This window comes from Melanostigma gelatinosum (assembly GCF_949748355.1).
Source record: "Melanostigma gelatinosum genome assembly, chromosome: 21".
NCBI lineage: Eukaryota > Metazoa > Chordata > Actinopteri > Perciformes > Zoarcidae > Melanostigma > Melanostigma gelatinosum.
Window position 1 is genome coordinate 7101512 of NC_136654.1, and position 129922 is coordinate 7231433.

Genomic DNA, 129922 nt, shown 5'->3' on the forward strand with positions numbered 1-129922 from the left:
CAATCCACACAACACTTGTGCCGTGTGTGTGGTACTGTGTCGTGTGTGTGTGTGTGTACCTGCGCCGGTGTGGGTGTACGTGTGAACATGTGTCAGGAAGAACTCCCTGCTTTGGTTATGGGATGTGTGGGATGTGTGACTATTTTGAGCCAAACCCTCACCTAGATTTCGTAAAAGAAAAAGAAAAGGGGGGGAATAAGGAATCAAACTTACAAACTTCCTCTTCAGCTTGCCCTTGCCGCTACGGGTCGGCTTGCTCTCGACGACGGCCGCCGGGCTGCAGTCCGAGCCCGTGTCCAGGTGGTCGTCCGCCGAGACGCTCTTGCGGAGGTAGGCGGCTCGCGCCCGGAAGTGGGAAAAGGGAGACTGAGAGCGAGGACGGGCCTCGGGGCAGCCGCCGTGCTCGGGCTCATCTCCGGCCTCCATGTCGTCCTCCAAACGCCACAGCTCGCCTGGAGGAGAGTAGATGGGAGGAAAGGAAACGAATGATGGGGTTAAGGGAACAGTCAGGAAGTAACGAGAGAAGAAAGAAAAAGGGAAGAGGGAGGGGTTGGAGGTCAAGAGCAACACAGATTGGACAGATGATGAATATGTATTTCCGCAATGTGATCATTGCGAACGTACTCTACAAATTGTGGAATGTCATCCACTTAACTTTGCTTCGATTGCCTTCATGAAACATGTCCTGGATGTAATCAAGCTTCCTTTAAAAGGTGGAATAGCTTACAAACATTATTCTCAGCCTGCCTCCTTAACAACTTGATTACGATTCCATACGCTCGAGAGAGAAATGGCGTCTCGTGTATAATGAAGAGGCAGAAACACATTCTGCAGCTCTGCCGTGACGGCTGAGCCGTTGGAGTCACACAGTCAGAACCCGCTAACCACAGCCGAGGAAAACACTTACTGGTCTTTCACTTTCTTATCTGATGCATGCTGGGTAGGCTACGGGAACTCTGTCAAATGTATTGCTCGCATCTGTAACCTCACATCTGCTGCTGACACAGTAAGAAAACACTGGTTTCATGAATGAAACATTGGGTTTGTTGCTGACATTATTACAATGGGTGTGTACTATCCTCAAGTGCTTTATTGTATTGTGAGGAGTTAATATAGCGTGCACGTCAAGTCTGTTTCTGGTCACTCTGAAAGTAGAACATCAGCTTCTTTTCTTGCTGAAACGATTATTTTTCCTCCTTACGGTCCTTATGGCTGGATGTGTCATTTATGATGTTTTACATTTACATGTCACTGATCTTAATTTGACGCCATATGTTTTATTTTTTCTTATTAAGATTATAAAAACATTACACACCTAAATTGAATTGTTTCATTCAAATATCTGTCAATCACTTTGTGACTGACATCAGACAACATATTTATTTTCTACAGTAGGATCCTAGATCAGTTTACATAGACCTACAAATACAATAAGATGTTGAAGTTGTCAAGCCAGCCAAGATTTTAGAGCCTCACCCACCAAGTTTCTGGAGTGACTGTCCAACGTTTTCAAGAACTTGCGAACTAAGACTTTGTGTCAGACAAATTTATATTAAGCCTTAGAATCGCATTGTACCGACATCTTTAATGAAAAGATCAAAGACCAAAACACATCCGGCTTCCAAAGCTGAGCCGAGTAACACTGCAGTAAAAAGACTCGGGAGCAACTCCCAACGCAGGCTGCTCGGCATACTAGTCACTAATATGGGATGTTGCCTAAATCCGTGAAGGAAGTGTAGCTGGGTTATTAAAAACAACTTGAATTTAAAAAATTTAAAAAAGTTTTCTCAGCCCCGCCGCAGAGATTAAGAGAGAGAGAGAGAGCGCAAGAGAGAGAGAGAGAGAGAGAGAGAGAGAGAGAGAGAGAGAGAGAGAGCAAGAGAGCAAGAGAGAGCAAGAGAGCAAGAGAGAGGGAGAGCGAGAGAGCAAGAGAGACAGAGAGAGAGAGAGAGAGAGAGAGAGAGAGAGAGAGCAAGAGAGACAGAGAGAGAGAGAGCAAGAGAGAGAGAGCAAGAGAGAGAGAGAGAGAGAGCAAGAGAGACAGAGAGAGCAAGAGAGACAGAGAGAGAGAGAGCAAGAGAGACAGAGAGAGAGAGAGCAAGAGAGCGAGAGAGAGAGAGAGAGAGAGCAAGAGAGACAGAGAGAGAGAGAGCAAGAGAGAGAGCAAGAGAGACAGAGAGCGAGAGAGAGAGAGAGAGCGCAAGAGAGAGCGCAAGAGAGAGCGCAAGAGAGAGCAAGAGAGAGAGAGAGAGGCAGCACATCATGTTCGATGACAGCGGTTGCTCGGCAACAAGGGGACATGTGAGACTCTCTCTTCAATTTCATATTTGCAACAGAGCAGCAGCGGGGCGAGGGAAAACAGACAGGGAGACAGACAAAGAAAGGTAGAGCGAGGACACGAAATGGAAGCACTTGAGCTGAATAAAGCGATCACCGGGGGGGGGGGGGGGGGTGGGGGGGGGGGGTGGGGGGGGGGGTGGGTCCAGGATCATTAGAAGAAGTAATAGCAAAGATTTAGGAGCAGCGAGCAGCTCAATGCTCCTCTAAGTGGTGTTATTGAGGACACGACATCCTCATATTTCACGCACGAGAGAGGTCGCAGACTGTGAAAAGGTAGAAAGCATTGGCAGGAGTCGGAGAGAGAAAAGGAAAGTGTGTTTATTCTTCTTTCAAGTTTCCTTCTTTAACTTTAACCTGAACCACCGCGCGCTCAATAAACTGCCTCATATCAAAGGTACTGAACGTGTGCGCTGTAATCTGAGCTTTTCTGTGCTTTGGGGATATGATTAAATAATAGTCCTTGCTCTTGGTGTGATCTGATAATTTACTGATGGTCAGAATTTATTTCGGGGTTCTGAGTGACTGTGATGTTTTATCGCACCGTGAAAACTTGGTGCTTGTCTGAGTCGGTAGCTTCTGTGTTGCTGCCGGTGTCTCTGTGAATCCAGTGGGACTTCGGTTTACTTGAAGTCGAAAGTTCCTTTTCTCGAATGTTTGCAGTTTCTTTTCTGTCTTTGTAAAGTTAAACGTTTATTTTTCTCTCTGAGAGAGCGGCTTCAGGAATTGGGAGGGCTGAGGTTGCTGTGTGCCTGCTGTGCAAGCTTCTCTTAAAACATCACAAACAACAACGCAGCCTTTTCCCCTCGTCCCGACGCCTGAAACGCCACAAGTCTCATCCAGCTGGTGGTAGTGGGGCGCTTTGATCAAGTTGAGTTGTGCGAAGTCAATCAGCGGCGACGGGCCGCTGTCAAACACGTGTGTGTGTGTGTGTGTGTGTCAGCGCGTATGACACACACGAGGCTGTGTAAGGATGTGTGATGTGAAGCCTTGCTGACAGCCGTGGAGTCTGTCCACGTCTGGGATGGTGTTAATAGGTCGGAGAGAAGATTACTTTACAAATGAAACACATTGGGAAAGTGTGAGAGCTGCTAGAAACTATCCACTGAGAAATGAAGAATGCATTAAAAGCTGCTGTATGTAGGTCACGTTTGAAACTGTTTATAAACAGCTCAAGCATAGATTACAAGAAATGTTCTGATAATTATTTGACAATCTTTATTTCTTTTCTTATTACTAGTGACTTATGATTAGTTTGTTTGAAGGTAAAAGGATCAGGATATGTTTGACATATTCAAGACTTTAGTTCATCTTGTATCTCCATCATGACCTATGACCTATCAGATCATTGTTCAAGAGGCACACACATTATGAATTCAGAGGTCAGAGGAACACAGCGTGTCAAACAGTGCTGGCAACAGCAAGGCATTTATCTTACTGGCCAATTACAGGACTATTGCTTTGAAGACACGAAGTGATCGTTAATCAATCAATAGGAATCTGCTGCTGCAGCCCAATGTTCCCATTTCCTAAAACATAAGTCAGGCTGAAAAGGAACGCTTTGATCGCCGCTACCATCACTGTGCAAACTGTGGGGGACATTTACTCTGGGCTTTGTGAAAAGTGGATGAGAGATGTGTTAGAGACACAATGTGAACAGAGGAATAAACAAACAAAACCCAAGGAGATGAAAGAATCACACAGATGAAGTCAATTCTGCAAAGTCGCCGCGTGCCTTTTTTTTTCGGGTAAACACACACTCCTAGAGCAATGGAAAAAAAAACACTGTCGTGGTTTAGTGGTTTGGCTTCCATGTTGTATTTACCTGCAGGTGGCAGAGTGCAGGCCTTTGGGTGGCTGGCGGCAGCGGGCGGGTTCTTCCTACGAGGAGGACTCCCACCAATCAGATGAGAGTGAAGGACCCTGGAGACGGTAGGAGACTGGGGGATGCTGGGGAGAGTGCGGGACTTCGCCAGTATGGGCGTCTGCAGCTTCCTCTCCAGTGACCTGGTCGGACAAATAGCAAGTAGTCAATCACACGGAGCAATTATCACAAGAACAGCTCATGAAAATAAAGTCGTACATAACCGTGCAATACCAGCACATACACTGTACACACACACACACACACACACACACACAGCTTAATGAGCAACAGGAGAGCAGCTGCACTGATCAATAGTGAAATTGCTTCCACCTCAGCACAATCAAGCCGGAGGCCGTTTGGAACGTGACCAATAGGAATTGCTTTCTTTTATAGCGGCTGCTAGCCAACGCTCTCCGGCGGGACTCCAGTCAATAGCCACAATCACAAGATCGGCTTAATAGCAAATTGTTGACAACTTAAAAGCCACAGCACACTCAAACAATCGGCATATATCACTGACGAGACGCGAGCTGGTTTCGTATGTTAATCTAAAAGGCGACACAGATGGATGTTTGTTTTTTAATCACCATTGTTTGTTTGCTTGTTCTACTGTAGCGTCCTTCTGTCACCTCTTTACCTCATGGAATCATCCCTAAAGTCTTTGTGTCCCGTGTACAATAGAACAGAGGCACGACCTGAGAACAAAACAATACCGCGGAAACATTCCTTTAAAGTCGCGTTATTACATCTAATCTCACACAAAACCATGACTGCATTGCATGTAGATATGTGGCCATAGTGACCATGGCGAGTTTGGCAACTGTGGCAACACAAATTCATGTGTCGTCATCACCCAATGAGCATCATCAAATATCATCAACATCAGCGGATGTAAGAGACAATTACATTATCCTTTGATCTATGCACGGGATCACATCTAATCCATTAAACGCTCGACTTTACAATCCCAGGTTATTAATCATTACTCAATAATTAATGGGAGAATCAAATGATGCGGCCTCGTTCAGTTGCTTATGCACTATTATACACTGAATGGCAGCCCTTCTTGGTGCCAGCGTGTTTTACAAGCTACTTTTTTAAAACATAATTTTACAGACAAATGCTCCTCAGTAATGCTCTAAATGCTGCCCGTGTTCGTGGGATGTACTTCAGTTCTCCTTTAGCTCCCTTGGATGTCTGGCTCAGGATGTATTCTCAGGCTTGGGGCTGTTTATCACTTGGGAGCTATCAGGTAAAACCGACAAGTAAGTCAGCACAACCGGAGGCTAGAGAAGCAAAGTACTGACATCTGCCCGCTGTCAGCGAGTAAACGGCTCCCCCTGACAGAGGAGGTGCGGGTGTTGCAGTTGTGAATATTTGACCTGCGATCAGAGAATCCCTGGATGGGATTCAAAGCGGAGACGTGGACGGTCTGATGATGAATCATGCTTTTCATATTGCTGGATATCAGAGGAAGAAGAGCCGCTAGTGACTGTTTACACACACACACACACACACACTTGGGTGGTAATAGAAACAGGCAGGTCCCTCACTCCTCAGAAATCCATGCTGAGGGTCCACCGGTAAACACATGCACAAAAACAGTTGTTGGCCTCCCACCGGCACATCATGATGACAACACACTGGGCTGAACAGTCGGCCCAGGCCACTCTGACAATTTGGGCCCACAAACCTGTTGCTAAGCGACTCTGTTTACGAAAAACAGGGGGAGAGGAGAAAAGAGGAGAAGAGAAGAGAGAGGAGAAGAGAGGAGAGGAGAGGCCTTTTTTCTTTCTTTCTTCTGAGCAGCAATCTGCATTTTTACAACAACAACAAAAAACAATGTCTTGCCCCGAGTTGTAAGCATCACGCGTGCCACATGTTTTCCATTGCCAACTGTATTATCTCTGGTGCTGCAGTCTGCAGAGTCTGTGTGTGCAACCGCGCTGAAATATGACAGAAAACAAATGTGATTTCTCTTTTTAAGTACCTCATTGTGTGATTCTTATTTAGGAGAGGACGAGACGATAAAGCAAAAATGATTACAGGATGACTGCGTGACGCTTGCCTGCATGCTAGCGAACCACGAACACACACTCCTCCTCTGGCTGTTTGGGTCTCTTTCTGGACTTGATTGACAATGAAGGGCGCTTCATTGTCTCGCTGCAGGGCTAAAATCTCATTTGCTCCCCGACTTCCAGAAGAAGAAGAAGAAGAAGAAGAAGAAGAAGAAGAAGAAGAAGAAGAAGAAGAAGAAGAAGAAGAAGAAGAAGAAGAAGAAGAAGAAGAAGAAGAAGAAGAAGAAGAAGAAGAAGAAGAAGAAGAAGAAGAAGAAGGTTTTACTGCAACAGATGTACAGCAATTTGTGTGAGTGACCTATTTCCAAGCTAAAAGTAGCGCATGCAACCCCTTGACTCTTCACAGCAAGGCGATGTACAAACTGCAACTGTTGAAGTATTTCCTTTACGAGAGTAAAGTATTGCACGGTGAGTTTACACCCTGAACTTTGACTCCCAGGCTGCTGTATATGTGTCTCCTAGGAGTGAATGCTGTTTGACGGTGGCTGTAGCGGCTGTAGTGAGAACTATCCGTGGTGCTGAATCACCTCGTGACACAAACACACACTCTAACACACTCACACACCCAAAAATGTGTGTTACCCGACGCACGGAGGGTTAATGAAACTATCCCCGGTACAAGAGGCAGAAGATTAAACCATTATAAGGTTAAACACAGTTCAGACTCATGAGCGCTGTTGATATTAATGATATTAATGCCATGCTCTTCTAAAGCGGTTATTCATTCATAAGCTAAACATACTCGTTTAGCCATTCATGCAGAGTCTTATTCAGTATTAATGTGTTCTCACTGTTTGAATGGGGGATGTGTGTCCTGGAGGTGAGGGGTTCTCATCTCTCTTTTGACTCTTCTTTTGCCTTTCTACTCTTTTTGGGACGTCGCCTTCTTCACAAAGAGATTCCTGGATGTTGAAAACGTTGTACTCTACAGTTAAAACCGACCCCGCGATCGCAGCATTTGTACATCTCAGCGCTGAGCAGGGAAGAGTTTTGACAACTGTCGGGAGGATCGGAGAAACAGCACGGACCCCATGAGGCAAAAAAAAAGGGTACGAACGGATTATTCAACGTCTTTATCGTTCGGTGATTCAGTAGACATCGGTCACGGAGTCGCTGGACCGAAGAGATCGAATGAAGCAGCTTGGAGACTTATCCCTCTACAATACAAAACGATGGACAATAACGTTTTTTATTGTTGCTGATCATTCATTATGGACTGACTGACTTGTCACCATTCATTACGGCTGTATCCCAGTGGAGGGCAGAGTAAAGGGCTGAAACTGCAGCATTTCTCTTCTGGAAGGACATTTGCATGTAATCTATAAAAGATGGAGGGGGCGGGATAAAGGGGGAAACACAGCAAAACTGAAAGAGCTAAAAGGATGTGAAAAACATACAAAAAAATAGTGTCAATTTCAAGTTGACGTGCCTTCTAACACTTTGATAGCATCAGCACGGTGGAATTGTGTGGTTTCATTGTACCAAAGATAAACGTGAAGGCTAAAGTTATCATTAAAAAGTGACAAAATACGTCAACGGAATCTGGCGTGAGTGTAAATGTGACGTCTTTAAGGCCAATGGGGGCAGAAGTTCAGTGTACAGTGTGAACAGCACTGAAACGTTGGAAGTTACATATAGTTGCCACTTTTCTTCCTGCTCCTCTATTCTGGTCAGAAAAAGCCAAAGAGGCAGAGCTCAGCCGTCCTGGTCCAACATCTACAAACAGACTTGTCTTAACTTTGATACCAACAAACCCCTCCAAGAGACAAATGGGAATGATGAAGAAAAGAAGCTCGACTGAAAGTCAGAGCAAAGAGACGGGATGAGATGGACGGGCGTGGGAAGGGGGTGGCTCGTGAGAGCGAGACAGAGAGTGGGAGAGACGGACACAAAGAGACTGTGGGGATGAGAGAGATGCTGGATTTGTGATGGCAGCGAATCGGAGTGCTTTTTTTTTTTTGGATCGCACGTCCGCCCACGCTAACACGTGTGCTGTGAGTGAATGATATGAGGTTTGATGGGCATTATTTCAAGGCGAGAGTAGTGGCAGTTTTTTCTTTTTCACATTAGCATCCTGATTTGTACTTTCATCCCGGTTATGTAATTTAACGTCAGATCAACAGCAATTTAACGGGATTCTTGTTTAAGCTGAAAGGACACTGCACAGATACAACACAGGACTCTATGGCGGTCCTGCTTTAATTAACAGCTTTTCCAAAATGTAGGATGCTAATTGCAGCGCTGTGATACAAAGCAAAAACTTCTAATTCAGCAAAGCCCTGCAACGTGAGTTTCCAGGGTGTGAACAGCTTCTGTGTGACACAAAATAAACTGGCTACAAACGGTGTTGCAGTGGAGGTCGAATTTCAAAAATTCCATGTGAGAACAGTGCATCATTGCACAGTCCTATTGAGAGGTTATGTGATTTGGAAAAGTAGGACAGGAGAGATTTTACACAACAGACACACACTTCAAAAGTACTTAACATTTACATTGCTGCTTCAAACCCCAGAGTGCCTTGGAAATACCTGCAAATTAAGAGTTGTGATTATCACTGGCAACAGTGTGTGTGTGTGCATGTGTGTGTGTGTGTCTCTCCTCCTCTAAGTGCACCGTGTCCTGTCTGCTTCTATCTTTAGAGAAGCCTCAGCATTTAATGGCGCGTCAGTGGGAAGGATCCATAGTATCCAGCAGCGCCGTGCCTGACAGCACACATCAGCCGCACCTCCACACTTACGTAACATAAGGGCTGCTCACATATGCATGCAGACCCGTGCTCTCACACACACACACACACGTATACAAACACCTGTATGCCTGCAGTCACACAAACACACGGGTAGATTGACCTTTTTTTCAACATTACTAACTTCCTCGATTGTATATATGTCATATTCACATTAAACATATGTTATAAGTAAGTCATTAAATGGTGTGGTAGAACAGAGGATGATACCAAAGACAAGACATGTAAACAAGCACATTTTGTTGCAGGAGGAGAAACACATAGGGACGTTACAGTCACGGAGACATGCCCCCATGTGGCCTGGCATACCTGTGCAAAGACACGCACACACACACACACACACACACACACACACACACACACACACACACACACACACACACACACACACACACACAGGTTACCTGGCCTCTGCCACGGTGCAGCAGTAGCTGCCACTGCGCTGCGAGCTCCTGCCCACCCGCAGGTCCTCTTGAGACTTGCGGCGATTAAAGTAGTCTGTGAGTTTCCCAAAACTCGCCATCTTTCCCCTCTCTCTCTGCTCACCTCCCCCTCTCTCTCCCCCTTTTTTGAAAAAAATGGTATGGTTCTGTTCTGCGAAGCTCCTCGGTCACAAGAGCCTCCCGACTCGTCTTCTGCTTCTACACCTGGATCCGGGTTTTACGCGGCTCAGGCTTCAGCCGCGGGTCCGAGTGTCCCTGCGCTCCCTCATCCTCTGGCGCGCGCGGCCACTTGATGTGCAGAATGAGCGAGCCAAGCCCTCCTCTGCTTCCTCTTCTCCCCTCTCTGCCTCGCTCCCCCTTTTGATCGTTCGCTACGGTGCGCAGAGCGCATACATCGACTCTCTCGAAATAGTAACGTTTGATCGACACAGCGGGGAGCCGAGCCCCCTCACTGGAGAGCAGGCAAGAAGGAGGGGAGAGACGGAGAGAGAGAGAGAGAGAGAGAGAGAGAGAGAGAGAGAGAGAGAGAGAGAGAGAGAGAGACAGGTGGTGGCTCAGCGTTCGTGGTCTTCTTGTGTGCTATAGTGGGAGAATATGAGCTGTTATGATGCCCATATCAAAGCCCACCCCCCTCTTTCGCTCTCCATCTCTTGATTTTTAACATTCTCTCTCTCTCTCTCGTGCAGGAATTCTTTCACACGACCATTCGACTCTTGGTGAGCGCACGCACGCACGCACGCACGCACACACACACACACACACACACACACACACACACACACACACACACACACACACACACAGCGAGATAGGTCTCGGATCAGACCTGGAGAGCAAGTGGTAATGGCTTGAGCTCTATGTTGGTGTCTCGCGCTCACGTGCAGCCTCTTCTCTGCAGTGTACAAGGATATCGCTCTTTAACTCGATTTCATCAATAATCATTTTTAAAAAGCAGAGAGCTTTTGTACAGGCATGCGTTTATCTGCCGTCCACTCAGAATATTAAAAAGAAGATGATGGGTGGAGGCAGCAAGGGAGCGAGGGAAGGTCAGAAGGGAAATATAAGAGGAAGGAGGGAAAGGAGATATTGGGGGGAGGGTGGGGGGGGGGGTCTTTGTGAAGAGCTCGTTAGTGAGAGAGTGAGTGTGTGTGTGGCTCCCGCACACACATCCACACATCGCACATAAAGGCATTCCTCTGTCTATTCTTATTTTTTCTTATTTTTTAGAAAAGGTGTTCTTCCTCTCCCTCTTTCCTGCTTTCACTGTCAGAATCTCTCAGTGGCGTCCTCCACCTCTCCATCGCCCCGCTGCCTGCTCCTCCTCCCTTTTACCCATCTCCCTCCGCATGCCTCCCTTTTCCAAACCTCTCCTCCCTCCCCCCCACCTATTCAAACAACCAGAGGGTATAGCTTCTAAAATGATGTAACGCGAACATGCTGACTTTAGAAGGTGCATGAAAGCCCAAAGTATCATATATGTATATCTACTGTATACGCACTCACACTTGCAACAGGCTCTCTAAACACCGAAACAACATAAGCTCCCGCTGCAGTTTATACTCCACGTTTAGCTTTTTCATATCCACTGACAATGAAACACAGCTGTGATGAGAGTATCCAGGTTCAGCGGCAGCATGCAGGGGATGATGGAATGATGATCATGTACAATTACTGGTCAGCTCACATCCACTCCATCAACCTCACAAGGAATAAGATTACTCGGATCGGCAGCAATCAGAGCGGCTATACACTCACACAGAACATATGCATTGCATTATTGATATGAGTCGGGTGGAACCCATACGTCTGTGATCATAAACAATTTCCCCTGCTCAAATGACGCATGTGTGCGTTATTCGGAGGCCCATTTGTGAGCATCATAGTGTAATATTTATGACTCCTAAAGCCTCTGCACTCCTCATCTTTGCTGACATTACAATATTACTCGTACATTCGTCTGCAGTATTACAGCAGGAACACATTTGCAAAACGGATAAATCAATATTATGTATGCACGCCCTGTGCTGCTGCACCTGAACACCAAAACTAATTCCTGCACATTAATTGTAGTAGAAATGTTGGTGTGAAACGCCCGCCCCCCCCCCCCCCCCGTTTTGGCCTTTTTTTCTACCACACTGCGAACACAATCTGACAGCTTGAGAGAGCTGCTTTCTCTGCAGCGCTGCTGTTACCCATGAACTGCAATAGAGGCGGTGAAAGGCAGATAGAAAACATAATTAAAAAGGATATTCTGAACTGTCCATACTCCGTACAAAAGCAGCCTATATGTTAGATATTAAATACTTTAGATGTGCAGTCCTATAAATCTGCTGCTATCCTTGTGTAAAGAGTTGTTCACACCTTTTATTTGAGGACAAGTAGAAGAGAAAGAGGAAGAGCTGGGGAGACAGAAATGCTGGAGTTCAGAGGATTGAGGGAGACGGTGAAAAAGAGTGAATCTGGACAACAACAAAAAAAAACGCATACGACAGCAAAGCCTCTGAGGGGAATTTACCAGCACAGCGAGGGAGAGCCGAGCTCAGACTATGCACAGCTCAGGTTTCTTTTTGCCTTTAGTCCGCATTAGGCTCTAAAATGGTTTTGACTGATGAATAAATCATGGACTGCTTTTGAAGGGTTATTTTCATTCAAATGTAAATTTAAAAAAATAAATCACTTTGGCAACATCCACTTGGGAGCCGAGGGGCTAGAGAAAGATGTTTCTGGGCTAAAAATGGATATGAGGTCTTCTTGTGGACGGTCAAGAAGACCTGATCAGGATTTACATCAATGATTTTTCATGGCATGTGTATTCAATCAGCAGTTGAAAGACAGTGTGAGGTTCATTCAGATTTCAGGCCACCTGAGTCTTGCCACAGCAATTACATTTTCATTGACAAACATTAAGTTACTTCTTCACTTTTTGTGTTTTCCTCATGTGTGTCTTTTCTGTTGCCTCCTTCTTTACACATGTCATGACAGACAGGAGTTTTGACAGAGCTGGAGCTGCTGGTGCAGTCACCAGAACGTGATGCTGAGGAACCGAGCTGCGACGCTCCGCCGGTGGGCGAGTTCGCACAACACGGACATTATCTGAATTTCGGCCCGATCCCAACGTCCCCCCCCCCCCCCCTGAGGCCTTAAACCCTGAACCCTTACTCATGTCACCTGGCAAGTGTGAGAGACCGTGAAGGCTGGAAATGGTACGAATGTATTCATTTTATACTTTTTACTCCCTGATTTAACGTCTTCCAGGTTCTTTCCCAACGAGATGAGAGGTAATTTCAAATAATATCCTTTTCTCATTTTTGTCAAAACAGCTTCAATGACAAAACTAAATATTTGATGAATAAATGAATAAAAATCCTCTGATTTCCTGTGTTTTTTATGTTCCATCGTTAACACTTAATGTTTCTGTGTAAATTTAATATGACAGTCCTCTTTTTTTACTGGTTACCCCTTGTTTAATGGCACATTGCAATGAATTGTGGGTAATTCCCGTGGGCAAAGTATGCATCTAATGCTGACTTACGTGAAACAAAACAATATCAATCCATGTGTATGCATTTTTGTAAACCTTTAAATATCTATATCGGTATTGTCTGTATCTGTCGGAGGGCTGGACAATATGACCAAAATCTTCTATCACCCTGTAGGTCATTCCATATCTCATAATGATTTATTTAACGACATAGAATAGTTTTCTGGTGGGTCAATGAATACATTTCTATATGAAATAACTACACAGTGAAGCCTATTTTTGTACTTGTGTGAATTAAATACTGAACAAAGAAAAGTACTCAGTATATTCTCATTTAATTAAGAACTTCAGTGCAAAAAAGTTTCTAGTGAAATAAAAAAGATTATATATATATATATATATATATATATAAATAACGTAACTGCTTCTCACAATATCTTGATATATGATTTCATTACGATACCACTGAAAGATTGAATTATTGCCCAGCCTGAATCTGGGCATGCGTGTAACCGCGATGGTGAAATCAATCTGGACTCTTTGACACACTGAAGGGAGACGACGAGTATTCACTGCAGACACCTTGATACGTCGTTGGACGAGCGAGAGAAACAGCCAGCCGTGGAGAAAAGTGAGAGACCCTTTAAGAAAGCGTCTTCCTGTAATTACCGTGGCAGCGGCACTCAGCAGACTTCCCCAATCCCTACCGGGGTTAGTCAGACAGGACCGTTCACAAGAGGACACACAGGATCTCAGCTTTACCCCTCAGCAAAATGAACACCATCATTTGGGAGCAGAGTGGAAGAATCTTAAATATCCCCATGGAATGACAATCACTTTCTCTCAGACACACACACACACACACACACACTGCACTGCCACCATCTTTATGAGTCATCAGTAAAGGGTCCTGCTAAGCAGCCCTAGGATTAGCGCCCCCTCCCTCTGTCCCGGCCTCTACTTCTGTGTGTGAGCAAGCCGACACCTCTTTGAACTTTCCTTTCGACTTTACTTCTCATCTGTAGTCACGTGTTCCTTTAGCTCTAACTTCCTTTTCTCTGCTGTTAAATCTCCGTCTTAGTCTGGCCTTGATCACAACGATCTGGTAGTACTCCCTTCAGGTGTTGCATTATCGTGCATCAAATATGTAAAGTCATTCAGAAAGGTTGGCGCCACACAGCCGCTATAGCTGCACCTGCTCTAGGAGTAAAATCACCCATCCGTTCATTTGTCATCTCTTCAAGACAAAGTTAAGTGACTTTTTTTTAAAGTTGAATTGAAAACAATGATCTGCTTCAGAAAGACAGGTGAGATGAATCAACCATCCCTCGTTAATGTCACCCGTTACACCTGTTGCACCTCCCGCATTAACGAGCCAAAACGAGCCAAACGTTAAAACCACTTTGAATTCTTTAAAAAAGAAAACATTGGGAACTTAAAGTGATTCCTCGTGCTATATGTCGACTCGTCAGCTTGTATGGAATAAATCAGTGAAAAACCAATGTTCAAATGAACATAACATTCCCATCTTCCTCTGGCTCACAGGAAAGCTTTTTGGTTTAAAGTGTGCGGGCACAGACAAAAGCACATAAATTCCCAGGAAGCAAAAGCTCTGAATAAAGTCAGCCATGATTGTCATCCTTGAGGAGATGACCTCAGGAGATAAAGACGGCTTTGTTTTAAACGTGAGAGGTTCAGAAGAAGAAGCTGAGGCTGAGGCCTGAGGCTGTTCGACTCTTGAGCAGTAAACCTTTGGCCCTTCAAGGTACATATTTTTAGGTCTCTTTCTTTTGATATGCTGTTTTTTGTATTTGTCACCAATAGCGAGTTTCTCAAAAGGTTTGCTTGTATTTTGAATTGAGCACTGCTCTTAAAAAAGACTAAAAAAGCAGCACTGTTCTATAAATACTTTCACACACAGACATAGGCAAGCATGCACACACACACACCCACTCACACCACAGTGGAATTGTTGATTTATTTCTCTAAATGAATCATCCTCAGAGAGAAGAAAAAATGGAAATGCTCTGCCTGGAGGACCAAATGCCTATTTTCTTCTCTTTCTGTCTCTCTTTCTCTCTCCGTCCAAATAACCCATTCTTTTCCTCCCCGTCTATCCATCTCTTCCTCCCTCACGCTATAATATCACACTGCTCCTCCCCGGCTGCATAATGCCAGTCAGATATACTGCAATTTAGAGAGCTTCTAGTCCTGAGGGCTGGACTGAATAAAAGATGAAGCAACGTAAGTATTGCCTGCTGGCTTTGAACTTCTCTTTAACTCCCTTAACCTCCAACAAAAAAAAAAAAAAAAAACTTGGACAAGCCCTATACTTAAAAAAAAAAAAGTGTTTTGTTAATTACAGCCCTGAACATAAGCAAATACGGTATTTATGCAGATTACACATGCAGATGATAAACCTGACAGGTTGGGGAGTGTAAATATTTCCACCAAGCATCCTATATTCACTCCAATCCTTCTGTAGCTCCTGTTCTCTCGGGATTTTACAGCTAAATCTCCAGTGATTAGAGAGCTGATCAATTATTATGAGTGTGTGTGTGTGTGTGTGTTTTTTATTGTGTTTCTCTACCTGCCAGGCAGCCACAGGATTGCATTCCTTTTACTACGCAATGAAATAACGTTGCAATGATGATGAAAATCCTGTCAATCACCGAGCATGTGTCGTGAAGTGCATGCAACACTAAACAGAGCTACCGCTGAGTCCATAACTGCACCAAAGGGAAGCAGAAGCAGGTTGAAATGTCACACCCGTAACATTGTAATATGCCCCCACATATATATATATCTGTTACAACTCCTTATGGAAAATTCCATTCATTTCTGAGAGAAACAGCAGCGCAAGAGGGAAAACGTCCACTCCCCAAAACACACTGCTTATTCTACACTCAGCCAGCCACGCTGCGTTTGTTGTTCTCTCACCCTCTTCTGATGGGAGGCGACCACTGTTTCTGTTTTTGCTCATGTCTGATGTCCAGCCGACCGCCCTCCATGATTCATTATGCGGCAGTTCAGTTCGATTTGAGCGGCGCTGTGTGTCGCCCGTCACTGACGTCTGTAGGGCCATTAAGCTGCCGCTGCTGTATTGGTGTGTGTGTGTGTGTGTGTGCATAAGTGTTTCCGACGTGAGGCGAGTGCTCCTCCAGGGGTTGACGCGACACCTCGACGCAATCAAAATCTCTTTTTTTACGGCCTCGTTAAGAACGCTATGATTCACCCGAAAGCCAGCTGCACACGCTACAAATAAACAACAATAAGAGATGACAGGAACACATAATGACAATCAAAAAGGATCACAAAGGCTGTGTTAGTCCGTAGGCACATGTGAGTGTTTGTTTTTGACGGTGTGCTGAGATCGCGTCTATCTGCAGACACAGCCATGAGACCTTCCAGCTATGCCTCGCATAATCAGACTCACAGCAAGGAAACAAAAAACACAGCCCGTTCCCTGTGATGCAGCAATAATCTGTCTTGTCAACTCGAACGCATGCATGAGTGAGACCGGACGAGTCCTCAACCTGTGGCCTGACAAGGAAGCTTCAAGTGTTCCCTTTGTGCAGGACGTGTTCAGTTTTCTGTTCGTAGTGAAAGTAAGTAACTAGTGAGAAGGCATTGTTATAAAGCTAAATGTGTGACTGTTACTAAAAAGGTGATTTGGGTAAAAGAAAATGCTGCAGTGTGTAAGTCACGAAGGAGGCGTTGATAGCTGCAGCGCCCCATGAATCATCTTTAAAGAAGAACTGCTGCTGTGAAAAGGCCAGATGTATTAACTTCAACTTGTGCGTCCCGAAGCATTCTGTCAGTGTGACAGCTCAGCCCCAAATGTCCAATTACCCCTCCCCCCCCCCTCCACCCCCCTCTGTTTACCTGCTGACTGCGACAGATAGTGTTTACTCAGCAAGTCAGAGTGAAGATTAGGAAACAAACATCTCAACCGTACACTTCCTGTCTGTTGCACAGCGCGAGTAAAAGCAACACGGACACACAAGCATGCGAGAGCCTAATTATGTTTGTGATGACTCACACACCAGCAGTCTAAGTGCGTTCTCTCTGTTACTTGACATCCTTTTTATCCTGATCAAAACACTTATCACACTTTTCCCAAAATAGCCTGTGGTTATTACCTCTACCGAATAGCTTAGACCTCAATTTCCCTCCTCCGATTCCTTCATAGGCTGTGTGAATGAATCTATAGAGCCGGAGCCCCTCATCACATCTCTGCCAGCTTAGCCTCAGTGCAAGTAATTCAATCCCTAGAAAAGGGGGACAGGGTCAATTTGTTCTGGCCAGCTGTTCCAGACAAGTGACTGTGATGTGAGCAGAGACATTAATGAGCCATTAAAGCGCCCAAAACACCGCAGCACGACAGCCATCTCCTTTATTTGTTGCCCCGAGGCGGACCACGTCTAAACGTTGGACTGAGCTCTGAGGACGGGACAGTTTATAAGACGCATCGGGTGGAAAGGTTGACTGCCGCTTACAGCACGCAGTGAAGGACCAGCCCGACCAACGATCACACAGCGGCTCCATCGGCCACAGGAAGTCCAGCACCGCTGCCCCGACAGCATGATGGTGATGACGCTTTCATTGTCTCCGGGGGAACATGAATCATCTGCTATGGGCTATCGGTTTGCACACATTTCAGGATTCAACTCCAAAAACTATTCAACTCAAGTTGAATTATCAACTCAAACGGGTGACAAACATCCCCCCCCCCCCCCCTAAAAAAGTGAAATATGACGCCGCTATGAAAGTCAACATCAGATTCACATGAAGACAATAATATAATATCATTGACCAATGCTAGAAACTAATGGTGGTGTCTCCCTCTCCTGGCCCAATGGCCGCCACTCTGAACCCAATTTACCCGTCCTCATCGTTATGATTGGGCTTTTCTTATCGACGCCGAGTCAGCAGAACAGTAATTGGAATGCACCAAAATGTCAAAACAATTACTGGTTCTGCTTTTTCCGTTGTCATCTGAAAAAAGACAAACTCTATTGCAATCATGTTGATTGGTATAAATACTGGTGTGTGTCTGTGCGAGCGTGTGTAGGTGTGTGTGTGTGTGTGTGTACTTGGACACAAAAAGAGAAAGGGAGGACAGACAAATTACATCACATATATACACACACACACACACACACACACACACACCAAGATGAGACTCCAAAAGAGTTTGTCTAATAACGGAGAAGGTGTGCGTGCCACGAGTATAACTATGTCGCTGTTGCGATGACTCACCAATGAGTCACAGGCCGGAGCCGAGAGCGGAGTTGCTCAAGTCAGGAACCCGGTTGCCGTTGTCAGCGACAGGTTGGCAACCTCATCGAGCCAGGAGCCAAAGGTGATTCAGCAATCACCGACGCGTCACTTGTCAATACGAGACACGAGGTGGGGGGGCCGCTGTACTGACATAATGTAAATGGATGGTTCCACTTAACAGGTCGGGGCGTAGTGAGTGGGAGTGAAAAAGCATGTAGGCACGCGTCCCCTTCCTGGGTATGAATTATACATGTTGCATGTACTCGCGCCGGTGATAGATGGGTGTAATGAAATGACAAGGAGTGTGTGACTCACACACACACACACACATACTTGAATGAACAGTCACAGACAGCCAGCACTTACTGTATTGTACGCGCTCACACACAAACGCACACACCCCGGAGACACAATGCCAATCCTGTTTGTGCTGTCTGCAGAATGTGCTGCTGAGAAGAATGGGGAAGAAGAGGACATGCAGTGGAGAAGAAGATACAGCTCCCCGTGGATCGTATCACGCTCGGCCCGGCCACAGCAGCACTGACGAGGACGAGGAGGAGGAGGAGGAGGGGGGGGGAAGGGATGTGTTTGCAATGGAGGCTACTATTTGGGGAAAGAAGAAAAGCAGGTTTTAAAGGAGAATAACACCACACGGTGAAAGCCGTGTAGGCGAGAGAGATAGGTAGTGAGCTAGCTGGATAAACAGCTAGATAGATAGCTAGCTAGCTAGCTATCTATCTATCTAGCTGTGTAGACAGAGATACAAACAGACAGATAGATAGATAGATAGATAGATAGATAGATAGATAGATAGATAGATAGATAGATAGATAGATAGATAGATAGATAGATAGATAGATAGATAGATAGATAGATAGATAGATAGATAGATAGATAGATAGATAGATAGATAGATAGATAGATAGATAGATAGATAGATAGATAGATAGATAGATAGATAGATAGATAGATAGATAGATAGATAGATAGATAGATAGATAGATAGATAGATAGATAGATAGATAGATAGATAGATAGATAGATAGATAGATAGATAGATAGATAGATAGATAGATAGATAGATAGATAGATAGATAGATAGATAGATAGATAGATAGATAGATAGATAGATAGATAGATAGATAGATAGATAGATAGATAGATAGATAGATAGATAGATAGATATAGATATATATATATAGATATATATATATATATAGATATATATATATATATATAGATGGATGGATAGATCAAGTCTAGCAGCGTTGTTTAGAGAAGTCCCCCCACAGAGGAGGACCAGAGGTATGTAGGGTTAGATAAATCAGCTCCCCATCCCCCAACAGTGTGAGGTTGCCTGCACACAAGACAGTTTGGTTATCTCTCCTCTGTGGCATCATTCCCCTTTCTTTCATTTTTTTCTGCTGACTCAGTGTTTGAAAAGGAGACGTGGAGTAAAAATGTTTGTGTGCCACGGAGTTCATGTCTAATTGCGTGCCTCCGGGGATTTCTGTGTGCAAATTCACGATTCAAATTCATCTTTGTGTTCCCTGTGACTGTGAAGTCGTGTGTGTGTGTGTCTAACCATGATTTTCCAACAACTCCATTCATGAAATCTGCAACCGCAACCTCTCGCATGCTGGATGATGATAAGTTCTGGTTTTGCTAAAATAAACAAGTAGGAAATAACAGGCTTTTAAAATGCCCAGACATGTTGAGCTGTAAACCTTCAAGCTACCGATCCACCCGTCCCACTAAAGCGGTGAGAAACACACAGCATCTGTTTCGATGTCACCAGCTGCCAGAGGAGGTGTCCATTAAGAACAGAGCGACTGGGCTTGCTTTCAATTTCTGTCAAGATGTTGTATTCATAACAGTCAGTCCGATCTTCATGCTTCCTTTTCAAACGTTCAAAAACACTGAATTACAAACCTTCAGGACAGTTCTGTCTTTCAAAAGGTTCTTTAAAATTGTTTTTTAGAAAACTAAAGGCTTTGGATTGATTATATATAAATGTATTCTGTTGTGAGCATTGCATTGGGACTTGATAAACACTGCATACATGCATATATATATATATATTATATGGAGTAATCTATAATCTGCTATATATGTGGCTGAAATGCTTCTCCAGTCCCAGTGCAATGCTCACAACACAAGTGTGGGCAAAAACAGTTGCAGGAAGACCCAAAATAGAGACAGGAAGTTCATTCAGTAAACACAATAAAACACGTGAACAAACTGCGTCAACGCTGCTCTTAAAATATTACACAAATAAGTATTTCTCTTACTCTATGAGTTGCTCCATTCCAGCACCCCGGGGCTCCAGCGGCTCCCCAGGTTTGGTTTTTGGTGGTCCTCCTCTTACAGTGTGAATCCTGGCGTTCACCTGGGAACACACACACACACATATGTGTGTTAGCCTGGCAGCAGATAGACCTAGAAGTATGTGAAAGAGAGAGAAATGATGAATGAGCAGACGGGGTACTCACTCATCAAAACCATCATTTTAAAAAAGCGGAGCTTTTCATTGACGTTTCTGGAAGCATCCAGGACGTACAATCACTCAAACCATAGCCTCGTCTTTGTGTCGCTCTTCTCCATCCGCCGCCCCTCTCTTGTCTCTTTGAGGGCCTCTGCAGGCCTCTCACATCTTGAAGTGTTGAGTTTCAAGGTTGTCTTCGTACCGTGTGATTTATGATGAAAACAGAGCTCGCCTTGGACTGACTTCCCTGTATGTATTCACAATGACTATCCAGGATCTCTGCACTGAGACGTCTTGACTTTGAAGAAGTTCTCTCCATCTTTGACGATTCATCCTGACAGAGGATCCTGTTTAACTCCCATCGGTTTATGCCTGATATTTTCACATTTGGAATATACTTGAACAGCAGTGACAGTGAATGACTTTTTGACACGTGCAATAAAATGTGCGTGAAAGCTGCTTTCCTACATAAAGAACGTCTTAATCACCGCCCACAAACCTTCCAGCTCGCCAGTAACACTGTGGCCTATTTCTCACTGAATCGAATGAATATTATCTTGTGTTAATATGAGCTAATTATGCAGAGCGTACGGGTGGCGACACCTCTCTCGCCCCGAGCCTGCGTGTTCATTCAGCAGAACATCTGGCGAGAAGGGAAACACATTGTCGAGTTCAACCGACGGCACTCTCCGAAAGTGCCGAGTGGTTTTTGGACTTCACTTGCATTTGGGATGAGAGTGTCTCTCGGTGCCAAGAAAGTGCCACAGTCGGAATTGATGCGCAGCCGACCGAGCTTTCACTCATTTTAGAATCCTGGCGAAGCAAAGACAGCCGATGTCGACAGAAATGCAAACTAACTCAGCTTTGTATCCATCTATCCGTACCTTTACACGCTCCTATTTAGTTCTGTTCTGCTACAAGAACACTTGACTGATAACTTGTGCTCTAACTATTAGTCATATGGATCAAAATAAACTTAATCTGACAGTCTTTCAAACAGATTACTTTGCCACTAACTTGCTGAAGTTTGACGATTGCTTATTTTTCTCTATTTCACAGCATTGTAATTAAATTTCTTTGTTTTTTTTATATTCTAAAGACTAAAATTAGCATTTTTCAAGATATTAATGATGAAATGTTTTGTATAAATGATCAATACAATACAGCAATAAGTTGTATTGGCTAATTTGACTGAATTACAAGAACTGTATTTATCACCTCAGGGTAATTCATATCTTCACTCCCTCTCTTGTTATTTTTTAGAAGCCAGAATGTCTGATCTGGCATTTTTTGAGCAATTTCCTCAATGTCCTTGGACTGGTCTTAATCCTCGTCTGGGAAACGGGCCGATAAACTTTTTGTAACTGTGTCACCAGAACGACGAAGTTCGGCCAACAGACTGACAAGCGGACAAAAGGGACTTAAAACCAGCTGCTCACGGCTAAAAAAAAAGGCCAACAATACATCAAACAGTGGGGACAAAAGACAAGTGCACAGAGAGAGTTCTGAACTCACTCGTGTCTCAGCTTTATGAAATGCTGCGGTTCTATCCTCAGCAGTAAGCCAAAAAAAAACGTCATCTAACGCTAAATTGTAAACAAGAAAGAGCATTCAACACATTCCTCGTGTTGCAGTGCTGCTGTCACACATCTGTGCTGTGTCTATCTTCTGTCCCTCCAACAAAGTAGTCCACGGCTTTGCTTCCACCTCGTCATGCATACTAATCTGTGCCGGAACTTGGAGCGGTGGCCAGTCGCTGCCTGGCTGTCCCATCAAACGTGCATAAGGAAGAGATGTATCTTTGATGTAGGCTTGTTCATGTTGCCCCATGTTCATGACTGTATGAATATGTGTGTGTGTGTGTGTGTGTGTATGTTTATGTGTGCTTCCAGGCCCCGCGGGTGAAAGCCAGACGAGAGAGATGTGGCTGCATGCCCCAACACACAAGGAGCGAGGGAAGGCTGACATACATGGATACTTGGCAGGACGAATATAAACCAATGTTGCACGTCGTTGCCATAAATTATCTTCAAATGCATAATTCATATAACTAGAAGCAATACTGTGGATATAATTTATTGCTATTTAAACATCACCGCATGTATTGTGGATTCTGTATTAATTCAGTATTCTCAGTTTTCTCTTGCTTTGATTGAAAAGATTACCATCGCAAATATATTCACACTTCCATTTGAAGTGGCACTGTTCTGATTTCTCGCATTTCAGCCTTAGATACAGTGTACTGTTGTGTCCATGTGTTGAAAAGCATCCGTCTTCACATCTAAAAGTGTCCCAACAAAGATGAAACATAGGACGATTAACTTAACAGTCGATCGGGAAAAATACTTGACTATTTTTATATGTACGATTTAATGTTTATGTGCATAATTCAATCAAAAATCCCCTCGTTTATTCATTATATGTGACAGGAAACTGAATATCTCTGGGTTTTGGACTGTTAGTCGGACGAAACAAGCTAAGAAGAGCTCTCGATTAATCCATTAATGAATCCCCTTTTTCACGGTCAAAGATGATCTGCTGTTTATCTCACAGCAAGGTCCTACTGAATGCCACGGCGATATAATAATGAAATAAAGGAAGCTTTGTGGCTCTGGTGTGGTTAAATCTCCCGTGTTTTTGGCCACCCAGTGTTTTATGTATGGACAGGGGGAGGATATTTATCCGGCACTGGTCCATAAAACTGTCATCTTTTAGCATCTAGACGTGTGAAAACTTCCCCTGCACGAGATTGTAAACAAGAATAATCGTGAGTCATGAGAGGTGAGAGCTTCTCCTGCTCGTCATTAGCAACATTCATGCCGGTAGCTGCCTGATTCTGTACTTTACTGCATGTGTGTGTGTGGTTACATCAGCGGTAGTGATATTAACTAAAGCCCCCCCCCCCCAACCCTCTCCACTACCCTGGTGTCCCCTCATGTCCTCTCACGAGTCCATGACTATGTAAAGTGACCCTGACCCCACCTTCCTACCATCCACACACACGCGCGTGTAATTGTGAAAACCCTATGAAACACACACGTTTGTCCCTCATGCTATCGTTGCCCCCCACCCGCCTACACAGACATCTTTTTCCTTTTCCCCCTAAGACAATTGTGTTGTCCACCCTCTATTGTGGAAGCCTTAGTCACTTCCACACACGTGTGTTGGCCAAACAGAACAGAGCCGACTAAAAAGCATCCCTTTCCTGGCTAGCAGGGTCACATTTAGTCTCCTATAAACACAGGACACACCTTAGCCCAACAGTTTGCACATATCCTTATGACCCCTTGCTCTTCTTTCCACTGACACAGGATCAGTTCCCTGTCTCTCTTTGATATAGAATAAAGGGAGAATAACACAACACTTTCTTGCGGTGTTGTGGCAGACTTTCTGTGAACTTTCATGGGAGTTTTTTGGTCGCGAGAGAAAGCCTTAACACACTGAGGCTGGTGTCTTTTGTGTCTCCCAACGTGCCTCCGCGCTGGGTTTCCCTAGCATTGTCATGACAACAGTGTGTACGCACCGACACTGGCCGCTGAAAAACAATAAACCCACGAAGAAGAGTTGAGTGAAGCGGGCTAGCTATAGCAACTTTCAGTCGTTTCTGGAAAAAAAGTTATCCCAAAAAGGTAGTCCACACACAAAAGACACAAGTCGCGACTGAAATGATCTCGCGAAGAACAAGTGCACACGCGCCTTAACGAAGACACACAAAAAAGAAGTGTACAAAGATGCATTCATTCGCATACCTTCTAACGAAGAGTCCTTCCTTTTCCTTCCAGGAGCGTTTGTTAGCTTTGCTCAAAAGATAGTTTTGTCACACCGGTAACGTTACTAACATTTTCTAAAGTATGTATCCTGTAGACACGAGTAGCCTACTACACTCGAGTACTACAGGATACACGTGAACAACGTCCAGCCGTAACTTTCTCCGCCCAGAGACTCGTTGTCGACTCCTCTGCTTCAAAGGATGCTTTGCTCCGCCTCGCTCAACCCTGAAGATAAATCACTGTAATCACAGACATTCATAGATTGTGTCTCTCAGCTGAAGGATTACTGAGATTTATCATTAAGGTTACTATAATCACTCACCCAGCACAAACCCTGGGCTCATTCTCTACAATTGTTCAAACACACATCCGAGTATATTCTGGCGACTGATTGCACACAGGGAAATTATATTAATAAGAGATTAATAGGTTTTTAGAATTGACTCATTATCTCATTATTGAAGTATACCGACCCTTATGATATTGGCCTAATCCTCTGAATTGCCCCGGTTCAAACAACCCGCGTGACACCGGCATTAACAGAGATAATCCAGACTCGCTTTGTTTCACATGCTACTCTTTATCCTCAGGAAATTTTAATTTCACTCGTGGTTTTAAAGGAATGGCAGGCATTTCAATTTGGTAAACAAAACGATTTAGGAAAACAATACATTTTTTAATAAAATCATATTGTGTGGACAGCTTTACTGTTGGGGGAGTCAGCAAAAATCAACTCAAAATATTGTAAAAAAATTAGGAAAGTTCTGAACAGGAATTAACCTTCGTATAGTTTGCTGAAAAGTTAGATCCCTTTAGGAAAAACTACATTTGCAAGGTACTAACTGAACCCAAATATAAAAATATAATCCATACAGCAATATCCAAGTAGGCATCTCTAGCTATAATACTCTGTTCAGCACAATATATCCCCATAAACTCACTATTTGATATAAAAAAAACAGTAGTTCCTTATTTTAGAGGCATATTTTAATACTTTTTATTTCTATTATCATGCTGACACGGCAATTAGCATTCATTTAAGAAGCATTTGGCTCACATCCATACCTGCTGATGTAAAAGCTAAGGTATGGCCTGCCACTGGTTGATAGAGTTAAGGCTGTTAGAGTCCCAGCCACGTGATGTTATTCTGCATTCAGTAGAAGTAATACTCTCCACAGTAGTAATATACTACACTATGTCAAACAAAGGAACATGTTTCCTTGGAGCCAATACATTTTATGCTGCAGTTCAAGGGCTTCAAAGCAATCACACTCAACAGATCAAAGTACAGCAGCTACAGCATCAATTACACTTGTGGTGGTATACGGTGGTTGCAGCAGCAGGCATAACTACCCGTAACATTGTACTAGCACCAACAAAAGCAGTAGTAATAATATTACAAGCATTTTATAGGTTGTCAGGGACTTATTTGTTGAGCACTTATATACAGTCTATGGTTGAGCCTAAATGTTACTCTTTTGTGGGTGTCAGTGCTCCTATTTACACATATTCTCTATGATCCCCGAAGTGATAGCCAGTGAGAGAGAGCCTTTATCCATGATATCATATCACCATTGTGGATGCTTCGTATAAAAATAATAAAATATCATTTTAGAAACATATATGAAGAAGCTTGTAGTAGACATGTACATTTAAAAATGTGAAATGATGTTTTGAAGCTCCTCAATTTGCTGATACCAATGGCTCAGTTGAGACGGTTCAGATTGAGAGCCACTAGATGACACTAGAGCGCCACTATCTAACACTGGCCTGAGGCAGAAGGGCTAATCTACTCTGAGATTTGAAACTCAAGATTTAAATCTAGCCACAACAAGGGTATATGTACAATATATGCTTACTAAAGGAAGGGGAAATCACACATTCAAAGATTTGTTTTCGGTACAGTTTACACATTTATAATTATATATATATTTGGTTGTTTATGTTGGTCAAACGTGACGACACTCGAACCCGGATATCGTTGTTGAAAATGCCCGTGTTGATTATGGGAAATTGAGTTGACTACTCTCGTATTCTCGATTGCATGTTACGTACGTTTACGTGCGCTTGTCGGCATCAGCGGCCGCCCCTTACGCATTTGACGTACGTGCGGTGCTCTCCTTGCTCCTTGGAGATTCCCCTTCCTTCCTGGGCTGTTTGAGGTAAAACCGACGCGGTCGCATCAGTCTCGCGAATACCTGACTGAGTGCAAAATAAAAAAAAACTGTCGCCTTACATGTACGCGTTTGTCACAAATGTCTGAAACATGCGGCGGCGAGCGCGGAGCTAAAGCCTGGAGAGGTTACGGCGGCTGAAGTACGACCCGGGGAAAGAACTTATCGTCTCCATGGCTGTGAAAAGTTAACGCACCAGACGAGCGAAAAACAGGAATAATTCCCCCTTCGACCGACTTGAGGTAAGACTAGCCGACGTGTGAGTGGACTTCACGGAGTGCACGACTGTCGGGCAGCGTCGATAACGTCGACCAAATGGCTGAATAAGAGTGTCTTTGTTTACAAGGTTCCCCCGGCGTCCTCGGCTCGCGCCGCCCGTCTCAATGGGATCGTGGAGAGAGTTTTCGTGTGGGTAACGTTAATGCCGGTGACAGGGCTCACGGGCTTACAGTTCGGCCACAAATAGAATCGATTATGTGACAGTGCCTCGCAATTAAAACGTGGTTTCACTCCCCAACAGTGGAGATCGCGTTATTCCCGCCGCTTGGCTGCACATAACAGGGTAACAACAACATGGGCATGTCTTCTTCTACATGTCTGTTTAGGGGGTTGTGGGCAGGTCAGAGGTCAGGTAGATGAACTGGTATCTGGAGATGCTAGAGACACATCAGCAGGGTGGATGATGTGTTACCTGTGAGGCCTGAACTCATAGTTTATCCAGTGGAAGAATCAACATCAGAATATGTAATGTGTGCACATGATTTGGTGGAGAGTCTCATCGTTTGTGTTATGGCACAGGTTCAGGGCATTTTTGGGGTGGTGTAGAAATGACAACTTACAATGTACCGTGAAATCAGCTCACATCCTCCCTTACCCTTGTTCTCCCTCTCCCTGGAGAATAGAAATGAAATCGAATCCCTCTCTCTCTCTCGCTCTCTCTCTCTCTCTCTCTCTCTCTCTCTGGCACTGACCCTGTCAGCTGCTGTGTCTCTGGGTGCTGACTTACAGTGGGACAGGTGCATCCCTGACAAAGGGGTTGCAGTCCTCTTGACTTCCGGGGTGGTTTATGTGCAATTTGTTTCAGTGTAGTTTCTGCTGTCCTGTGTCTGCAATATGTGCAAGCTGCTTTTAGTTATTGTGCCCTTTTTAAATACGCTTCGTAATTGTGAGTGTGCTGTTACATGGTTAGGCTGAATTGAAACAACCCAAATGTGATTGCACAACCTGGACTTCCTTGTAGTCATTGAGTGGAGTTTATGTTATACAAGTGAGCTGTTTGTTGCCCAGCTTTTCCGTGTGACGCAGGCATTCTTGACCGCAACAGCCCTCTGGACCCGGGTTTGGACTTGCAGTACGTCTGTCAACAGCTTGCGTTTCTTAGCCGATTTCAGTGGAAAGTCAAGTTTGCCAGACAAACCAGTTAGGAAACAGAAGCGGGAGTCGTGCTTGAAGAACACACCCTTTCTGTGAAACCAAGCAGGAGTTCCAGACAGATGACGCCACGCAGCCGGCCCTGCTTGACCTGCATTGGTACAGCCCACAGTTAATGGTTAACCCATGTGCAGCAAAAGATGCGTACAAAAAAACACATGTGGTATATGGGTATTTCCATATCATGGGTTAGGCCTGCTGTGCTCTGTGCATTGGTTCTGATGGTGACATTTCAGAGAGAGAACAAGGGATCAGAAAAGAGGTCAGCAGAGGGATATGAAGTGGAAGAGGAGAGGAGAGGGAAAGTTTGAGGGCTTATCTCAGTAATGTGAGGGGACAGTTGAGCAATGATGGGTGTTGCAGTCACTACTGTCTTCCAGTTAACTCTTCCACTTCCTCCTCCTAGCCTTGACTATGAAAGCTGAGGCTCTTCTCAAAGAGGGCCAATTGAAAAAAAAACTAAAAACAGATTGTTACACAGTTGTGTAAGGTTGACATGTGATGTGTTCTCCCGGAGTGAGCATACCGCAATCTGTCATTACACTAACTGGAGACCTCATTCACATTAATGAGTGAGATCGCTGACACTCTGGTTGTGGTTTTACCTACATCTCTTGAACGCAGCATCCCAGCCTTTTCCTCTTTGCTCTCCGGGGCCAGTGCGCATGCGCGCTGCATACACTCCAGTAATCCGCTGTTATAGAAGGAGATCGCATCCTCGTCCGCTGCGCTCACGCTATACCAGCGAGGGAGAATCAAAGCCCCCCCGTGGATGAAATACAGAACGGGGTAGGCGGGTGGGGGTGAGGATAAGAACATGTAACGGGACCACAACAATGCCCGAAATAACACCACCACATACTGGCGTTGTGAGGATGGAGCAGCTTTGCAACACTACGAGCAGGCGACAGCGGGACTGGAGCGAGGCTGTCTCCTAATATGAGGCAACGAGGCTCGGCATCTACAGCCCCCCAAAAATGCAGGAATACGTGAGATGAAAGCAGGCTGCGAAAGGACCCGGCGGAAGACAGTGAATTGGGCTGCTTCCTGGACGAGACACTCCTCGGCTATTTGGATGCTTCTTCGGGCTGCATATGTCTCCTCTGGACCGCTGTGTGGGAACGGACACAGGCACAGGCTAATGCTTTGCAGTGCTGTTAATGAACTTAATTGACAGTATATGCGTTGTCAGTGATTAATAATTCAACATGCGGTGTTTGAAGCCCACAAGCTCACTGCGTCACTGTGAAATAAAGCAACAACAAACAAAAACCACGGGTATATCTCCCTCCTTAGACTTTTGCCTCAGGGTTCCATAGCTATCGATACCCATAAAAACGTGAATGCTGCGATACTCGTTCCCCGCAGAGAGACTAAGAGCCGTGACAGGCTGACAGGTCCACCTAACTCTCAGCGCGAGTTGATGAACTATAGACTGCCCGACCTCGGCGGTGGGATCAGACAGAAATTAAGTCGCCTCTTTCTCTCTCTCGCGCTCTCTCTCTCTCTCTCTCTCTCAGACAGCGGAAACCGGGATCATCTCCCGGTCCTCTCACGCGCTGCCAGAGCACCGTAGCCTAAACACGGTACATCCCGTCTCTCTGGGATTTTGTCGGATTTTACACAGAACTTGAAGTTGAGCTGTAAACACTTCCACGCTGTGGCGACTGCTGAGGATTTAAAGAGCAGCTCTGTGCATCCTTGGTTCAGTTCTGACGTTCATGTGAGGTGGAGAAAAATTCTGCAAATACCAGAAGTGGTGTAACTCGTGAGAAAGCCCTCCCCAGCATGAGTTTTAATCCTGCTGGGTGTTTCACTGGTACACTTCCACAGCAGCTGTTAGTCCCACTGGAGGTCTGAAAGATGAGACCTGGATGCTAGCATGCTTCCCCAGCAAATGCAATGCATTGATTTCCACCGTTGCCCACATTGTAAATAACTGTGGATATATTTTGTGCGACTTTTATTCCTGCACGACCCATCGATCACTGTCTTTATGGACCGTGATGCTATTGTGCGGTCCTGGATTTTGTTTTCGAACGATGTTTGGCTGCTGGGATTCTGACAGACCATGAAAATGTTGACGTCCGTGCCGCACCTTTTCCTGCTTTGGCCGATCGATTGATTTTATTTTTTTCCAAGCACAGGAAAGATGGAGCCGGCATGAGACTGCACCGACTGGGGATGTGTGTCAGGAGGAGCCCCGGAGGAATTATGAGTGGCAGCGTCGAAGACGTGGTGCAGAGTTTTACGAGCTTAAAGTTTACGAGAGAGAGAATTACGAGCCTTTACTGCGAGAAAACAGTGTTTTTATTTAGTTCTAACTCTAGCACTCTCAGGGGTCTCTCTGAGGTCTCTCTCAGGAGGGAAACGCTTCCTATTTGAAGTAGACAGTTGTCAACAGGAAGTTTACAACAAACACAAAACGCATGATCTCAGTTGTGGTCCGGACGAACCCTTTCAGTCTCAGTTTGTCTCGCCGGACGCAAGTGTGGATCCTTCGACCGCCTGGGTGCTCGAAGGAAAAGCAAAACAAACATTTAGAGAGCGACTTCCTGTTGCAGCGGCGATGGGGAGCTCTGCCTCGTCTCTCACTGCGGAGACCGAGTCGGACCACGGCTTCCGCAGCACCCCGTACCCGTCTCCCCCCCCGGTGGGCTGGCTCAGGACCAGCCACAGCAGCCCGGTGTGGGGCACCACCTTCATCAGCCGTCAGCAGCAGCAGCAGCATCACCCGCTGCCTCACCGGGAGCGCAGGTAAGAGCCGGGTGCCAACACGTTTACTCAGCTGAGGAGATGAGACAAGGTGTTGTGTGACACGGGAATGCTGCCATTAGTGAGCGTACGCGTAGACATTACTGTCTAAGCTTCAGTATGAGCATTCATTTAAAAAAAAAAAAGGTTTTATTTCACGGGCTTTTAGAAAGCTTTACTGAGGATTCAATAACCTCACAGCGAAGGATCAAATCCCTGTTTCATCAAAGCTTATCCAATCAAAGCCTGCATTTTGATGTTTTTTTATTTCTTTATATGAAGCACCCAAAATATGGCTAAGCTGGATTTGTGACCCAAAATCTGACCCTGTTTGCTCCTCCCAGCACAGCTGTACAGTATGTGCTGCTGATTGACTGGACAGATAGCGACCTGGCCTCTGTGAGCCATATGAAAACCAGCCCACGGGTAATTAGAAGATGAGTTTTGCTGTCATTGTTACCCGTATTCAAATCCAGCTTTGATTCAGTCTTATTCATTTTGGAAATGATTAAAAAGCGTGGCGACACTATCTTGGTGAATGTGGCCACAGACTGGTATTGTTTCACTGTGGCAAGATCTCAAATCTGTTTGTTTTGCTGTGAATAGAAGCTCTTTTTCAGAATATAACTTATTAAGAGCGTCTCTTAAAAACCAACAGTTTATTGAGCGAGCAGCAGCTGTGTACTCGAGTGAGGCAAACTATTTGTGGAGGCAACGTGCTATTCATATGCGGCGTTTCAACAGTATCCACCGCTTTAAGAAATATGTATTCAGTCACTGTGACTACGAGAAGGACCTCGCTGCAGTGATGCATTGTTCCAGTCGCTGCCTTGTGAGGCCTATCGTCAGTAAGAAGCTCAGGTTGAACATGCGGCTCATCCGGCTGTTTTGACTGACTTCCTTCCAACCGTCCTCACACAAAACCCGTTTGGAGGCATTTCCAGTTTTCCTCCTCCTTCTTCTTCTTCTTCGCGTCACGTCTCCCGGAACGAGAACGGGCAGTTTTGGTATCGACCGCCTGTAGCTGTGTCGAAGTTGTTGCTGAGTCACTCAGGGCATCGCGGTCCGGTTGTTAGTTATTGATTTTCAGAGAGCCCCGATCACATTTCCCCACATTACTTATTCAGCATCGGTCTCCAGTCTTTCATCTTTCTTGATCCCTGCACCCTGCCGTCGGTGTGTTGTCCTTCCATCTGCTCTGCGTGTACCAGTTCAGGCGGCCATGGTTTACACCGCTCGCATGAATGAAACTCTAGTGTAGCGCGTACTGTCAATGGTTTTGCATCATACAGTCAGGTTGTCTCTTTTCATTAAGCAGACTCTTCCATTGCGTCCGTGCATCTCTGTAGCAACAAGCCTCTGCCTCCATCACCAATCAGACTCCACCCCCAGTCAGCTGAGCACACAAACATAGAGATGTACAGCACTCACCGAGGAGAGGAGCGCACACACACACACACACACTCATGACAATAGATGTTTTATAAACACCATGCACTTGAAACATGCCCTCTCTCTTTCACACACACACACACACACACACACTTATTTGCTGTCTTATGCACATGTACACACACGGCCGTGTGTGTTATGATGTGGGGTGTTTCACGAACCCAAATGCAGACTCAGACAGCAAAGTTCTATTTCAAAACCAAGGTTCGTTTATTTCTCTCAGTCAAGGGAAAAAACAGGAAATGGACAAAGTTAATAGGAGGCGTCTCCACGCCTCCGCCCGGTTCCAAGCCGGAGAGGGACTAATCCTGTGGAGCGGCAGACGAAGCCGACAGGCAAACTGTCAAACGTCACTACGGAGGCGCGTCCTCGCGCTCCGCTCGAATCCTTAGCCGGGAAGAGCCCGGTCCACGTCCGCGTCTGGCAGGCAGGCTGGATCGTCTGTGTGACACCCGAGGCTCGACAAAGGAACGCCAAGACTAAACAGTTGATCTCCGAGGAACGAACTGGAAGGCTTCTACGTACAGGTGAAAACCCGAGGCTCGACACTGTACGGCAGGCAGTTGAAGAAACAAGAGACAACGTTAGTAACGGGTCTTCAGAGAGTGAACAGCGGGACTACTCACGGGTCGGAATACCAGGTAGGTGGACGGACTGACAACTGGGATGAGAGTGACAGGAGTATTTATGTCAGCTGGAAGCGATCACCGGAGATGAGGCACAGCTGTGCCTACGGAGAGAGGCGTGGCAGTGGGCGGGACTCCTAGGAGGACACTACTGAGGGAAATACAGCAGAGTTAGACACAAATACTCACAGTGTGAGCCTAACGATGTTAGGCAAGCTTTGCTGAGCTGTGACGGAGCATGAAATATAGAAACAACAGAACACTGTGGGCCCAGCTTAACGTCAGCCGTCCTCTCCCAGTTTATTCTCCAATATATTGTCCGACCAAACATTTTCTGTTTTTCTTAGCTCGGAGGCCGCATGAGCGGTCTTGTCCTTGGGTAATTTAAAAATGTGTTTTCATCCAGCCGCGACCCGTTGACTCTGGGAAGTGTTTTGTGTGCAGTGAATCAGTACCTCGGCGGGGACGTTCCACTCAAGAACACAACAGCCGACAGAGACGTGAATCTCTTTTCACTGCCCCCCCTTGAATAGCAGCACGATGTTTTAAGTTAATAATGTGACGGCGCTCCGTGTGATCTCGGCCCCATCATGCTGCTGTGTGTCCCGCCTGCACGTGTGGCCTTCGCAGCCCTTTAAAAAAAAAGTTGCTCTCTGCAGAGTCCGTCCCGGTGCCTCCGCTGTCCCCCAGCATGATGGATGGGGGCGTTTATCGCAGCTCCGTTCCACTGGCTCTCCTCCTTTTTTAAAAATTGGATTAAAAAGGGGCCCCCTTGGATTCGACCAGTGTGGTCACCGGCCGTGCTTGTGTCCTCTCTGATGAAGACGGGACTGTCCCCGAGCCTCCGGAACAGATTCTCCCACGCCGGCGTTGTCTCACCGTGGGGCTCTCTTTGGAAAACGGAGCATCGATGCGGCAAGAAAAAACAAGCCCACTGGCACTGAAACTGAACCCCCCCCCACTCTTGTTGCCATGGAAATCTGTAGCATATGCTCAGTACCCCATTTGCATTGGGCCCCAGATAACAGCACACACATGGTAACCTGGCAACCTCTCACACAGGAAGCAACACGTGCTGGAGAATTGCCCCTCTGGAGGAAAACGTGTGACCAGCTGATTACCCGGTCGGCCTTCCGGGGTTGAATTAGTATCTTGGAAACAGGAAGTAAAGCTCCAACTCTGCGCTGCCTTGTCTGAGAAGTTCCCCCTCTGGCTGAAGGCAGCAAGCGCTGTGTCAGCAGTTCTCCTGCCCTCCAGGTACCGGGTGCCCTCAGGAGCCTCAGATATAATAAGCCTCTGGCCTTTCCTCCCCGGCTCTCGATGCTTCCTGCCACGCTTCCTGCTCGCTCTCTCGCTGTGCTCCGGGCCTACTGATGTCTGCTGAAACCCAGTCAGACAGTTTCCTCTGTTTAAAGATTCACATGTCTGAAGCCGCGTCGCCACCGCTGACACATTCACTCGTCAAAAATGAGCCCCGGTCGTGAAATATTCACAGAGGGCACAGCCAGAGGTCAGAAGCCTCTGTTATTCTCTCTCAGCTCTCCTTTCCCCCTCTTTTGACCGGTATTTGCATTATTCGGTCTCTTATTCAGCAGAAAAAGGTTGTTGGTTCATATCTTATTTGGGGTTATGAGGCCTTGATCGTCTGGGTCAGGCTTGCATAAAAACGTCAACTTTCCCGTCTTGAAAAGCGTAACCAGACCCAGATATTCTCATGCGTGTCAGTTCCATGACACATAAGATTGACACAACACCCTTGTTTCTACAGCATCACACCCTTCACGTGATACAGCCTCAGCGAGGTTTATACTGGAGGAAAGTCTCGGCCTGAGGGCGCTTTTTCAAAAGATCCTTTTGTCTAATTTGCTCTGGTCTTTGTGCTGACATGACATTATATAAATCTATTCTAGTCTCAGAAAGTGTCCTGCTCAATGGCAATACTCACGTCAAAACTTCCCCAACTATGCTGTCGCTCCGTCCCTTATGACGGAGACTTGAGTGTCACCAATGTGACCTCATGTGACGCCAGCGAGTCTTGACTCGATACTCCGCCTCGGATAAGTTGCAGTCGTTGACTCGGCTCCGTCATGTCAGCTGGAACTAATTCATTCTGGAGTAATGAGTTGTATTAATGCCGTAGCACATTACGTGGCAGGTAGAACCGAGACTGTTGCAGTTAATTCTCAAGTCTTCGCCATTTTGCGAAGTGAGCATGCTCGGGGGAAAATTGCTTTTAAGTGGAAAAAAAGGTCTTCTGATCTGACGAGCGAAGACAAATCCCACAACCAAAGTGACAAACAAAATCCTTTTTGCCAGCCAGACTGCCGCAAACGGACTACGTTCAATTACTTAAGTGGTGAAAAATGAGTTCTCAGTCGCGTTCGCACAAGTGTGGTGAAGAACGTGTGAAGGCGCTGATCTGACCCCTGTCAGAGTTCTGGGTGTGTTCAGCTGCAGCACAAGGTTTCAACATTCATTATCTGTTTTATCTGGAGCTCAACACAGCCGGGCTTCCTTGAGTTGTCCAGCCTCACACCGCCTATTAGTAATCGCTGATACGTGTTGTTACACATCGGATTAACCACAGATCATGTTTAATAATAGACATAGGATGAAAAGTAATAACAGTAATCGTGGACTAGAGCAACGGAAGTAGCAAAAATTATTCATAAGCAGTTATAATATTGTCCTGAATACCTTTATGTAGACATTCTGCAATACATTTAGGTGCATTGCAAAACACTGTGACGGTAACACTGAGGGCAGCAGGGGTTACTTAAGGACATCGTTTGTTACAGAGTAAGCGTAAAGGTTAGGTAGTTTATGATTATTTGCAGTATCGATTACTCTATTGATCATTCATTAGGCTCAGTTGACCCCACACGAGTGTCTTAAAATTGCTTAATCTTGCAGCCCAAATATCCAATAATCCAATCTGAACCTTGTGAAGCCGTTGGCATGTTTGATGTTTTAACTTTTACTCGTTGCTGTTAAAACTGACCAGTTTATAATCATAAAATGAGGAATTATTTAAGGTTTTGAATCGTTTCTGTTGTGCGAGTGGAAATCATTTTCTCACAGTATTTGTCTGCCGGGCAGAAGTCTATCCAACACTGTATGGATTGGTTACAATATTAAGTAGGAGCTCCTTCATAGAGGCAACCACATTCAAGTTGAGCTGCTTAGCAAGTTGCCTTTACTACGAGGATACTTTAAGTTGTACAAATACACACACACCCTTTTCCTTGTGGTTAGCGTGCAGCTTTGGCCAAGATCCACAGCACAGTTTGGGAGTAAATGTGTGTCGGGCGTGCTCTCATACCAGGAAGTTCACTCGGTATGTTGCTCTCAGATACTCGAGCATGTAAGATAAGACGTGTTCAGTCATCAGTTATCAGTCTGAAGCATCACTAGAGAGTACAGTAGACTGTATTGGACTCATTCGTTTTATGGCATTCATGAAACCAAACAGGTTACTCGTGTTTACCGTCAGGGTTTGGAAATACCCTTTTTGTTTTTCAATATTTACAGAAGGTAGTTAGTCACCAGATGTCCCGTCATCTGATGGGCTGTGTGTTTATGTAAAGTCTGTGAAGCGCTGACTGACTCTGTGTGTTTGTCTGATGTCAGGATTGATTTATTAGACCGCCAACGAAGTGTTTGAATTGTTGAGGAGGAATTAATAGTGTGTCATGTTTTTGTCCTTTTTGGTATTCTTTCATTATTAATCATGTTCTTTGTGTTTCGTTTAGAAGGGAAACCAAAGGCACGTCTGTACTGTAGATGCACCATCATCTGGTGATGACGTAACAAAAATAGAAGTGACGTGGAGGAGATAGTCGAATGTAAATGTCGAAGCGCTTCAGACGTATTGTCAAGTTTAATCATCCAGGAAGTGCCGACAGGATATGAAAATACACATTCAACAGCTTCTGCAGTTTTGTGTGGATGTTTGTTTTTGTGTTGAGTAGGGCTGGGCGATAAATCGATTTAATCGATTAATTCGAATGTGTGCTTTAAGGCGATGTGTTTTATTGAAAATCGAGAAAATCGCCCCCACCCCTCCCCCCGTTGGGTTCCCGTAGTTGAGTGCGCGCGCATTGTTTACAAACGAAAACAATGGCGGCCAGCAGTGAAGCTCTCGTTCTTAAGAGAGGGAAGAATGTGTCTTCCGTGGTCTGGAAATGGTTCGGGTTCGTGTCATCTGACACAGAACAAACAGCCTCAAACAGAGGCATGCCGCCGAGTGGGAGAAGTGTTGCGCCCTGAGGAGGGAGCAGGACCGCGGGAGCACAAGCGACGCTGTCTTCCTGGCAAAAAATATTTAGAAAAAACATGCACTACTGTTTAATACTGTTGGTTATGTTGTGAATGCACTTGATTTTGTTTACATGCACTTATTTACTGTGCAAAATATGTTATGTTGATGTTAGATCAGATGTTGGACTTTTGAAAATGTGAATGGTAAAGGGTCACATACATTTTATTTCATGCTGTGTTTGTATCAGTGTATTCAGTTAGAAAAGCTTACTGTCAAAAGTTACATTTGCACAGTTGTTTACAATGGAAGGCTACTATTTAATGCCATTTAATGTTATCTTTAATTTAATTTTATATTTAAATGATTCAGGCAAACAAAAGAGTGACCAAATACTTTTTGTATACTACAGGCACCTTTCTACAATGTTCAGGTTTTGTTTGCACTTTATTTTTATCAACCTACGAGGGAAAATCATCACAAAATAAAATAAAAAATTGTTTTCAACAGCTTCTGTCATCTGCAAAAATTTGTGGGGGAAAAAATCGATTTAAATCGTGAATCGGATTTTTTGTAAAAAAATCGGAGATTTTATTTTTAGGCCATATCGCCCAGCCCTAGTGTTGAGTGTGTAAAGAAGATGCACTCTGCCTCCAGTGGCCAATGGCTCCCCCCCCCCCCCCCCCTCGGGGCCCTGGGCTCGGGGCCAGCCCTCGGAACGGCTGCGCTAATGACTGTCGCACAGAGGCCAAATGTCTCACAGCGACGCAGGGAGAAGCTGGCGAGACTCGGTTCACTTGATCTCACAACCGCGTTTAGGAATGAATCCAAGCAGCCGGTCGTAGGTGGCCCGCACACACACGAGCATCCCTGCTTTTCTATGAAGATGTCCTTGCAGGTGCCTCAGTTGTGGCAGTTACTTAAACTTTTTATTTTTTTGTTACCCGTTTGCTTGTTTTCACTGAGCGTTGTCGGGCTCTCGTGCCTTGTGATGGTCTGCTGAAGTGCTCCATGATTGCCTTCCAGCCAGCGATGCATTGGAAAGCTGTCGATGCTCTTACTTTAATTCATTTAGACCAGGAGCAGGTACTTTATGGGCAGCGGGCTGCATTCAGAGGTGAGCTCTCTTGCTCGCTCTCTCTCTCTTTCCACGCTGTAAGCTATTGGCTACTCGCCCAGGTCTGCAACACTGAGGAGCTGAAGTGGGCACTTTTAGTGCAGCTCCACTCTCCACTGAGCACCGGGCCAAGGACAAAAGGTTTGTGAGTGTGTGTGTGTGTGTTTGTACTCACTCATGGAGCATGTACACGCAAAGCATCCTTTTAAGTCGGCTTCAGAAACCACAGGCTGCAGTGGGTCCCTCGTCCGCCGCAGGCATGTACTGTGCATACAAAGGTGTGTGTGCACTCATAATACATCCTTTTAATTGGTCGCCAGAATATCTGTTGTACAGTAGCTGTTCGTCATGTGTAACTTACGTGTGTCGTGCTTACGAGGGATAATAACGAGATCAGAGAAGATGATTGCGAGGCTGATCGCTCCAATGAAAAGCTCGTTCCTCGGCTGCTGCAGACATGAATGAAATTGCGATGCTTGCACTCCACCGAGAAGCAAATCGATTCCTCCAACAGTGCATCCGTGCGGTTGATAGGGCGGCTTTGCTCTCTCGCGTGAGACGAAAGAGGGCCTGACAGTTATGAAAATGGCCACAGGGAAGAACCTGTCATCACACACGAGGTGTTGACACTTGCTGCCGTCGTAGTCGTCGCGATGTTTGCGGCCCTCGGATAGGCCGGACTCTGAAGGGTTAAGCATGGTGTGAACGAGTGCCATCACTGCTGGCACGGGGGTCACCGCTTACTTCACCCACGGTCAGCTGAACCGGGGATGTGTCGTAGTATGAGGACACAGCACATGGTCGTGTGGGGATGGATGGAATATTCTCAGGGCATAGTAATTCATGTTTTCAGGAAATATCTTTACTCAGTGACTGATACTGGTAATGTTTAAGGTTATGAACACTAGTAATATTGCATAGCTACCAGAGGGGGAGGGGGGGGGGGGGTGAAAGACGAAGAAAAACAAAGAGCCGGGTGCTGATTTACCAGTGTTTGTGTGTCTTGATGAAAAAGGTGTTTTCCTGGTTTTGCTTATTGTTGTCGTTGGCAGACTGAGTTTCCTCCTCACACAGCGGGTCCTGGTTTGTGTTGGAGTGAATGCAGTGCTAATGGCTCCTCACATGAAGCATCGGGACTTCTGCTTTCTGCTACCCTGGGCACTCACACACACACACACACACTCTAAGGCTCAAATATAGTTTGACATTATAACAAGCAACTATGCTACGTCTACAAATGGATGCAGCTACATGTCTGCATACACACAGCCAGCGGCAAGGACACACAAAGACACCCAGAGAGCCCCTGCTGTCGTCTCCCTCCTTCCCTTAGGGAAGAGCGATGACGAGAGGTGAGGACAGTGTGCTGGGAGGTGTTCTAAGAGGTTCCCCCGGGTTCTGAGGATTCGCCTGGTTTGAAATGGTTTAATGGAGTTGAACTAAGGCCAATTAGCAGGACACAGCCCAGCCAACCGGCAGTCGTACTTCATCAGTGGAATTAAAACGTCATATTCACTGTGAGGTTGTTGTTTTTTCCCACCATGCCCTAATGTGAAAACATGAAGGATTATCAGAATATGTTTTTTCATGTGGGAAAAAAATAGGCTGGTTCCTCAGGGAGTCTAGACTTTTACAAAAAATGCCAAGAAACAAACTTAGCAGCTTTAGATTTGGGCATTGTTCTCTCTCTCCGACTAAAATATAACAACAAGGGACAGATCTACAAGCCCCCCCCCCCGCGCGGCCATTTTGCGGGCAACATCTTTGCCCCGGCCATCAATGCGAAGAGCATCGCAGGAGTCCAGCTCTCGGCACCACACCGCCCGACAATTCCCACATTACCATCTCCGTGTTGGCGTTCACGCATGAGCAGCTTGAATGACGGTGACATTTATGGGGCTTGTCCAGGCAGCGGCCCCGTCCGTCCCTCGAGGCCGTCCCTCTCCAATAACCCCCCCCATTGCTCTCTGGAGGTATCCAACTGTGTGTCCCTAATATACCCACTGTCAATAAGTCAGATTGACTGAACTGCAGGCCCACAGAATGAACTGTTACAAGTCAATCCATTATGTGTAGGAGCAGGATATGACGGATAAAATGCTTCGGAATCAAAACATTCTAAACTGGATTTATTCTCCTCTCCTCACATGTTCCTCCGGCACCACAGAAGTCCTGTAATAGATGTTGATGGTTTCTTTTATATTGTGAGTGTGGATGATTTGCCAGAATGATCTTCATTCATTCGGAAAGGATTGACACGACCCTTAAGTTGCCCCCATCTACCCTGCATTTAGGGGAGAGAAGCGCTCATGTGAAGTGGAGGAGATCCCTCGTGTTGTCAGTCAGGAGGACCGAAGGGAACGCTGTCCTTGGTATTCAGCCTCCTCTCCTGTAGCTCCTCCTCTCCTGTAGCTCCTCCTCTCTATGTGCTTGTCTCACTGACTCTAATCATATGGCCATTGTTTATGGATTTACTGCCCTCCGAGCCCCCCAGGAGGGAGATTTGATTTTTCCCCCTGCACTGGCTAATCTTTCCCTCTCACATTATATTATTCTTTTCTAATTCTGCCCGTCTCTCCTCCTCTTGCAGTCTCTGATATTTTGCTGTGCTCTCTTCCTTTTTGAGATAATCCCCCTTAGTTGACTGGGAGCATTTATTCGTTCTCTGGCTTCCTCAGGTTGGCGTCTCACTTCCTTTTAAACATGGCACAGCATATTAGTGAATGTGCGTTATTGCTAAGCGGTTACAGTTGCATGGCAGAATGTATTGCTGACTCACGTGGTTGCGGGATTTGTTTTTGAGCCACTGTTTTCTGTTTTCCAGCCACTCTCACTCTCCCGGCTCCATGGCAGCGGCGGTGCGAGGTGGCGACTGGTCGTGTGGACGCTGCACCTTCCTGAATGGCGGCGCAACGCCTCGCTGCTCCATCTGCGAGGCGCCGCGCCAGAAACCCGACCTCAACCAGATCCTCCGGCTGAGCAGCACCGAGGAGCACCGCTGGGCCTGTCCCCGCTGTACCCTCAACAATGCTCAGGGATCTGGAGCCTGCACCGTCTGCGGCTTCGGGCCGTCCGCGGCCACGCACATGCCCCCCATGACCACCATACCTGCTACTGCCAACGGGCTCCCGCCGGCCCCGGCCCCGGTCGAACCCTCGGCCCCGCCGGTTCTGCTCGAGCCCCAAGGACAGCACCCAGCCATGGAGGAGGTGCTGCGACGGTCCGAGAGCAACGGGGAGGTGTGCGGCCTGGAGGTGCATCACTCGGGCTGGGCGTGCCCGCGCTGCACGCTTCACAACACGCCTGTTGCGCTGTCGTGCTCGGCCTGCGGTGGGCCCAGGAAACTGTCTTTACCTAAAATCCCCCCCGAGGCACTGGTGGTCCCCGAGGTACGCACTCCCGTGCTGGGGTTTCCCGTTCACACTGCAGGGGCTGCCCCGCTCCTCATAGACCTGACGGACGACTCTCCTCCCGCCCCTCCCTGTGATCCACAAGAGCCTCCGCATGTCCCCTCGCAGACCCTCTCCTCCCCCTTTGCTTCCTTCTCCTCCCTCCAAAACAACCCCGTGCCTCGCAGCAGGAGAGAGGTGCCCCCTCCGGGGCGACCCCCGAACCCGGGCGCCAACACCCCCAGCCCCACCTCCCCGTCAGCAGCCAGTGTGCCACCCCAGCCGGGCCCACAGCGGCCGGCCAAGCCCAAACACGCCCAACCCCAGGAACCTTCTTACCCCAGCAAGCGCCTCAGTATCTTGGAGGAAGACGTTCCTCCGCACCACCCTCTGACCCCCCACCTCCCCGTTGCCTCCTCAGTCGCCCCCACCTGGAAGTGCCCCGGCTGCTCGTTGCCCAACACCGGGAGTTCATCCAAGTGCGACACCTGCTGCTCGTCGAGGGTCGGTGCCGACCTCATTGACCTGGTGGGCTGCGAGACGGTGCGATTCACCCCAGCCAGCCCCTCCAGCCCGGACTTTAGCACGTGGGCCTGCTCCAAGTGCACGCTGCGCAACCCCACGGGGGCACCCAAGTGCTCGGCCTGCGGCTCTTCCAAGCTGCATGGCTTTCAGGAGCAGCAGGTGGCGCTGCCCCGCTGCTGTGCACACTGCGGAGGCGCCGCTGCATCGTGCTCCTGCACGCCCTCCTCGTCCTCCTCGGGTCACAAACCAAGGAAGCAGGCCCGGGGCTACCCTCCCTCCTCCTCTGCTATTGCTTCATCTAGCTCCTCTTCCTCCTCCATCTCGTCGAGCCTTCAGGAGAAGGCGGGGCAGTGGAGCTGCCCGGCATGTACGCTGCTCAATGACATTAAGGCCAAGAACTGCGCGGCGTGCCACACACCGCAGCAGTACCTCACCCTGCGCAAGGTGGCGAAGCCTCTGAAGAGGCGGGAGAGCATGCATGTGGAGGCCCGTCGGCGAAACGATGAGGGCGAGGCCAAGGAGCTTTTGGAGAACATAGTCACCTTCTGCAGAGAGGTAAGAGAGAGATCTGTTGCAGCTGGCAAACACAACACCGAGATCTTATAAGCTACTTTATCCCTTTTTTTAAAGTTATTTCTTTACATTTCGTTGAGGCTTCCTTGACCCGCCCGAGCAATCTGCTCATGTCGATGTGCGATGCGTCGCAGGGTGCACATTGCCTTTCAGAGCACAGCTCCCTCATTGTAATTCCTCCTTTTTTTGTTCGGTCTCTGGCATTGTTCCCACTCCCTCAATCTCTCTAATTTCAGAGAAATGCTAATAGGCTGTGTCATCGCCTCTGTTTGCACTCGCTTCGTTAGCTGACTTTTAAACGGCCAGCGGGTTGACTCTTGAAAAGGAGCTGCAGACACAGAGTGTATCATACCGTCAAGCCAAGTCACTCCGCTGCATTCAGATTCAGGATATCAGAAGTGTGTTTCAGAAGTGCAACTCACGTTTCAGTGAGTCCATTGTCTGTTGTCCACTGATTAGACTTTGTGGGGTTTTACTTTGGAAAATATAAGACTGCTTAACGCAACACCATCTTACTGTATGAAAGCAGACCTTTCTGTAAAAGATTAAAAAACATTTTTATCATCCAGAATGTAATTTCCCTTTTAATGTGAACGTGACTGCATCAATTCTGCAAAGTCATTAACTGAGCTTCGTTTGAAACGAGACAGCATCCTCCTTTATTTCAATCAATATACATCGTGAAACAGAACATTTTCATGAAGCTGCACGAATGTCAGATGTCACAAAGTTAATTATTAAGTGTTTTTCTTCTCTTTCGGGAGCAAAACGTAATCATGCTCGTGTAATTACGGGCTCGTCTGTAGTCGTAACAACCTAAAATAATGATGCGCTTTTTTACACGCTCGAGCACATCTGCATTTAATCAGCATCAGGATCAGGAAGCGTTTCAGATCAATCGTGGCATTTCATGAGCCCTGATTGGTCACAGTGTCACAGCTGTTCGGAGGCACCGATATGTCTCTCCTAGCAACCGTGATGAAGGAAACTTGATTGGTTCGATGGCGGGCTTCTGTTCTCTGAATTGAATTGGTTGTGTTGTGCTGTGCTCCTTTTACTACAGCGGCACGCCACCTCTCACACCATGTTTACAATATCACCAAGTGTGCTTCAGAATGCATTATTAATGGCTCCTTTGGTCTCGTGGCTGCGAGCGTGGGAGGGAAGGAAGGACTCCACAGATCCCTCCTCCCCAACTTCTCCTTCCTCTTTTCCCAATTTAAGATCAACATTTAAGCAAGTCTTTCTTTTACCGTCTTTCATTTTCACCCACAAGTATTTTAGGCCTCGCTCTCTCGAGCTCTGCCCCTCTGCGCTCTTCAAAGTGCTTTCCCCGTCTTCATCTCCTTTTTATCCCGTCTCCCTCCAACACATCTATCCTCGCGCGCTCATCCCGTTTTATTTTTTTCCTCCTCCAGTCTGCTAATATCTGAAAATATGCTTTTCCCCTTGCCACCCACCGCACCCCTTCCACCCCCATCCCACCCTCTCCACACGACTGCACTCAATTCTCCTCTGTGTGTGTATGTGTGTGTGTGTGTGTGTGTGTACGTACGTGCTAAGGTGACACGGGATGGCCTATTTTTAGAAGCAGAGCTGGAGGAGAGGAGCGAGGAGAGTAACGAACACAATCACTAACAGCATCAAGTGCTGCTGCTCGGTTTTAGGGGTCAGAGAGATGAGCGGGGGGGGGGGGGCAAGCGGATCCATCACTGCCCAGGCGTTAACTGTTTTGCCTGCACCAAAACACCAGTATTGAAGATTTGGTAATGATTTAAAGCCTTCTGGTTCACCCTGCTACACGGCGTGTTGCAGTCTACGAATACAGTGACAGTTTCATGGTTGTGTTTTTTCTTCGTTTTCTTTAGTTTAGCTCAGATTTTCTTTCTAGATTATAGCAGATGGTGTTGCTGATAACGTACACTGTAAACATTACAAGAACGATGGTAGAGACCACAACAAGGGCTGGAGCCGTAGTGTAAGAAATATTATTCTCTCTTCACGGTTTGTTTCTTCTGGCTCCTTGCTCTCTACTCTCCTTGATTGGTTTTCTGAGCGAGGTGTGTGTGTGTGTGTGAGTGCCAGAGCCCCAGAGCGTGTCCGCTTACTCACTGTGCCAGACAAGTAAACGCTCCTAACAGCCATCAGCGCCGCTTGTGAACTGTAAAGCCCAGCGTGGCTGAAGCTGGTTCCTCTGTTGCCTCTCCATGCCACCCTCTTGGGGAGCAACAAAAAGACGCGACATGGCAACAGATTGACTTTGATTTGTTTCATTTCCCCTCTTAAGACTCTTTACTTGTTGCTTGAATTTTTGCCACACAAGATTTCCCCCCGTGGTTCAGGTCTTGCATGTTGGATTGTGAGTTCTGACGGCAGCCTGTGTTGTACGTACCAGGCTGTTCTGGGACGCTTTTGTTTTCTGGTTTAATATGTGTGGCACTTCTCCAGCTCTATAGTTCCTTGTCAACACATTCTCAGAGATCAATAGTTTGTCTGTAACTCATAGATATATGCCGGCTCTGTGTGGTCTGGGAGATGGCAGGAAGGCACCAGCAGGTTTTTTTTCTGAGCTCTGCATCGGAATTGGCTGATTGCTGACTGGTCTGGTTTGCATGCTGGCGTGAGCCCCAGTGATAGAATCAGAGACAGCAGCACCGGGCTCACCGGAGGAGGACAGACGGCTAGACTTACGCCCGACATACGTCACAACACGGCAACCTGAACGTACGCGAATGATACTCATCCTCCTGTCAGCTTCCCCGTTGGTACTGATGTTATTTCATAAAGGCATATCCCATTTTACATACTCTGCTTTATATTTTCATCACTGCTCGTATATTTTATCTATCTGCTTCGTTGTGATGGACTGCTTAGAAAATTAAAGAATTTTAGTTTGAATCAGCCAATAGAGTCTGATCTCATCTCCTTCTTCTTCTCTCCTTTTTCTTCTTCCTATTATTAATGCATAGAAGTATAAAGTCAAAAGCTCATAAAACCATGATGCACATATACCACCCAGAGGTGAAAAGGCTAACTGCAGCATGTGCAGGCTCTCCACACGATGCTCAGTACCTTCTTGGGATGCTGACATGCTATTGGAGCTAACCTGTATCTATCCACCACAACTAACAGACTTCTTAAATGCATCATCTTACCTTCCCAAATGATGACGCTACTTTAATACCTCAGACTAGAATGCAGTATACATCTCTCTGTGCTTGTTTGGAGCAGTTTAGTCTCTGTATGTGTCCAGGGCCAAAGCTCTCTGTGCTAAATCCACAGTGGCCCCTAAGCCCATACAATAAAAAAAAGCCAGCACGAGGGTCACACATAAGCCAGTGAGCCACAGAATCGGGAAGCTAACATGGAGACCTCGGATGGGTGGGGCGGTGAGGTGATTCTGTCTGGTAGCTAGTGCTGCCTCCAGAACCACAGAATTGGATTGTGGGGATGGCGGCCAATCAATTAGCTTCGCTGTGAGCCAGCAGCGGGCCGGCCGCATCACATCCCCCCCCTTCAGCCCTCGCAACACGACTGGCCCGAGCCCACTTCTCACACCGCAAACAGGAAACCGGATAGGTTTTGCATGTGTGTGTGTGTGGCTGTCGGCCCTCTCAGGTGTGTGCGTGTGTGTGTGTGTACAGGAGAGTTTAAGGCAGGCAGATCGTGTGTCAGATTGGGTGTCCTTTAATGTATCCATGTAGTCCGGGTCTTCTGTACAGTAGAGAGTCAGCCACACTATTTCTAAAAGTGTTAAAATTCAGTGTGTCATTTCAAGTGCTTTTTGCTCCGTGGGGGGGGGGGGGTGTGCCATGCAAAGCGTATGAAGCGTTTGAAAGTGATTTGCATTCGTGTTCTGTATCCTGGCTGCTACACGGCGACCCACTTGGACGTGTGACGCCACTCTGCGGAAGTAATTCCTCCCGCCACACGACTGAATGCGGGCGGCAGTAGTTTGTCCTTGCTCCACCCCGAATCTAGGGCTCGTGTGGCTGCCTGTAGTGTCCCATATTAATCATCCTCCACCTGCACAATATGTTGTTTTAGAAATGCAGGGAGGAGATTAACAGTTGCTGCTCAAAAGTGTCCTTCAGGCTTGTGTTATGTGTTTGAAAAGCTTTATTTTTGATGCGCTCTCGTCAACTCCTTTGGGAATGATTTTAAAGTAAGCTGTTGTCTCCTAACAAGTGACTGTTTTTTTCGAATCTATTTTAAATGCGAGTTCACATTTGAACGGGTTCAGTCGTCTCACCCCCTTTTGTCTCCCTCTCTCACTTTTTTCCTCTCCACCCCCCCCCTCCCGACGTCTCCCTCTCGTCCCAGAACACCGTGAACTTCGTGGACGACAGTTTCCCCCCGGGACCTCGCTCCGTGGGCTTCCCCGAGGGCGACAGCGTCCAGCAGCGCATCAAAAAGTGGCTCCGCCCACACGAGATCAACTGCAGCAACTTCAAAGACCGGGGCGTCAAGTGGTCCGTCTTCCGCACGCCGCGGCCCTCCGACATCCTGCAGGGCCTGCTCGGAAACTGCTGGTGAGCTGTCGGGAAACCGCACGGGACACTAGTCAGCGTAGATGACAATCAGACACATTTACGTAAAGATTTTGAAAAGAAGGAGACACACGAATAGCCAAAGAGCCCCAAAGTAAAGGAACAATTTTCATTCCGTTCAGTACCTGGGAAAGGTCAGAGGAATACAAAACGGATAGTATTTCATGTCGGGTTCAGATGATGCTTGCAGAGAGAGGGAGAGGCAGACGGTGACTGAGAGGCAGCGAAACAAAAAGTGAAGAAGCGGAGAGCGATAAACTGAAAAATTGGGAGGCAGGGAAAAATAGAAAAAGAAGACAAGCATTAAATGAAAGAGGGAGCAGGGCGTAGTTAGACAGATGTACAGATGCACCTGACAAGGAGATTATTCACGCAGATGTGAGTCTGGACACATGCTTTATCGCCCCGTCCTTGTTCTGTGTCCTTTAGGGGGGGGCGGTGTGTGTGTGTGTGTGTGTGTGTGTGTGTGTGACCATTCACCATCTTCCTCCACACACAACAATAAACAGTCACAAAGTTGTCCCAATACAGCTTTTCGCTTCATCTCCAGCACATGCAGCTTATGAAAATATAACTCTTCCCAGAGCCAAATCATCTCACTTGCGAAAGGATGTAACCCTAATTCATCTCTCTAACTCACACACTCTCTCTCTCTCTCTCTCTCGCTCTCGCTCTCTCTCGCTCTCTCTCTCGCTCATACACACACACACACACACACACACAATAGGACACTGTCCTAATAAACCAGCAAACAACCCGGCTCCCCTCAGCCAGCCGATGACAGCAGTAGTGCCAGTCACCCTTGTCCTTGAGTACAAGCTGACATTAGAGTCACATTATGACACGCCTAATTGGATTTTTATTTGATTCTATGCAGCCGATTGGTTTTTCACCAGCCGCTGGACGTGCTGATCGGCCTCACTCGGCTGCCACTTGAACGGATGGGATAATTGTACACATTTCCAAACCCCACACAAACGGTCTTTAAAGGCTGCTTCACTGACATCAACAGCCGGCAGCCGGGCTGAAAGGGATATTACTTTCATCTTTCATCTGCGGATGTAGTGGCAGCGCTACCACTTACACAAGTGATAAAGCGAGTCAGGATGCGTACCAGGAGAAGTATTTTTAGCTCATTGTCCCAAAACCTCCACTGTTTGTAGCCATTTCATCATATTGTGTGATCTCTTTCCACACTTTCAGAATGTTCACTTTAAAATATATTCCTTTTAAGTTGGATCCTTGCGTCCCCAGCCGCGCTTCTCTTTTGTGAGGAATTAGCATTTTCTGATGTATCCCGATTTTTTTTATTGATTCACTCATTTCTCTTGCAAGCTAATTAGCGGAGGCGAGCCAGTTTGTCTTTGCTGCGGGGGGAATTAACAGTAATGGATAGGTAACCAGAAGGCATAGAAGCTTCACTCATCACATGTGATTGATTTTCAAGGCATTCCTTATCCCCGCCCGTCTTCCCGACTAAAGCAGGGATGCGTTCAGCCGTCCAGCTTTCCGTCACGATCAGCCGATCGTTTATGTTTGGTCTCCCTTTTGTTTCCGCCGCTCAATTCCGCTTTGTTTCAGTCACATCCTCTCATTCACCCGTCCGTCTGTCCCGATCCGACGGTTTCTTTTTTTCCGACTCATCGAGTTTCTGTTCCCTCTCCAGGTTCCTGAGTGCGCTGGCGGTGCTGGCGGAGCGCCCGGAGCTGGTGGAGCGGGTGATGATCACCAGGACGATCTGCACAGAGGGCGCCTACCAGGTGCGGTTGTGTAAAGACGGGACGTGGACGACGGTGCTGGTGGACGACATGCTGCCCTGCGACGACTACGGCTACCTCCTCTTCTCCCAGGTCAGGAACCGAGAGAGGGATGTGGGAAGCCCTGGAGGGGAGGGATCTAGGAAAGGAAGTAAGGGATGGGGAAGACAGACACTCATAGATATTCAGTGAACAAGATGCACGATTAATGTCACGGACAGAGGAAGTGTCTCTTTGGTTGACATATATCCTCTTTGATTAGTAAGTCGTAAGCAGGGCATTCATAGGTTCCCCTGTGCTCGTTCTGGGCACTCATAATGAGCTGATTGATGGAGTCGCAGCCTTGCATCAGTGTATTAATTTCTTCATGGAAGTTCAAGCTAATTTAATAGCTATGTCTCAAAGGATCCAGGCAGAGGAGGATTACACCTGGAGGTCTTAATTCATCAACAGTCAATTACAGGACGAATGGTAGTATTGCGTAGTGCAACAAATAAAGCACACACACATCCAGGCACACAAACAAAATGTTAAGAGATGTGTGGTGATGATATGAAAGAATAAGATAAAGCATAAATAAGACCTTGTTCATAAACCTTGAAACATTTGAATCACAGCCAACAGGCTCAGAGCCAACACCTCAAAACGAGCCCCACAGCAAACGCAATACTGTGAGCAATTTAGTGAGCAATACTCGCCACTAAATATTTCCTCCTCCCCCCCCCCCCCCCTGTCGTTCCAGGCCCAGAGGAAGCAGCTGTGGGTGGCGCTGATTGAGAAGGCCCTGGCCAAACTCCACGGCTCCTACTTTGCCCTGCAGGCGGGGCGCGCCATCGAGGGCCTGGCCACGCTGACGGGGGCCCCCTGTGACTCCCTGATGCTGCAGGTCAGCTCCACCAACCCTCGGGAGGAGCCCATCGACACCGACCTCATCTGGGCCAAGATGCTCAGCTCCAAGGAGGCTGGGTAAGAGAGGGAGCGGGGGGGGGGGGGGGAGTTTTGGTGGAATTAGGGCGGGAAGGAACATTGTCCTTGTTGGCTTTGCTTTTCACTAATTCTCCACCGTGTCCCTGATGAATAGCTGAATACACACACCTACAATAGATTGTCCTGGTACAGCACAGACAAAATGATAAATACCAAAACATCTCCGTGGAAAATCAGCGGATCAACGTTCTCTAATCACAACCTCAAACACTGAGGTGTTTCAAAACGACAAAGGAGCTGAGTGCCAATTAGCGGCATGTGTTACAAATAGAAGAGCTTTGCTACTCAGCGCTTTGATATGTGAGCTTTCAAAGCAGCATGAGGCAGCTAGCACAACTCCAAATCATCTGTGGCCAAACTGCAGGTCCATCTGTCAGAACAACCTGCAGGATTATTCCATATGTCACAAAGGGGGAACAGCCCGGAAAAACACGACACCATTGGTGTATTTCACTAAACGGAGACGAGCTGCATCAGCGGAGAGGGAGCAGCAGTCACAGATTGAAAACAGATTGACGGGGATATTTGTTTTTCTGTTGTTTGTCTGTAACTCTGTACAAGTAAATGATTCATTAACGTAATTAGCTATGCAAAAGCAGAAGAAGCTCGAAAGGTGGAGTTGTTTCTGACCCTTTTAGTTATCTTTGTTACAGGAAATAAATGGAATAAGGGAATGCTTTGCAAACGTTGTGAATCTCATGTCAGGTTTCTGATGGGTGCGTCTTGTGGAGGAGGCAACATGAAGGTGGACGACGTTGTCTATGAGTCTCTGGGTCTGCGGCCTCGACACGCCTATTCCATCCTGGACGTACGAGATGTTCAGGGTTACAGGTATGAAGCCATGTGAACTAGAGGGATAGTCTCTCGCTTTCTCTCTCTCTCTCTCTCTCTCTCTCTCTCTTCTTCTTTCATCAAAAGATTAACAACTACGCTGGAAAACATCCGGTTCCTTGATTTACAAAGTTGAAAGTACAAAAAATAACACCGTGAGGTGAGAAATTAACCAACACTCCCACAGTGCAGTTTGCAATTAATTCAATTTATTTTAGATTTTGGGTGAATCCAGCAACAAAGGGATTCCTATTTTGTTCACAGCAGAGACAAACAAGAGATTTGAATTCCCTCTCGCTTCTCCCCAACGCCGGCTAAGGCTCATGGGTATTGTAGTATTTAAATACTTAATGGGAAGACAAAACATCATTTGAATATTAAAACTGGAGGCCATAACATCAACATATTAATTCATAACATGATCCGCAGAGTGCTATGTGTCTGTGGTAACTAATCTTGAGGATATCATGAAGAGAAATGTTTGAAATGGGAATAAGAACGCTCATCTAAGAAACTTTTCCTCTAACTCCTCCTTTTTCCTTCTCTATCTCTCCTTTATGACTGTTGTAGATTTCATAGTGGAAACCAATGAATCATAAAATCTGTTCTTGCGGGTCTGTTTCATGTCTTAAAGATTGTTCACTCATTAAATAAGAGTATATTCATAAATAAGCATCATAAATAAGCATAAATAAGAATGGATTGAACAGAGGTGCTTGAATGACTCGTAGGTAAATGGGGCGGAGGCCAACAGGTGCACACCAGCTCAGTGTGAGCAGCATCGTGAGTCAACACAACGGAGGGATCCTCTGTCCTACCAGCGAGAGGAGCTTGAGAGGAGCCGTAAATCCCAGTAATTTGCTCAAGAGTCCCACACAAACACTTTAATTTACTGCCATAGAGCAATCCGAGTGGAAGATTGGGCCACAAGCCCTCGATCGAAAAATGAGTTGGAGTCCTCTTGCTCGGAGCCGGAGGGGATGAAAAGCAGCTTGTAAACAGCCGCTCACCTGCACGGAAAGAGGGGACTCTCCAATACGGTTGTCCATTATCCCTCCTACGTTTCTCACTGTAGGGAGGATGCAGTAAAATGAAATGGGTTGTTAAAAAGTAGGCAATGGTCCATGAAGGGGAGCCGAGATGGGGGATACTGCGTTGACTGAAAGCTGATCCTACAATTGGCTCTTCCTCTCCATCCATCCATCTCCTCCTCCTCCTCCTCCTCCTCCTCCCCCTCCTCCCCCCTAACTTGGCTTCAGGTTGTTGCGGCTGCGTAACCCGTGGGGTCGCTTCTCGTGGAACGGCAGCTGGTCGGACGAGTGGACAGAATGGCCGCAGCACCTGCGCCACGAGCTGATGGCTCACGGCAGCAGCGAGGGTGTCTTCTGGATGGAGTACAGCGACTTTATAAAGTAAGGACCACGTTTACGGGGAGATTCTGTTTACTATTTTAGTGGTGTTTGTGTACATCTCATCCCTCTGAGAACCAGTGTTGGTCGGTTGTTTACCAGGACAGATGCAACCATAATGAAAAAAATCTTTAATCCACATGGGGATCGTCTCATAAAGTAGTTCAAAGTAGCCTCTAGAGCAGGGGTCTCAAACTCATTTTCACTCCGGGCCACATCAGCATCATGGTCGCCCACAAAGGGCCGGTTGTAAATGTAACTACTCGTAACATATTGTTAAATAACTCTCTGCATTCACAGTTTAAAGTAGTCTTCAATGTACTCACAATACATTTCCATGTCAAATGTACAGTAACCAGCCAAAGAGCTGCTTCTATGACTGTGTAAATCTCATCATTTTGACTTTCAATCTCATCATTTTGACTTTCAATCTCATCATTTTGACTTTCAATCTCAGAATTATGACTTTCTATCATAGTTATGACTTTATATCTCATAACTTCGACTATGGGGATATTTTTATTATCAAGTCTAATTAAAAAAAGAAAAAGTAAAAAAAAAAGATTTTTTTACTATTTATTTTGTTTTGCTGGCGGATTCGCGGGCCACATAAAATGACGTTGGGGGCTGGATTCGGCCCGCGGGCCGGGAGTTTGAGACCCCTGCTCTAGAGTCTACGCTTAACCGCTAAAGTGGCTACGCAGTCAACCGCCGCGCCCACACGCTGCCAGTAATTTGAGCCACGGTGGCTGTGGCTGCTAACGCTACACTTCCTGTGTTTATTCCAAACACACCACTGTTACAAATGTAAAATTCATGAACACCTGTGAGGATTTATCCCAGGGAAAGATCTACCCGGCACCAGCTGTTCAGCAAATGCCAAATCTTTTGTTAACTGAATACAGGTGAATAATAACTCTTGAAAATGCCCTTTAATGGTGCCGTGATGGACGCCCGTAATGTGATGAAAGTGATTAAGAGATTGACGCCGAACGGAATGACGGCGTTGTTTTGTCTTTTAGTACATTGTATTTGTTTTGTGCATCATACACTGGTTCCCACACACACACACACACAGCGGTGTTGTTATGGAACTGTATGTGTTTGTTACTTCGGTTGCCAGGGACTTGACAGGCAGAGGTTTGTGCTTGTAATGGCTGTGAGCGTTTTCTTTTCTGTCATATTAGATGAATCATGTCACTCAATCACACAGAGCATCGAGGATCGACTGCTCAGTAAACACTGTTGCCTGTAACAGCTTGATTGAAAAGTACTCTGAAACATAATAGGGAGTTGTTGCCTTGGACTGCACTCAAACATAACTGACTGAAACATAATGTTAAAAAATGATTCAAAAGTTAGAAGAGAATTCGAACACCAACAAAAAGTGCTCTCGTGTCCCGGACCGCACTTCCCTGAGAAAAGTTTTTCTCTCCCCGTCAGCGAACATCTGATCAATGGGCGTTCGTAGGCCCGCCTGAAGATAAACCATGTGTGTGTCGGGCTCTTATTCATGTCCCTCGTGTCTAACAAAATAAGAGTTGCAGGAAGTCCAGGGGGATCAACGTGGCTGACACAGTGCTGATGTCGACTGTTAAAAACACATCAGAATGAAAACGAGACATATTTATATCTCGTGATTCAGCGTGTCCCCATCTCTCCTTCCCGATTGTCATGAAGGCAAAAGTAAGCCGAGAGACAGTTGTCAGTGCGAGGTTAGGAAGTGATGAAACCATGAAAAAAACAGACTGAAAGCGAGGAAGAGTCTCTCGGGGCCTCAGTCTTTTGAAGAAGAAGGTCTGATGTGTTAGCGAGGTAAATGGTGTTTGCACCGCAGCACCCTCAGAGGCAAAGTGTTCCTTGTGATGCGCACAAATAGACCCGGAAGAGCAGCCGGTCAAACTGTCTCCATCTCACGAGAGCAGGTCCTTACGCAACACTTGTCTGTTGATGCTGTATATACTGTTGCAGTAAAGAAACGTCTCTATCCTCCCACAGGTACTTTGACTCGGTGGACATCTGTAAGATCCACTCAGACTGGCAGGAGGTGAGGCTGCAGGGCTGCTTCCCCAGCAAGGCCAGCGGGCCGGTCACCGTCACAGCCCTCACCGTGCTGGAGAGGACGGCGCTGGAGTTCGCTCTCTTCCAGGAGGGAAGCAGGTAAAATAGGACGGCCATCAGCGTGTGTTTTAGTCCTTTTCCTCCCCACCTTTTTTTTTTTTTTTTGAGCTAACCCGTTTGTCCGTCCCCCCCCGTGCAGGCGTTCAGACACAGCCGACAGCCACCTGCTGGACCTGTGCATCATGGTGTTCCGTGCCTCCTTCGGCAGCGGCAACAAGCTGACCCTGGGCCGCCTGCTGGCCCACAGCAAGCGGGCGGTGAAGAAGTTCGTCGGCTGCGACGTGATGCTGGAGCCGGGGGAGTACGCCGTCGTCTGCTGCGCCTTCAACCACTGGCAGATGAACGTCAGCGGGACGGGAGGTCCGCCCACGCCCGGTAGGTGTTACAGACGCAACGCGCACGAGCGCTGCTTTTGTCGCTCGGTTCATCCAGACCCGTGAACCCCGTTCACGATACAGTGGTATGCGCTCACCTTGAAGCCTGTCTCTGTGCTGCAGTCTCCAGTCCTACCAGCGGGGCAGCGCGGCGGCCCAGCCAAGACTTCCCCGGCTACATCCTCGCTATCTACAGCTCCAGACAGGTGATGGTGGAGCAGGTGGAGGCGATGGCCACCACGCTGGCCGACGCCATCATCCTCCTCACGGAAAACAAGGGCGAAAGACATGAGGTGAGACACGTGAACAAGAGAATAAGCTCACTTGTCTCTGTTCCCCCCCCATCTCTCTGTCTCACCTACACACACACACGCACACACACACACACACACACACAGACAGACGCTCACACCCAAGCAAGCAAATTGTTCTGGCTCTCCTGAACAGCTCTTTGCTGAAAGTGCTGTCACGTTGGCTGGTGTTTTCGAGGATGACAGAGCTTTTTAAACACTTGAGATCGTCTTTGTTAAATCATTCAGCACTCGAGCTCTCCAGCAATTCACCGCTCACAGTAGGTGGGCCAAGCACCTCGCGAGCGAGTGCATGACAGCCGCTACTCGAACAGTCGTGTTTGAACAATATGTTAAAAAAAAAAAAAAAAAGAAGTACAATATTTTTGTATGAATAAGTAATTTGAGCTCTTTGTGTTGTGAGCAAATACATGTGTTGCGGACAGATATTGGGTGCGGTGGGATTACTGGATGCTCTTCCTGGTCCGTAGGAAGCACTTTAGCTTCTCTTTTCTCTGCTGCCTCAATAGACCAGAATGCACTGCAGCCACAAAATATGATAATGTCTTTGTTGCTCACATTTCTGCGTGTTTTTTTGTGTGTGCGCTCTCAGGGCCGCGAGGGCATGACGTGCTACTACCTGACCCACGGCTGGGCGGGGCTCATCGTGGTGGTGGAGAACCGCCACCCCAAATACTACCTCCACGTCTCCTGCGACTGCACCGACAGCTTCAATGTGGTGTCCACGCGCGGCAGCCTCAAGACCATAGACAGCGTACCGCCTCTGCACAGGTACACACACACACACACACACACACACACACACACAGAAAATAAATAACGTGGAGAGATGAAATGATTTGGGAACATTTGGTGCAGGTGCAGCAAACATCTGGCCCTTACGACGATCGTATCTGTACACACATCCACACTTCTTTAAACACCAGCGATCCCAGAGGATTAGCGCTCCGGATTTCTTAATCTACCTTACGGCTGGTCTCAGCACAGTTAGAGCTGCCTTTGTTTTCTGTTGGTCCCCATTGTTCTCTTCACATTCAAGCCAATGATGTAAAGACCTGACAGTAGTCGCCGATGAAAGTTAGCAGAGTGGAGTTGTTCACACGTCATTAGGTTTATCTGAATTTAGGTTCTTTGGACATCTACTGCGTGGATGTTTCAGGCGTACACACTCATTTCGGCCATAAATTTAAATGAATCTACGGCCTTATCACCTGGAAGTTATGTCCCACACATAATGGGAAACAATGTAACAAGTCACCATGCATGAGCGCCGTGTCTTTTGATGTCATTTCCTCTCATCCAACGATTATGTCAGTTCACCCTGCTGCAATATCGCAGGCTTATTCTCCCGATGTTCTTACTCACTGGCTATTGTACAATCAGTTCGCAGGTAGAAACATTGAGCAGCTTGGTAATCATATTCCGGATTCTCAGTGGGGGGGGTACCCAGATATCGTTAAGACTGTGGAAGTGTGACTAACTGTCGCCATGTTGCCTCATCTTGTTCTCTAAATAGACCGAAACAGAAAAACTCTAGAGTGCTGACTGAGCACCTTGTCTTCCTCAAAATAGCTTTGCTGAGTGGCTAATACACAGTCCAAGATCAGTGGCATACTTAAAGACCAAACTACTTCTATTCATTTTGATTTGATTAGAGTACGGAGTGGGGGGGAAAGTATTGGTGCGCTCTAGTCCCTCAGCAGCTATAGAGCTGTTGTCTATTCCTGATTCACCCTTTAGTTAACTGTAACAACTGTTTATTCAGCAGCTCTTTATAAAAAAAAACAAAAGTGGCTGTATTTTCTCCCATAAATATATTATTTAAATATATTAAAGAGGGGGCGGGGGGGGGGGGGTCTGAAGAAACTATACATTACGCTCGGGAGGGTCTTGGTTTTTTATAAATGAAATAAAGGATTTAGCCCCTCCTCCTCAGACAAGTCATTTACATACAGTCCCTCACTTCACAATGCACAGCATGAAAATACCACATTTGTATTCAGAATGGTCACCGTGTGCTTTTTTTTTTTTTTTTTGCCTGAATTAACTGAAGCTACAGAGGCCTTGAACTGTAACTGCTCCATGTTTTCATTCCCCGCCGCTCTCTGTCTCCCCCTGCAGGCAGGTGCTGGTGGTGCTTTCACAGCTGGAAGGCAACGCCGGCTTCTCCATCACCCACCGCCTGGCTCACCGCAAGGCGGCCCAGGCCTCCCTGGGAGACTGGACCCCCACCAAGGCCACCCACTGCCCCCAGCTCACTCCGGACATTGACGGCCTGCACCGGCCCCGGCCGCTATGACCACCGCCCACCGTCTCGCACACACACGCTGACTATTATCCAATGAACTGTCAGACCACTGGAAAAACCAGGCACGGGAGGGCGAGCGGCGTGTGCGGCCCTGAAACGTGGAGAACACGCACGCCTGAATGTAAAGCATAACCGGGCCGCGTTCATCCGCTGTCCTCCTAATGCTCCATACATGCTTTCATCCGCTCGCTCTCTCCCTTGCCAAACGGATGTGCCATGTCAGGATGAAATGAGGGAACAGGCCACACGGGGTGACCTGCACTTACTCGCAAAACAATTTTTCCCCCGGGCCACCTAACAGGATCCAGCTCAGACTACTTAAAATTCTGGATGTTTTTTTAGTTTTTTTTTGGTACGAGCGCTGTACGAGGAAGGGATGTCATCCCTGAGTTACGAATGCTTGGAGACGACCCTGCTTCCCTCACAGAAGTCGGGGGCGGAGTGCCGTAACTACTGAGCCATTTTGCCGGCCCACAAACTTTGAGCCAATCACCCGCAGCGATCAGACACTTGTCCCTGTGTCGCCCGCAAGGACGGCGAACAAGGCAGCAGACTTCAGGGGGAGTTAATCTCGCCTAGCCCTCAGTACGGTACTCAATGAGCCAAAACCCCCGTACTCTAGTTTTACTCACAGTCCTACATGTTTTTTTATTCAATACACGTCGGTCTTACTTGTTTTGTACTCGGCCCTTGTTAGCGTCTTGCTCATATTTGTGTGTGTTTTTTTGTTGAGGCCGTAGAGAAGCCATCGTTCACACAGTACTGTCTGTCCCCGCTCTCCGTCATCTCCACCGTGCTGTCCAGCTCTCTCTCGCTCTCTCTGTAGCTCAGGACCAAACCCGTGATTTGTCGAGTGAGCTGGGAGTCTGACGTGGCAGGTGTACGGTGCCCAGGTAGCTGGAACATCGTCTTTCCGTAAACACTGAGCAGCCAAGCCGCGCCAAAGAGAAATACCGACGCATAATAGAATTCCCTTCCTCGTGTTTCAACAGACTAACATACAATTTGGCCTTGTTTCCCTTCAGAGAAACAACCACTGTAGCTCCCCCCCCCCCGTCTCTTGCATGCTTTAATTCACGTGAGTTTATATCTTCACACGTAAATTCACGCTTTGGGAGCAGCTCTCCTCTCCAGACGCTAGACAGACTGAATTAATGCGGCTTTCTCGCACTCTCTCTCGGATTGCGACACCCTGGAAAGTTGTGTCTGATCTTCCTTGGTACCGATGGTCAGTGAGTATTTGTCTATTTCATCGCACTCTGCCAGTGTTTTGAGTTACACTTTAGTGTACTTAGGGAGCACCAGAGGAGCCAGTGGCTGTTTGAGCAGTCGGTCTGCCGTCGGGGAGCTCTTACGCTGAGCTGCCGAGTTTACTTTTGGGAGGTCAGGGACCGTCTGTTGTTTGCTCGGGCGCGGCGCGAGCATCTGGGCCGTCCTCCCACAAGGCTACACCGACCGCACGTCGGCGACGACACAAGACGCTCGTGCAATAACAAATTGGCATTTTGTCAGTCGGCCTGCACGCGTAGCAGGAGAGTAAAGGGACCCCTGAGACGCAGAAAATAGTTCCGTCTGCGTCGTTTCACAGGATGGGTTGCCTACAGCCCGCCCCGCTTCTTTCCGTTCCAGTTCCTCCAGCGTCAAAGCCATTACTCCTACATCACGTAGGACCTTTCAGTCCTCACCATGGCAACATAGATGTTTTATCAGGGAGAGGCGGGAAGACTGACGCGGTACTATAGTAACGGGATGGAGTGGGAGACTTTTAAAGTATTGTGTCGTGAAATAAGGGGCGGGGAAACTTGAAAGCTGATAAGCAAAATCGCCGGAGCATTCACACACTAATTGATTGTCGGGTAGAGAAAATTGCTCCTTTTTTTTATGTCAAGTTAATTTCGAGTTTAAACATTTAAAAGTCCCCACATGAGATGATTCAAGTGACGACTTAATCTCAGCAGCCTTGAGTTGAGAAAGCGCTGACACGCGCGTCATCTCACGAGTGTTCCGTGGGTAAATGGCAGCACTGTGTTCCCCGCACGCTTGCAGTCTTTTACTTATTCTGCACAACCGCGCGGCTGATCATCTGCACTTCAGCACCAGGACAGCTCGTGAGAATAAGAACATACTGCCACACCGCTGTGAAACCTGAAGCTGAGGTCGCTGTAAATATGTTTTTCCAAAGAAACATGATGTGTGATGATGCCCCGTGTGATCACAGGCTGTGACCTTTTTAATTTATTTGTACAAGTGGCTTTGCAGGCCTGTCGTCAAATGACTATTGCTGAATACTGGACTGTATGTATGACAGATAAAGGAATGTGATACTGTTACGGCTTTAGTCTGAGCCCAGAGGGATTAGAAATGAACCTGCACTGAATCACCTGCAATGACGAGGCACCTCAAAATCCAGCGTCGCCGCTGGATCACTTTACATTTACATGAGATTGTTTTTGTTTTTTTTACTCTGTGTCATTTTTTTGGCTCTTGCTGGTGTCCTTGGAACCTCCTCCTCTTCTGTGAAGTTGTGGCGGTGACTCTTCAGTGCGTCGGGGGCGCCCCCTGCTGCTGGAGAGGCTGCAGCCATGAGAAAAAGCGGGTCGCCTTCTTCCTCTCCTCCCCCCTTCCTCTGGTTCCCTCCTTGTAAAGTGTACAGACTGCAAAACTAAAGCCACGGATCAGATAGAAATGAACTGACCCTTTTAAAGTTGTAAAAAAAAAAAAAGTACGATAGAAACGAAACAATGAAAACCTAATGCTGAAAAAAAATCAAACTCAGATGAATGTGATATATATTTTCTTGATTTTTTTCTGGGATGGGAATATGAGTATATGTGTACAAACATATGTATGTTTAATTTTCAATCTCAGGTTCCGGTGGACCAAATAAATCTTTTTTAAATTAAGGCAACTTGTCATTATTTCTCCACATGCAAATGTCCATTTACTTTACATCACAGAGGCTTTTATACTTTGTGACTCGTGGAAGCTGTCGGAGCAGGAAGCAGTTTTGATGTGTTTTCTGTTCGGCTTTTGTTTTCGATTGGGGGTCCTGATGGGGGTCCTGATGGGCAGGTGGCACCTTGCATGGTAGCCCCTGCCATCAGTGTATGAATGGGTGAATGACATGTACGGCTATACAAGTACAGTTACCAACGCAGGATTGTTTCTATCGAGGGCAGAGGCGTGATGGCACAGCTCAAGGAACATGCCCGATGCAGCCTCGGCCTGTCTGAGCATCTGGGTGACCCTCTTGTCGTGAGAGCCTCTGTCGTCAGGGCCATCGAGCACAGAGTGTATGAGTGAGAGGCTGCATTTTAAAGGCCATTGTATCTATGGTGAGACAAGATCAGCTGAGAGAATAGGCATCTGTACTGTGTCGGCTTATGTATAGCCCACTGTTGCTGGGTGAAAAGTTTGTATCCTTGGAAAAAGTCACACTTGACAATCTGCAGCAGCTTACTCTGTAATTTATTCTGTGTTTCTTTTTGTTGTTGTGTGTATGTTATCATCGGTTCTGAACTAGCTTTTGTGGGTCCTGGCAGCAGTGATGCAGTGATGCAGTCTTCTAATAGCAAATCTTTGTGTGTCAGTGCAGTGTGCTACTTGGTTGTCAGGGCGGATAGAACAAATAGCTCGGTGAGCTTGGGACTGTATGTTCTTCCGCCAGAGTCAACATTTCCAGCCCTGCTTTCTTCTCATTTGTCAGCGCCAGCTGTTGGGTTGGGGGGGTCCCTGTCCCTGTCCCTGTCCCTCACATCCCACTGACTCTGCTTTGTGTCCGTCAGTAAGCCCACAGCCCACAAACCGATGGATTTGATGTTTTAGAAGGTCAAAGGGGTGCTGTGTTGTTTCGGGTAGCTGTGAGAAACACAATGAGATGACCTGTATAAATGAAGGTGAAATAATAGAATAAATAGAATAAAATAAAAATGTAATACTTCATTCTTCTTCTGGTGGAAACTGAAGGCCACAACATGACGTCCCAGATCCCAGCGCCCCCCCAGCCTGACACTCCGAGGACTGACGGCGTCTCTTCCATCCTGTCTGGGTTCTACTCGCTGGACTCAGGTGTTCCTGGGCTCTCGAAGGTGATTCTCAACAAGCTCAACATGAAGGACTACGGAGAATACAGGTAGAAACTGCCGATACTAACTTACATCCAGCAGTGTCGTAAGCCCCGCTGTGTTGTTTAATGCTCCGTTTGATTTTTCACCATCTTTGATTCGTTTCTATGGCATTGACTGTACGTGATAAGTTACCCTTCCTCGATGTGTTACTTCTAAACCTCCATTGAACATGAGTCGGGCTTGACACGTGAAGTGTCTGATCTCTAACAAGGGCTGCTGTTGGGGGAAAGGCCAAAGGAATCTCGTTCCGCAACTACAAGGAGATGTTCAAGAAGATGGAGGAGACCTTCGAGTTTTGCACCAGCTGCAAAAAACTCCCAGCGCATCTCACCGAGGGTCAGACCCTGAAACGCTGCGTTAAGTAAGTGCTATGTACATCAACATCTCACACACACACACACACACACACACACACACACACACACACACACACACACACACACTCACTCACACTGTCTTGCATGTGTCTTCCTTGAAATTCTCAGCTGCCACTGTCTCTCTAAGAAACGTTACCAGTAGCAGCAGATAAAGAGAACTCCCTCAAGACCTTTGTTTAGCAGGAGTAATGTTGTGACATCAAACTTTGGATCCAGCCAAAATCCTGCACTATGAACCTTTAAAGTTGTTAATATTAAAAGTGCTCCTTTTTTTTCTTCAACTTGTTCAACGTTTATGTCTTGCATCGTTTCTTTCCATTTATTTTGCCTGCGTTTGCTTTTTACCCTCCTCTTTCTCTCACAGGTGCCTGCATGTTTACTACTGCACCAAAGACTGTCAGAGAAAGGACTGGCCTCAGCATAAAACGGTCTGCAAGATGCTACGCCTGGTGGCCATTGACAGATTAGTGGAGTGGCTGATGTTCACTGGTGAGAAATGAAAAGGCGGCGCTGTTGAAACTGAAACGCCGTGATAGCTGTTTGAGTTCACAAAAAAAAACATTCATCATCATTATTAATGAGATGACATATTTTAAAGAGGAGCTGCAGAAATGAAATGCCTGAGAGACAAACACTGACAGAAAGTCACAGTGCTATACTGGTTTGAAATTTGAATTAAAGTTCGCCAGCCTTTGAAACTCTTCGATTGCTTTTCAAACACCATGTAAACCAGCTGCTGAGGTGAAGAATTGGGACGACTGGCTTCACATGCAGGGGGACCTCACGCCACGACTGGACGCCATCTTGCCTGGTGCCAACATGGCAACCTTTTGGACGAACGCCAGCAGGCCCAGGCCGGATGACTCTGACCTGCAACCGTCTTTATGGCGGATTCAGAGCGAGTTCCTCTCCCGAGTTCTCACAGTTGGGATGGCCATGCAACACTTTGGCCTTGACCCGTATGCTAAACCGCTTACTATTCACATAGCGGGGGCGTCTCACAATGAGACCATGGCAGCCAGAACGACGGACTACGATGAGCTGAACAACATGTTCCCCCAACACCTGGGCATGGAGATAGTCATGGTGGGACCAGAGGTGGTGGACGGCCCCATCGCGAGGCCTCCTCTCAGCGAGTTTGGCCCCAGGCAGAGAGTCTACATCAGCGCCCACAAGGGCCTCTACCACCAGTTCTGGGAAGATGTGGTGGACAAAGAGGAAGCAGCCAAGCCAGACCTGGTGGTGGGATTTCATCCCGGTATGTACATGCAACATCCTGCCAAACATGAACAAACAGCAAGTTAGAGATGTGATTGTACAGCCACGAACATCTTGAGACGGCTCTGGTTGAAAGGAGACTTTCACCTCAAAGCGCGTTTAAATCGAGCAGTAAAAAGCAGAATGATCACTGCGGCTACACATAGAAACTGCTCAGCTAAAGTGGTCAGCTGTCTTGGAGAACCGGTGACTTGTCGCCTCTTTTTTTTTTTGCTCGTTTGACAATCACGTCTTTCAGAGAACAGAGCCAGCAGGAGAGGTGTAACTCACTAGCTCTGGCCGGTTCATTAGCGCCAGGCTTTTATTGGGGATTTGGATGATTAATTGGAGCAGCTGGGAAAGAGTTTGGCTTCTGATTGCTGGACTCAGCATAATGTCAGTGACCCCCCCCCCCCTCAGGCTGACGAACATTGCAAGCTCCAGACGTGGGCAAAATCACAGATTAGATTCCAAATTATGGATATTGTTAATACTTTTGGAATTCAACACAAAAGGCAACTTTGTCTCCATTTCATAACAAACAGCGTAAAGACTGAGAGACGTGTAACCGTCCTCTCTCGCAAGCAACCGCCTCGTTACCTCACCTCACTTTAACCCCACACCTCTGCAGCTCTTGCACAGAATCTGCTCGGTGACCCTTTAACCTGCAAAAGCAGCCGTAAAGCCCCGGCCCAGCCTCACCCAGAATCCACGGGCCCAGCTATCACCCCAGGCTCCACTGGAGCTAAATATACAGGAATTAGTCATCCTGCGAGTAAACTGCCTGAGTGCCTGGCTGCGTTTCATACCGCAAAGCTGGCAGAAGCACTGCGTTATGACACCGCTCAAGTGATATCGGGGAGCCGGCAGCGTGACGGAAGGAATAAAAAGGAAGGTGTGTGTGTGTGTGTGTGTGTGTGTGGAAGTCACGATGAGAATGAGGGAGGAAAAGGCTGCTGGAAAGCAGTAGAAAAACAAAAAGCAGACATTGGCAGTAAGAGAATAAGAGACGGAGAGGGATGTCGACTGTCAGCTCTCGCAAAGAAGATGGATGCTGGTTAAGTAATGCCATCCACACAAAGATGGACCATTGAAAACAGGCGCCTCCTGATGGCTGCTTGTTATCCGCGAAATCAACTGGATTTTCATACTTCTATCACTTTTTCCCCCCCATTACCATTAACATCCGTCCACCGTGATGCAAGGCCATTATTGCATTGCCATTACCAGTCACACCGTAGCTCCAGACGTCTCTTTGTCACCTTATCTCCTGAGCGGCTAAACGCTTACTCCCTGTTAAATGTTTCATAATGATGAGTACTGTAACCTCGGGCATGTTCGTATCGCGACATGCATTATTCAAGTCCAAATCCTCTCTTTCTGCAATTTGAGTTCCCCCGAAAGATGTTGCAGGCGGTGGATAACGTGATACCGTGTGTGTGTGTGTGTGTGTGTGTGTGTGTGTGTGTGTGTGTGTGTGTGTGTGTGTGTGTGTGTGTGTGTGTGTGTGTGTGTGTGTGTGTGTGTGTGTGTGTGTGTGTGTGTGTGTGTGTGTGTGTGTGTGCCAGTATCACGCGCCTTACAGTTCTCTGCATCTGTGGCATGCTCCGGGCCCCCCAACATACTTACAACCATACACACACACACACACACCGGTTAATGTGCCAAACAGCTGCCGCTTTTAATGAATTCATCACACGCTGAGCTTTTCCTTGATTCCTTTTTGTTTTTGTGTCAGATTCAGTCAGCTAAATTATTCAGAGAGGTATATGTACGTTGCAATTAGCTTCTCTGTGGTTTATGGATCATATGAACACACGTTCCTCTACCAAAGTACCATTTATATTAATTAAAAAACATATGAACTAAACTTGGTGATTTAATTATTATAGTGGTATACTGGTATACTGGTTATGAAGCAGTCTGAATTTAATAATGATGCCGCTATATGACCAACATAAGTAAATCAGGCCATCAAAGAGAAAGTGTTTTATTTCTTTATCGTTATTCTAAATGGTTACCGGGTCAGAAAGTTCCACACAGGTTCATCCAACCAACGATGGAGAACTGATGGTCTGGTCTGTGTTTTCGCAGCTCAATCACGTTGACTTTGACCGTGTCTAAGTGAGGGCCGTATCGAGTATCTCACACATGTGCTTTTAACACAGGGTTCCACGCTAACCAGGGTCTGGTAGAAGGTTGGCTGCCCACCCTTCTGCTTCTCAGAGACTATCACATCCCTTCACTCTTCACCATGTGCAGGTTCGTAACATTACTGCAACTCTGAAACATCCGCTTGTTTCAATAGTCCAGAACTGCTCTACTACTCTAATTCTGCCCTCCTCAATGGCACAGTTGTTGTTCACCCACATACCATGTGTGATCTCTCTAGTCCTCACCTGCCTGACCTCATCACCACAGTGCTCAGTCGCAATCCACAGCCCGATCACACCCCTCCTTCCACACTTCACACTCCCTCCCTATGGTGGCAAATATACTGTTTGTACAACGGCCAAGATGGAAGAAAATAATTATTTATTTTGCTGCAAGTGTTCTCAGCAAACACCCCCCTGTAGGCTCTAATTTGATGATATAGAGAAGTGTTGATGGAGTTTTAGCTCTCCTCGGCCTCTCATGGACAGTAAAACTCACGTGGTTAATTGATTCCTTAGCTGTGTTTGTCTCCGCAGCGAGGCGGAGCTCAAGTCCTCACTCCAGATCCTGCTGGAGTTGGAGATGCACATCAGGGACTGTGGGAGAAATCCATTCACCTCACAGAAACCAGAGCAGGTCCAGTCTTGCCCAAACACAACGCCAGTCTTCTGCAACTCTCACTATGTCCGTTTCCAGGGATTGCTGCCTAAAGAAGACGTAGAGGAGCCTGGGCTGGACTATTAAGAGGCCGTCATGTGGAAAACCCAAGCCTGTGCAGACGTTTGTACTCTATTGGTTCCCTGAGGTAGCGTGGCAGTTGGATTTAAAGGGTCATGGGTGTGTACATATGTAATGAGACCAAAATGAGTTCATATTTTTACGGTTCTCTGTAATTTGGTCTGCGGCTGGACGTATTCCCAAAACTCACAATAGCTGGATGAAATCAAATTATATGCATACTAATGTAACATATTGTGCAAAATTACACCTAAATAAATTAGCAGCGCCGGTGCGGCAGTGTAGTTTATTTTACCTTTTGTGATGCTGCTTTGTAGCTGCTGCTGGACTCTGAGTGGTGAGTGTGTGTTCTGGATGAACACCACAGACAGTAGAATAGTCCTTGTGTGCTGAGTGGAGACTCTCCATAAGTTGTTATACCTTTTCCCTGATGCTTTAAAATAAAAATAAAATCACCTTAAATGACAAGCCACATTAAGACAATCTTTACATGACAGACCTGCTTTAGAATCTGCTATCTGTGACAAGGTAAAATGAATTTCCCTGGAGTTTATTGGATTCATGTGGGAAAACAACTAAAAATGCTGAATCATGACACTGATACAAATGTGTTAAACACACCATCACACCTATGAGTGTTCATTGTTTTGCTCCATCAGCAGGACATGGTTTACAGTCTGTATTTACAGTGAGACTCTGCCCTCTAGTGGATGATAGTGGATATGCAAAATATAGGTCGCGTTGTGGTTGTAATAGGAGGCCTCGGGGCTTTTTTTTGAAATGGTCATATATGTCCAGGTGAGTTAGATTTAGAATGAATTAACTTCAATTAAAATAATTCTGGGTTGACATCCTGTCCCCACAGTAATGGATGTGTGTGTCTGGTGTTTTTCTTGCAATGAAAACTACGCACAGACATGAGCACGTTGGGTTTCTGTGAAGTCGGGAGAGCTGTCAGAGCTTTCTAGAAGGAAAAGCACAGGTGCTATATGTGGCACGAGCTCAGATGACAAACCAGAGGAGACGCCGAAGAAGAAACAGCGAACAGCGCGCGAGCAGCAGACTCATTCACAAATGTCGGAAACTGAGAGGTAAGTGGGTTTGTACTAAGTTATTGATACTTTTTTTTACTTACATCTTGGAGAACATGTCACGACTGAGCTTCAGGCAACTATTGTGCAAACATGTTTGCATATAAATTCGTTATGAATCTCTCCATGCGGTCACTCCACTGCTAGTCTACTGTATTTGTGTCGGCACGTGCTGCGCTCCTCCCCTCACACTGAAGCACATGTTTCAGTCCAAGAATAGAAACGTGGCCTATAGGTTGCACGGGGCTATGTGGTTGACTAAAATTGGTAACGTTATATTAACTTGTACTAATGTACTAATTAGTCACTGGTCATTAATTATATATGTTATTTATGCTGTTTGTTTGTTGTTGTTGTCTCTCTAGAGCTCTTGAGACCAGGGTTAAAGCCCTGACCTTGCAGTCTCAAAAAGACATGTTTGAGAAGATGGAGGTTTCTTTTAAAATCTGTGCCTGTTGCGAGAAGCGTCCAAATCAGCTTTCAAACGGCCAGAGCCTGAAGCGTTGTACCAGGTAAACAAAACCCCAGAAACATACAAGATCTGAGCCAGCTTGATATTCCTTCATCAGTGTGAGTCATGTTACAATCACAGATCGTCACTTTTCTCGTGTCTTTGCGCAGATGTCTGAATGTTTACTACTGCTGTAAAGGCTGTCAGAAGGAGGATTGGCCCAAACACAAGAAGTTCTGCTCACAGCTGCGTCTGGCTGCCATTGACAGAGTCGTGGAATGGCTTTTATTCAAAGGTAACACGCAGACGACAGGCAAACTCTCACAAAAGCCAGGAGATTTTTTTCTTCTTCTTCCAAGAATGAATGTGTAATAAAGGATAGTTAGCATAGCTCATGAACTGTCTCCTTCTGTTAAACTACTAAACTAATTGTATGCTTTTTTCATACCATCAGGGTACCTTCCATTCCCGACAGAAAAGTGGTCAAAGCCCCAGTCAGAGGTTAAAGGCTGGGATGACTGGCTTGCAATGCAGGGAGATCTAACAGCTCGCCTCGATCCCATTTTGAAAGGAGCGCACATGAAAGACTTGTGGACCAACGCTGGCCGGTCTCAGCCCGACGACGAGGACCTGAAGCAGTCGCTGTGGAGGGTTTGCAGCGAGTTCTTCTCCCGGCCGCTGACCATAGCCTGGGCGACGAGGCTGTTCGGCCTCAACCCTTGTTCCAAACCTCTCACCGTTCACCTGGTGGGGGCGGGCCACAGCGAGACCGCGGCAGCCAGACTGACGGACTACGATGAGCTGAACAACATGTTCCCCGAACACCAGGGCATAGAGATCGTCATGGTGGGACCAGAGGTGGTGGACGGCCCCATCGCGAGGCCTCCTCTCAGGGACTTTGGCCCCAGGAAGAGAGTCTACATCAGCGCCCACAAGGGCCTCTACCACCAGTTCTGGGAAGATGTGGTGGAGAAAGAGGAAGCAGCCAAGCCAGACCTGGTGGTGGGATTCCATCCAGGTGAGGACATCTTTTCCATCACAAACTAGCTGCTGAGAAGGAGTGTCTTCTTCATACTGACCTCATTTGTTTTCCTTCACATCTTTTTGTTCCAAGGGTTTGATGCCAGTCAGGGCCTGGACCAGGGCTGGCTTCCAACTCTTCTGCTCCTCAGGGATTACGAGATTCCTTCTCTGTTCACTGCTCTCAAGTGAGTGTCACAGAATAGCACAATAGTATAATATTATAACACTGACAGGAGCCAGTCAGCTCAATGAGCACTTCTACTTTAATACTTAAAGTACATTTTGGAGTATTTTGATATATTTGTATATGATATGTAAATGCTAAAAAAGTCAGTAATTCATTACTGACTTTTCATACAGCCGCTCTGTATCCTCTCCCTGCTCTCTTGTCATCCATGTGAATTCCCCCATGGTGTGTGTGTGTGTGTGTGTAATGTGTGATGGCTGCTGACGCTCCTTGTCCTCCACCCGCAGCGAGCCAGAGATGACCTACTCCCTGCAGATCCTGTTGGAGTTGGAGATGGACATGAGGGGAAGCGGCGCCAGCCCCTTCGCCTCGCTGAAACCAGAAGTGGTGGGCTCGAGTCCCAACAAGCCTCCGGTCTACTTCAACTCCCACTACTTCTGTTTCCAGGGCGTGCTGGAGACGGTGGAGTTTGAGGAGCCAGAGGAGGCCTGAGGGAGCCGAGTGCTGCAGTCTACCCTCTGTTGTCTCTCAGCTGGAACTCTTTTTTTGGGGGGGGGGACAATGAAGCATTGTTTGTATATGCCTATTTTTGCTGATAATGAAATCATGTAATGTGTCCAAATACATAAAACGTTAGTCGTATTTTACTTTGGTAACGGCTGTACGTGTTTGCTTTGACATTTGCATTCACTATCTCAGTTTCATGGCATGTAAATGGCAGAGGTGTAAGGTTTGAATACACTGTCTGTGAACTATGTTGTTGTGGAAGCAGAGAGGCAATAAAACATGGCAGAAACAGTCAAATGTCTGACAATAAACAAAATGTAAATGATTAAATACGGGTGAGACTGCATTGTCCGCTCTGGTTGAACACAGCTTGGACATAATTTCAAAATAAATGATGAGCCTCTAGTCATTTCAATTTGACAAGAAATTCTCGAAAAATAAATAATTCACAATTATCTGTGAACAGCATTTGAGAATGAAGTATGCAAAACAATATGACATAGCCAAAACAAACAACAGAAAAAACAATGTCACCTGCTGAAGACTTCTATTTGTGATATATATTTCACATGAGTTTGGTAACATACAGTACATATAGATAGCTACTGTCCATTGAATATTTTCCCTGACACTGAAGTGATTAAACAAACGAATCAGTATCTTCATCTTCACCTCTACATACATCTCGTGTACGTTTCTAGCGAGATCTGAGGGATAAAACCAGGTCCACGACATAAAAGACAATATTGACGATGGCTCCGATGGTAACAGTATTCATGTTCACCAAAGAACACTTATCACAGGTGTAAGGATTGTACATGTAGCGCTTGTAACCGAAGATGCACCAGAGAATGACGGCCAGCAGGTACAACAGCACAGCCACGATGTTAAACACAAGCTCCATCACGCTCAGCTTGAATGAGAGCAGATACTGCAGTAGCTTGAGCAGATGGAGGACTATGACGACCACGGTGACCAGGAGGCAAACGGCAAACACAGTGATGCTGCATATCATCCAGAGAGGGAGAAAGGACCAGTCACCATTCACAAAGTGGTCAGCGGCAGCAGTGAGAATGATGCACGCTACAAAGGCCTCTGTGGTCCGGAGTCGTCCTCACGGGCCGGATAGGTAGCCGCTCGGAGACATCTTTTTTTGCATTACACCGTCGATCAGGAAGACAGTGGTGGCGACCAGGGAGGTGATGAAACACAGGGTGTTGGCAAAAACAGCTGCAAAAATGACCGTGGCTGAGGTGATCATCACAGCACACAAGGTGGTGAGCCCGCACGTCAGGTCTGCCCAGTTGGGGAGGAAGACAGCCAGGAGGATAGGCCTCATTTTGGCCTCCACCACGCTCAGGACCAGGGGCACAGTGATGCAGAAAACCCAAACAAACTCACACCAGACACCCCAAGGACTCACCACCCTGCCTCGAGAGATGACGATGATGAAAGATAAAGCGCTGAAGATTATTTCCAGGAGGCGCAATAGGCCTCGACAGCCCTTGAATGGGCCACACATGGTGCTCAAATTTAGGAGCCCCGGATTTTGAAGGCAAAAAGTTGGGATCAAAAGTGTCCTCAGTTATACCAGTACTCTGCAAAATGAACCGTACTTCTGAGTTCATTCCTTGTTGTGCTGCTGTTCCATTATCGTATTGAGGTGGAGCCACGCGTTCACGACAGGCAGGCAACATTTGCATAATTACTTTTAATCAAATTTCCAGATTCATGAATTCCTCAGTGTGCCAGTGTGTTTTCCACGAAGGTGTGAATTGGAAGGAGACTGCTTTTGCACTCTTGACTCTTTCTAGTATGTTCCAGTTCTAGTATGTATGCAGTATGTTGTGTTAAAACCCCATAGCTGAGTTTTTCTGCAGTTCATGTCTATATTTTTAATTTATTCAGCAAAAAGTAAATTGACATTTACTCTCTTATGTGTTCAAATGAACATGCCCCACCCCTTTCTTCTCATCTTTCATCTATTACCTTTATCTTCTAAGGATCATCGGCCTGAAACGATATGAATTGTTTGATTTCACCATAACTAGATCAATAAGTGTTTCTTTGTTCAGATTTTACCTTGAAATTCAACTGCAAACTGACAAGTGTATCTGTTTGTCTTATTCCTATACAAATACATACATATTTCTTCTGTCATTTTTTGCCTTTTTTTAAATCTAGTATTGGAAAAGATGAGGTCACAAATATGTCATTATGAGAGCGTCACTTTATTTTCATTTTGGTACTCACGCCGTCACCGGTCTGTGGCTGACAACTCTCAGGACACACAGCTGTTCGTTCATGTGTGATCTCATTTCAAACAGATGAAATGCAACACATTTTACACCTTTACATATTCATTGGCAGTGGCATATGCAGTTTATATTTCACAGCAGCACATTAGGAAACATAAAAACAGAGAGTGGAATGAAAATATGCATAGAGCTGAATTGTAACTTAAGGTTTAATTGGACATCATACAATAATTCATGTATGAATTCCTGTCTGTCCCATCTGAAAAAACCCCAAAATAACCTTCACCACTATGTGCGTTTAAAGCCGCAGATACCAAGCAGGGTGAAAATGAGGTCCAGTGTGAAAAGAATGAGATTCACATATGTCATAAATGCAACCATAAACTGTATGGCCCAGATACAGAAGCTGGGTGGACAGTCACTGGGTCGAGGGTTGTTCCTGAACATGAAAATGGGCCAGACGATGGCAGCAAATATATACAGCACAACAGAGATCACCAGGAATATAAACACAAACCGGTCCAGGTTAAAGGGCAAACACTTCTTCAGTTTCTTGAGGATGTTGGTGGCTATGATTAAAGGGAGGATGGGGAATGGAATGGCATACGCGATGACGCACAAGATCAGAGCTGGCTTGTCTCTGTAGCCAGTCAGCGATATAAAAATCATGCAGCTCACAAAGGCCTCCATAACCTTCCAGAATCCAGGCAGAGCAGCCAGGTAGGTCCCTTTCTTCTTGTCCATGAATTTGTCCTTCAACACCTCAAGTGTGTAGACAAAGGCACACAAGAAAGCAAATATACTCACTATCCAGCCATACAGGCATTTCAGGCAGGTATAGAAGTTGGCGTAAGTGATGGCGACAGAGACGGTCATGAGCGTAGAGGACATGGCCATCCCGGTGGTGAAGTCGGACCAGTCCAGGCAAAACGTATTGAGTATGCCATCGAGCTTCATCATCTCAATAATGGTAATGATGAGGGTCATGATGGGGCAGAAGGCCCAGGTGAACATGGCGTAGATCCAGTAGGTATGACTGCTCCCTCCTCTGAAGGCAGCCAGGAGAAAGGTGACCACAGACAGAAGGATCTGGGCCATGTGCAGCCCGCCTCGGCCGGATAGCAGAGTAGAAGGACTAAACACCGCCTGGGACACCGTGTCCTTAATATTCCCAATTATTCCCATCTCATTAAATCAGCTGAAGAGCAGTTGAAATGGTATTCCCTCACAGACAGCTGCTAGCAACTGGTTGAGCTGTGTTTTCTGTCGCTTCACTGCCTTCCAGCTCCACGTTCCACGTAGTCCTTCACTGCCCTTCTGGTTTGCATAATATTCATTCAACCGATTGTGTGTCGGGATAAATGTCTGCTGCAGGAGATATGAAATAACCAAAAAAGGAAATTTGGTTGTGCCTGGGACGTGGAAGTACAGGTGTACGGGCCTCAGTGAGGACTAGTTAAAGCGACAGCACATCTCCAATGGCTCCCTGACCAATTGAGTGACCTCTGCTGTGTGCCCATCGCTTCCTGACAAATGCCATTTTACATATACATACATATAGACTATTGTGTGTTTGTTAACTATGCTGAGGGATGATTTTCTGTTGATGCGCAGCAGCATTCATAACAGTTTGAATGTATCAAAAGCTCCTTTCGGGAGTCTAAACACACTGCGCTAAAGCTCCATAATTCAGCCATTAAGTAGAGTATTTACTTGTTGCCCAAACGTTAGAGTGAGGAAAAAAACTATCTTGAGGCACATTGGGAATTGCTCGCCTATAATGTTTTCACTGTAACAACCTGGTTTGTATTATTGTTTGCTTCAGGAGGGAAGCAGCGCTCCTACATTCACGCTGCAGACCTAAAATTACCAACACGAAATCACGTTTCTACACGGATGCACTTATTTGTGGCACTGCTTGAAGCGAACCGCTTCAAGTGTGTTTCTCTGTTTCTCATTTCGTTTTAAACCAAATAAGAAATAACTTCATTAAAAAACACAACAAAATATCACATTTCGTGGACGAAATGTGATATTTAGGTACAACATTTTATTCAGTCGGTCAGTTTGTGTAGTTGGCTCTTGTTTCTGGGGAAGGTAAATAGAAAGGACAAAACGGAAGTTGTTGTCAAGTGTCAGTTCCGCTGCCAGCTCAAAACGTTTAGAAATATGTGTTTACTTTTCTCCTTTTAAAGCCGTAGACATTTCAAAATAACTCTGGAGGAGGCCGTCGCCTTGCTGGAACTATATTTAGTTGTCATGGTAATTTCATTTTCCTGGGCTATTTATTTTATATTCGTCTCGAAGCCATTGTTTGGGAAAAATTAGCCAACGTTAGCAATGGGTCGATGACACAGACTGCACTGCAGCACAAGAGTTTGACCGAACACCGCCCGGCTCCTCGCGCTGGGGAGAGACAGTGAAGAGGCAAACAAAAAAAATGGATTTCTCCAAATTCCTGGACGATGAATTTGACGTGAAAGACTGGGTGAACGGCGCCTTCACGGTGGTGCAGAAGGACGCGCCGGGGAAGGCGGACACACACGCAGCCACACTCGTCATGAAACTGCAGCTGTTCATCCAGGAAGTCAACAACTCCATCGAGGGTGAGTATTGGAAGTAAACTAAGAGCGCTTTGCGTTGCAGCAGTGTGTAGGGTGGAGTCTTTAGGTGTGTGTGTGTGTGTGTGTGTGTAGAGAGCAGTAATCAGGCCCTGCAGAATATGCCCCGAGTGCTACGAGACGTGGAGGCTTTGAAACAGGAAGCTTCTTTCCTCAAGGAGCAAATGGTTCTGGTCAAAGAGGACATCAGGAAGTTTGAGCAAGACACCGTACAGTCTATGCAGGTGTGCACAGGTTCAAGCACTACGTCATTACCACATACTATATGTAGCATATGCATGCTATTAATTGTTATGCTTACTTTCATAATTGTGCGGCTCCTATTCACCAGGTGCTGGTGGAGATAGATCAGGTGAAGAGCCGCATGCAGCTGGCGGCTGAAGCTCTGCAGGAGGCTGACAAGTGGAGCACACTGAGTGCAGACATCGAGGAGACCTTCAAAACACAGGTATACATGACTGACAGGGTCGCTGGACTTTACTTGTTATACTTTGGTCTGCCCACAGTCATATCAATAAGACTGTTGGGAGTGGAATTCAAGCTTTTAATTCAATATATTTTAATGTTCAAGGAATTGTTCCAATTCATTAAAGTGTGCAAGACAACCAAGGCCATGGCCATTAAAATATTCATATTCACAAGTCATGATCTTATCTTTCTTTTCCAGGACTTTGCAGTCATTTCCTCCAAGCTGACCAGCATGCAGAACAGCCTGGCCATGTTGGTGGACACACCGGACTACTCTGAGAAGTGTGTCTACCTGGAGGCTCTGAAAAACCGTCTGGAGGCTCTGGCCAGCCCGCAAATAGTAGCGACCTTTAATTCCATGTCTATGAGTGAGATGGGCTTTTTGTTTCTCCTATTTATTCCAAGTTCAAGTCCTTTTTTTTCCCCCCACTGTAGCTCACTTTCCACATGTTTTCTCTGCAGACCAAGCCAAGCTGTTTGTTAAAGTCTTCACAGAGATAGATAGAATGCCGCAGCTCCTTGCCTACTACTATAAGTGTCACAAGGTAGGTCCTACGGGCCTCTCCCTTACCTTAATACTGAATTGATACAATGCATGCTCTAATGTTCCTCTACGTCTGTTTCGGCATCTCCAGGGCCAGCTGGTGAGCATGTGGCAGGACGTCTCTCAGAGTGAGCTCAGTCTGAATCAGCAGCTGTCTGAATTCTACGACACCTTGCTCTCCTCGTGGCACTCCCAGCTACAGTGGAGTAGCCAGGTGAGACACACCTGTAGACAACGATGCTAACACACTGTTTGAAAGGGCTGGATAGGGATCAGCAAGAAAAGTACAACACCAAATCATGGTGTGGTTATGGTTAACGTTGTTCATGCAGCAATAAGGGAGGCGATGTTTGTGAATACTCTCAGTGAGAATGCTCTTAATTGTTTGCACATCACCTGCACTGATCCAGGTGTTCAAGAACCCGTATGAGGTGGTGACAGTGTTGCTGATCCAGACCCTGGGGGCCATGGTCCCGTCCATCCCCGTGTGCTTGAGCTCGGCCGTGGAGCGGGCGTCCCAGGAGCATCGGCTCGACACGCTGCTCGAGCTCCACCACACCACGTCCACCTTCGGACACGGCCTGGAGGCCGCCATGTTGCCGCACCTGGGTCTGTGCAGAGACGCGACTGCAGATTGCTCCAGATGTGGGCGGAGTTAGGTCCTTACGTTCTGTCTTGTGTCCGCCCCCCAGGCGAGAATAATCTGCTGAAGGTGAATGAGCTGGTCTCTGCGCTGTACGACCCCTACAAACCTTATCAGCTACTGTACAGAGATCTGGAGGAAGCTCACCTCCTCATCCAGATCAGTGCTGTACCTTTGGTAAGACACACACACACACACACACACACACACACACACACACACAAGATAATAGTTTCATTAAAACGACCACAGCCACAACAGTTGTCCTTTTCTCTCTCTGCGTTTGTGTCGCCTGCTGTCTCCACATTCTCTCGCCTCCTCAGGAACACGGGGAGGTTATTGATTGTGTGGAAGAGTTGAGCCACTCTGTTGGCAAGTTGTTTGGCCTGGCCAGCGCTGCTGTGGACCGCTGCGTCAAACTGACTGATGGACTGGCCGTGTGTGGCCTCCTCAAAGCCCTCAAAGCGCTTTTCACCAAGTAAGTATCCTTTATTGTCAACTGTCTGAACACACTGCAAACACGTACTATGTAACTCTTTTGCTTCATTAATAGAAATAATTTGCTTACGTTTTTGGTCTGTGTGGACCTTACTTTCTGTTGCCAGCGTTAACATTGTCCTTGGTCTAGGTATGTGTCGGACTTCTCCACAACACTGCAGTCGATCAGAAAGAAGTGTAAACTGGAGGATGCACCAAGTGCATCGGCTTTCCAGGAGGACTGGACAGCCTTTCAGAACTCTGTCAGGTTAATGCAACCTTTTTAAATCGTTTACACTTTGAGACAATTTCATTAGAATGCAGATTTTTGCCACCGTGACCTGGCAGAAAATAAGCAGGCATGCATGCATGCATGCATGGATGGATGGATGACTGGTTCTATGTTGTGTTCTGCAGGATTATTGCCACTTGTGGAGAACTACTCAGACAATGTGGAGCCTTTGAGCAGCAGCTGTCAAACAAGTAAGAGATGTGTTTATGCTTTTATATTCCACAATGTTCTAGTTTTACCCTAAACCATTCATCTAGTTGACATGTGACTCACGGGCCACCCTGCCAACAAGACACAATGTCAGATTCCAAGGAGTCACGTGCGCTCTCTTAACACAATCGATACTTCCCATAGGATCCTGGGCACGGCCGGTAAGTACTTGTCAGAGTCGTACAGCCCACGCAGCCTTGCAGGCATCCAGGAGGCGAGCTCTACAGAGAGGAGGAGCACCACCAGGAACCCCTGGCAGGAATACAACTACCTTCAGAGGGGCAATATGACGGAATACAACAGCCTGATGGAAGTCCTGTACTCCCTGAAGGTACGGAGCAGGGCAAGGTGTCGGAATGATTGTTACCGAGGTTCCTCTGCAGCTGTGTTTAATGCATGTTTCCGGTTGCAGGAGAAGGGCACAGGTAACTCCAGCCTGCTCACCGAGCCCAGAGCAGCTCTGGCCAGACTCAATCAGCAGGCCAACCAGCTGGCCTTCGACTCTGTCTTCCTGCAAATCAAACACCAGCTCTGTCTCGTCTCCAAGATGGAGGTGATTACGTGTCGGGTTACCTCGGGATTTGGTTTTGAAATACTGATTGGCACGATTTGAGTGCATCGCTGAGAGCTTTCTGGACCGCCTTCGTGCGCGTGCGTTCGAGCGCTGCACGTACTGCGTCTATTTTAATCTTGCCTCGTGGTTGTTTGACTCGTTCGTGTTTGTGTGCAGAGACAAGAGACACCTGGTTTTGGAGAGAGCTACACGGAGGATCTGCCTACTTTCAGCCTGTCACCGCAGGAATACATCTCAAACGTCAGTCCGCTTTGGCTGGAATTAATACGTCATGATATTCAATTAATACAGTTCCTAAATCATAATTAAGAAGATTTGAAATGTGCAGTGCAGACAAAAGAACAAGAGGACAACTTGCCTCATAAGATGCAGTCTTTTTTGTGCACATTCACAGCTTTATACTGTAGTTTCTCAAACGATGAGTCGGCCCTTCCCTTCCAGATCGGGCAGTACCTCATGTCTCTGCCTCTCCACTTGGAGCCATTTGTGACTCAGGAGGACCCGGCCCTTGAGATGGCCCTCCATGCTGGGAAGCTGCCTTTCCCTCCAGAGCAAGGTGTCTCGCCATCGACCGTCCTCCCAATCTAATGTTCCACGTGATGTATTTCTTCTCTGTGTCCTTCCTCCTACGTCTGCACCCTTTCCTTCCTTTCTGTGTATATCCTGAGCATGAAACTTAGTGACTGATTTTACTACGATCCTCAACATACAACATACAGTCAGATATCTGTGATTTTATATATTATAAAAACATGTCCATACACCAAATGCAACATAAATAGAAAGGAAAGATGGCGAAAGTTAGATGTAAAGTAGGTATTTAGGGTAACATAACATGAAAAAGGTGACGCAACATTACAGTATTCTTTACGACAACCGTAAATCCAAAGAGCTGAGAGGTCAAATTGTTATCCGTACAAATGGTTCAAAGATATGTTATTGTCATTAGCTGGGTTAGCTTAGCTTCCATCTCTGCTCTACCTCTCTGAATCACTCCCCTCACTCACTGTTCCCGTTCCACCTTGTGTAACATCACCTTCTTCTGTCTCAGGCGATGATCTTCCCGAGCTGGACAACACTGCAGACTACTGGCTGGGCTCCATTGCTCGGGCCACCATGCAGACCTACTGCGATGCCATCCTGCTCATCCCCCAACTGAGCACTCGTTCCACCAAACAGCTGGCCACAGATATCGGTACAGTCGACCAGAACGCCGGCCGGACACGCGTGTAGTCAGCAATTCTCTGTGATTGGTTTAGCAAAAAAAAACAACGACATTGTTATTCATTAATTCCATGATATGGTGGCTCCCAGTGGATGTAATGTGTTGTGGATGACTCCTGTTCCTGCTCCACCAGACTATCTGAGCAATGTGATGGACGCTCTGGGCCTGCAGCCGTCCCGCGCCCTGCAGCACATCGTCACCCTGCTGAGGGCCAAACCAGAAGACTACAGGCAGACCTCCAAACCGCTGCCTCGCCGGCTGGCCTCCACCATCGCTGCCGTCCGGTGCATCGACTACTGACGGCAAAGGGGGAGAGGAAGATGGAGTCTAGGGACAGTGGCTCTCGGAGCGGCACTGGGGACTCGCAGGCATGTTTTGCAAATGAAGAAGAATGTGTCGTCAACAGTAGCTGGTAAACATGTTACAGTCCCTAAAGTCTCATGCAGAATTTTAGTCCTGTCCAAATGAGTCTGGCATTCATGGTGTTGTTAATAGTTTGAAATCAGGGTGGTTCAGACTTTTTTTTTATACTGATTGTTGTTAAACTAGTGTGACTTTGAATGATCAATGGTGAGGATGCCTTTAACTAACTCACTGTAATACATCAGGGGATGTGTGAGAGCATTTATAATCGATATGACTGATGTACTGTATTCGTTGTTGATTATTTGTCATACTAATATGATGTTAAATTATATTACGGTAATATTTCTGATATAAGCTGTATTGTTTTTGGTTCAATGAGCTTCACATTCAGCAGTTCAAAATTAAAATTAAAGGTGAGCTCTCTCGTATTTTCAGAATCATGAAAATCTTCACATCAACTTAAATGGCGCCTATATTGTGTTATCATATGAAACCCTTTTGATCAAACTATTTTTTTAATCAACGAGATGAAATAGGGGGTTGAATGAGTTTGTAATGTAATCTTTCTAGTTCAATAAATGAATGGCCTTTTCTGTTAAATATGTCACACATGCCACATTTGAGTCTAATTTTGTTCTTTACTGACGTTGAATGTATTTGCCCCGTCGGGGGAATATATGCAGAAATAGAAGACTCCACTGTGACACACAGGTCGGACTGAGAACTGTTACACCGCGGGGGCTTCTAAGATTTAAAGTAGTGCTTAACATTATAAGACTGGTTGGGAGACTTTGATGGTCTTTTTCACTTTGTCTGACGACAAGATTATTTGTGCTGAAAATATACGTTTATTGAGGGAAACATGTTTCGATGATGGATTATTGATTTAACTTGTTTTTTCAAGCAAAAATACCAAACATTTCCTATTTCAGGTGTTTTCCAGTGTTGCTGCTTTACTGTCTCAGTGGAGATTAAATATCTTTCAATCGCACTAAAACAATTTGTAGACGTCACCTTGGGCTTTATGTAATAGCGATGGACATTTTTCACTATTTCTTGACATGTTAATTGTTATAATCAGCAGACTAATAATGATGATTAATAATGAAAAGTTATTTGTGTAAAAAAACAATGAATTGTATTAATGACTAATAGATTTTACGATATATTTTTTGCGGAGGAAACGAGCAATTTGTATTGACTGATAAGTACACAAATAAAATCAAACTCCTTGCAATACCCCTGAATGGGCACATGCCGTCCAGAGGCGGGGATGGAGCATCATCCAGCATCACGCTGTACCTGCTCTCCTCCAACATGGACCAGTGTTTGGCCCTGACGTCAGCCGTTACCGCCCTGCCTGCAGTATCGGTGTCCACAGATGAGGATGAGGATGATGGAGACGGGAGAAGCGGCCTCGCCATGAATCCCACCCGGAGAGGGAATTAAAGCAGCACGGAGAGTGAGACAAGTATTTGGACACAACAACAACAACAACAAAAAACACCGAAACGTCAACCTTTCACATCTGGCCCCCGCGAAGAGATATGCCCCTACGGCGGCCAAACGCGAGGGAGTGACGGGCTGCGCCGCTCCGGTCGGGGTGTTCCTCAGTTTGGGAGAGCTCCTGCGAGCGCGCACACTGTGGAGGCGATTTTAGGGAAGACATCCACCGGGTAAATATACCACCAACCGGGCGGTTTTCAACAACACGGGTGGATCTGATGAGCAGAGGTGAATAAATGCCCTTTTTAAAAGGGTGGAGCTTCTTGAATAAATGATGAGGAATTCCGCTCGCCACTCTCAGCCTTATTGCGAAAGGTTGATTTGATGTTTATGTCTGGCGGACACTGATACCCGACCACGGGGACTTGTTTTTTTTGTGTGTGTCCGAGCAATGACACAGGTGATGTTATGTCACCGGAGCGAGCGCTAGAGACGATGGCTGCTGCCTGGTGCGGGACCACCCCGAGCTTTCACGTGAAGCGCCCTGACAGCGGCTCTCCACGGAGGCTGTTTATGCAATCCGACGCAGTGTTGCAAGTGGGCTGATCTGATGCTACTCTGCTGTCTCCCCGTGTGATACCATCAGCCCCTGAAGAACTGCCGGGCCTTCTGTGTTTCTGTGAAATATGCTCGGGCCTAAACATCACAAAGTGAACGAGCTGTCACGGCGCGCGGGATGAGGCGATGCTCTTGAAGAAAAGGGGCCATTTCTGGATTTAAGGCGTAAAACGCGCGCGGTGGTTGTGGGAGCGAAACGAAAAAAGAGCCATCATGTCGAAAGTTGTCAGCAGCAAGGAGAAGAAATCCTTCAGCAAAAAACTCTTCCGGAGAAGCTCGGTCCGCTCCGTCGGGAGCTTTATGAACAGAGTTCTCCGGACTCTGTCGACTCTCTCTCATTTCGGTACCGACGAGCAGGCCGCCGAGGATGAGAAGGACGACGCCTCTCTGAACCCGACCACCACGGGAGGCTCGCTCCCGTCTGACGACAGCGACTGCGGGGGGTTCCCCTTCGGCGACAAGGTGCCGGGGGTCGCCGGACTCAAGAACCACGGCAACACCTGCTTCATGAACGCGATCCTGCAGTGCCTGAGCAACACGGAGCTCTTCGCCGAGTACCTGGCTCTGGAGCAGTTTAAAGGGGGGGAGACGAGCAGCAGCGGCGGCAACGACAAGGCCAAGTCCAACGGGGTGCTGGTGCAGAAGAAGGGGAGCCAGCAGCAGCAGCAGGACTCCGGGGAGGTGACCGAGCAGCTGTCCGGTCTGGTCCGGGCTCTGTGGACCTTCGAGTACACGCCTCAGCACAGCAGGGACTTCAAGGTAGGCTGTGGCTCGTGCAGGGCTCCTAACTGGGAGCCTGCTTAATCTCACAACAGCTGCCGAAAAGACAGCAGATGTGCAGATGTGGCTGTAGAGCAGTGCGCATTGACACGATTTAGAGTCTGACGAGAATAAAGTTTCCATTTCAACAGTGGAACTTGAAAGAAGCCGAGATGTCGGGAGAGGATCATAGGCATCTAACATGAACTATGCTGCGCAATCCTACTTTGTGAACAATCAGCAGTGATAAAAACACATCTTTTCTATGCTGTCAATGCGGACATCTGTAACAGCAGATGCAGTTGCTTTGATCCGACCGGTTGGTACAGATATGCCTGTGAGTGTATTTCAGATATGACAGGGTCTATAGATGCAGTGATTATGCACTGGCCTTGAGCGACTGCTTTGCTTGTCAACACGCCTCTATAGCAGCATCCCTCATATTGCAGTATGGTGTTGAGTCTGTCCTCTAAAGCAAACTTACTTTATGTATGAAAACACAAGTTTCTGTCTTTGGACAATAATCATATTCCAGCACAGCTCTGATTCCGGTTTATTTGCGACTACAATAGGAGAACACATCCTAATGAAACGGGTGAAGTCCAGCTGAGTCCTAGATCTGAGCCGGAATATCACTCATCTGTTCTCGGAGACGCTTTATTGTCTGTGCCACACTTCTCAGCTTTTGTTGCCGCCTCGTCTGCTTTTTCATCGTTTCGCCTCATGAACTCGTATTCCGGCGCTTAAAAGTTTGTCACGATCACAAAGGTTTGTTCTTTATTTACATATCTCTGAGAACCTATTTGCTTCTCTCAAACCTTCAAAGTACATAATGGGAGGAACTAAATTGATCAGGGCCATAAAACCTTGGTTGCCAGCCAAAGTACAAACTGTCTTATTGGAGAATAGATTATTCTCTCCTGAGTGTGAGGCCTTGAATCTGTATAACTCGGTTAGGAAATGAAGCACAAAAACCCCAGACCATCAGAGTGTTCCTCAACTGTGGTGTCTACTTTGTGAGGAACAAAGAATCCCATGAAAAGCTTCAAAAGCTTCTTTTTTTTCTCGCTGATGTAAATAAATGTAATTCTGGCTGGTAACATCCCGAGCTGTTGCCGGATCGTTCCTAACATGTTCATGCAGTAGAATCTTTCCTTTCTCTTTTTCTCCAACTGATACATCACAACCTTGAATGCAGCGAGTTGGGCTTCAGCTTAAACATGCTCTTTGTTGTGGTTAGTGGGGGATTACAGCTCAGCATGTGTGGGTTTTGCGCCCGGACCACAACATGAGGCTAAACCGAGTGCACTTAAAGATCATTAGGAAGGCCTCCGTAATAACAACACGGGGGAATTATCCTCTGTGACTCAGAGTCCAGGATTGGTTTGAGGATTATCTCGTTGTGCACACCATCCAAACCGCCCCAGAGCACGATCTACACGAACCCTCGTGATCACACATCGCCTTCAAAATGACGAACCGTCACCCGCACCTCTGCTGACCTTTCAGATTGTGCCGATCGACATCCTGGTCAAGCGTGCTGAATATTTTATGACGAGCCAGTGACGTCAACACAATCATTTCTGTTTTTTAGGAGCAGCTTTGTCCACTTGAGCCGTGTGCTTTTCTTTGCCCCGCTGCAGAATGTGGTGTCCAAGAGCGCCCTGCAGTTCAAGGGTAACTCCCAGCACGATGCCCAGGAGTTCCTCCTCTGGTTGCTGGATAGAGTTCACGAAGACCTCAACCATATCATCCACCCTGACATCAGACCCCCCGGGAAGGTAAACAGCAACTTAGAGCTCAGCTGTCCACTTTAGAGAACTCTACATCCAGCTAACAGACCAGGGCAAAGTCAATATCGGGAAAATGAATATGTTTTGACAGGACGTTGCCCCGTTTGTGTTTCCCATCTGAACAACGTTGCAATAAACTGCATGTTGCGATGCTATGAACTGAACTCCTTTGTAACTGCCTCTGTTGTATAACATGATATTGTATTGGTTTACCAAATAATTGTTGGGTGTCGATCGTGTTCCCCCAGCCGCCAGTAGAAGAGGAAAATGCCCCTGAAGGATCTCCGCTTCCAGCACCTGGCTCTTTCGTACAGGAGTTGTTTCAGGCACAATACAGGTGAAACTTTCAAATATATGATATTCGCTCTCATATATTTTATGATATATTGTTCAAAGAAAGTACCCAACATGCTGTATCTTCTACGTCAAGGGTAACTTTCTGGAAAATCTGCCGAACACACAACTTTGTGACAAAATATTCTGAACTCAAGGTTCACTCACCAGCTTTCTCCAGAGCTTGTGAGCATGTGCATGTTAGGAAGTTGATGCTAAGCTAAGCTAACCTGCTGCTCAAATGAGAGTGGTATCAATCATCTTATCCAACTCTCGACAGTGAAGTGAAATGAACATTGAACCATTGCTTTAAAATGATGCCAGCTGCTTTGAATTGTTCCCGTCGTGTCTCTGTAGGTCCTCCCTGACTTGCCCTCACTGCCAGAAACAAAGCAACACCTTTGATCCTTTCCTCTGCATCTCACTGCCAATCCCCGTACCTCACACACGGTAAGGTGACTCTGCATCTAGTGAGAAAATATCCATCAAAAAAAAAAAAAAGAAGCAGTCCCTGTATCCCAAAAAACAATGAGACAAGACCCAGTCTGAAGCCGGCACTAAAAAGAAGTGTCAGACGCAGCCGAGACAAACACCGACGGGAGAAAGTTCCAATTAGAAGACGCTGTCTGTCTTTGTAAAACATCAGTCCAGCCGTGGTTATGAAACAGCCAATTCATTTCAATCTGTCTTGTGTTGCAGGCCCCTGTATGTGACAGTGGTGTACCAAGGAAAATGCTCCCACTGCATGAGAGTCGGGGTGGCCGTGCCTCTTTCTGGCACCGTGTCCAGGCTGAGACAAGCTGTGGCCACAGAGACCAAAATCCCTGCCCAACAGGTGCTGTCTTATTGGACACTTCCTCTTTTTAAAGCCGTTAAGGCATCAAAATGAAGAGGATTAAAGATGGGGTGTGCTACTTCGAGGAAACTGGAGGGTAATGGCTGCAGTGAGCCATTAGAGAATTTGGTGTTCAAGTTTGTACTTGGAATGCAACTATTTTATCATCGGTGCTTTATGAATATCCAGTGTTTGTATTTCAGAATATAAAGCCTCTTTTCATGTTTGGACACACCCCCTCTTGTTAATCCCTGCTTTTCTTCCCTCGTCTCTGCTCAGATCGTCCTCACTGAAATGTACTTTGACGGCTTCCATCGCTCCTTCTGTGACGACGACGACGACCTCGAGATCATTCAGGAGAGCGACTCCATCTTTGCCTTCGAGACGCCGGAGCTGTTCAGACCGGAGCAGATCCGCTCCAAGCGCGGCGGTACGACATCCTGTTTCTTCCCCCAGAAATGAGTTTGGCTATTTGTACGCTGGTAGGCGTCCATATTAGACAAGAAATGGACGAATGTCGGTGAAATGCTTTCGTCAGGGAGCTGCTACGCACACTCGCCAAGCGAATTGGATCGGCGTTTGCGTTTTGTTTTGTTGAATTTTGTGTCTTTACATTTTGTGTTTACTACAGGGAGCCCGCATGCAAATCTCAACCATAACAACCTAAAGTACAGCACAGATCATAATCGGATATCCACACAACTACAAGAGCCGACAACACCGCCTCAGAGTCCCAACAAGAACAGCGGACAGGCGGAGAAGATCGTCTTGCTGGTGTCCAACAGAGCCTGCGCTGGACAGCAGGGACGCAGGTATAGAACAACATTTCTGGAGGTTTGGATTATTATCCAAAAGATATCTTTAAAACGGATGCTTTTTGTTTTTTTTGTAATTCCTGCAGGTTCGGTAATCCATTCATTCTGTATCTGGAGCGCACGGTGACATGGGACGTACTTCAGAAAGAGATCTTGGAGAAGATGCGGCATCTATTGCGCCCTGGAGTCTTGGTGCAGGTATAGCCACTCATTACAGACTCTTTGATGTGAATTACCTTTCCGTTTGTGTGTCACGTCTTTCCAATGTCTCATCTTTGATGGTCTGCAGGTAGGGCCCTTCACGTTGCGTGTGGTAGGAGTGGTCGGAATCACGTATCTCTTGCCTCAGGAGGAGCAGCCGCTCTGCCATCCCTCCGTGGAGAGGTAATGCCACTTGTCGACCACCAGGGGCGGACGTGTGTCGCCGCACTTGAATAGTCGTTATGTAAAGCCTGCAGTGAGTCCAATCCCCTCGAAGTGGATTGAAGAGCTCCAGTATGTAGGCCAACTCTTCGGCGGAATATTGATGTTAAAATATCTCCTGAGATGTGTCATAGCTTGTCTGGGCTTTTATCGATTTTCTTCTAAAAATGTCTTGACAGTCTTAAATTAAAAACGTACTCTCGTGTCGCCTCCAATAATCCTGTCCTGATAAACGATGAATATCAGCTAAAAAACAAAAACGATAACTATAATGTTGTAATAATGTTGTTATAATGTCTTCATCTTATTTTCAACAGGGCATTCAAGTCTTGCGGTCCTGGAGGGCCACCTCATGTCAAAATTGTCGTTGAGTGGGACAAGGAGACGAAAGACTAGTAAGTGTGACCTGAAGCAACAGTCCCACGCACTTTACCAAGCTCAGGGCTGACGTGTGAGGTCTCCTCTCAGAGCTCTGCATTTTAACAACACAAATGCATGTAGTAAATGTCTTTTGAAGTTGCGTGTGATCCCTCTGTGACTTGCGCCGTGTTCTGCCTTGCAGTCTGTTCAAAAGAACTGAGGATGAATACATCCCAGATGCTGAAAGTGTGCGTCAAGCAAAGGAGCAGCACCTGCAGCCCCAGACCTGCTCACTGGCCCAGTGCTTTCAACTCTACACCAAAGAGGAACAGGTAGGCGGGGACACGGCTAGGCTGCAGTAGTCCTCAGACTATCACGGATGCTGAAGAAGTATTATGTTTTTGCGATACGATATTGTTTACCGAATGTTTAAGAAATGGCATCAAGTCAGACATTTATTATACAGAAAACACATGTTAACAGGTAAAAAACTAACACAAACTGGAGTTTAGTTGCTCTTTAATCACAGATTTCTCTTCACGTTCACTTCAGCTCGCTCCTGATGATGCATGGCGATGTCCTCACTGTAAGCAGCTTCAGCAGGGCAGCATCAAGCTCAGCCTGTGGACCCTGCCAGACATCCTCATACTGCACCTGAAACGCTTTAGACAGGTACTCTTCTGCACAGTCTTAATAAAACACAAGGTGCCGAAATGCAACGATTTCTAAAAGTGAAAGAAATGACCAGTGGCCCCCCTTCCCCCACTTCCTACCCCCTGCTTCAAGCACCCTTTGCCCGGACCACACTCATCTTCGAAGTCTGCCTTCATTTTGATCTCATCGACACACATGTAAAGTTTCACCCGACACTATCGCTATAAGCTTATAGAACAACTTGATTTCCATAAATGTGTCCTTAGGACGGGGATCGACGAATGAAGATGCAGAACATGGTGAAGTTCCAGCTCACAGGCATGGACATGGCGCCCCATATGGTGAAGAGGAGCCAGAGCAGCTGGAGTCTTCCCTCTCACTGGTCGCCATGGAGACGGCCCTATGGGATGGGCCGTGACCCAGAGGACTACCTGTATGACCTGTACGCAGTGTGTAACCATCATGGGACCATGCAGGGAGGACATTACACAGGTAATGGAGCAGCAACACCAACCCATCATCTGAATCACAAGCGCTTTACTCGCCAAATGTACAATGGAAATAATAATGAAATGCTGATTTATTCTACAAACACAGGTTAAGAATAATAACCAATGGCTTGTGGTTGTTGTATTAACTGATTTTCTATAACATTGACTTGCCTTGTGTCTTGTAGCTCACTGTAAGAACTCTATAGATGGACAGTGGTATTGCTTCGATGATAGTGATGTTCAGCCCATATCTGAAGACGAAGTCTGCAAGCAGACCGGTTACATCTTGTTTTATCAGAGACGTGCCACAATTCCATCTTGGTCTGCCAACAGTTCTGTGGGAGGTAATCGTTATTGATATCAGCTTGTACAATCTCTGCTTTTCATGTTTCAACATCATACGTGTCCAACCGCTGTCTGTCCGGGACTTTAGGATCCACCAGTTCCTCTTTGTGTGAGCACTGGATCAGTCGGCTGATGGGGAGCCGTCCACCGAGCCAAGCCTCATCTGGTTCCTCCAGGCGCACCTCGCTGGCCTCCCTCTCCGAGTCAGCTGAGTTTGCTGGTGAACGGAGCGAGGATGATGGTGATATAGACTCCTCCAAATCTGAATTCTTTTCAATGCTTCACAGGTGACACGTATTTTCCTCAAGAATCGTACACATTGATGCTTGTCTTTCTACCACGCAGGCTTGTCGATCCGGCCAGCGGTAAGGGGCATGCAAAGACAAACGTTCTCCTCAAGATCGTCCATTGCCAGCCCGCTGGTGCTCAGTGAAAATGTCACGAAACCATCCTGGTCCCACTCTGCTAAGCTCCAACTCCGTTCCAACTCGCCCTCGCGCTTCTCCCTGGAATCCCACTCCTCCCCGACGCTGGAGAGGATCGGAGAGGTGGTTGATACCAAGCTGTCCCCAAAGCTGGACACAGCGTCAGGGGGCAAGTCGGCCCTTGCGGCTTTGGATAGCAACCCAGGCAGTAAGAGGCTGATGGAGCAGGTTCACTCCAAGACTGTGGCTCAGGCAGAGCAGAGGAGCTCCACCCAGACTGGGGACAACAACAATGCGGCCACGGCTGCTGAGCAGCTCAGTCCTCGACACGGGGCAGCTGCAAAGGACCCGAAACAAAGAACCGGCGCTGCAGATAGCGCCTGCGTTAAAAGGACCTCAGCAAGTCCCAAGAAGCGCCCTGCCACGTCCTCAACATCGTCCAGCTCTCTGTCTCCTGCATCCCCAGCCATTGACAAGTTACCGTCTCGAACTCAGACCAAGAGTGCAGCATCAGCGTCATCGCCCAAGGACAAGAGCGATGGACCACCTAAAACTAGCAAGGCTGGTTCCTCGAGAACAGCAACCCCTTCCAAGAAAGGGTCATCCCAAACCCCGGAGGTACTACACCCTGACTCTGCCCAACAGAGGAAGAGTGGTACTCCAGGATTACAAAGCTCACACCCTCCGAGGAGGACATCGCCCAGAGGGGGAGGCGAGAAAAGCTCAGCCTCAGCAAGGACTAAAGCAGCAGACAGGAGCGCTAGCCGTGAATCCTCACGGAATAACGTGCTCTCAGAGAAGAAGGTCAGCCATGGAGGGCCTCCCCGGTCCAGTGCTGCTAGCAGAGCAGAGGGCAGGCCGGCCCGTGCTGTGGAGAACAGGGCACCGGGCCGGAGCTCGAGCAGTAGCTCCTCCATGGCAAGTCTCCGATCTTCGAGTGTCGGTGTTTCCTCTGCGAGCGCAGCCCCGCCATCAAGGGGAGCTCGAAGTAACAGTAAGACAGAGGACAAAGGTTTGTCCTTCTTCAAAACTGCTCTGAGGCCCAAAGAGACGCGGAAGTCAGCCGATGGTGGGAAAGCAGGGGTGGGAGAGGCTAAAGCGAGTCCGGAGGACGGTGCCGGGGACGCGTCGAGAGAGGGAATCCCACACGGAGCAAGCAAGAAAGCCCAGAGTGCGGCTTCAGAGGCCCAGGCTAATGGGACCACAGCCAAAGACAAAGAATCCTCAAAGGCGTCCGCTGCAGCTAAGCATTCACTGCTGCCCTCCACAAAGTCCAAGCTCTCTGGGGCAGAAACGGCCAGCCAGTCCTCTGCCAATGCAAAAGACCCTTCGAAGAAAGAGCCCGCTAAAAAGACAATGCCGTCCAGGAAGATCCCTATCAGCTCTTCACAAAGTAGCCAGAGGGCCAAGTGACATTCTTTTAAAGGCCTGATAACAATCTCTCCAGTGCAGCTCTGAGGTGTTTCAACCATCAAACCAGACCCGGCGTCTGACACCTTTAAAGCACCTGTAGCTCTTCAGTGGTGACTGAATACCAGCTGCTACACTTACTGTCCACATTGTTCAACAGTTATTTAGGAATGGATTTTAACGAAGCACTTTGTATGGATTGCATTGGTTTTGAGGAATAGTATACTGTGTTATAAACACGCATGGACCGCACATGTATTGACTTATTGCCTTGTTCTGTCTGTAGCATAGTTGGGAGGAGTACATCTCAGATGGAGGTGAAAATAAAAGTGACTTTGCACAAGACGGAAAGCAGATACAATGGTGGAAAGAAACTTTTGAGACACAACAAACACGGCCGACTCAGTCACCAGAGGAAGTTTACTGGCAATTGTTTTTGTCACGCTGATACAGTGAAACACTGAATTATTTCCGAAAATCTTCATGTACAGCTCTCTGTCAATATTGAGAGCCACATGTCAACAAACATCAGTGCCTCAGAGAATCAACGTATTTAATCGGAATCGTATAACTGCGGGTGTTGGTAAATTTATAATTCAATTTTAATATTTATTATTGAGCACTGGAAATGTAATTACAAGTCGACGATGAAGACACGATGAAGCCTATTTAACCTGAAACCGCTGTTTACATGATGCTCCTTGATGTAGTCATTGTGCAACAGCCTTAAGCAGTCCTTGTGCAGCCAGAACGAAGACTCGTGGGGGGGAAGTGCAGGAAGGGATGAAGGGATGTGTTGTTGGTGTTAAATGTCTGGAGACGTCCGGTTTTGTAATGGTTCCGAAATGTTTGTGTTTTATTGACCAGTAATGACCCGTTACCCCCCCCCCCCCCCCCAAGACAACCTCACAACCCGTCCCCACCTCTGCCCTCCAGCTGCTGATGCCAACACTTAAACCTGTCCGTGTAACCTCATGGGGGGGGGGGGGGGGGATCAGCCTCTTCAAGACTGCCAGACATCTCCAAAACATTCCTCTCAGATGAACACAGGGTTAATTTTAAAAAAGCCACGACACGCACACACATATTCAAAGACAGCTGGGTTACCTTGGTTGAAAAACAGCATACGTGTACATAGAGCATTATGGTACGCTTGAGTCAGCCCGTCTTCTGTCGTCACGCGTGACATCGCAGCTCGTGCACATCGTTTCGCTTGCATTGCAGAGTAGATCAACGCCGAACGCACTCAGAGGAGAGATCGCCTGTCCACGAAGTATACGACAGTTGTTGCATGATAAATTGCTTATGCATGCACTTAACTATGCAAGCAGATTCTTGCTAATGCCCACACTGAGTATGTAGAGTACGTGCTACTCTTGGATGTGTATATATTTCTAACTGTATATTTTTCCAAATGCCGGCATCAGAGAGCATGTTAAGGCATCCTTTATTAAAGCTTTGTTTGCACATTTCTTCAAAGTAATATACATTTTGTATGAATGATAGGTATTGCTCATTCACCCTCTCAAAGTAAATCAACTCACTTGCAAATGAATCTTTCTGTATTGTATTCATTTGTCTCACATTTTTTCCTCACAATTTCCAACCTGTATGCACCTTTGAACGGGAGAGTTTAACTTTCATTCGTCATCTGGAATACGTTTGAGATTCATGGCGAACATGTTAGAAATCCATAAGTTCTGAATCAAAACATGTGGAACATTCCAGACAAGATGCTGAACTCGGCCTTCATAACCACGCTGTCTTCTGCTTTTGTCTGAAGATGATGCCCGGTATATTCTCTAGGATTTCATATTGTTTTTAATTCAGTTCTTGTACGGTATGATCAAACCTCAAACCTGTCTCAGACAACCTATACAACGAATGGCAGGTCAGCTGTACATTTTCCACTGGGAAAGACTGCGCGTGAGTCCCACACAAATCAGAATCAGAGTCCGAATTATAGATTTACTGAATGTGTGCAAATGTTCACCAGTAACCCACAAACTACTTTATGCTTTCTGACTCATGGTGCAGAATGAAACAGAGTATTATCTTGAGTGCCTGGTGGCCACAGTGTGTTGATACTGTGCTATAACATCCAACACGTGCAGTGCTGATAAACTGACTTATGCCGAATGAAAGGGTATGAATGAAACAAAACACTGCGGGGAAAGATTTATTTTCACAAATGCATGAGAACGATTCAAACTTTATATTTCTCCATTCATATCCTGCCATGTGAAAATGTTTGACATGTACTGTGTTTATCTTTTTGTGGAGTAGCAGTGCGTGTTGGCATTGATTCAACCATGCGAAACAAACTAAATAAAAATGTCATGTTTTTTTTTTGATGTAGCTTTGTATGATTTGTTTTACATTTACAGGTTCCAGCTTTTGAGCTGGTTTTCATTTTAATTTTATTTTTTTACAATCTTCATTCTCTCCACTGGGTGGAGCTCAGTGTTTGCCTAAAACCTCAGTCGACACAAATATAATGAGTGAGGGAAATAAAGCAACACGCTGAATTTGCCCCAGACAAGAATGCCCTTCAATTCCAACTTGTGAGATCACGAAGATATATATCGTGCCGTCAAAACGCGTCAGTGAGGGAGATGATGTGCTATTAAACTGCAGCACCATCATTTATTTAGAGCTGATTCAATTGTGCTGTTATTAGTTTGGCCCAAGGCTGGGCATATTAAGAGTTCATGCTGCCTCTTTCTCTTTCTATTCTTTCTTTTATACAACAGTCATCAGTTTTGGGAATTAGATTTTGACCCCTTTCACTTCTCACCTCTTGTGCAGAGAAGTGATGACATTAAAAAAGGCCTGTGGTGCGACGGGGCTGCGACATGTTTCTGTTCACATTGCAGCAGGAAGGCTCTGCGTCATGAAGCTTATCAGAAGGGAACATGTCTGGTGTGCTGAAAAGCGTGAAGTGGTTCGATTAACATGAATGTGATTAGAAAACTCACTGACTGCAACCCGGCGTAAGATCATCCTGTAAACGAGCCAGCCTCGAGTGCTGCAATCAATAACCATTTGCCAATTGTATCAGTTCCAAGAAACCATCATCAGCAAGACCTCAGTGGAGAATTCAGCAAACGTTTATCTGACATTAACACGCAAACCGTGACATCACCCCTCTTGACTCCTGAACACCATGCATCATGCTGAATTCGTTTATATGTCTCCATTTTGAGACGCTCCCTGCAGGAGATGATGAGCAGGACCTTTGTGATTGGCTTTCACGCTTTCACTGCGTGCTGTTTGGATGGATTGATGCAGTGATTGCTGGGGTGAAGGCAGAGTGGCCACAATGTCATAAACACCACTGTGATACAATACAATTGAATACAGTTTAATACAGTTTAATAACGCTTAAACGCTGCGAACCTCACAAGTATGCCGCAAAACTGTGCGTTTCATATTTTTTTTGTCGCCCAAGCTATATGTTTATATTACTGTGATGCAATAAAAACACACCAACCGACAGTACAGGCTAATGGAGTGGAGTGGAAACTCCATGATACAATTTCAACAAATTGCTGCTGCAGCGCTCGTGAACCACATCCAGATGTTTGTGATATGGTGTCCACCCTCTGATATTTCTACATGGTGATGTTTTTTTTTTGAAAACACAAAGGCGTCTTTAATATTTTAAAAGCCTCACAGAAAACACAAGAAAAAAGGAGTGAGAGACGAACACTTTTAAAACTTTATCGGCAGCTGAGTTGGGAATGTTGGTATTTATAGATCAGAAAGCATTCTGACATGCTTTTTTATTTTTATTTTTTACAGCAAATAGAGCCTTTTAAGCAATTAAATCATATAGCTTTTCCTAAAACAAGTGCAAAAATAATCTACTAATAAGGAGATGCTGCCATTCACCCAGTTTCATTCAAACATTTTCTTAAGTTCAATTTTTTTCAAGTGACAACAACACCTTAAAGTAAGAAGAAATAACATGAATTCATTCTCATTCTCCAATAAATAAAAAATTCATGAGCATTAAAACGCACGAGGAGTTTTGCTGCTACAGTCTGCTAAGTCTTGTCTTATTCAGCAGTTCTGGTGCAGTTGATGCTGTCCATCTGCTATTTCTAGTTATTTTAAAGTGTATGAGCCTCCCTGTCCACTTAAGTGTCCTCACTACGTCCAGCAACCGACACCTTGCACAGCAACAACTGAAATACGAGAGAAAAGAATCTCATAAACAGCACAAACGGCTTCCTTCGGGAGCTTCTTTCATCAATTTTCATTTTCCTCTTATTGGCCACTCTGAGAGTCGGAGGAAAGTATTCTGAAAAGTGCATTTACCAAAATGACCACATTTCTTTTGATTTCTTCTCGGTGTGGGACCTTTTTTTTTTCCCGCTCTCTCCGCCAAATTAAAAACAAATTCAATTATTCACTTGTTTCAGGAGCGAGCGTGTCAATTATTTCTCTTCTCTTGAGTGATGCAGTTCTTTCTTTCCCTTTTAATTGGAGATGAAATATCTAGTGAGCCTTGAGTGCAGTAGGAGAGAGAGAGCTGCTCTTTAGGCAATGCAATATACATGACGCGTCATGTGGGACATCCACGACTGAATTACGGAACCCCGAGTGGTGCCTTGAAAACAACTTTAACACCCAATGAGACTGTGCTGTTGTTTGTGGCCCAGAGGCAACTCAACTGTTACAGGAATAGTCCTCGTAGTATCTTTCAGAAAGCATTTGGGGTCACAAAGCTATTATTTATGCACTAGAATATACAGAATACAACCAAGTCGCAGCTTTAATGGTAAGACAGTTACAACTTTAGGGCTTTGATTTATTAATTCATTACACATTTGAGGCAATTAAGTGCTGTTTCTGCTTAAGAAGGCAGAGGATATACTTAAAACGTTCACCTGTAAAATGCCTGGGACCCGGCAGCCATATTCCTCCCACTCGCTGCACATTCATTTCTCCTGCATAATGCAGAGTGGGTTGCTGGAATCCCAAGACCTTGCCAACACAAGAGGACTCATCATGCCATGAGAGCAAGGTGTGAAGTGTCAGAGTTGGACATACAGCCAGCGCATGTCTGCCACGCTTCCTCTGACACTCATCCTACACCATTGGCTGTGCAAGGAGTGACTGACTGCGAGGTTGATTATGCTTCTTCCAGCCAGTTGGTTGGCAGACAGACAGACTCATATCACCAGATTGCTGCATCAGCCAACGTGTGAGGCCACAGTTTCTGGCATCAGTGTGTCTGGGCGAACATCACAGGAATACTAAAAAGATGCAGAGATGTCAATCATCACCCAAAATGTTGGTTTTTTTTTCCTCCCCATTTTGTTGGCAGCAGTCTCTCCATCTTGTATCTTGTATCATCAGACACGTTTGCCTTTTGAGCAATGCTGAGATGGAAGACAAGGCTGCACAGGATTCTTGGGTTCTTGTGGGAGAGGAGGGGGGGTCTTTGATGTTGTGGAGTTTCATGGAGGCAAATAACACACTTTGATATTTCATAAACCATCTCTGCTCAAAAAAAAAGAAAAAGAGAAAAGCGGGCACAAACATCTGCACACACGCTCGAATGTGTGGTTTGAATTAACACCCGGCTTAAAGGTTTATCTTGGCCGCAGATATTTGTCTTGAACGCAGCACAGTTTGTGAAGCTGGTGAGTGAATATCTAAGGTATATATATATAAGGTAATATATTCATAAAAGCTGTGATGAGTGCAGCTGTCTCCAGCATCTGACATCCAATCTGAGACGAGCCGCCTGGGGAGGTTGGACCATCCTCCACTGTGCGAGTGTGAGTGTGTGCATGTGTTCACTGACGTCTACGGGCACAACAAAGACGTTATTGTCTGATAGAGTATAATTTAAATTTCTGTGAAAAAGAGCGCTGCAGGTGTATTTCCAAAAGTACTAAAGATGATCTTATGTTGCCTTCATATCTTAGATTGACCAATGGGCATATCAATGGTTAATGGAGCTCATCTTTTCATCAGGGTTGATCAAGATCAAAGATGGCCAGTCAATCACGATGTTATAAGATAAATATTTGTAGGCCTGTCAACTTCAATATGTTATTTATATATTGCAGTGCATGTATATTATCACTAATGCTTATAATTCAAGCCTAGCTCCAATACAAAGTATTTTTCTGATCAGATATTGTTTTAAACATCTTTCGCCCCAAATTTGTGTAGCAATTCAAACAAAACTTCCCCTTTTCACATCTAATTCTTCTTTACAAGACAATTAGCTGTAATTTAGTCTTTCAAATATTTGTCAAGGCATTTGCACAACAAACCAAGGCTGACGTGCAATTTAAAATCGCTGCACATTGGAGACGGCTGATGCAGGATCATCCCATCATCACAGCCCCCGAAATGTCATCCAGGTTCACCTCGCTTATTGGAATGCCCTGCTGATATTATTTGCAGTTTGGGGTTTGAAATCTGTGTTCATTACCTGAAAGGCACTTAAAAACTTTGGTCTGCAAATAGTTGAACATGTATCATTACGTATACTTGAGACTTGTGCCACAGTTGTCAGCACTTCATTTTAATTTGGCTACTAAGCCACTGGTGATTTGGACCACTGGGACATCCTGTCGGCTGCAGAAGTTAAACTATTCTGAAGCATTAGGACTGAACGAGGTTCACTGCTGAATCTCTGCCTCTGCAGTGTCAGCTGCTGTCTCACTCGGATACCAGGGAACCTCATTCTATCTCGTCCCAGGCACAGGACGAGGAATTCTGTGCCAAAGTGTACTATTTTAAATTCGGTGCAGCTTAAATGGAGCGTGCATGTAAAATGCATTTTTCCTGTAGGCATGCAAAACATTTTCGTTCATTGCATTGTTAACAATCATAATGTTAAAATGACTGAAACATTAGCGTTGCACAGAGCGATTGCTTTTGAAACATTCCTTTCCCAACTGCTTATATTTCCCTTCTAAGCTCATTAAAAATCCAAAAAGAGCGAATGTTTGAAGCTACATCAACCAGCGAGACTTCTGCAGATGAACTGCATGATGTGCATGATGGATGTGTATGAGGAACATCAGTGTGACATTTGAACTTATAAAGTCTATCTTCAGCCACTGGTGCTTGAATTTTGTATTTTTTTTGGTGCTTTGGAGAGAATACATTTTCTATTTTGATTTTCACTGAACCAGGTCAAAAAAACATATGGCTGCTTTAAGCGTTAATCAAGAGCAGATCACGATGTTCAAATAGTATTATCAAGAGAGCTCTCAGCCTCTTTGTCAAACTCGGTGGAAGATGCTCTTGTCCTTGAAGTCTTAGTAATAACTAGTGCTCATCAGCAGTACACCGTAGTTCTGTTCCCTTCAGCTCCTTCTGGTATTTTGAGCATTAAATCATGACCGGGCTGCTCTACAGCAAGGACATGAATCCCAATGTACGAAAAATCTTTAAAATCATATCAAGGAAATGGCTGATCAAGTCGTATTGTTTAATATCAGCAAAGAAAAAACATCACTTTGAACAAATCCTCATTAAGCCGAACAAACAGCTAATTAGCTGAAGTGCAAATAGGTCACTTTGTAGTGCTTCAAAATGCAAAGGGTTTGTGATTTGCATTGGCTGGTCCCTGAGGGAGTTCATATTTGAAAATAAAGCTGAGTTTGTGTGAGAGAGAGAGAGAGGAGAGAGAGAGAGAGAGAGAGAGAGAGAGAGAGAGAGAGAGAGAGAGAGAGAGAGAGGGAGTTTTGACCTGCACACAATCTCTGGAGAGCTGCTCACACAGCAGAGTCTAATAAGACTCTGCTGTGCTTGTTCTAGGGGATTGCTCCTCTCCAGCCCTCAGGCCTAATTAGGACCCATGTGTACGATATAGAGAGTTGCAGCTCTCAGTGAGGACTGGATACGCGCTCACCTGTGTGTGTTCAGACAAGCCACAGAAATGAGCTGCCGGCGAGTATGATGAAAAAGAAAGGGCATCAGCAGCCACACTGCCGATATGCCCCACCTGGAGGTCGTGCGGGTTTAATGAATGCTCGGAGAGGGAGCGAGAGAGAGACGGCGGGTGAAAGAGAAGCTGTGAGGAGAGAGAGAGAGAGAGAGAAAAGGCAGACGTCTGGGCTGAGCGAGGCTCACAGAGATTGGAGCATGATATAACGACGTGAGCAAATGATGCAAAGAACGAGGCGAGAGTGTGAACATACTGCGGAGTGAAAACAAGAGCAGATTTCAGGCTTCCCAAGCTCCTCTTTATTTGGGTGTCAAACACCCAGAAATCTTCACACGAATTCCAATGGTGCTTCAGATGAAGTACTGTCCAAACAGATGAAAGCACTCGACTTCTGAGGTCTGTAGATAACACAGAGGACCATCATGTCCGACATTTCATTGGGAGCGAAATCATGATTATTAGTGAAGGAAACACATTCTCAGAGTAATAACACTTCCATTTCAAGCATCAATTTAAAGTGCAATCTGAAGCGTTACCTGTGCCATCACGATGTGTGATGTGGAAATTGAGTTCCGAAATCATTTACGACGCACTGCTTGAACCAACAAGACAATCTCCCGTGTCCCTGTTTGTGTATCACAAAGTGATTTTCCCATTTGTGTTTACAGTCTGGCTCCAACTCAGACAGTGTGGCTTTGGTATTCATAGCATGTATAGCCAAATCCAAACTTTTCACTGCAGTCACGTGACATGCAGTCCCAGATTCTATTTGATAACCTGCCACGACTAGGTGTTCCCTGCTTTGTCTTTGAAAAGTGATTGAAATTCCTTACACCTATACGCCCACTCGTCCGCCTATGCCGCGGCACACAACAAACCTTACAGAATGCAATAAACCTCAAAGGGTGCGTTTTCAGAAGCAACGCCGGCGATGGATGTATAAGAGCTGTCAGTGGTCTAATCTGTTGGAAACAATAATTCGACAGACGAGACATGAAAAGGGAGGTTTGGTACACAATCCACCATTTTCCAAGAGGTTCTCATTCAAGGACGGAACAAGGGATTCAACATCGAGGTCAGTTTCAGATAAGACGAAATAAAAAATGTGTCTGTGCTTCTGTTTCATTCAATGAAGTTCACGGAGAAGCATCGTGGCAAAGGTACCGATTAAATAGCTTTGTAAAAAATATAGAAACATGTTTTGTTTTTTGCAAAGAAAGCACAGAGAACAAAGTGAAGTGCTGCATGTTGTACGGCATCTGCTAACTTACCCGATTCATGCTGGAACGAAGGACACAGAACATCTTCCACCCCGTATAGAAACTGATGAGACCAACAGTATGTGATATGAGGTGGTTCACACTTGCGTTATGGCTTTACATTTCAGATTTACCACCACAGTGCTGCAGCTTAACTCTGCTCTCCCTGAAGACTTCACTGACATTTTCCAAAGTCTTGCTTTCAAGCCCTGCCGTGATTCGTGAAGCAGGTTTTAAGAGGAACTAATCCCATTCCCTGGAATTTCCCTTTTTTCTTTTTTTTTTAAACTAAACCAGTCAGCAAATGGGGAATCTAGTCAGCAATAGCACACAGGAAAAAGAAATCATGTGATCCCGAGGCTGAAACGATGGCGGTATCCGGCAACAAACAGGATGCTGATGCTGGCTGATCATTACCAGCGCATAAGCAATGTCATCTTAGATTTAGCTATGTTCATTAGCGTCACTTCAAAAAAACAAATAATACTGCTTATTGCAGTTTCACTCAACAATTGATAGCTAGCTATCCGGCTTAACCATGTCATATTAATGCAGGCAAACCATCTTTCTCGTGCCATTTAGAAATATCTCTCAAACCTCTACTCCCACTTGAAATCGTGACCCACCATTTCATAAAACTTGACATTGTAAGGTCTGTAGAAGTCTCGCAGTTGCTCAACAGCGTCTCTGTCTATCTGCACATGAGTTCTGCCCTTGGACTTGCCCAGGCAGCGAGGCGAGCCGCTGCTCTCCGGCTTCTTAAGGCAGGGGAAGCCCTTGGTGCGGTTGAAATAGAAGTGTTTGTCTGTGACAATGCGCTTTAGACCAAGGAAGTCTTGCACCCGAGCCAACTCCCCTGCCGGGTCCGTGATAAGACGCTCCCCGCTCACAAAGTGGATCTGAGCCAGAGGGAAGTAGCGGAGCCAGTTTTCAAGGTGCAGAGCGTACAGGCCGATCCGAATGGCGTTCCAGGACGTGTCCACAATGCCCAGGCTCTGGTTTCTAAAGGCCAGATCCTGGAAGCTCGGTAGGTCGGGGGTTTTGGATAAAGTCTGAGTGTAATCAGATATTGCACGAGTGACGGGGTCGCGCACCACCACAATGAGCTTGGTATCTCGGGACATGGCGGAGATCCGGTGCGGCGTCTCCTTTGTCACAAAGTAGCTTGGTGTCTTCTCCATGGTGAGTTGGCTTTCGAGAGTCCTTGGCATTAAACCTCTGAATGGAAGAAACACAAAGTAAAAATGTCCAGTGAGAGAGAGGTTTCTCATTTACATTCACATTTCTTTCAGTGTGTTCTTATGTGATTTTCTTGCTGGTTTGAATTTCTCCCATTACTACAAAGACTAATAGATTCAGAGAGAGGACACTGCGTCCTTGCATTCACTCAGTCGAAAGGAAACCGTGTGTATTCGATGTCTATTTAGGGCAGGATTACAAAAGTGAGTTTGCAAAGGCACAAAACCCCTCGATAACTGAGAAGCTCCAGTTTGGACGTGAACCCAGTTTCTCGATGTAAATGATAATAGGACGCAGATTCATAGTGGTCTGTTGTCACAGGAGACTTGTCTCGCAGACGGCTCTCCTGTGCATCAGCCCAGCATGGCTCCGGAGTAATAAATCACTGTGAATGCAAACAGAACACAGCAGAGTGACTCTGGTAGGTTGCTTCTGGGTCTGGAAACTAGGCCAGTGTTGTTTTTGAAAGAAATGAATTGATCAGGTATGCCTTCAGAGTCAAAGTTTGACGTTTGATTGGAAACCACGAAGGACCAGGGACAGAGTTTAAAAAGAGTCTGTCAATAGAGATTAAGCTGCCAAGTATTTCCTTCATCAAGCAATATATAATTTGGTCTATATAACACAGGAAAGTTGTTGTCTCTTGTTTGGTTGGACCAGAAACCTAAATATATTTAATTTACGGTCATGTTAAGACAAATGTTCACATTTTAGAACCTTAAACATGAGAATGTTTGGCTTTTGTACTTAAAACGACTTAATTAATTACCCAAATACTTGTTGATTCATTCGATTAATCAACGAATTGCCTGTAAACTAAAGCTCCTGCTCTTCGTGTTGAAATTTTATAGCATCTTCCAAATGATTCTGATGGTTTTTGTTTTGAAGAAAAACAAGAAAAAGATTGGTTCAGTCTGTGCTGTTTTCATCCCCATTTCACCAATACTCCCACTAAGGGGCAATACTCCCACTAAGGGGCAATACTCCCACTAAGGGGCAACATTTCAGAAATGTTGTGATCCTACACACAGTGGCTTTAACTCGTGAATTTGAATGATGTCTGACAAATACACACGAGCGATGCATCACGTTATGTCTTAACTAGCTGGCGTCACGGTCCTAGGGTTTTCGTTACACTTTGTTTCCTGTTGTGGTTTGAAAGTCTTCCACTCTTGTGTCTCGTCCGTTTCCCGCCTGTGGGATTGTCGGCCCTACCCCCCTAATGAGCTTCACCTGCTGCTCGTCAGCCCTGCTGTCACCTGCCCCTCGTTAGCTCCCTCCTTTTCTTGTGTATTTACTCTCTGCGCTCCCCTTTCTGTCAGTTCTTCATTGGGATCTTCTGTTGCTGTGTGGTGTTTTGTTTGCCTCCTTCATCTTAGACTCTAAGTTTCAATGGCTTTTTTTTCTTTTTAATCATGTCTGTTTCATTTAATACCTGAACTCCAACCACGGCAGCTGCCGATGTAGCTGGTACAACAATGTACCACAGTATGAAGTTGGTTGAAACGGAGGAGAAATGAATCCTGAAGCATTCTTGGAAGGTTTGTTGCACCCAAAACAACCTGTGAAATAACGTTTTTTTTTTTATTCTCCACTGGAGTGTGAATGCCCACTCCAGCCTTCAGCACTGCTAACTCTGACTCATTTTTGCATTTCTACTCATTTGCATGTTGAGAATGAGACTGCAACTGTTCAAAACAACAGTTTGTGCTTCATTGATAAGAGTCTGAATGTTTCCTGAGAAGCAACCGTTTGTTTTCAAAGCAATCCTCAAACGTCAGTGGCTTGGCATTTGACCTTTTCTTGACAGCTGACAATCAAACTGCGGTAATAGACGAGGGTTCACATCTCTGAGATAAAAAGGACTTCAGCTGCAAACCGCCCTGAAAAGTGCCAATTAGTGGGGATATTTTCACTTTATAATTGTACTCCGATACTACTGATACACATCCCTTCTCTAGGCTGCATGACAGCCACTCATTAGCATGAGTGAGTGTGTTTGTTGTGTGATTGGTTGCTCTGCATGTGTGCGGGATATTTCACGACTAAACCAGAATATTTCTGATCTAAATCTGTAAACAAAGAGTTAAAATATACGACATGGACGTTTCATGTCTTGAAACTGTCGTCGTGAGTTGCACAGAGTAAAAGATGCTTCCTGTGGCACTTTAGAAATAAATCCTTTACTTTGACGTTCATTTTGAGATGAATTGAATTGCCACATACAAACAAGTCAATAGCTCAGAGGCCTGCCAGCGACAGCAGGCCTGCATGCTGCAGCTTCTGCCGTTTGCCTCGAGATGGTTGGATTTTGTGAGAAATCGGATGAATTGCTCTACGGTACATCAAAACAAGAGGGCCACTTTTCTGCCGATGTAAACGGAGCTCGGGCCTCCAAAGTTTCCTGCAATAAGAAGGTGAAACGGGTTGTGAGACTGCAGAGGAAAAAAAAAAACACACCCAGGTTGTTTATCCTCCGCAAAAGAGAATGTACACAGAGCGGCACCAAGGGGAGGGAGGGGGACAGATCGCATATTTGACAGTAAGCAGCTGATTTAATGTGATTTTTTTTTCACGTGCAGTACTGGAACTTGCAGAAGGCATGAGGCCACCATTTGTCTCAGCTTTTGCTTGTGTTTGAATTACTTGAAGTGTTTGTCAGGGAACACCCTCAGGAATAGACGGGCTCGTAAAGACTTCTTTCATTTTTCATTGAAAGAAGAAAAAAAACACCATAGCTACAAACTATGAACTCCCTTTAAATTCCATTTAAAGAAATGTGGGATTCAATTAGACATCTGTATTGACCAAATATCGTCATTGTCATTTGGCAGTATTTTATATCATCATCATTCAGTTAGGCTGAAGAAATGCAGATTTAAGGATACAAGCACAGCTGGCCGTCAAATGTCCAGAGACTCCCAGAGGCCCCGGCCAAATGAAAAAGGCTACACCTTTACTAATTAAAGCTAATAATTACTCATCCCTTTTACAAAACTGCAAAACAGTTTCTGGTGTAATTCAGTTTTAACTGTCCAAGAGTAGAAACGTGTACAATTCATCTCTAATTTCCTGGCACATTGTAACTGTACTCGTGGTGCCATTTGCAGGTCATCTACAATTTGGTTACAGACATACATACACCTGTGCAAGTGAGTCATGCTCTTACCTGTACCACTCCAGGCCTCTGTCATAGTGCCTGTCGAAGAAGTGCGTCTCGGTGCCGGCCGCTCGCACGTCCGGATGGATCCTTATGAACTCCAAAACCGCTCTGGTGCCTCCTTTTTTTACACCGACGATGATGGCGTTCGGTAACTTTTTATTGCCGAACTTTAAGTTGCCCATTGGAGGACTGGGCGTGTCGACGTGGAGAGTCGAGGGGGGTCTTTGGTCGGTTTTTGGCCGAGATGCCTCATCGCTGCTCGGTCTCGCGTCCAACGGCAAAACGCAGGACGACGGTGATTTCTGAATGCGCCTTTTGGCTCCATCGGCCAGGACGCGCTGACAGCTGGGCGTCGGATCACCTGGCTTTTGCATGACGGTATCTGCAGGGAATAGTGCACAGTAGCACACATAAGACAGGAAAAGCGACAATAAGCAAATGGATGTTCTTGTGAGCCGGTGTGAGAAGGGAAGGATTCGACTGAAGAGGAGCACGCATGCCATCTCTCCATGGATATGAACAGTGCATGGTTTTCTAATGGATGTTGCGTTCCGTCCTTTCTGGTTGTTGAAGTCGTTAAAAGTGTCTGAAGTGTCCACTGTCTCCAGAGCAGAAGAAAAATAAATAAGACAACTTCTGCGTCTTGTCAGTTGGCAGTCACCACTTGCGCCACTTCATGGCGGAGCACATATTCACACAATCCGTCGGTGTCCCATCTCTTCAGTTCGTTCATTGAACGGCATCCTTCGTTGCGCACTGACTTTGGAAATGTCATCCTGCTGTAAAACTCATGGACGACTCCATGGTCACCACGCACGAGTAAGAAGCAGCAGGAATGCGCTCTCTGGGTCTGACTGCTCCAAACCGACACAAGAATAATTCAACACGGTGACGTCAGAGCATCTTTGCATTCAAAAAAGAAGAAGTAGTATTCAGCGCCTTCCTCATTCATCCGACTGTACTCGCTTTCCATCATGTGGGTTTCTCCTTTCGGTAAATCACAGGATATAGCTGCTGCATAGTAAACATGCAGGCTTATATATGATCTGCCAAATAAATGCATCACCATATGTGAATGTTTTTCCATCAAGATGAGATTCAGCGTACAATTTGAATACGTTTAAATGTGGCTGATGCAGGTGACAAGGATGTACACATCAGTGTTGTGACATTTTATCTAAGGATTCACACATTCACACCGAACAGCATGTGAGAATTCAAGACGTCAGGATGAAACGCATGAACATTTATGGCTGAATACTTGCATGACCGTAACCACCCAGAGGGTCATTCAGTGTAGTTTCCTCTTTTCTGTTTCTACCTTTAATTTCAAGATGTTGCACTAAGTTGTGGTTTTACTTCAGGGTTTGTCCACAAAGCTTATGTTCAAGTTATCAGTTGAGTTTTACTTGAGCCAGTGTACGTGTCAGCTTGAAATCTGTCAGAAAAAAAAGAAAAGAAATATTGAACATCAATAATTCAACGTCTACAATTCAACAACATGGGTGAACTCCATCTGCTGATGAAGATCATGAAATTTGATCAAAAGTTCCAGAATTCCCACGGTAACAGAAGAATGGTGAGGTTACTGCTCAGAATAGCACGCAGGTTGTTGATACTCGACTATCAGCTAAAATTGAGTCATTATTGGTATTTTGTTAATATTTTGCTCAACAAAAACTCAAGCGACAAGTAATCTCCATTTATTTTGGAAATGCCCAGAAATTCACAGCTGCCGATTATCAAATGATATTTCCTTCATTTCTGTAGTCGTATTTGATAAAAAGTAAACTGAATATTTTAGATTTTTTTGGACAAATAATTCGACCAACCGTGACATTTTTCACGATTGTCTGACATTTCATCATAAAAACCAAAACGTATTTCCACTTAATTCCCACTCATGACGTGAGAGAAAACTCTCCTCAACATGATCTTCCGGTGACAATAACAAACAACGACAAGACGAGTGTGCCCAAATGTTTTCATGTCAGCGGCCCACAGATGAACTTCCTGTGATGAAGGTTTTGTTTCATTGACATCCTACTTTCCTGTCATATAATAATCTCGTTGTTGTCTGTCTTGAGTTTGCAGATAACAAGAAAAAAAACTCCAACCAGAGTTGTGCACCATCTAGGGATTTATTGAGTCATATAGCAACAGAATTGCCAGGAGTTTCTTGGAGCCCCCCCCCCATTTTGGAAACCAGAGCATGGCCGGATTAACCTGCCTGGGGGACCCTGGTGCAAAAAAAAGGGCCCCTATTAACCCCCTGTTCCTCCCACTCTGTGCTTCCCTCTTTGCCCGGTCAGTAATCCAGCTCCTGATTCTCTTGGAGCCTCAAACCAGTGATCTCGTCCCAGGTCTCCTTTAGAATCGCTGCGCTCCTTGACGAGGATGTGTTTGGGGTGCAGTTGTGGATCATCCCTCTTAGTTTCCTCGTGACTGATACAAATGCAGACAAGGCCGAGGAGGAAACAGAAGAGGATGAAAACTCCCCCGGACTGCAGAGACGCACAGGGAGGAGTTGAGGTGTCACAAGCGGTGCTCCCGCGGGTGTCTGCGCCCAATCTCAGAGGCCTCTGATTAAAGAATGATTTATCGGGGCCGGTCGCAGAGGCCCGCTCAGCAATCCGTCTCGTGAATGAGATTTTCCCCCAGGAAGAGGGCGGGTAAATCAAACCTTGGGGGCGAGAAGCCTGCGAAGCTTTGGCGATATAGGGCTCAGTGATTAAATGTTATAATCACCTCTGCCGAGTGTGCGGCTTGTTTCTGCCGCTTGTTTCTTTATTTGTTGATTGATGTTGCTGAAAGCAGCTTAACCTGAGTTTAATTTACAGAACATATGTCTTGTTTTAGGTTATTAGAGAACAGGGCATCCTTTTTAGACGGATGTACTGCGACAGAGGAAGAATGAGAAACAATTTATTTCAACATAGATCAAATAGGAAAGGACACAGTACCCCTGTAGAAAGATTTAAGCCCTTTATACTGAGATAAACTAACTCAGCAATGTTGCATTTTGAAGAAAATAAGATTAGTTTTACAACCAGGAAGTCTTGCACTGGAGCCTATGACATGACATGATAGATTTTATGGGAAACAAATCAGAACAAACCTGAGTGTCTGTGAAAGCTGAATGCCCTTTTCTTAATATTGCAGGTTGCCTTCTGGACCTCACAGAATAAAGGCCGCGGTTTGCCCACTGACCGCTCCATCAGCACCGCTGCTCATTTGTCAGAGGTCAGTGAAGCCTGAGGTCGGAAGCGTCAGCTCGTCCTGACACGCTCGGTGCAGATACAGACGACTTTACACTCCAGATGGGTGAAGAATCACTCCCACGGAGACAGATTACACCCCCTTTAGAAACTGGTTTGTTTAGTGACAAACATGCAGTCACGGTGATGTTTGCGTGTCAGTGTTATGATGTGAATGCAGTTTGAAAAAGACGACTCAAATGAATGATTTACTCCTGACCGTAGGCAGTCAAGTGGTCTAGTCGTCCAGATACTGAGGGTATGAACAGATGTAACGCTAAAGCCAGGAATATAAACCAGTACGTTTGGTATCTGCAGCTGATTGTCGGTCCTGTAAGCAATAAGTAGAGAGCTGCTCATTAGAGTGTCACCACACATGTATGTATAACACCTCTAGATATCTGCTGTGATATAGATCTTTGATTCTGACTTAAATATAGGCCAGGGCTGCCGTTCAGGTCAAACAGCAACTTCATCCCAACAATGTCACAACACTGACACCTGCCGGTCAGACTGCAGCAATGCATCTGTTTTTCAAATCTGATCTGAAGTGAAAGTGGAAGCTTCAAAGGACGATCGATCGGATTTCCATTTTCGTGTCAACTTCAGAGACGGAACAACTCGATTTTAAAACAGTAAGTTGACTCGATATAGCCTTTACATGCATATTGTTAAAGATTCGGTGAATGCTACAGAGCTAAGTCTCGATCAAGTGGTGATCAAGAAGTTCAAAAAGATCAGAATCAGAATCAGCTTTATTGGCTCCTGTCAAATATGTGGTGATCTACTTATTCCATTGCCTTTTGTGAAAAACAAAAAGGTTTAAATACCTTTCAGGTTCGCTGTGGCTTGTTGAAAAAGTTGACACTTGTGTGTTAACATTGGCTTTACCTGTTCATTGGTTGGGCTCTCTCAGACGCCACTGCTGTATGTTTACTCAAAATAATGAAATATTTCATGTTTTATTTTATATCCAGTGTATGAACAAATACTCATTTTGTTTAATTTCATTCACTCATGAACAGGCACGAGGTGTACTGCACATTATCCTGCGTAGTTCCAGTGTATTTTGGGCATTTTAACTTCCTGTTAGACCTCTTATGAACAAACTCGAGTAGCTGCGCAGCAAGTCGCAGATATGGAGCACGTGACAACAGTCTGCAGCTGTGTCTTTTCTGCAGCAGATGACGTCAGTTCAAAAATGTGTCTGTAAGCTATTCTCATAAAATAGTATCAAGCTGATGAAATTATATTTAGTATGTCTTTTTGAGAAGTTAAAAAGGTTCTAAAAGGAAAGATTCTGTCAATTTCTTTTTTTTGTTTTCAGGAAAAATGACAAGGATTTACGCACATGTAGCCGGGAAGACTCTGGAGTCTCACGAGGCGTTTCTACAAAAACTCACCAATGAAGGAGCAAAGGTCGTGGACTCACCCGAGAAGAGCGACGTGATTATTGTCTTCTGCCCCATTGTCAGTCGTTATCAGACCGACATTGACTCAGCGTTATCCAGCGTCCCAGGTAAACATGCAGAAACCCAAAATGCGCATAAAAATGTTCTGTTATGTTTCGTCTTTTACAGCTACAGAATATGATCTGTGTTTTATGTCTGTGCAGAAGGCAATCAACCGAATCCGAGGCTGATCCTGGTGGCGATGCATCACACTTTCGACAAAGACTACATTTTGCCGAAGACAGAGCAGGCGCACCGTGGCGTGGAACTCCATGTAGACTGTCTGTTTCATGAGAGAACGGGACTTTTGACTTGCCCGTGCACTGAAGAAGCAGTCAAGACGGTCTGCACACAGGTGAACAAATGAAGCATCCTTTCTACATGGTGTCGTATTATATTGGTGTGGAAGTATTGCAATCCATTGCAATAACTAATGAGTTATTTAATAACAAGTGTGTGATGTGCGAGATGAACATTTTTGTAATTTTTATGTGACATGTAATTATGCTGATATTTACACAACAGTTACACAAACTTATCAATTATGTTGCATTTCAGTTCAGGTTCTTGGACCACTCACATGCATTGTTCTGTACATTAAAACAAAAACCACAATTTGATCATGTCAACAAGAACAGCTGGAGTGATGGGGCATTAATTAAAACAACACTGTGTTTTTTCACATTTCTGATGAACATGATCTGTTTTGCTTGATAATGATACAGCCAACACTACGTGCCCATGTGTGTATTTACTGTCTTATGTACAACAGATCAATTATAGAGTCTGACGGTTTTTTGATCTTTATTTCCAGCTGGATCTCGGAAAGCATTCTTCACCGTGCAGTTGTTTTGTATGCTGAGGGGGAAAAAGGCGGCAAAGAAGTGCAGGTCGAAAAAAGATCTGACAAATAACGAGTGACTCCTCAGATGCTGTCGGACTGAAGAGAACAACTCAACTGATGCTCACATCAGCCTTATCTAACCACTCTTTAACTTCTGTCACAGCGCGGGACTAGTGGGGGACATTCTTTCTGTCTAATATTGATTTTAGATATAAGCTTTTGAGAATCAAATGTACATGTAAGCTTGTAGAGTCCAGAATAAAGCAATCGAATGCTTCAACTCAACAATAGCACACACTAAAAGCATGCACGGCCGTAGAGGCTAGACATTACTTCTCTATATCTTTACGTAGCAAATGGCTGTTTGCTGCTGTGTTAATGTTCAGAATGTTAAATACGGCTCCTCTTAAGACGTTCTGCGAGCCGCTGCTTTTGCACGTAGACCAGCAGGAAACCAGGAGAAAGGGGATAGCGCTGCACAGCCCCATCCCCTGCAGGCACATTGAGCCTATCGGCCATCTGACTCTTATTCTGCTGGTCACTGTAAAACGTTATGTGCATCTACAGTTTTTGCAGGTTTAGCTCACCGTAACGCTGGATTTTCTGTGTGTGGCGCTGGCCTGCCTTTGGGCTTGCACCACATCTTTGCTGCAACTTCCCCTCTGCTCCGTTTGATAGAGGGTACTTTAATGATGAAATTGTGTGCTTGAATAAGAATGCTTTGCTGACGTGTGCATATTCTGCTGAAGCATCAGCTTGGCACGATGTTGGCCACTGCTTCCCCTGGGATATCTTGTTGATCGTGCATGATGGGTCTGACTCTTTGTGTTGCTGACTTTGTTGATTCATACGAGACTGGAATAGTAATCCTATTAAAGCTAGTAAAGCTCTGTATTCTTTCATGTATTATTGACTCCGATTTTTTGTCAAGCCAGAACTCTTGTTGGCCTTTTTATTTGCATCTTACAATCATGATATGAAAAGATGATCCTTACATTAGATTATGATGCCTTGTGCACCGCTTGGCTTTCATACGCTGTGTTCACTGGAATGCACTTTCTGTAACATCAAGCCCTGTTAGGAGTCAGCAGTCAGTTATCTTTGAATCCTCTGCTGTAGTCCCAGTAGAGACCTTCTTTCTTGTTGCTGGTCTTTGATAATGAGGCTTTTTTAGTTTTCTTTCGGTTGTAGAGTATTTTCTCTTTCTGTCGTAAACACAACATTGGCCGCACACTTTAACAGCGGCATTAATCTCCCTGTGTTTTTGGTAGTTCCTGCTCAATGTATCTGCGTTTGGGGACAGATCTGTTTCTATGTAAGAACAGCTGTTTGAATGTCAGTGAATACTTTAGAGGCAAATTCTATGTGGCCGCTGTTGATCAAACAACACTCAGCTTTACATGCGTCCATGTGTCATGATCTTTCAGGAGACGGTCGGCATCTACAAGTTTCTTTCAGAAATACTTTGACATTTTGGTAAATATGCTTATTCTTGCAAAGAGGTTTTCGACAAAATCGATTCCGATATCTGTTTGCTGATTTAGAAGCTACCGCCAGCAACTGGTGACTCAACAGAACGAGGCGTGCCACGTTACATTCAAGTCTTTTAGTGCTTATCTAGTCCAAATTTGTAGACTGTGATACAAAAATATCTGATGTTTGTATCAGCCAAGAATGTGTAACATTGTAACAGGAAATAAGAGTGACTTGGAACAGTTGACAGAGGGTGGATTTCTGCTTGCACTTCACTCCTCTGCTCACAAGATGGCAGTTGAAGATGACAATTTCTCTGCATTAATACACTGAGGCTTGCTTGCTTGGCCTACACGAACAGCAGACTCTGTAGATACTCTGTTACTGACAAACATGTCCACAAACTTGGCTGTGAAAGGACAAAACATATACTCCACATTCGTGACATTATGTCTCCAGCAAAGGTTTTTGTAATACACGGTACAAACTATGTTTATGGACTGAACTTTCAGCTGTAAGAAATGGCTTTCCAATTGTTTCAAGGAAATAAAAAAACAATTAGAAACTCTATTAGTGTAGGTCTCATGATTTCACAGCTCCATTTAGAATCCTATTTTCTAAAATGATAATTCAACAGCAAACATGAAAAAAATAAAAGTGTTTTCAAGTAGAAATCCATCTCAGACAGGAAATGATGTCAGCTCTTGTCTCCAAGGAGATGGAGGCAGTTGCTAAGATACTGTGACACTAGGATTTTTCGCTCTATTTTCTGTCCCTCTCTGTGTCTCTAACACACGCGCACACACGCACACACACGCGCACACACACACACACACACACACACACACACAGGGATGTCACCATGAATAACTCGAAACTCTCCCTTGCATCTCTCCTATTCTCCTGCACAGATGGCAATGAGCACAATGTTTCAACATTTCTAAAAATAACCATCAAAAATATCACTTTGTTCACGCAGCCTAACTGGACGCTTGGGGCCATTGAACAGATCACTAAATGCTCTTCACCCAAATCTAACGTCAGCGCTGCTGCTACAGAAATGATCCACATTTTTAATCTTTGCTTTGAACTGTGTGCAATTACTCAACCACCCACTTCCAGAGTGGCGAGGCCTGCAGCTCGTGTCCCGAAACGATGGAAGTGATGGATGTGTATCAGCACCCCTCTAAAGCTTCTTCACAGTGTGAGCTGCACCTCTCTGGCGCTATCAGCATGCCACATATGTCTTGGCACTAGCATGTTGCTGCCAAATCCTCATCGCCCTCCCCCTCCTCTCCCCGTGGCTCCGAACACAGCATTACGAGTTTATGGGGTTTTGGGTTGTATTGGAAATGCCACGCACGCGTCCTCTGGATAGTGGGATTAGCTTTCTACTCCAGGAGCCTTCCTGTACTGATGACACAAGCAATACAGTGATGTTTGTTCATTTACTGTGCACATATGCATGTCCCTCTACATCCCTCCACTCCAGCGCTCTCTCACACACACACACGCTCAAGGATGCCAGCACACACACACACACACACACGCACGCACACGAGCATATCATACATGCATACGGGGAATATCAGATTCAATGTACAATGACACAGTGAGGACATAGAGGAAGAGGGGGGAGGAAGGAGAGCAGAGGCACAGGGTGGGTTTGTCATGGGCGGCGGGGGAATCGTTTTAAATGGCGCGGGGGTTGGATGGCAAAAAGATGCACAGAGAGAGGAGACGCCGAGAGTGGCGCTGAAAGGCAGCCAGGGTCGGGCGAGAGACTGGATGTGGGCTAAGATTTCAGCATGAGTGAAAAGGGAACGAGGGAAGAGGGAGAAAGAGGGGAAAGGAGGAATATCCTCTGCACCACTGTGTGACTGGAAATTTAATAGAGGCAGCGAGATAGAGGGAGAAGGAGAGGGAAGGAGAGGGAATGAGAGAGGTAGATGGGTGGGAGAGAGAGAGAGAGAGAGAGGAGAGAGGGGAGGGGGAGGGGGAGGCGAGAGGAAGAGCGAGGCGAAAGGCACAGAGACCTCATTGCTGTGCAGCTTTCAGCAAAAGCTAGTGGTCGTGAACAATGCTCACTATGGCATTCACAGAGAGGGAGGGGAGGAACGAGGGTGAGAGAGAGAGAGAGAGAGAGAGAGAGAGGATATATCTTGGGGGTCTTTCTGAAGCATAACTGGCCTTCTCTGTCCTTTGACCTTTAGCGTGAGCTGAGACAGAGAAAAGATGTACTTGGATTTATTTATACCTACACAGTCTTTGGTCACAGATACAAGGCTACAAGGGATACAAGGGATGCTTCTCTTCTTCTGCGCACATTCTGAGCTGAAGTGACTGCTTGTGAAGGGCAAATGTGATAGGAGCTAAAGCACTTGCCACATGTGGACGTGCACATGACAAAGATCAATATGGAGAGGCCACTTAGAGACAACGACTGACTAAAGCTTTCTTTATTGGCTAATAACATGCTGGCATTCTTTGAAATGCACTTATTAAAACATGCAGCAGCCCACAAGTAGCAGCGGAACTCTGGAAAACGAAATACATAAAGGTTTGTGAAAATCTCACAGGGCTGCAGAGTGTTTGCTCTCCATGTCTGGACACTGACAGCAATGAAAAGGTGGAGGCTTCCTTATATGCTGCTTTAAATCCACCACTGAGAACTGCTTTCGGGTAAAAAAAAGAAATACACACTCATATGCAAAGACTGCAGAAAACAGACCTCAATAGATTGAATCTTAGCTGGCCGCTGCTAAAATGCATGTGCCAGCACTGCACACTCATGGAATGTGGACATTTGTCAGACGACAAAACTCTTTAAGACTCAGCGGAGCATGGATGTGTGCTACTGCAGATGTTTTGGCCTGTTGGTTCAACAGTGAACAGGTGTTTGTTACATGACTCAACCCTGAAAAGGGACAAAAATGCACATAAAAAAAAATGCAAAGTAGAAGAAACACAGTGACTCAATTCACCCAATCAGTGCTGCTGAGTCATATTAATGAATATGTGACTGTATTCATTACATGCATGGAGCTCATATCGCACCAGAGATCTGAAATAAATCCTTACAGACTAAAACAGACCAGAATGAAATGCAACATTCAGCGCTCAATGTGGAGTTGAAACGTTGAAATCATCTACGTCCAAACATCGTTTGGTCCATCTATTCCTCTAATGCTACCTTAGTGGGATTCAGACGGAAACGTACGGAATGTGCGTAAAGAGCCGCTTATGCTGGACGCAAAATGCTCTGCCCACCGGGCGCCGTCGCGTTTGCTGCCTGCGTTCCTCTCCAAGGATGATAAGGCGCATGGATGCACTCGCCCCAGACCTCGTTCCCTAAATGTGATAATACCAACATCGTTTTCTCCAACGATCCTTAACCTGATCTCTGTTTGTTTGTTTTTTTCCTCCCCCTCGTGTGTGTCTGGATTGTGTTCATCTTTAACCGGCCACCACCGTTTAGCCCCCCGCGTTGCGTTGGCGCTGCGGAATAGCCTGCAAGAACAAGAGACCAGCTCACAGCCGAGGAAACAAGCGAATCAATTTAGAGAAGAGAAAAAGGAGAGAGATAGACAGCGAGGTTGGAAAACCGGGAGAAGGGACGAGTGGAGAGAAAACATCGACCTTTTACGCCGCAGCTGCCGAAACATTAAGGTACGTGTATAATATATTGCTTTTACAGGTAGAAGGGACTGAAATGGCCGGCGTAATTATTGCATATGATACCTAATCTGCACGGATGCTGAAATAAGTCACGAGACGACAAAATATTGGACAACGAATTGTGCTGCACAGATTTACAATAACGTAAGTAAATAAATAATATCAGCGAAAGATACAGTCGATGTCAGTGGAATAAAGCGGTGGTAGTCCTTATTAAGTGTATTGAAATAACAAGCTTCCTTATGTAAACCTGTGTGTTTCACATGTTAACAAAAAAAAAAAACAACAACAAAAAACCCTGAATCTATGGATTGTTTTTGGGTGCAGTCGTGTGTTGTCATTACGACGAGGAGAGAATGGATGCAAGCCATTTTGTAATGCAGCATGTGCAGAATTAGGCCTATTCAGAATTTCAATTGCGTTCCCGAGAAGGTGCGCCGTAGTGAGCGCAGCTGCATAGATGAATAAGGCCATTCTGTTGAATTGTAGGAGATATAATGCTACAGGCTATAAAATCAGCAGAGATTGCAGATTCGAGGTTGCGACTGTAGGAGGGGCGGTCAGGTTATGGCTGTTTATTTTTCCCATATCAGAAAATAAAACTGTCATCAGATGAAAGTGTATGAGAAAAGTATGAGAAAAGATTCGGCATGAAGCTGCAATTTTCCCTTTCTTTAAAGTGCCAGTTGTTAAATGTGTCCCAATTCTACCCCGATTCCCACGTCCTGAATCAATCTAGTGTTGTCATAGTTACAGCAGATGATGTTGGCCCTGCTGCAGCTGTGTGGCTTTGTGTTCATCTCGACCATCTGTAAATGCACGAGGTCTAATTGGGCCTTGCAGGCACACAGGAAGCGTCCCACAGCCCTGAGCCTCGGTGTTTATTGAAAACAACGCCACGGTTCTTGCCTCTTCATAAACCTTGATGATTCTGTTGAGGAGAGCATCGGCATTGACACAACCAGGCGCTTACGATGATGCGATTGGTTTGTAGCAATTGGTCAGCAGCTTGCAGCTAATTTGTCTTTTCACGACTGAGCGCTTTCTCAGGCCTGATCGAATAATCAATACCGACATGGTGGCAATCTGCTCTTGACATGGGAAAAGCGACTAAGATCAAGAAAGAGAAATACCTTTGAGTGAAATTGGTTTGGAAAAGAAATACAATGCAGCCGACGTCTGAACCACGTCATGAGCCTAAAGGAAACACATTTTGCACAACGATGAGGATGAAGGCCTCTGGCGAAGGAACTGGCCCTCAGATGAGTGAAGGTGTTATCATCTAAAAATATAGCTGTTGTGTGCTGTTGTTGTTCCTTGAGAACTTGACAATGGGAGGTCAAGGCAACAGGCGTCCCGCTGGCAGATTCAAGGTCTCTCCCTCTACCCTGTCTGTTTTTTTACGCCTGTGAATTTTACTACACAATGTACTTTTTGTACTTCTCCAAAGCTATATCGAGGAATAAAAATGCATACGACTCATTGGTGACAACTGCCAAATGCTTTTGTCTGATGGGAAATGAATCTTTCCGTGAATGCAATGGAGAAAACAAGTTTTCATTTTTACAGCAACAGAATGAATCGTTGCTGAATACAACTGCTCATATCTTAGATTTAAAGCAAACCATCACCTCTGTATTTGTAAATTTCAGGAATGGTGGAAGTAGCAGGAAAGACAATGGAATGGCTTTCTTGAAATCACATTCACCTGCTAATATTTTTGACACAGCCCCATGCAAAAAGTAGAACATAACAGTGTAAAAAATGAAAACAAATACTCTTCTGAGGGCACTGGTATGATCAATTCTCGCAGCGAGACATTAATGACGTTCTGTTTTGATGCTTCCATGAATCATGTTCTGTTAAACGTTGTAGCGATCAAACCGTGCAGCCTGGATCACATACTATTCTGGCGTCTGGGAGAAAACATTTTATTTTCAATTTAGTCCGATTATTGAAATGCACAATAACCTGCTGGATGGGGAATGAGACGGAGACTCTTCAGGGAAGGACGGCAGTGCAAAGAACACCGTAATGAGGAGTGCTGCAAATGGGCTGCATACAGTTAACGTTTCGGTTTTGCATTTATCCATGAAACTACATTCTCACGTTGGAGTTGGGTAATGTGTTGTTATTTCTCTGTGGCAGTTACAGAGAGAGAGAGCGTCTGTGGGAAGAACAGGGCATCTAAAAAGTCTATTTTTTAGCATACACTCCCTTATGAGCTTCTATAATAGCTGCTTTAAAAGTTATCAGAGCTGTTTTTAATAAAGACTGAATCCTCAGACCTTGTAGATATTAAGATTCATGGCAAATGTGTTGTGATATTGAAGGCCAAGGTTCAAATGTGTGCTTTCTCAGGTCTCCCTGCACTTATGTGAATGTATATTTTCAAATATATTCAATTTATATTCCTCTAGATAAAGGTATCTACTGAGTAAACACTGTTTATTTTATATCAAGTGTAACACAAAGTGTTGTGAATAATCCTTTAGCGTGACGTCAAATATAAGCTAATTCGGACCGCAAACGTGCTGCTGATCAGTTTTGAACAGCGAATGTTCATGAGACTCAGCTAAACACAGTAATGTGGAATAGGGCACTGGACAGTAAAAACACAAGATGGTGAGGGAGCAGGTTGCCACAGCAACCGTGTTTCTAGGAGCGCATGCATCGTCGCTGCATAGGAGAGGCGATGCTGAGCACCGCCATGGAGCCTTTTTGAAAAACAACCTGTTTATTAGAGAAGGAAATCATTTGGAAAAATGTATCCCAAGAGTTATCCGATGTGAAAAACAATAAGGGCAACACAGCGGTCATGTAAGTGACGGGGAACAGAGATGTTATGTGTTTTCAACAGACAGCACAGGCTTGTGACTGCGAGAGTCGAACATAACGTGCTTTGAAAACAATCAACACTTTCTTCCTCTAATCACTGAAAGGGAAACAGCCAAACCTTTTCTCTAAATTTAGTGAGTCTGCTGACGCTTGCAGCCATTTCTGTGCGACACCCTCTTAACCAAAGACACACAGACACTCATTTAGGTATAACAAAAGCCCGAAAGGTAATTTTTCCATCATCCTTCATTTACTTTATTCACAATCTAGTTTTCCTTTTCATTTTTGGTTCATCAACTTTAGTTGCTAGGGATCTTGCCTTAATTTGCATTGTACACAGCATGTGCATCGCAGTAACATTTCAGTAATTAATTCCTTCATATCTTAATTGCTAGATTACTGCTGCTGCCTCGTGATGGATTGCACGAATGTCTGCGTTAACCTTAGGTCTAGATGAATCCCAACAGCAGTTGTAATTGCATTCAACATCTTGGCCCAATTTTAAATGTGAGACTCGACTTGTATGTATCTGACTAGAAGCATAGCAGTATCATAAAGTGGACAGTGAGACTGACATCCTAATGGGTCTGCTGCAGCACTTGCGACCCAGCTTGGTGTTTGAGAAATTTGTGGCCATTTCAGACCATGACCCATGATGTTAAGTTCAACCGATGAAGAAAATGGCAGCTGACTCACCAGTTCGTCTACAGGCCACAATTTGAGAGGACCCTTTTTAGAAAAACAAGCCTGATCCAGCTCGTCACACACTGGCGATATCGGGCATTGTAACATTTTGAGATTTAAATTCAGTTCTAGGAATACATGCATGTATGTGTTAGGCTAATATCTGAAAGCTACTGCACTGTGCACTTACTTGACCTCCTTCCTCTCTCTCCTTTTCTCTCTCCCCCCTACAGTGAGAAGCAACAGCATCAACAGAGACAACACATCCAAGAGCAAACCCTCCCCCAAATTGGATTTCTATTCTAATAATTGTCATGGGAACAAATGATACAGAGTTCCCTAAAATGAGTTGTTGAAAAGAACAAGGAGTTTGATTGTCAAAAAAGCATGAGCAGAGTAAAATAAGAATCTATTAATGATAGAGTGTTTAATATAACATTAGGCTTTCCCCTCTCCATTTTTAAACTGACTGCTTGAAAGAGAAAAACAGAATACAAGCATAAAATATGAATATCAAGATAAGCACTTAAATCCCCCTGTTTGGAGGTGACTTATCAACTTCATAGCAATAGGGGTGGGTCATGACTCAGTTGCCATGCGTGCTGTCATGGTGACCAGCCCCTGTACCCCTTCCCCCCTCCTCTGGTTGGTCCAGCTTTTGTTGTGGTTTCACAACCATGGACCACAGCTGACAGAGGCAGCACCCGTGTGCCCCAGTCCTTGTACCTGCTCCAATCAGGCGAGCCGTGTCATCTGTACAAGGAAGAGTTTAGATCAAGTCCCAGAAAGTATTTCAGAGAACACAAGATACCTCAATCTACAAGAGAACACAATCCAGGTAAATATGACTTTGTCTTCAAACCGACAATGCATTCAGACTGAATTGATATATGTTGACAGCGGTAATTCTGATGTTGCTACAACATGCCTCTGTGTTTTTGTTTCCACACCAGGTGATCAAGTCTGACACATTTAAACACCTGCGGCATTTGGAAATCCTCCAGCTCTCCAAGAACCACATCCGGCAAATTGAGGTGGGAGCTTTCAATGGCCTTCCCAACCTCAACACGCTTGAGCTTTTTGACAACCGTCTCACAGTGGTACCATCACAAGCCTTTGAGTACCTCAGCAAGCTAAGGGAACTATGGCTACGAAACAACCCCATCGAGACACTGCCGGCATTTGCCTTTCACCGTGTTCCCTCATTACGCCGTCTCGATCTAGGGGAACTCAGGAAGCTGGATTTCATATCAGAGGCTGCCTTCGAAGGTCTGGTCAACTTACGCTTCTTGAATCTCGGCATGTGCGGCTTGAAGGACATCCCTAACCTCACCCCACTAGTACGACTGGAGGAGTTGGAGCTGTCAGGGAACCAGCTGGGGATAGTCAGGCCTGGATCCTTCCAGGGCCTAGTGTCGCTTCGCAAGCTGTGGCTAATGCACTCCAGAGTGTCAGTCATTGAACGCAATGCTTTTGATGACCTCAAAAACTTGGAGGAGCTCAACCTCTCCCACAACTCCCTGCATTCCCTGCCCCATGACCTCTTCACCCCTTTGCACCAGTTGGAGAGGGTACATCTAAACCACAACCCTTGGGTCTGCAACTGTGATGTTCTGTGGCTCAGCTGGTGGCTGAAAGAAACAGTTCCCAGCAACACCACGTGTTGTGCTCGATGCCACGCGCCCCCAGGTATAAAAGGCAAATACATTGGGGAACTAGACCAGAGCCACTTCACCTGCTATGCCCCAGTGATTGTTGAGCCGCCCACTGACCTCAATGTCACTGAGGGCATGGCTGCTGAGCTGAAATGTCGTACTGGAACCTCGATGACCTCTGTGAATTGGTTCACTCCGAATGGCACTCTGATGACCCACGGATCATACCGAGTACGGATCTCAGTGCTTCATGACGGAACACTGAACTTCACAAACGTGACCGTGCAAGACACAGGGCAGTACACTTGCATGGTAACCAACTCCGCGGGAAACACCACTGCGACCGCCGTGCTCAATGTGTCTGCTTCAGACCCCAGAGACAGCTACAGCTATTTCACCACTGTCACTGTGGAAACAGTGGAGACAGTGAGAGGAGACGAGGAAAACTCAGCAAGACAGTATATTAACGAGACGTTCATAGATTTTCCGAATCCTACTGGCCAAAGAGGAGTGTTAGAGGGCCGACCTGGTATCACTATATCGCCTTCTCTCTCGTCTCTTTCCTCACTCTCCCCACGAGCCAACAGAGCCACTGAAAATGCAGTGACTGTGTCCATAATGGATGTAACTAACATTCCAGGCCTAGATGATGTAATGAAAACAACTAAGATCATCATAGGTTGCTTCGTGGCCATTACCTTTATGGCAGCTGTAATGTTGGTCGTATTCTATAAACTGCGTAAGCAGCACCAGCTACACAAGCACCACGGCCCTGCCAGAGCCATCGAGATTGTCAACGTAGAAGATGAGATTGGAGCCGGGGCCGGGAGTGGCATCTCAGGCGGTTCAACAATGAATTCTGGCAGTGGAGAAGGAACCCTAAGGAGACATCATCCAGAAATAGTCAACCTCCCCAATATTGGTCGCTCAGATACTCTCAACCATTACTACAAGACCCATCATTTCAACAACAACGTGATGGGTCTTAGTCTTGGCTCCGACGGGATGGGACCAGGGATGATGCTCAATAGCAAGAACCAGCAACTCCAGGATATCCCCATCTCCTGTACGTCAGTCCCAATCTCTACATCTAATATGCTCTCCTCATCCGGCAATGGCACCAACATCCACCCCTGTTCTATGTCCCCACCGCTGCCGATGTCTCTCCCCATGCCTACCATGGGCTTACACGGATCGATCAAGGGTTTCATGGGCCAACACCAGAATCCCCAAATGGAGCCACTTCTCTTCAAGGGGAACTCAAAGGAAAACGTCCAAGAGACTCAGATCTAAAAACAAAAGCGAGAGTATAGAGAGAGAGTGAGCAAAAGTTGGAGACAGAGAGGGGATTGATGTTGGGTTCATGCGCGGAATGATTAGACACTAGAGTGCATTGACATTACACCAGGAGAGAGGATAGACTGACACGGCAATACGCAAACACATAGACTTATCCGTGACAGTGTACTGAGCCAAGGATTACCACAATGGGCCACTTGTGTTTGTAGTAACGATCATGGCCATGGAGATCAAGGAATGGACATTGCTACAATGTAAATCTGTGCCAAAGCAAATGTTTTTTGCAGTTTCTACAAGCTGTGTTCTCATAGGGAAAAACTAGCCTTTAGGAGTAATCAGTCCCCAAATCGTTGTTGGCCAGTAGAGATGAAAGACATGCACAGCACTTACCACACTGAAGATCGGAGATATTACAGAACAAAATCCAAGAGACATTTTTCTTCCACACAAAACACAAGTCACACTCTCTCTCAAGTGACTCAACAGACTCCCTGAAGGTGACAATTATGTAGGCATAAATAGATGGACAAAAAGGTACAGTGCAGTACAAACTACTGTGAAAAATCCACAAATTATATAAATATATTTTCATTTAAATATGTATCATTGCAGACTCCGATGCAGAGATATTCTGGGGTGGATGTAGTTTGTTTCTTTGTGGATAATCAGGGCCGGTGATAGTGGAGGTTGGTTATGTTTTAAGTTTGGCTACTTCTCAGAAACATAAGGGCTCAATTGCAACACTTATTGTGAATCTTTGAATTGGCTTTGTGACATTAAGTCCATTTAGGTTGTAGAACAGTAAATGCAGATCTCTGTTTGACAAACTTTTTTCTGTTGCTTCAGTAATAATCATGACAAACTTTTGTGTTCTGAGAGTGTATTATGTATTTTGTAAAAGCCAGCTACTTGGTATTTGAATTGACAATTCTGATACTTAAATGCCAGCATCAAATAATTGTTAAAACGATGTTCCACAAACACGGAAAGCTAACCCATTGCAAAGACCTGTATGGGTAAAATAAAGTGTTGACAATGTGTTATTTGAATCAGATCAGTAGCCAGATATTTGCTTTTAGAGAGGAATTTGATATGACCTCCTTGCTCGGTTACCATAATCATGCCATAAAATGCTGTCATAAGGATGATGAGACATCTCTCTGCAGCAGCATTCAAGAAGGGATTAAACATCCATCTTAGGATGATTGGAATGAATGGAAATGTACAGTATATTAATAATAATAATGTCTGGTTGTATGACAATTGTAAGATCCACCTTTTTACAGTGTAACTTTCATATGTTAAATGCCATTTACGCTTCTTGCGTTTCAACGATGTATTTCTTTATTTTTGTTAGTTTGATATAATGTGTACAGTTGTCTAGCCATGTATCATTACGTGTGAAATAAATCAATCATATATTGGGTTGTGGCGGGTCAATATGGCAACCACATTAGTAAAGAGTGAGACATTATGCAGGCCTCTGTGCTAAACCTGGATTGAATGTATGGTTTGTGGTTTAGCCATTAGTCATCCTGGTAATGATTGGTGCTGCTTTATTAACATGTTCAGAGAGGCTTTTAGATGTTCCACAGACACGACTGGTTTTGAAACGAGTGTTTTTAACAGAACTAGATGATAAGTTATTCTTAACGAAGGCGCTTTTGTCTGAAATTAGACTTCAGTATGCTTCTCCGATGGTGGTTCTCTTGTGCTAGTCTGGAAATCGGTAGAATAATTGAGAAAAGAAGTATAATAAATAAATTATCTCTTTTTTTATAATTATCAAGCAGGAACTTAAAATGTTTTTTGCAATTTGAGCACAAACTGGACCAGTTATTCCAGATAAATGTACCTGAGATAGTATTATCAACAAGGTTTTCGACTGTAATGCGGCTCTGTATGAGATTTTGTTGGGTTTTTCTTCTGTTGCAACCCTCCATCACAACTGCATTGCTTATATATAGGAGCTGTTTCATGTGATTGATGATGTTTTTTCTTGTCAACAAGCCCACACTTATTGGACAAAGAGGACACTATGGAATACTAATAATAGTGATGATAATACGAGTGATGGTATCAGACAAAACCCACCCAGAATGCACTGTCACAGAGGTTAATTGAAAGGATTTCATGTTTCATGAAAGGAACATCTTCTGCATCAATGCACACGTTCACGTTCATCCTGCTTAATGATCTCTGATAAAATGCCTGGTTATACTTGCGATGCCACATGTAAACTCATTGATCAAACAACTCAGTATGTCTAAATGACAGTTTTCTCAACTTGGTGTTTTATGTCGTGAATCTCATCGAGAAGCATCGTAAATGTAAATGTGTTGCAACCCCGCAAACAGATCGAGTGGGCAGGGTTCAACTGTAGCCCCACAGAGACACAAATAGAATATAAATGAAGGCTAAAGACACAACATATGGGCCGCTCCCTTGATGTGCTACATTTGGTGGCTCTGCCGTCAGATTTGAAAGAGCATACTAGATATCTCCCCGTGTGCCGCGTGTGAGGGTGCATTGCTGCATGTTAACTGTGGAACAAGTCTTTTTTTACCTGAACGCCGCTTTGGCAGTGTTTTATTACGATGGTCACTCACCGAATGGGCACAGAAATGTTCCTTTCATACCTCTGGACATCCGTTACATGCAACATGTAACACAATTATCATCATTATTATTAACATTTTGAGGAAATGCAGAAGCGTTTTGTTACATCTTCGTATAGTGGCTGCCATTGTACATGATTGATGCGATTTAAAAGGAGGCTCATTCTGCAGCAGTGTGACCACTTTTAATGAAGATCACAAGCTTGGGAGTAGAATCTGAACATGTGCATATTGGGCAACTGTACCTCACTGTTTTATATAGTATATGGTGTTGAATTGATGCAGTTTGGCTACAGATGGAGTACTGGCATTGTGTGTATCCTCTGCACCATCCGTTGCTTATAATGGATGCTTCAGCCCAGATGACATTTCTTGTTCTGTTGGAAGCAAAGCTCCTTAATGAAAAGGATTATCAAATCTGAGACACCACATTGCAAGACAAGAAAATGGACTGACCTTTTGGTCTTTTAAAGGTAAGCTGTTCTGTTTGATAAAACAATGTAAAAAAAATGACCTGGGTCTGTTTTGAAAGCTTTTTGCGAGAGAACAGTGTTAAGCTCTAGAAGGAATTCGATTTATTTCATACAAAATAATTATGAAAAAAGTAATTTTGTGTAGTTTTGTTTCCTATTTTATTTTCCAGTTGTTGGTTGTATCTCGGTATGTGATATTATCAATTTGGGTCTTTATGTATTGTCATTAAATGTCATTTTTTTCATGCCTTCATCCAGGTACAGTGTGGCAGAAGAGTGTATTTCTTCAATTATAGCAAAATCAACATGTGCTGCACTTGCACTTCAATGACTGTCATACAATGACTGAGAGGTATATTCTTTCATTGTTTGCTATACTTCTGTGACTTCAGTCAGGAGTTATTCTGCTATTAGAAACATTATGTCACTTTCATTCTTTGTTGTGATTTTAACCAACAGAGCAACACAACAAACTAAATCAGAAGTTGAACATGATGATGATGTTTCAAATAAGTTATTGCGTGAAATTTTATAAAACAGAATGAACAAAGTCCTAACATTCACTGTGTTTACACTGTATTTTGTTCCTTCATCTTTTTTTGTCTTCTCACACTTATTTATCAGATCAGGAAACAGGACACACACTTTCAAAATAAGGTCATATTGGACTTATATTGTGATCGCTGGTAGCTTGTTTTATAAAAGGCCCGTGCAAATGTTACGGTATTACAGCAAATGCGGCCAGGGAATTTAAAACAGTGCCAGCAGCTAACAAACTGTCAAAGAGTCAGCAGTTTTTCGATACATTTCTTGAACTGTAAACTGCTATCATGAAAAATGAACAAACACAAACTGATCTTACTGATTGAAATCCGAATAACAAATTGATTTATAGCAGCGGGTGTAGACGTATAACCTTCTGCAATCACTGCAGCATGGCAACCGCCGTAATAAATCAAGTGGTCCTTCATGCTACATTAATGTAATTGTACATAAACCCGCACTGCCATTTTTGATTATTAGCATATGTTGGGAATTTTCAAATTTGACAAATAAAAGGCAACAAATCAGATCCTTTAGTGAATAGTTCAACATTTCCTTCGCACTGCAAATGTAAAATCAACTCAGTCCATTCGGGGTTTTGTTCCTGACATCTCCAGACCAAACACACGAACTCATTGTTATGCTTTCATGTGCAGATCTTCAATAACATCATTATCACTACAGTCCTTATCTTGAAATCCCGCTTTTCTTCACTGTGTTGTATTCTCTTCTTCAGTTCATCTGCATGTTCCAGAGTTGACATTTTGAAACTTATTTAGAAGCCCGAGGTGAGGTGAAACTCTGTCGACTATCACAGATGTCCCCTGCGCAGTACAAGCGCAACCCTCGTTACGAAACAGCAACCTCAAGGGATTCATGTAACAACAAATGCATCAGCCATCAACCATGACAGTGAATTTGAATGATATGTTTCGAGAAAATGTGTGGGCCTTACAGCACAGGGAATTGAATTTGAGGCACTCTGTAAAGTTATTTTCTTGAATGTAATTGTACTTGGCTTGTACTCCGGTCCCCAAAGACCTTAGTCCCCATGAGACTTCTTGGAAATAAAGGTGCTGAAATAGCAATGGAAAAGACAGCTAGAGTACATAATGATAACATCGTAGTATTTTCTGAAGACTTTAACGCAAGGATTGTAATAAAAAAAAACACCTGTAACACACAGATATTACATGTTCTGCACTATCTGTGTTTTGCAGCTTTTTGCTGTTCCTCAGTTTATACATACAAACATACACAATATGCCATGTCTGAAAGGGGTGATATGAAGTGGGGGGTGTGAAGTGAGCACAGAGTGTGTGCAGCAGAAGAAAAAAAAATGCATTCATATGCACTGAAGATGAAAGAGAAATGCTCAAATGCAAATACATTTAGAGCATTCTGTGATCTAGACATGGATGTAATGTGATGGAGAAGGGTCATTTTTCATAAAAAAAAAAAGGTGGAATTTAAAAATGCCGGTTTTAGCCGTTGCAGCATGAAACAACAATATCCACTGCAGGAGACACGATTATCAACATAAACTCCACCTTGTTATTCCAAACTACGTAGTGTATTGAAAAGAGCAAAACCTGATTTCTATTTGGAAAATGTAGCAGTGCATTGACGTCTCCTTTTGCAAGCCTATGGTGCAGTAATTTTTTTATTTTTTTATTTTTTTAAATCTACCGTGCTCGCACTAGCCTCTCCTTTTCCCGATGCTGTCTTTTCCCTTCAAATGCAATAACCTCCCAGCTGTGTGTTTCTCCAGGGATTCCCCAGCTCCCCTGGCCCACAGACAGCCATGAACTCCACCGTGAAGCAAAGGTGCCAGTCCGTGGGCTGCATCTCCGCTGATCGAGGAGCCATGAAAATGTGACAGCTTTTTATTCCTTCACACTTCTGCTGCAGCAAAAAACAACAACATGTGTTCAACATGAGCGTAGTGTGTTCGCCGCGGCCGCGTGGGCTGCAGTCATTGCACAAAAAAAAAAACAAGTATAGATTCTGTGGCCTATTTAGGCATTGTTTATTATGAGGATGGACTACGCAGAACCGTTAGCAGGCTTAGCTCAGACTGAGAGTCCAAAGTATTGTGGAAAGTGTGAGGAAAAGATGACAGTGACCCAGTTGCACCTAGATTGATAAAAGGAAACCAGAAGCCTTTTGATTTAAAGGCTTCTGATTCATCCTTTGACTGTTATTACATGAAACTATGTTGGTGAATTATGAGCTTGCTGCTGAATTCTCAGAGGGCTTTTTCATTCTGTGCTGAACATACTTTGCTTTTCTTTCAATCTATATTTAGATTCCTTCTCTTCTCCCAATATCACTAAGAGCCATGCAGCAGATCATTTGGATTTAGGAATATTGTTTCCTTCCTCACCCAAATATCTCAATTAATAATCCAAAGCGAGAGGATACACGAACATACTTTAGGGAGGCTATACGTGTACTAGTGTATCTAGTGTACTTGGAAAGCACTCAGGAGCCCTTGTAACCCCAGACAGTTCTTCACCTCTTATGGGTATAAAGCACTCAACCTGACCAACAAGGCATGTCACCCGGAAAAAAGCTGTTTGTGTCTCTTCCCACTAAATGCTGCTCAGGTGTGTGTGTGTGAAACACAGCTGCTGTTGTATATGGCGGCGTGTCTGGACTTAGATGGATTTTTCCTCATTCTCAAGTGTATCAGTTTTATTTATGTGTATTATTACATAACTTACATTTTCACCCTTAAAGTGATTTAAAAATGAAATGAGTCCTACTATGACACAGCAATGGGTCAGAGATACAAATATCCCTCTTGATGCTAAAATAATGTTTCAAAAAACACAGCGCGTAATGAGCTACTTTATAATGCAATCGAATCATTCGTTACCAGAAATGACAAAAAAGAAAACAGTTTGTGCATCAATATCTCCCCACGCCATCAAATTGTTCCCCAGTGCGTGCACTCCCACACACAAGCACACTTTTCAGGCACTGCGCTGATGTTGTTACTTACCTGAGTATTGATTTACCATAACTGCAGATAGGGGTAACGTTTATACTCTGCTTGGCTCATGTTGTGTGCGTGGTAATGGTGTCTTCATTTTATGGCACTCTGAATTGTATCGTGACTTTTACTTACCCCGTTGATGCTTCAGTAATATTCACATAGTCAGCTCTGGCACTCATGAGTTGTCATTTTGGGAAATATAGTAATTTGCTTTAGAGGAGCTCGTAGGTGTATTTTCTTAACTTCAGACAGCTGCTTCCCCCTGTTTCCAGTTTTTATGTTGAGCTAAGCCAACCAGCTGCTGGCTACATACTTAACTACCGAGACGATATCGGTGCAGTATCAATCTTCTCATCTAACAAAATCTGCGAAATGCTTCAGTCCTCTTTAAAGTGTGTTTTTTTGGCATTAAAACTAGTTTTTATATCTGGTATTGACCGACTGTTTAGTCAAGTATAAGATTAGATGAGAGCTGAATTCAGAAGAGAATGCTTGCCAATAACTGAAAGCAAAATGGTGGATTTCCTGTACTCATATTTTGCTTTACAAGTGGGACGATATGGCTTCACAATGTCTCAAAAACTGCCCTGTCACGCTGTCTGTCAACAGTGTTTTGGCTTTTCTCTACCCAGGAGGAGACCAGCGGGTATTTCAATGAAAGGCATGGCGATTCCTTGCATGGATAAAACGATGACATATGAAGACAGAACAAACTCATCTTTCTATTTCTCCCATCCCCTTCCTCCCATCTTGCTTATCCTCCTTTTGTCCTAAAGAAGGACATTTTTGTCCCATGGGGGAAACAATATTGCCGTCAAGAGACGAGTTATTGATTGAGAGGAGAGGACAGCGAGACAGTTGACATGCAGGAGATTACTCTAGGTAAGTATTCATACGTCTATGTGGCATGTATGAAGGAATATTAATTTCAGTCAGTACTCATGTATCTACTGAGTTTTGTACAACATGTCAAGCCAGACAAACACGTGTACTGAGGGAAGACGAAGAGAATGTGGGCTTTTGACTCCTCTGCAGGCCACATGAGCTTTGCTGCTCGCTATCTTCACATGTTGGGATATTGATGCAACACGCTTTGTTCTCAGGCCTTATGATATATACGTGGAGATAATGAGATTGCGTTGCGTCCTGATTGAATTGGATGATGACATCGATATGAAATAGCTCTGGTCTTTCCACGGCTGCTGTACTTATTTTGACCTGCATTGATTTGAGCCGATTGAAATTGAGAAAAGAAGCAGCTCAGTTCCAAACTGCCTTGTATTTAGATTTACACTGATCTGGTTGCTTTTGTTCCCAAATGATGTTCAAGAACTCTGATTCGAGCTCGGCAGAGTTGGTCAATGTCACAGAGAAACACAACAAGAGTCAAATGTCTAAGCGGAGACAGTATTACTTTGTGGAAGACGTCAGCGATCACAGCAACATAAAGAGCAAATAGATTCCCACTGGCAATTATGCAAATGTGGAAGTGACATGTGAGTCTGCGCCCAGCGTGATGCGACTAGACCGGAATTCACCAACATTTTGGCTGCTCTGTCGCTGCTGCTGACATTAGCATTAGCATTGTTCACACATCCCCTCATCTTAGGCCGCTTCCACACCCCTCCCCCTCACTCCCTACCACCACCATGTCTCCATCCTCCCTTCCTCCTCCTCCTCCTCCTCCTCCCTGCGTCCTCTCGTTCCTGTTCTCGATGCGGTGTTGCTATAGCAACGGAGAAATGTGGGAATACCTCCGTCCTTCAGAGCGCAGGGGAGAGAGAGAAGGGGAGAGGATGGGAGACAGCTAGAGAGGGAAGGGGTAGACAGAAGAACAGACAAGAGGAGAGGAGGGAAGGGAAGGAAGTGTGGAAAAGACTGTTAATTAAAAGACGGAGGGCGAGTGGCTGCGACTCACTGCCTGAATGGACACCATTGCCTGTCACTTAGCCCCTGACTCTGAGCATTTGTCCCCCTCCTCCACCGCTCACTCCCTAAAAGCTACCCTCCCATTGATATTCAGTCTCTGTGATGGAGGAGACGCCACTGCTACTGGAGGGGTGGGGGTGGGTTTGACTGCGATGGCACGGTGTCGCACAGCCATGGCGTAGCTTCACGCTGGGCCCTACGCACGCCATTTGTTTGACGATCCATGTGTTCTGGATGTCTCCATTTGTAGTGAGGCTGCAGTTTCCATGACAACGCCCGGACTGAAATAGCACCCCCGGTTTCCTCCCTCTCTCCCTTTCTCTCTCGCCCTCTCCTCCGCTCACAATACACGAGTAACTGTTCATTCCTGAGTCTCAGGCCTCCTTCTATCGGTCTAAGACGTCCCGTACTGCTCATCTCCATACATCATGTGGATTGTAGTACATGGACCCCCCCCACACACACACATACATGGGCGCACACATACACAAGCATCACTTCTCCTCCCACCTCTTATCTCCCATTTTCAGTCTCTCGGTCGCCCTGCAACAGACTCTGTCAACATGCATCAACCTCTGTGTTGCCATGACAACAGTCTTGAAAATCACTGCAATTATTTCAACAAAGACAAAAAAACCCCACTACAGTCACTTGGGGGAGAGGGAGGAAAAAAGGATGGCGTGTGTGTGTGTGTGTGTGTGTGTTTGTGTTTTATGTTTGTCTCACTGAAAAAAAGAGAGAAAGAGATGCAAAGAGATCTGCACTGTGGTGGAAAGTTAAGATCTCCCAAAGTACTATACTTTGTCGTACTTGTACTGTACATGATTATTTACACTCTATGCTACTTAATAGGCTACATT

At 45.6% G+C, this 129922-nt stretch overlaps 9 protein-coding genes, 1 long non-coding RNA gene and 1 pseudogene across 12 annotated transcripts in view; 7 read left to right on the forward strand and 4 right to left on the reverse strand.

Moving 5' to 3' along the window:
- Positions 1 to 9551, reverse strand: part of ankfn1b (ankyrin repeat and fibronectin type III domain containing 1b) — a gene marked incomplete at both ends in the record, with an annotated part of 88567 nt that extends 79016 nt beyond the window's left edge. Inside the window, 3 exons of the mRNA XM_079293212.1 lie at positions 214 to 452; positions 4163 to 4344; positions 9433 to 9551. Of these exons, the coding sequence (XP_079149338.1) occupies positions 214 to 452; positions 4163 to 4344; positions 9433 to 9551 (540 nt within the window). The remainder of the gene's footprint in view (positions 1 to 213; positions 453 to 4162; positions 4345 to 9432) is intronic.
- Positions 9552 to 26778: 17227 nt separating this feature from the next.
- Positions 26779 to 60309, forward strand: capn15 (calpain 15). The gene is made up of 12 exons (XM_079293341.1): positions 26779 to 26906; positions 41127 to 42771; positions 47113 to 47321; positions 49006 to 49189; positions 49839 to 50062; positions 50789 to 50914; positions 52174 to 52326; positions 54322 to 54483; positions 54584 to 54819; positions 54942 to 55111; positions 55722 to 55900; positions 57251 to 60309. The coding sequence occupies exons 2-12, from the start codon at positions 41149 to 41151 to the stop codon at positions 57426 to 57428; spliced, it is 3444 nt and encodes a 1147-aa protein (XP_079149467.1). The 5' UTR covers positions 26779 to 26906; positions 41127 to 41148; the 3' UTR covers positions 57429 to 60309.
- Positions 60310 to 61411: 1102 nt separating this feature from the next.
- LOC306795498 (putative protein MSS51 homolog, mitochondrial) lies at positions 61412 to 66096 on the forward strand (the record flags this gene model as incomplete). The annotated part of the gene is made up of 6 exons (XM_079294032.1): positions 61412 to 61569; positions 61776 to 61925; positions 62306 to 62430; positions 62675 to 63199; positions 65367 to 65460; positions 65889 to 66096. The coding sequence occupies 6 exons, from the start codon at positions 61412 to 61414 to the stop codon at positions 66094 to 66096; spliced, it is 1260 nt and encodes a 419-aa protein (XP_079150158.1).
- Positions 66097 to 67110: 1014 nt separating this feature from the next.
- Positions 67111 to 69449, forward strand: LOC306794920 (putative protein MSS51 homolog, mitochondrial). Its single transcript, XM_079293175.1, has 6 exons — positions 67111 to 67181; positions 67547 to 67693; positions 67803 to 67927; positions 68087 to 68650; positions 68747 to 68840; positions 69130 to 69449. The coding sequence occupies exons 1-6, from the start codon at positions 67165 to 67167 to the stop codon at positions 69332 to 69334; spliced, it is 1152 nt and encodes a 383-aa protein (XP_079149301.1). The 5' UTR covers positions 67111 to 67164; the 3' UTR covers positions 69335 to 69449.
- A 597-nt stretch (positions 69450 to 70046) lies between these two features.
- Positions 70047 to 70871, reverse strand: LOC306795501 (myeloid-associated differentiation marker-like protein 2; annotated as a pseudogene). The gene has a single exon. The product of its transcript is annotated as a myeloid-associated differentiation marker-like protein 2 (transcript).
- A 1024-nt stretch (positions 70872 to 71895) lies between these two features.
- Positions 71896 to 72792, reverse strand: LOC306794862 (myeloid-associated differentiation marker-like protein 2; the record flags this gene model as incomplete). The annotated part of the gene is made up of 1 exon (XM_079293093.1): positions 71896 to 72792. One exon carries the CDS (start codon positions 72790 to 72792, stop codon positions 71896 to 71898), a length of 897 nt encoding a protein of 298 aa, XP_079149219.1.
- A 937-nt stretch (positions 72793 to 73729) lies between these two features.
- On the forward strand, positions 73730 to 79634 carry cog7 (component of oligomeric golgi complex 7). Of its 2 annotated transcripts, XM_079293550.1 has the most exons (17): positions 73730 to 74213; positions 74304 to 74452; positions 74560 to 74676; positions 74896 to 75064; positions 75159 to 75241; positions 75332 to 75454; positions 75651 to 75849; positions 75933 to 76060; positions 76207 to 76361; positions 76512 to 76628; positions 76778 to 76843; positions 77007 to 77193; positions 77275 to 77415; positions 77593 to 77676; positions 77878 to 77992; positions 78488 to 78631; positions 78795 to 79634. In XM_079293550.1, exons 1-17 carry the CDS (start codon positions 74048 to 74050, stop codon positions 78959 to 78961), a joined length of 2310 nt encoding a protein of 769 aa, XP_079149676.1. In that variant the 5' UTR covers positions 73730 to 74047; the 3' UTR covers positions 78962 to 79634. The 2 variants fall into 2 exon arrangements, with proteins under 2 accessions (XP_079149676.1, XP_079149677.1); XM_079293551.1 differs by lacking the exon at positions 74304 to 74452 and having other exon boundaries at positions 74093 to 74213.
- Positions 79635 to 81304: 1670 nt separating this feature from the next.
- Positions 81305 to 90652, forward strand: LOC306795327 (ubiquitin carboxyl-terminal hydrolase 31-like; the record flags this gene model as incomplete). Its single annotated transcript, XM_079293808.1, has 16 exons — positions 81305 to 81850; positions 83494 to 83631; positions 83892 to 83980; positions 84334 to 84426; positions 84676 to 84811; positions 85091 to 85241; positions 85443 to 85623; positions 85713 to 85824; positions 85916 to 86010; positions 86367 to 86444; positions 86612 to 86741; positions 86962 to 87081; positions 87330 to 87555; positions 87740 to 87898; positions 87988 to 88140; positions 88245 to 90652. The coding sequence occupies 16 exons, from the start codon at positions 81305 to 81307 to the stop codon at positions 89735 to 89737; spliced, it is 3900 nt and encodes a 1299-aa protein (XP_079149934.1). The 3' UTR covers positions 89738 to 90652.
- An 8864-nt stretch (positions 90653 to 99516) lies between these two features.
- On the reverse strand, positions 99517 to 103849 carry LOC306795123 (heparan sulfate glucosamine 3-O-sulfotransferase 2-like; the record flags this gene model as incomplete). Its single annotated transcript, XM_079293497.1, has 2 exons — positions 103326 to 103849; positions 99517 to 100135 (listed from the first exon to the last, which is right to left on the reverse strand). Exons 1-2 carry the CDS (start codon positions 103820 to 103822, stop codon positions 99517 to 99519), a joined length of 1116 nt encoding a protein of 371 aa, XP_079149623.1. The 5' UTR covers positions 103823 to 103849.
- Positions 103850 to 107114: 3265 nt separating this feature from the next.
- Positions 107115 to 109721, forward strand: LOC306794685. The gene is made up of 4 exons (XR_013772938.1): positions 107115 to 107211; positions 107904 to 108095; positions 108192 to 108382; positions 108842 to 109721. It is a non-coding gene; the product is annotated as an uncharacterized lncRNA (long non-coding RNA).
- Positions 109722 to 118139: 8418 nt separating this feature from the next.
- On the forward strand, positions 118140 to 120519 carry lrrc4bb (leucine rich repeat containing 4Bb; the record flags this gene model as incomplete). Its single annotated transcript, XM_079293161.1, has 2 exons — positions 118140 to 118382; positions 118498 to 120519. The coding sequence occupies 2 exons, from the start codon at positions 118140 to 118142 to the stop codon at positions 120490 to 120492; spliced, it is 2238 nt and encodes a 745-aa protein (XP_079149287.1). The 3' UTR covers positions 120493 to 120519.
- Positions 120520 to 129922: the final 9403 nt, after the last annotated feature.

Bases quoted from the DNA above. Each gene is read 5' to 3' on its own strand.
- cog7 (XM_079293550.1), top strand. From the start codon at position 74,048: ATGGATTTCTCCAAATTCCTGGACGATGAATTTGACGTGAAAGACTGG. The intron at 76,629-76,777 runs GTTAATGCAACC...TGTGTTCTGCAG, and splicing joins GCCTTTCAGAACTCTGTCAG to GATTATTGCCACTTGTGGAG. The intron at 77,993-78,487 runs GTGTCTCGCCAT...CTTCTGTCTCAG, and splicing joins GCCTTTCCCTCCAGAGCAAG to GCGATGATCTTCCCGAGCTG.
- capn15 (XM_079293341.1), top strand. From the start codon at position 41,149: ATGGCAGCGGCGGTGCGAGGTGGCGACTGGTCGTGTGGACGCTGCACC. The intron at 49,190-49,838 runs GTCAGGAACCGA...CTGTCGTTCCAG, and splicing joins GCTACCTCCTCTTCTCCCAG to GCCCAGAGGAAGCAGCTGTG. The intron at 50,915-52,173 runs GTATGAAGCCAT...ACTTGGCTTCAG, and splicing joins CGAGATGTTCAGGGTTACAG to GTTGTTGCGGCTGCGTAACC.
- LOC306794920 (XM_079293175.1), top strand. The intron at 68,651-68,746 runs GTGAGGACATCT...TTTTGTTCCAAG, and splicing joins GGTGGTGGGATTCCATCCAG to GGTTTGATGCCAGTCAGGGC. The intron at 68,841-69,129 runs GTGAGTGTCACA...CTCCACCCGCAG, and splicing joins TCTCTGTTCACTGCTCTCAA to CGAGCCAGAGATGACCTACT.